General features: G+C 41.2%; 1 protein-coding gene across 4 annotated transcripts; it reads right to left on the bottom strand.

Annotated features, from left to right (window-relative positions):
- Nucleotides 1-16,172: 16,172 nt before the first annotated feature.
- On the bottom strand, nucleotides 16,173-116,497 carry SEC24B (SEC24 homolog B, COPII coat complex component). 4 transcript variants are annotated; one of them, XM_054029908.1, is made up of 24 exons: nucleotides 116,367-116,497; nucleotides 103,006-103,701; nucleotides 87,787-87,969; nucleotides 75,891-75,995; nucleotides 69,978-70,058; nucleotides 68,430-68,605; nucleotides 66,615-66,799; nucleotides 64,389-64,491; nucleotides 62,489-62,615; nucleotides 61,756-61,865; nucleotides 55,628-55,740; nucleotides 50,193-50,311; nucleotides 49,484-49,539; nucleotides 48,929-49,135; nucleotides 47,906-48,029; nucleotides 46,814-46,972; nucleotides 37,390-37,563; nucleotides 35,690-35,800; nucleotides 30,204-30,379; nucleotides 28,081-28,218; nucleotides 24,580-24,684; nucleotides 23,442-23,534; nucleotides 21,334-21,437; nucleotides 16,173-18,701 (listed from the first exon to the last, which is right to left on the bottom strand). In XM_054029908.1, the coding sequence occupies exons 1-24, from the start codon at nucleotides 116,461-116,463 to the stop codon at nucleotides 18,587-18,589; spliced, it is 3,657 nt and encodes a 1,218-aa protein (XP_053885883.1). In that variant the 5' UTR covers nucleotides 116,464-116,497; the 3' UTR covers nucleotides 16,173-18,586. The 4 variants fall into 4 exon arrangements, with proteins under 4 accessions (XP_053885883.1, XP_053885884.1, XP_053885885.1 ...); XM_054029909.1 differs by having other exon boundaries at nucleotides 66,615-66,796; XM_054029910.1 differs by lacking the exon at nucleotides 75,891-75,995.
- Nucleotides 116,498-117,131: the final 634 nt, after the last annotated feature.

Here is a 117,131-nt window from a genome sequence, read left to right as displayed (position 1 = left end):
GGTGATGAGTCCTGTGACCAGAGCCAGGGGTCGGCAGCTGTGTGGCTGGAGGGTCAGTGCCAGTGGCCAGAGCCCCGGGCAGGTACTGTGAAGCCAGGGCCGGGAGCTGCACAGCCAGGGGCTGTGGCTCGGTGCCCAGGGCCAGCAGCCGCTGGAGCCCAGCTCGGCACCCAAGGCTGGGGTTGGGGGGCCAGCACCTGGGGGTTGGAATGTGTGGCCGGGGGTTGGCATCGCACGGCGAGAGCCAGGGATTGGAGCCTGCTGCCACGTGGCCAGGAGTTGGAGCCTGAAGCCCTGTGGGCCTGGCTGCAGGCCAAGGCTGCATGGCTAGAGCTGGGGGTCAGTACCCGAAACATCACGTCTGGAGCCAGGTGTTGGTGCCCAAAACCCCATGGCTGGAGCCCTGGTCTGTGCAGCCAGGCTCCTAAGTCCCACCACCTGCGCCCACTGCCCAACAACCCTAGGGTGGAAGCTTGAGCCAGGCCCCACTGTGCCCCCCCCGTAGGTTGAGAACTCTCCTTGCTCCTTCAGCGCTGTGGCCCACCTGTCTCCAGCGGCGGTGCAGGGTGGTGCATCCTTGAGCAAGAGGAAGGGAGGGAAACGGGCTGATGCTGCGCAGGAGCCCTCGGGGCAGAGGCTGTGCAGCCTGCCTGCAGGGGCTGGGCCAGCCCTGCCCCGCCCGCACCCAGCACTCACCGGCCAGGGTCTGCACATTTTCCAGGCTCCTCGTTGAGGCACAAGCTGTGCATGCCTCAGGAGACCTCTCCGTGACTTTCAGAGTCCCTGGCTCCCCCCGCTATTGTCACTCTGCGCAGTCCGCCTCGCTTGGGGGGAAAGAGAGGAGAGCGCTGGCAAGGAGGAGGGGCTGAATGACATTGTTAGATTAACAGCATGGCAATTTCTGTTGGGGATTGTTTGAGGATCTAGTTCAGGAAAAGGTTGATGTATGGCAGGTGTGGGCTCCAGTTGGGTGAATCCGCCACAATACATTTTCAGTAAATGACAAGGTCTCCAGAAAGGAAGAAGTGGGGTTCAAAAAGAGAAAAATTCAGCTCCATCCAAACTAAAAGTGAAAACAAGTCCTTACCACCGGCCAAGTATTTTCTTAGGGTGGATGCTCACCTGAAAGCACATATGCAGAAAAGCATCACCACCTCATGCGGGCACATCCCACCCCCTTCTCTTGCAGCTATTGACAGGATGTTAAAATCAACAGCCCACCAAATCTTTTAATCGGGCACTATGCCATGCCAGATTGCCACTGACTCGGCAACACAAAGATTCCATCTCAGAGATGGGAGCTACTTTCTTTCTTTCCCACCTTTCCCTGCTGTAGAGTGATTATTATGCCCAATAGTACAATGATTATTACCTAGGGAGTCACTGACTGCCAACTGGCAGAGGGCATGCCACACCATACAATCCCTCACATCAGGCCTGATGCACGCATTGCCCCACTGTTGTCATAATCTGCATTTAAGAGCTAAAAGGTGTGATGTAAGGTATCGTAGGCAAACTGGTAACATACTGGTTGTTAATATTGTGTGATATATGTACAGGCACTCTATAAAGAATTATAGATGTCTGCTGGAAATACATTCTTAAAAGGTGTTTTGCAAACAATACATAATCTCAACCTGTCCTAGACAAAGAATGCTATTGTGCTTGTTTTCCTGTGTCTCCAATGTAAACTGAATTAGGTAATATCTCAGAGGACAATGAAAAGTACATCTACATGGAAGGTAAACAAAGACATCAAGATAAACAAGCAGGGTAAGAGGGAGAAAGACCACTTGACCATCACAAATGGGGATGGAGCCTGCACCCCCAGGAAGCCTTCCTGGCTCTTGAAACAGATACATTTGGGAAAATACAAGGTGAAACAGAAAGCCATTTTGGCATCTATCACCTAGGGGACAAAGAGGGAGCAGAACCCTATGAGCTCATGCAGAGTGGATCATCTTGACTTGAAAACAAAGAGTAGCTGGAAATGACTATAGGTGAGAAACCTCCTTAGATAAAGATTGTAACCTGCCAAAGTTAAGTTTTAGGCATTAGCAAGCATGTTTTGTTTTGTTGTACTTGTAACCCTATCTGTGCTTTGTTAATAGACATTCTTTTTTCATTACAAAACCTTCTCAGAGCTGTGTATTAAAATGAAGGGTGAAGTCCCCTTCTAAACTAACAGGGTGATGTGTGCTCTGGCTCTTTGGAGGCAGTAAACTGAATAACTTCTGTGAGTATCCATGAAGAGGGACTGGACAGTGCAGGGCAGATGGTCTGTGGGGAGACTCGGGACTGGAAGGGCTGTTGGTGTTGCCCTGAAGGAGTAACCAGGCAGGTCAGGATAAGGCCACTATGCCGTGAGCATGGTGCTGGTGAGCCAAAGCTGCATAGTGCTGAAGCACCGAGGGTGACAGGGCAGGCGGTGACAGAACACCCGTTGATCTAAGTGAGCCCCCAAAGTGTCACAATGGCATTTTAGAGGTAGGATACTCCTAGACTGATTGACAGATACATTACAAACTGTTTTACTCATACCTAAAACGGGCCTGCACTTCGCTTACTGCTGTAGTTTGTCCAAATAATCCTTGTGGCTGAAATTTGCAGAAGCAGCTTCAGTGTCATTTGTTAAGTTATTTTGGGAGACCACAGAGGCCAAGATTTTCAAAAGCAATTAGTGTTTTTGGATACCAGACTTGAGACTCTTTAAACCCTATTTTCACAATGGGCAAACAAAACTACTAGGGCTTGTCTGCACAGAGGTTTTAAACCAGCATGGACCCAACGCTTCACGCTGCTATGCTGGCACCCGTGAATACCCAGAGGCTGCTTGGGCTGTATTTCAACTCTCAAAGTCAAGCAGACTATGTGGCGGCGGCAGCAGCAGGAACTTCAGCAGTGGCAGAAAAAGCAGAATAATGACAATGAGCCACTGCTGCTACAGGAGCTGTTCCTGGAGCAACTTCACCGTTCAGTGTCATTTCTGGTCTTGGGAAACCAGCATTTTCTAAAGGATTGTTCTAAAGAACTGGTTAATGAAGCTGTTCGCAGGCCACGTGGACAGAAAGGAGCAACTGTATAACTATAGCCTCAATAGTTGCAGAATGACAGGGGGGCCGTGCATCCAGCAATTTGAAAGAACAGTAGAATGTTTGTGGAATAGGTTGTAACCTACAGGAAAAATAACATGCCTAAGACTATAGCTGCATGTTGTATTTTGCACAATATTTGTGAGAGGAAGAAAGAAAGCAAGCCAGTGTGAAAATCTTGGCCAATTTCTGTTGTTGATAGGCATCAGTAAAGTAGGCTTATCTTTGGCAGATAGCACTATCTGCAACTGGCACAAAGCATGTTTGATAATACCAAGTCACCCTTGTGCTGTTTTTTTTCCCCTTTCTGTCTCTTAGGAGCAAACAGTTCAAGAGCTACATCTAACTTTGGGTTATTTCTCAAGGCAAGTCTTGAGGTTCTTAACCATTTGTCTCAACAAGGACAAGAACAACTTCTATAAAATAGGCTTTTAGTAGTTTGTTTTGCTAGGATAGTTTCTAGCTCCACCAGGAAAACACTCATGTTCAAACATTTTCTCCCTGCAAAGGTATTCTCAAAGGCATTGGGGTGTCACTGTAGACAGCTCAATGAAGACCCCTATTACATATGCAGCTGTGGTCAACAAAACAAACAAAATATTCATTTGTTTTCATGTGTTCATATGTTTCAAAGTATTCATAAGGAATAGGCTGGCAAATAATACAGAGATCATAAAATCTTTATAGAAATCAGTGGCATGGCCTCATCTGAAATCCCATGTGAAATATTGGTCACCCCATCTGAAAAAGGACAATGCAGAACTAGAGGAGGCTCAGAGAAGGTGATGAAAATGATCAAACGTATTGAAAAACACATATGAAGAGAAACTGAAAAATGTGGATGATCATTTTAGAAAGGAGATGAAAAGAGGGGAGATGATAAAAGTATATCAAATAATAAATAGTCTAGAGATGGTAGATTGGGAACTCCTGCTCTTCCTGTGTCATACAAAAGAAGAAGGGGGCATTCAATGAAATTGAAAACCAACAAAACCGAATTCTTTTGCACACAGCATGCAATTATACTGTGGAACTCATTACCACAGGAACTCATTAAAATCAAGAATTTAGCAAGGTTCAGTAAGGGATTGGGCATTTATTTAGATAACAAGTATATCCAGAGTTGTTATAATTAACAACAAATATTGTGGTAGGGCTATGAAAGCTCATGCTTTAGGATTTAAGACTGACTATTAGAAACCAGGATGAGAACTAATATGGGGCAGATTATCCCACATCTGCTTGCAGCAGCATTCTTATATGTTTCTCTGAAGTATCTGGTACAGGCCACTGTCAGAGACAGGTTACTGGACTAGATGGACCTAGGATTTAAATCCAGGTTGGCAATTTATATGGTCCTGCAATACTATTGGATGATCTGGGTGTGGTCTGAGAATAGAACCTGAAGAATCCATCTTCTGTGCTGTTATTTTTCTCAGTGCCTCACACAATCATAGGTGTTCCTCACAGAGAACCAATCTATCATAACTGTGTGTTGGAGATGCTACAGTTATGACAGTTCAGACTTTCATTCTGAATCTCTATTTAAGGGCACTTAAACTTTCCGAAGAATTAGCTTTATGAATATGCTTAACTTTATGCATTGAAAATAGGCCCGTTGAAGTCATATGGCAAACGTACTAGTGGTAAACCAGCTAACTTGTGTATGACCAGAACAACTTAACAAGAGGCACTGCAATTGTAATCAAGACAATCCACTTATGTATGGGTATCAAGGAAATATTAAGTAAGCTAGCAATCCCCAATTCATTCACTTTGTATTGGTAAGAATCAAAGAATAGTGCTAAGTGTATTTGTCTGTGTTTACCTATATCCTGTTAGAAGTTTACCAGTGTAACCAAATTAGCTTTTAGATGCTAAATCCATTTCATGTCTTAATTGTGTTCAGTTACCCTTAAGATCAAAGAGGTGAGATACTGTAGGAAACACTTATCTACATTGTCTTCAGCTTATCTGTTATAATACCTAATTGCCTTATGCAAATAAAAAGAAGAACAGGAGTACTTGTGGCACCTTAGAGACTAACAAATAGTCTGTTATTTGTTAGTCTCTAAGGTGCCACAAGTACTCCTGTTCTTCTTTTTGCGGATACAGACTAACACGGCTGTTACTCTGAAACCTGTCATTATGCAAATAAGTGTAACTAGATTTCCTGTGTATAGCTAGGAAATTGAAAGTTAACTTCAAAGAGGTGGGTTACTGTGTGCTCAAAGAAGAATCCTCAGTCACATGCTGTGCTCAAAACACTTGAAAGCCTGCTTCAGCTATAAAAGTGAAACTTCAGGCCTGATCCTGCATCTCTAGTCTGTAAACTTTAAACAGGGAAAGTTTAAGCTGTGGTACTGAGATCTTCCAAGTAGTTATTTGGAAAAGCATGGAAAGACTCCAACAGATTTTACATCTAAACTACATTTGGATTCTAACCTTTTGGGATAATTCAGAGAAACTTTTGTAAGTCACCAGACTCAACCATCACAGCTACAAATCTGATAGAGGGACCTAGCACGCATTTGTAATGTATATAATCTTTTAACCATTCAATAACTCTCTTCTTTTATTAATAAACCTTTAGTTAATTTACTAAGGATCGGCTGACAGCGTGGTATTGGATAAGATCTGAGACACACAGTGACATGGGAGAAAGTGTCTGATCCTTTGGGATTAGTAGAACCTCACATATGGTGATTTGGGTTTTCAATAAATCTCTCACCATATTAGATCTTTTTGCCTAGATAGGAGCCAAGGACTGGAATGCCTAAAGGGGACTGTGTTTGGGTTCTTGTTCACCAGTGTGGTACTATAGAAGCTCTTCTGATGTTTTGGTGATTCTATCTCTTAGGTAAGGAGACATTCTACTGTTGTAAATAGTTAAACTAGAGCTATTAGATGTCTTCTCAATTCTCACATAGCAATTCAATGCCAGAAGAAATAGAATTGAGACATTCAATCCCCTGCTGTAACTGCGTACACGTCCTGCTCTCTTGAATTCTATTACCACATTTATTTGAATGGGAGAATGATTAGCTTAAATATGCAATTCAAGTTTTGTATGCAGTGTTGTCTGTCTGACAGTGGTCACCTAACATGATAAACTAGGGCAGTACACGAATCTGCAAACTAAGGAACGTGAACTCAAAATAAAATGTGGAACAGATATTTTAAAAGGGTAAAATAAACATTGCTCAGTTTCTGAGCTGTCGGGAGACGTTCTTCCCACTACTACATCCATATCCTTAAAGGTCCCAGATTACTCAAATCTTCGGTGACATAACTAACAGAGAGGAATCCAGAAGTGTTGGCCATTGCTATTAATTATCAAAGGGGAGAAAGGGGCAAAGAAGGACCTGGAGGTGAAAAAGGGAACCAAAGCCTTTCAAGGAGATTTGAGTTTGAGAAGCACCTACAGCTTCGTTACCTGGATGTTCATGCTGTTTGTGGAGTTTACACATCACTAATCATATGTGAGAACTCACTAGCCCCAGTGAATCTGAGGGTTTTTTTTTATATATATAGTATAGGGGAAATCGTCAATACATTGTAAAGAGTATCAAAAATATGCTCAAACAGTCCAAAAGGTTTATTTAAATTTTCAGTTAATCCTAATATTCCTGACCACATTATCCAGATTCTTCTCCACCAACGAAACAGTACAAGTACAATTAGAAAGGCAAAAATTGATAGTAGGCATCTATCTATTCTTCAAAATTATAGGGACTGCCAAAGATGGGTGCAAGTAGAGATTTAATAACCTAAAATTATGGCTGGACATTTTTGTTCTGAGCAGTTTGATCTCTATATGCTTTTATTGCAAAAGCCATATGTATAAATTGAGATTTAACCTATTTGAGCTAAAACAGGTTGTGATATAACCTCTGTCTATTCAGGATTCCACTGGTGTGATGCTGAAATTGAGATATACATTGGTTACATTTTGCTTTAGTTATGAAAAACAGGTAAATAATATATGTAAATAATCTGAGTTCCTCCTTTGAGGAATTAGTGGTAGATAGGGAAGTACCATGTGAAAGCTTGAAACTACATTTTTAAACCAGCAAAACTGGTTGCTTCGTATATTAAACAAAGCAATACATTTTCCATTCAAGTAATTCTTGATATGTGCTTAGGATATATGATAAATGGTTCCTTCCTACTTCAAACTACCGCCTATATTATTTAACACCTGGAAACCAAATTTAATTAAAAATTATATTTATGGATCAAATTGAATTCTGAAAATTATGATCAAGCACATTTTTGGTATAGTCATACAAGATATAAAGGGAGATACTCTCCCACTAGGATCTACTTAATCTCAGTCTCAGGGATATATGTAAATAATATTGAAATTAGCAATACTCCACCCCTTCACTTCCTGCTCCAGATGTTGCATAAATCAAACAATTAAAAAGTCTACTGTATCCCAAATTATACCTTGTTTTATATGAAACTTAAATTTCCCCCTTTGTTTACAAAATAGGGTATTCAAATTGACAACTGACATATTGAAAGGGGATATAATTTAATCTACCACAGAGCTGAAGAATCCGGCAAATAGGTGAGGATCTTGTGTCCTAGATGTAGATGGAATACCTATTAAAGCCCCTGTACTGCAACACGCACATGCTTAACTTTATTAGCATGAATAATCCCATTGACTTCAACCAGAATTACTCAGGCTAGTGAAATTAAGCACATACTTAAGTGTTTGCAGAATTGCTGCCTAATTGAATAAAGGTGAATGGTACTCAGACAAAATATACTCTAACATTGACTTGAAAATGAAGGATCTAATTCCGATCTCACTTATGCTTCTGTAAATAAGAAGCAACTCTACTTAAACTGATGTATTTACACCAGTTTGAGATAATCATCAGCTCCACAAAATCCAGTACTATATCATACTCTTAAAATTTGGAATAAGTTTCACAAAAATGATCCACGTAAGTTTACATCTGAAAATCTGAACTTACAAAAAGAAAAATAGTGAAAAAATGTTCTAGAACTATTGGAAGAGCTAAAGGATACTAAACATTTGATTTATGCCTGTAAAGTTTTTTTTCAGCAGCTGCAAAATAAAAACAATCTGGATGCAGAAGAGAGGACCAGATGCAATTAAAGCTGTTTGCTAGGATTAGTGAGCTCATTTCTAACATCTCAAAGAATCCAATCTCAAATTGGATTTAAAAATAACCCTTCAAAAACACATTCAGTATCTTACCTCGGAAGTCTGATAATCAGACCTTGACACAACTCTTCATAATATAATATTGTTATGAGCAAGAATAAGATACCACATACTGTGCTATAAAGATAAGAGTTTGCAGTATTATCTGTTCCTCCAACTAGAAAACTGTAAAGGATGCCAACCTTCAATTAATATTTTAAAATTCTGAACAAAATTTGACTGGAGCCCACAAAAGTCTTAATTAGTTGGGTCTGAAGAACACAAATTATTCCTGGCAGTGTTTGAAATCTACAGGAACATATGCATGCTTTGGGATTGTGCACAGGTGAAAGCATATTGGGAAACTATATTTGCTTAAACACCACATTTTTAAAGGTAAACATGGCAATATTACCTTGGATATTGAGCCCCTCCCACACAGCTCAAAGGAAGATTTAAAATGTTCAGGTTTATTCATTGCTTAGAAGATACTATAGACATTGGAAATATATCACTAGTTACTGTATGTGAGTAGACATGGCCCTCTAAAATGCACTCCTTATAAAGAGACTTTTCTTGGACATGTCTAATAAAAGCAATGATTTTCTTCTAAAATACTGAGTCAAAAATATAGAAAACACATCCTTCCTTCTCTTTCCCAGGTATACTTTACCTTTGTTTTGCCTATCCCATCCCACTCTTTTCCATCTTAACTTTAGTTTCCTTTACTTCAACCATATAATTACATTATGGTTGTGCTATCCTCCTGAAGGAGTAGATTTCTTTCTCGATTTTCTAAGCTGTTTGTGCATGGATTAGTTACATTTTGGAGGAAGGAGGCAATATTGAATGCAAATCTGTATTTTAAAAATCTTTCAGACTTCAGCTTCAAAATACACTTAAAACAATGTGTAAATGAAAGGAATACACAGAAAATATATCACAAACAACAGTATGTGTAGCCTCCATTTCTATATACTGTGGCCAGCAAACAGTAAGCACAGAACAAAAATATTGTTTTAATATTTACAGCAACATTAAAATATATTCTAATATGTCTCAATGCTTTGTGGAGCCACTGTATTATCAGAAGGTGAGTGCCTAAACTACAAGTACAATGCAGCTATTCTAAAAGCAATACTAAAGGGCATTATAGAACTAGGGAAAAGCAGGTGTGAGTGGTGAGATAAGCCTGGATGCACCCAAACCTGATGCATCATTAATAAAGTGCAACTTAGAGAAACACTTTAGGGAGAAACCGGAACTTGAGACAGTTGAAAAGAAAGGAAGAGCAGATTTTTATAAAAAATCAGAAGCCTTTGTTTTTGCCACTGCCCTCAAAAAGAGGTATTCAAACAGTCATTTTTATTCTAGAATAAGAAAATTTCAGTTAACTGAGCACATAATAGACAAAGGAATGGAGAAAATGGAACAACAATAGACACTTGCTTTATAATTTTGTTGAAACAGACATACCATATAATGAATGTACTACTACTGTTAACAATGATTCACTCTTGCAGGCTATGCTCACATATTCCCTTAGTGGTACATGGTTCCTTTGCTATGAGGCAAAAGTTTGATTTATAAAAATGAACTTTCCTTCCTGTGCTACAATGGAGCTGCTGCAGCAATAGGCCTCTGCTTCAGAAAAAAAAAAGTTATTGGCAATTAAATCTGAATTCTTTCCCATCTCCCTTTGCTGCAAAGGAACATTTTTACTCCACCTCCAAATATGTTAGTGTTTGGTTGCCAAAAAAGAGCATTTATTTATACTGGATGGAGTTACTGTAGATTAGTAGATCTTATATTTTGTATTTCTATGGTTGTTTGCCATAACCTTGATAGACGTAAATGTAAATGTAGGTTTCTACTACAAAAATATTTCTGCTAACTCTGCCCCCTTTTATTAGTGCTTTGCCAGTGGCCATGAAGACACCCCCTTACTAAATGAAGACATCGCTGTTATTCATTCCTCAGCTGAAAGACACTAGTTCCATCCAGCACAGCAACACAATGTATTTCAAACTGGTAGTAAGGAGTCACCCTCATTATATCACTTTTTTGTTTCTCTATCTCCTTCAGAGTCCCAAACACCAGCTTCGATCCACATTGTTCCATAAGTCTGGTTGTCCTTCTATTCATGTCTATGACTCCCTTTATCTGGAAAGGTGGATGTTTTTCTCCGTCATAAGAAGCATTTCTGAATAAAAAATATTTGTAATAAAATATTTAAAATTCTCTCAAAAGAAAAAATACTCAGAACACTCCACAGAAGTATTTGTATCTCTGTACTGCTTTGCAGCTGAAAGACAGGTCACTTTCATCCTACAATTTAAACTCCAACCCTAAATAATTTGTCTGAACTATATTCTTGCCAGTCTTCTGAATACAGCAGCCTCACAATTTTAATTAATCTCTTTGCAATACCTTAGTACCCCAAAGAATGTCTCCATTCAGACAGAGGTCCTATTTTAACTGGGTTTCAGCCACATCACGTAGGGTAACCTGATCTGTAACCCAAGCATGGTGCTGCAGCCAAATGTTTTTTCTAAATCATTTATCTGGTGTAAATAGTCACAACTGCTTCCTGCCACAAAGCAAAATATTATGCTTTTCTTTATATGCACCTAGACAGAAGGTTGCTTGCACATATTCAACACAGCCTGCCCAGAAAGTATGATGCCATTGGTGTCTGTCAAGAGGAAAAGTGAACTCTGACAGCTGACCACCTTGGGAAAAACAAACAATTTTCATTACTTTCCAGAGTTTTGTACTTTTATTTAGTTTACTATTTGTAGATGATACCAGACTAATGCACACTAGGAACTCACAACACCCAGCATCAAAAACTGTCCTGCTAACGTAAATGACAACTGATCTGGAGGGATGATATACAAAATTGTGTGTGGGGTTCAGTACCCAGGCCCATTTAACTCTCGGGCTCCTCTGCGAGGGCTATTAGTAATGGTATCTCTATTGTGATACCCCTGCCATAATAAAAATAATACAGGCAGAAGTCCAGCAGCAGACTTGGCTACCCAGTTTATTGCACTCGTGGGCAAGTGATATGTGTGCATTCGGTGCAAGCAAGTCATGGCTTGCAAAGAGTAGGGGCTCTTGAGATTAGAGTTGGTGAACTGGACCTAAGGAAGACAGGGAAGTACACAGATGAAACTTTCTGGGGCACAGTAAAGTAGTCCCACTCCCAGTCTGACAGCCTCTATGCTGTTGAGGAGGATGAAAGTCTGGGGGGAAGGAGAACATCAAGCTGGAGTGGAGAATAATCCCCTAGTTGGGATTCTCCTTCCAGATGATGTCATGGTATCCTCTTGCACTGAGGATACCCCCCTGGGTATTAGGTACCCAGTTATTAGGAAGAGACAACTAATAGGAATGGGGGATTCGATTATTAGAAATAGATATTTGGGTTTGTGAGGACCAGCAGAACTGCATGATGAATTGCCTGCCGGGTGCAAAGTTGCAGATCTCTTGAGACATCTAGATAGACTTATGTGCAGCACTGAGGAGGAGCCGTGGGTTGTGGTACATGTAGGTAGCAATGACACAGGGATAGGTAGGCTGCTAGGCAAGAGATTGAAGTCCAGGACCTCCACTGGCAGCATGCTCTGAAATGCTTCCAGTTCCAAGTGCAGGGCCAGTTACACAGGCAGAATTGCATGGTCTCAATGCATCAATGAGATGATGGTATTAGGAAGAGGGATTTAGGTTTATTAGGAACTGGGAACATTTTGGGAAAGGAGGAGCTTATACAGGAAGAATGGGCTCCACCTAGACCAAAACAGAACACGATTGCTGGCATGTAAAATTAAAAAGGCTGTAGAGGAGTTTTTAAACTAAGGATTAGGGGAAAGTCAACAGGTGCAGAGGAGCACATAGTTCGGAGAGACAGCCCTTAGGGGAAGATTTATTAAAGGGGAAACTCTATATCTTAGTAAAGGGGAGAGGACAGAAGTTGATAAAGTACAGAATAGAACAAAAACAGTCAAATGAAGCAGAGTTCCATTCAAATTACATCACATGAAGGCAGACAATGAAATATTGACAAATTTTATAAGTTCTTGTATACAAACACAAGATGTCTAAATACTAATATGGGTGAACTTGACTGCCTGGTATTAAATTAGGATATTCATATAATATGCATCAAACTTGGAACAATGGAACACGGTAATACCAAGGTACATAATATATAGGAATGACAGAGTAGGTTGCACTGGTGGGGGAGTGGCATAATATGTGAAAAAGCACATAACCAAATACAGTAACAATCCTAAATGAATCAAACTGTACCACAGAATCCCTAAGGCTAGAAATTCCATGATTGAATGAGTGTAACAGTACAAATATACTATCAATCATGTGACCAGGATGATGACGATGACTGTGAAATGCTCAGGGAGACTAAAGAGGTTACAAAAAAGAAAGCCTAATAATAATGGGGACGTTCAACTATCCCCATATTGACTGGAAACAGTCACTTCAGGGTGGGATGCAGAGATAAAACTTCTAGACACCATTAATGTCTGCTTCCAGGAGCAGTTAGTCCTGGAATCCACAAGAGGAGAGGCAATTCTTGATTTAGTCCTAAATGGTGCCCAGGATCTGGTCCAAGAGGTCATTATAGCTGAACCACTCAGTAATAGCACTCATAATATAATTAAAATTTAACATCCTGGTAGCGGGGAAAATACCAAAGAAGCCTACCATAGCAGCATTTAACTTCAAAAAGGGGAACTACACAAAAATGAAGCTAAACAGAAACTGAAAGGAATAGTCACAAGAGTGAAATGCCTGCAAGCTGCATGGAAACTTTTTAAAAGCACCATAATAAAAGGCTCAAATTATAGGTATTATCTCCCGCCCTCTTCCCCCCCCCCAAAAAAAACAGTAAGAGGACCAAAAAAAAAAAAAAAAAAAAAAAAAAGGCCACTAAACAGAGTAAAACAGGTGGTTAGAGACAAAAAGGCACATTTCAAAAATTGGAAGTCAAATTCTACTGAGGAAAATAGAAAGAAGCATAAGATCTGGCAAGTCAAGTGTAAACGTAGAATTAGGCAAGACACACAAACTAACAGCATTTTTTTTTTTTTTTTTTGTAGAAGTATATTGGAAGCAGAAAGCCTTCCACACAGTCAGTGGGGTCACTGGATGATCAAGGTTCTATAGCAGGGGTAGGCAACCTGCGGCACGCAAGCTGATTTTCAGTGGCACTCACACTGCCCGGATCCTGGCCACCGGTCCGGGGGGCTCTGCATTTTAATTTAATTTTAAATGAAGCTTCTTGAACATTTTAAAAATGTTATTTACTTTACATACAACAATAGTTTGGTTATATATTATAGAATTATAGAAAGAGACCTTCTAAAATGTATTACTGGCACGCAAAACCTTAAATTAGAGTGATTAAATGAAGACTCGGCACACCACTTCTGAAAGGTTGCCGACCCCTGTTCTAAAGGATCACTAAAGAAAGACAAGGCTGTTGCAGAGGAGCAAACTGAATTCTTTGCATTGGTCTACACTGCAGAGGATGCCAAGGAGATTTCCATACCGGAGCCATTCTTTTTAGGTGACAAATCTGAGGAACCTCAGATTGAGATGTCAATAGAGAATGTTTTGGAACAAATTGTTAAAAAGTAGTAAATCACCAGGATCAGATGGTACTCACCAATGAGTTCTGAAGGAACTCAAAGATGAACTACTAACTGTGGTTTAATTTATCTCTTAAATCATTCTTTGTATCACATGACTGGAGGATAGTTTAATGTAACACCGATTTTTAAAAAAGGCTCCAGAGGCAATCCTGGCAATTACAGATTGATAAAACTAATTTCAGTACAGGGCAAATTGGTTGAAACTATAGTAAAGAACAGAATCAACAGGCACATGGAGAACATTATATGTTGGGGAAGAGTCAACACAGCTTTCTTAAAGGGAAATCATGCCTCAATCAATCAATCAGAATTCTTTGAGGGAGTCAACAAGCATGTGGGTGAAGGTGATTGAGTGGATGTAGTGTACTTGGACCTTAGAAAGCCTTCAACAAGGTCCCTCACCAAAGGCTCTTAAGCAAAGTTAGGAGTTGTGATAAGACAGAAGGCCCTTTCATTGAAGAGCAACTGGTTAAAAGATAGGAAACAAAGGATAGGAATAAATGAAAGATCTTGGAGTCACTGTGGATAATTCTCTGAAAACATCCACTCAATGTGCAGCAGCAGCCACTAACAAAAAAGCTAACAATGTTAGGAACCATTACGAAAGGGTTAAATAGTAAAACAGAAAATATCATGCCACTATATAAATCTATTGTATGCCCACATCTTGAATTCTGTGTGTAGCTCTGGACACCCTATCTATAGCAGACTTATCCATCCTCATTCTCAAAGGAAACCTGCACAACACTTTCTAAAGACGAGCCTGGGATCTTAAAATCATTACTCTGCTAGCCACTAAAAATTGTGGATCGAACAGAGACACTGGATTTATAGCTTATTACAACCATCTGTAAACTCCTAACCCCCCCTCTTTTTGTCCTTTGATTACACAAATGTTAACAGGCTACTCTATCTTGAATAGCCCCTTAATAATATGTGCTACTTATGCTACACAATCTGTTCCACCTTCCATTTTGCTGTGATGCTGGGAGTACCTTTCCCAGACTTGAAGAGCTCTGTGTAGCTCGAAAGCTTTTCTCTCTCCCCAACAGAAGTTGGTTCAATAGAAGATATTACCTCACCCACCTTGTCCATCTCAAAAAAGATATATTAGAATTGGAAAAAGCACAGAGAAGGGCAACCAAAATGATTAGGGATATGGAACAGCTTCCATCCGAGGGGAGATTAAAAAGAAGGAATGTTCAGCTCGGAAAAGAGATGACTGATGGGGGATATGATAAAGGTCTATAAATCATGAATGGTGTGGAGAAAGTAAGTGTTATTTTTCCTTCACATAGCACATGAAGCAGGGGTCACCCAATTAAATTAATAGGCAGCAAGTTTAAAACATAAGGAAGTATTCTTCACACAATGCACAGTCAACCGGCGGAACTCTTTGCCAGAAGGTGTTGTGAATCAAAAAGTATAACTGGATTTAAAAAAAAAATAGGTAAGTTTATGGAAGATAAGCCCATCAAAGTCTATTAGCCAAGATGGTCAGAAACGCAACCCCATGCTCTGGGTGTCCCTAAACCTCTGACTACTAGAAGTTGGGATTGGACGACAGGGGATGGATCACTCAAATTGCCCGCTTCTGTTCACTCCCTCTGAAGCAAGTGGCATAAAACATGGTCAGAAGACAGGATACTGGGCTAGATGGACCATTGGACCAAACTACCAGAACAGCCACCTGACAGCTACCATTAATATGCACCTTGGCTGAATTCAAACAACAGATTAGGAAGTCATCTTAACACTAGTGCCTTGAACCATCCAGTTTATATTATCTTTCAGCAATCTAAGAGTTTCTGGAGTCAGCTACTTTCAATGGCTAGGAGGCTGGATGTCTTCTATTTTTGTTTCTATGGCACACCGTTGTTTTTTTTTTGTTTGTTTGTTTTTTTACACACAAAGATCCTTGCTTCATATGCAGATTTAATGTGGCCAAAAACCTTTGTTAATTTTTTAAGTTACTCATCATAAAAGCACATCCCCCACCTTAGAATGCTACTGATGAGAGGGTCTTCATGCTTCTTCAGGGTGGTTGCACACATTTCTTGGTGGGAGCACATATCTTATGGCTTGCACCCAATTCCTTTATGGTGGTTGGAAAAGAGACATCTGATATTAACCTATCATCATATAAAAAGAGCCAAAAACTACCAGCTTTTCTATACTATAAGTTGATTTTACTAAATAAATCAAATAGTTCTCATGTATTTTTCATAACAACTTTTATATACAAAATACATAGAAGAATAAAGCTTTAAGTAGCAGTTTTACAGACTGGGTCACCATAATCATTGTTTTGAATGTTCCTGGATATTCAATGTCAAGTTTACAAGTTTGTATATTCTGAAGAACTATTAAGATTATGCCAATATCCCCTTCTGACATCTTTTCACCTGTCTTATTCTTCAGTAGCTCTTACCCTTAACTCAAAATGTGTAGTGTAAACAGAACAAAATATATGTAGTTACTTGCATTGTGTTGTCTTGATTTAGGGACACTACACTGTATTTCTGCAGACATTTACACTAGAAGTGCTACAGCAACGCAGCTGCACCTATGCAGCTGGTGAAGCCGCTCTATACTGATGGGAGAGAGCTCTCCCGTTGGGATAATAAAACCACCTCCTCGAGAGGTTTAGCTATGTTGGTGAGAGAGTTACACGGTGCTGTCCTAACCAGCACTTAGCTTGCTGTACCGTACGTCAATCATGGGGGGGGGGGCTTGTTCACTCTCTCGAGTGACAAAAGTTATACCAACGTAAGTGGTAGTGTGTACAAGCCCCTTAGTAACTGACCATAAAGATGAATAACAAAGATTTATTTATGTGCTATCCTTGGTGTACTTGAGTATCTTTAATTAGGGAAAAGATACACAAATTTAAATAAGGTATCTCCAAAACTGATGTGGTGCAAATTCTCAGGATTACACGCTTTCAGGATTTAATTAATCATAAACAGTTGCAATATCTAGCTATTACATGTTTCTATTGAATACTGTACAGTAGGTACAGATTCAATTTGAGTCCATCTTTCCGGGGGGTTGGGTCGTTAATATTCAACTTCTTGAATGCTTTTAAAAAATGTTTTTCTGGACTGTTTTAAAAGAAAATGTGCTAACATTACCACCATTTAATTATTTAGCACTCCTTCGTTCAATTACCTGAACACACACAAATTTAATTAAAGCAAACAAGTGATAAAAGTTCAGACTGGGTCATATGACTGACCAAGTCTAAATCAGCAATTGCAGCGGATGGCCAAACACAGTTCCTCCCCCTTCACCTGACCACCAATACCAGATTTTAACTTCGGAGCTTAATCTGTGTTTACAAACCCAGCCATTTAATTACATTTATTAGCAGAAATGAGGTTATAAAGAAGTCAATAGCAAGGTGATAACATTTTGAAATAAGCTTTTTTGACATTTACCAACTTTTCAAATAAAATATTACTTTCCCTTCCTCTCTTTTAATAAAACATTTTTATGTCCCTTATTTTTCATCATGCAGAAACCCTGTCACAGGATCCCATTCAATGATTAATCATGCTTATTTTGAGTACCACAAAACTGAGTTGCAGAAACCTGGGCCAGGATTGCTGCAGATTACAAAATATTAGGATGTTATACTTTTTCACAAGCCAAATATGTGAAAGGACCCCAAACTAACCCTTATTGATACATTTGCTCATTTCAAACTATGAAATATTCTCTCCTCCCCTTCTAGAAATCTGTGAAATAAAGTGGTAAACATTCTCTTCAAAAGTGAATTTTAGATTCAGCATTAGAGTTCAGTTTCTAAATGATTATCAGTTGCATAAATATAAAAACACATGATCAAGCAAAATATTTTTAATTAGTAAGCTGATCATAAATAAATCCATGTAAAAGAATTAACAGGATTACAAAGTTGGGTTTTTCCTATGTGATTCAGATTTCTTAATATGTATTATCTATCAGTCAACCTCATTTTAACTGGGCAAAATGATTTATTATTGAATATGCAACACTGTTGCACACTGGGCAATTCATTGTGTAGTTACATTTTTACATTTTCTTTACAAATGTAACACTTATGTACATTATATATTTTATTTCTACAATTCATGTACTGTATTGAAACTCTATAGTCCTCACACGGAAAATGTTGAAGTCTTTTAGTGAATATGAATCATTCCTTTTAAAAAGTAATATAAACAAACACCATATAGTACTGCCCTTGGCACCTCTGCAAGAGTCTGACTCCAGAAAGGTTATCATAATAAATGTAAGAAAAAAGGTTTTATCTAATTTTACATATCATTAAGAAATATCATCCCACATAGCTACATAAATTCAACAGCTTGCAATAAACAGAGCACCATACTGCTGCACTACCGGAAACGTGTATAAACCAGTTAAAAATGTACTAGTGAAAGAGCATCATTACTCCTATCATTTTTCAGGCTGAAGCAAATCCGTAAAATTCCTCCGGACATGTATATTTTTCCTTTAGCTGCAAAGCTTCTGATATGGTGCTTTACACTGTTTACTGTGAAGAGCAAATGCCTGTTGCTATGTGCTTCTCTCACAGCTAACATTTGTATCCAAAGTTGGGAATTTTCTTCTTCTTTCTTCCACTTTCACTTACAAATCTGCTGTTGAATATGAAGTAAGAATTCGTAATAAGAGAATGCTGCCTCTGTCCGGTCTTCAACTAAGTGCTGGAAAAAATCTGTTTTGGCAGGACTCTCATCTCTGAAACATAAGAAAATGTATTAGTCAAAGCACTAAACAAAACTATTGTGAAGACAAGTATAAGCAGGAAGTCCATACACTGTATATTGCTCTTGGAGATCTAGGATTCAGCAAAAAACGCTATTAAGTAGAGTTAAAAGGGAATTTTCCATTGAACGATTTTCTGATGAAAAATGCCCTTTTCACAAAAACCAAAATGTCCTGTAAGGAAATTTCAGTTTTGCCAAAGGGACAGTTCCTGGCTGCCCTGCTGGAAGGCTGCCAAGGCTGAGCACCCTGACTCTCCACCTCCCTTCCTCCTCAGGAGGGTTAGAGCCAGAGAATCAGAGCACTCAGCCTTCCCACCACCCTGGGCAAGAGAGATTGAGCACCTCCACTCTCTTCCTCTAGAGAAAGAGGAGGGATGGGGGAGAGGATGTTGAGTGGCTGCCAGAGCTTGTGAGTAACTGAGGGTATGTCTACACAGCAACTAGACACCCACAGCTGGTCTGTGCCAGCGGATTCAGGCTGTAGTCCAAGCTCCAGGACCCTGCGAGGTGGGAGGGTCCCAGAGCTCCAAAGCCCGGAAGTCTACACAGCAATGAAATAGCCCCACAGCCCGAGTCCCGGGAGCCTGAGTTGGCTGGTACGGGCCAACTGCAGGTTTTTCTTTGCTGTGTAGACATACCCTGAATAGTCCAGCTCTCTGCCTCTTCAGCAGCCAGGCTGGAAGGCCCTTGTCAATTTCACTTTTTGCCTGTGCTCAAATTTTCTGGTTTGCTGACCAAAATTGTTTTTTTTCTTGAAAGTGTCATGTTTTGACTTTGTAAAGTCCTGGACAAAAATATTTCAAAAACATGCATTTTTTCCATAGTAAGGGATTTTCTGGACAACTCTACTAATAAGGGTATCAGTTTTCCCCAGTAAAAAAAAAAATCAAAATTCTTTCCCGTTATAAAAACAAGAGCTCTAGAATCTGGGTTAAAAAATAGGGAGAGGAAAAAACATTAAAAATATTTAGCCTTAAAAAACAAAACAAAGACTCAATAAGAAACAGTTAGGAAAAAAGGATTTTTGTGGAAGCAGGTGCCATGATTCTGTTGACAGCAACGGACTTTGATCTGGTTAACTTTTAAACTTTTAGTATAATTTTCAAGATTATAGTCACTGCTGACATATAATCCTCAATTTTTTCCTTCTCCAGGTGGAACAGAGAAAGGAGAGTGAAAGAGGCAATAAGGCCCCAATCCAGAAAACACCTTAAACATATCAACAGCATCCTTGAAGCTACTGCAAGCTAAAAGCTAAGCAAACTTTTTTGCAGAATCAGTGTCTTAGATTGTAAATTCACTGGGGCACAGGTTGTCTCCATCATTTGCACCTCACCTACTGTAATTATGCCCCAGTCCTTATTAAGGCCTCAGGATGCTACTGTAATACAAAAGCAGCAGCTAGGCTAAGAATTAAATATGGAATTTCAGCCCTAACTTTGAATTTCTTGTCTTTCATTAATTTGGGTGACAAAGATAATCTCTAGATAAATCAACTGAAATTACTGATAATCATTTCTTTAAACAGTTTTTGATTTATTCAATTTTTAAAGGTGTCAAAAATTTACCCAAGATACAGATATTTCATTCTCAGTTAACCAATAACTTCTGAAAAGTAAGAAGTCAAAGGAAATGCTGATACACCCTTTACTACAAGATAGTTGAGCCAACAGTGCCACTCTAATTTACTTGAACCTCTTGCGCACATATAAAAAATAAGACCAATATTTGCTTCATGGACAACAGCCAGGAGCCAACATTCAATGTAATTTCTCTTAAAAACCTGTCAGACATGGTGTATCAATCACTGTCAGAGATGAAAAATCTACTGACTGGATACAACTATAAGCATTTTATGAGGTCTTGGTTTTTCAAGTAGGTAATAGCTTGAAAAGAAGGAGGACTTCAGTAAAGCAATTCAATAGTATGTATAGTACTCTGATGAATTAGAATACAGGTCACATTTTATATTAAGGTTCCATTTTATAAATGGTTTATAAAGGATTAATAAATTGTTAAATATTGTAAACATGTTATAGAGATTAGTAGCACATTAGTTATAGACATGGTGGTAGGCATACAAAGGTGTTTGAGATGGTTATAAACCTTGGTTATAAGCTACTTATTGACCTGTCTGACTACATCTATAACAACCGATTAAGAAAGTAAAACATCCATTAATAATTTATTAACTCTATAAACCATTTATAAATGGAGCCTTAATATAAAATGAGACTGGAAATTGATTCAGTTACTTCAATTTATCATGGGGCACATATTGTTTAGTATTTTCATAATAGTAAAATATATTAATGCCTGAACTTTGACTTGGCACTCTAAAATTAAATGAATTTAAATATTTTGTAAAGCAATCTCTGCATTTAAGATGTCTTTGATACCACTGGGCCTGATCTTGTGAGGTGCTCAGCATCTTCTATGATGTGCTGAGTGCCTTTGCTTCCCACTTATTTCAATTAGAAGTTGAGGGCACTCAGTATCTCTCAGGATCAGGATTTGAGAGCTGCTATTATGGAATCTAATTCTGTTCCCCAGAGATGTATAAAAGATGAGATTACAGAAAGTTTAACTGTAAAAATACTTACTTTATTAGTTGAAGAACTGGATTTAAAGGTCTACTGTCTCTAAGCCAGGATATAAAAGATCGGGCTCTCTCTGAAGAAAGTGTGTCTAACTCTGGAAGTTGTGTCTGGTTGAAAAATGTAATTAGAAAAATAAAGTTTTATAATGCAAGGAAATGTAACCTAACAAATTAAAATAAATCATGCAGAAATAAATCAATGGTAGGCTGGAACAATTACTCTAAAAATAAATTCCATGTAAAGCTCCCCAACCGTGGATGACTGACAAATTAAACGGCCATTTTTTATACATTATGTTTCTGGGTACTGAATGGGTGCATATATACATATATATATAAGAAACCAATTAGTAAAATAGGTACATGAATAAGAGTTAAAAATGGTTTGGGAGAAGATGGATGTCAGTCATGACATGATCCACAAGGGAAACAGTCCAATCTCATCCTACAAAATTATTTACTATGAATTGTATTACATATGCATTTTCTCTTTGATAAGCCGAAGTGCAAAGATTTCATCCTTAAATAAAATTAATCACTATATTTGAAGTACAAGACATTTTAGGAAACAGGCCTATAAAAATAACAGTATGTAGATAAATTCTGTCCTAACTGTATTCACATTTTACCTTCCCTTCCCCCCCCGACCCCCAAAATGCATTATTTTAACTTCTTCCCCACACAAGTTCCTGAGCATTGTCCTCAGGATTACTTTTACAGCCCTAAAGAGACCCACATACATACAACCACCACAAACTGCCCTGAACAGCAACCCCTAAAGTTCAACACAAAGATTGGACTCGTCTATCTAATTGGCTGCACGATCATTGCTGAGCAGCGAAAGAAAGATGCTTCATTCTGCCTGAACTGATCATACTGCCTTTGAGGCTTGCTTAGTTTATGGGGCAATTAACATGGGATCAAAATTCATTTATTGGATTACAGTTTTCAAACTAATTACTGTCCTCTGTAGTAAATGGCTAGAATGAATTATATCTTTAAGTTTCACTTACATTTCTGTAATGGCCAGTCATTCCCTAGCATAAATTCATCACCCCTTTGCTTTTTCACTGAAAATAATAAAGCTATTCTTGTACCATCTATCTTCCTCTATTAAGATACTACTACCCTTTCTTCATTCAAATCCATCCTTAAAACCCCCTTCTATGGTGTCACCTACAATTGCCAACTAATTATGGCTGAGTAGAGGGATAGTTAGGACTAGATTACACATGCAAAACAGATTTTAAAAACTTGGAACTAACATTGTTTTTGTGCTCGATTTCACTCTGACCACTCTGCTGTATGCTTCACTTCTCACCGTCCCCCCAAAATATCTGTTTTTTGTCCTTCATATTGTAATCTTTAGGGCAGGACCTGTTTTCCTGTGTGTTTCTACAGTATCTAACATATTTAGTTCTACCTCAATACAATTCTGTTCAGATTTTTTTGTACAGTACAGTATCTTAATAAGGTCCCTCGATCCTCAAAACAAACAGCTGTTTTCTGACTTTTTGGAAATAAAATCTTAGTACTGTCTGAATCAAATACATTTAGGGGCAGATTTTCAAAAGCATCTCAGGGAATGTCAAGTCCCAGTGACTTTTAATGGTTGGTGTTCTTGTTAAAATTGACCAAAGCTACGAAAATTCAGTAAGTAAAGTTTAAATTCAACCCTTTATTCATTATCTCTTGTACTGTAGATCTTGTGGACTACACTGAGTTCACAGAATATCAACTCTCCAAACACCACTACCTCAAGAGGGTAAATTATGAATGGAAGAGTTCCGATATTAATTCTGGATTCCTTCATTTTTGACAGCTGAGTCAGAATCTCATGATTATTTTAATCTGCTTACATGAATCCCTTGGTATTTTTGTTTTTAGTGCTTTAGTTAAACTAACTTTACAATTCAAACAATTGTATGGTGCCCCACATTCTTTAAACATACGTTTAAAAGACTGGACAAAGCTGACAAATGGGTATTAGCATTATGAATGTAATCAAATAAATCTAATTCAGTTTCATAATTTGATAGAGCCAATACAAGGGAGAACGTAGACTACTTGGCAATGTATGTATTACATTCCATAACTCATTAAGACACTTACCAGTTTCTGTGGTACAGATGCATAGTTAGGGTATCCGAGCACATCTTTTATGAAACTATTATCACAACTTTTCCCAATCCAAATGTAAAATATCTGTAAAAGACCAAAACCAATGTTAGCGAAGAAAATGCCTTGCATATATTTTAGAGTATTGAGTTTTCATGTTTTATTTGTTTTGGAGTTTAGATTTAGAAATGAAATGAAATGTTTTAGTGATTTTGACTTGTTTTGGGGTTAAAATGTTTAGCACGATATTTTTCTGGTTTTGCAAAGTTTCATGTAAAATCTGATAACTTCATACAGAATTTGATAATTCTTCCAAGGAACTAAAGTTATCAGAATACATTTCTAATTCAAACGAGCTGATATTCAGCAACAGGAGCAGTTTCAATAAATGTTCTCCTACTGACAATGTTTCATACGGTTGCCTTATTAATCAATTGGCACCATCTACTGTTATATCATTAAATAGCATCTAAGAAACTACAGTAAGTACAAACACTTTTTGAAAACTTTTTTAAAATTAAAGAAGTATTCTCAAATTATTCAGATTAAGCAGGTCAACAGTTGTGACATTTGCAGGAAAAAGCTACTTCACCAGTCATGATGAACACTTTAAACGTACAGGGTTCAAATTTCTTCATTTCCAGATAACAAGACTAAAATATACTTTCTTATGGTACTTTAGTAGAAAACTATTTTCTTCAGTTGTGTCTGTAGCCCTGCTTTCAATCACACAAGTATGAGTATAAGTGATTTGCTAGATTGGGACCGTGGTGCATTCAGTTCAAAACAATGAACATCATTAAGGAAACAATTGAAAAAGAAAGCCTTAAGTTTCAGGAAGGACAATTTAAACTAACATTGATTGGTATACATGCAGAGTAATATGAAAAATTAACCTTTAAAACATTAATATCCATGCTTGTTTAAGAAATTTATCACAAAACTAGATATTTGCAAATTCAATGCTGACATTCAAGGTTCTCATTTGAGACATTAATTTAGAATCCTGGAATAACTAAGGTCGAAAAACTACAGAGTATTGGTACTATGAGTTAGCTGCAATTAAAAGTCTGAAATGAAACATATTTGTCTTATTCATATCAGATAAAAGCTACTGGAATAGGTAGCTTACTGATCCACAATCCATAAGAAAAGCTCCCTCTCTTGTCAGCTTCTCCGCAGACAACTTCTGAAGAGGAGGTTGAGGAACAACCCTGTCGTTAACATGTATTGCACCCTGTAATAAAGAGTTACAGAAAACCTATTATATAAAACAGGACATATAATCAGCAGCATCAAGTGTAACTAGTTTTTGAGAAAACAGAAAAGAGACTTGTAAGTTTTCTAGTTATATCTTGCAGAGGGTCTCATTTAACAAAATGTCATCTTTATCCTTATCTTAGGTCCTTCTAATGTGAATTACTAAAACTAATGCCAGGTGATCTTTCTTCCATATAGATCAAGAGAATTATGTAAGTGGTAATATAATTTATGTGTTACAAATATACATATTACATTAAGGCCTGATCTACACTGGGAGGAGAGGGGGGATCGACCTAAGATATGCAACTTCAGCTAGGAGAATAGCATAGCTGAAGTCAACGTATCTTAGTTCGACTTACCTCGCGTCCTCACGGCGCGGGGTCGATTGCCGCAGCTCCCCCGTCAACTTTGCTTCCACCTCTCGCCGAGCTGGAGTTTAGCAGTCGACGGGAGAGCGTTCGGGGATCGATTTATCGCGTCTACGTTACTCGCGATAAATCGATCCCCGATATATTGATCGCTACCCGCCGATCCGGCGGGTAGTGTAGACGTACCCTAAGTGGATTCTCATCCTGCAACTTCTAAACCTAAAAATAAGCTAAGAAACCTAACCTCTGATATCTAATGAAAATAAGTTACAAACAGCCACGGCAAAAGCGCCACAGACTGTCTGCCACCATCCTCCTATCTTACAGAAACATTATTAGAGCAGAACCATCTAAAATTCTACTCTACAGAAGTGTACTACATTGCCACTCCCAGATAGCAGAAATCCCCTTTTGGTCATAACCATGACTGGCATATAGGTTAAAGCAGCTAACAAGGCCCTCAGACAAATCTTGGGCCTTGGCTACACAGTTCTGAAAGGGCCTAATTGACCAAACTGTCCTCCATTTTCAATTTTTTTTGTTTCAGTTTCTGCTTTAAACAACAGGGAAGTTGTTTAAAAGCCTATCTGCAGCTGAGGAGGAATACAATTCCCAGGCGTACAAAAGTTGGATCACCCTGCCAGTGACTGTCTGCCCCAATGCTGAAGATCTATTTTAAGGACGCATGAACCTTTCTGCACAGAAGAATCTGGAAATTTACATAAGTGATTACATGCCCACATCTGGACTGAATTATGATAATTATATTTAAAAAAATGTAGCATTGATTTTAAAAGTCCACAGAAATACAATACAACTCATTAGTGGTCTTGTGGGATTTGTACATAAAAAAAAGAGAATTGTAGGATATAGCCTGGAAGAAGAAGAGCTAGAAGAGACTTCGCTGTACACAATTATGATGAGCATCAAGAAAGCTGATCCTTGAAACTCAAAGGAAATTTAAAACCAATTACAGGAAACACTGATTTAGGCAAAATGTAATCAACCTATGGTATTCATGGTTGTAGAGGTCATCAAGGAACAGTATGGTCACATTTTAAAAGTTACAGAATAACACTATTAACACGGAAGCTGTGCAAGGCAAGACAATAAAGGAAACTAAATCTCATTCTTCAGGGCCAAATCTGTTTTCATATATGCATGTGTCAATGGGCACAAGGACAAAATGTAATGCTTATATAGCATAAGCTGATCCTCTGCAAAGATCAGGAAAGATTTTTTTTCTCCAGCTTACAAGCTGACAAGGTGCATTATATTTATTTTGATCCTTGAACAAAAGGCCTGTCCTGTTGTCAGTCCAAACTATCCTAAGTTTTTCCCTGCTCAAATGACTTTCTTAATGACCCATAAGTAGGAGCTGTGACATGGCCTAAGTTATGAAAACATGATATCACTATAATGAACAAAGAAAAACTGGGATTAATTGGTTTGAAAGGGCCCTCTTTTTGGCTGTTTCTAATATAGCTCAACTCTGCAAGGCTTCCTTTAAAAAATGTTGTTAGGACAATAAGAATAAAAAAATAAACAAAGCAACTACTCGGTAAATATTTTGAACTGAGGAAATACCCTGGCAAACCCATGGTATGCAGAATGAAATATTTAAATTAACTTCTGCCAGTGAACAAAAATACCAGACTGTTTTAAAAATATAGTTCTGCAAGAGACAAGGGGGTTAAAATCCTTTGGCACTAGGAACTGGATTTTCCAATGAGATGTGCCGATGTGTTTCCATTAACACTAAGAGCTTAACATACAAATATGCTGACTTTAGGTGTTTCAGTGTCAGTAGCAAAAGAAACAAAAAACTTGGATTGGCTTGTTTAAAGAAACTGTAGGACAGTTAATTGGGTGTGTGAAGTGCCAGAAACACCTATTAATTCATACACCAGAGTAAAGTAAACTTAGCTTAGTTTAGCTTCCTTAAAATCATTAATCAAACTTTGAAATAGCACTGGTCAAAACAGCTTGTAAGAAATTTGTCAGCTAAACTAGTCAGATTCAATGACCGTATAAAAATAGTTACTATGTAATGCTCTTTAAAATACTTCAAATAAAACTTTTAAACTAGAGTTAGGGATGTAAATTCATAAATGACAAACTTTTATTGTGGCATTAGTTATTAAAATGCATACTTTATGGTTCTACAAACATGGTTAACTTTCAGAGGGGTAGCCATGTTAGTCTGGATCTGTAAAAAGCGATAAAGAGTCCTGTGGCACCTTATAGACTAACAGACGTATTGGAGCATAAGCTTTCGTGGGTGAATACCTACTTCGTCAGACGCATGCGTCAATACTTCTGCATGCGTCTGACGAAGTGGGTATTCACCCACGAAAGCTTATGCTCCAATACGTCTGTTAGTCTATAAGGTGCCACATGACTCTTTGTCGCATGGTTAACTTTGATCCTGAGTAATGCCCATTCTATTAATTAAAAGCCCCATTACTTCCAATCACCATACCTCATCTACATTTTAACAGTCAGTAAAAAACCTTAATGTTTTTTTAATGTTTTAAAAGAATCCCACTCACCTCACACCCAAACCACCAAGACAGACATACCAACATCCCACTTCATCCATACACAATGGAAAAGCAGCTAAGTATTTATCATTCCACTCTGAGCCAAATAACTTCATCCACCTGTATATACAAATTAAAAACCCCCAGCATATCTACTTTATTCATCCTTCCCACACGGCTAGAAGAACTTAACCTCTAGTAACAGACCTAATGGATATTATCTGCTCTTCTTTATATAAATTGATGATGACAGAGTACCACAATCACTGAGACAAACCTTTGGAGGATATTTTTATCTATTGTATTTTACAATGGCAAGCACAGTAGAAGTAAATATTTGAAATTACACCCAAAACTTTTAAAGGAACTGCTGGTGCAGCACTACAGTAGGTTCAATAGATATTCTATTTTATTCAGAATTAAATAATTTATTCCATAAGAAATGGTTTTATACTGTACCTCATTGGTCAATCTGTCTATCCTGTACAAGCTGGGATGTATCATTTTCATCAGATGAACAAGAGGCTGACTCTTTATCTGGCACATGGCATATATACGATCATCCAAGCGTGTGCTAGTGCCAGTTCTAAATGCTTTCTGTAAGAAAGTATGTTGACATTAGGCATCTTTTATATGTTTTGTATTGCTTTTAAACAAATCAGAGGTAAAATGTTGGTTTGGCACTGGCCAAAAAAAACCAACCCCGTTATGAATCTCTCAGATATACAGTTGGCAAAAACTTACTTAATTTTTCAAAAGGAAATATTGCCATTAAAATATTCTAAAGTATCCAACAAATCAAGTTTAACCTGAATGGCAAATTTGATGCATTTTAAATCCAATCATCTTTCCTCTGCTTATGAAGAGGACGACAACGACCAAAAGGAAGATTGTTTTCCCCATTTAGCATATGATATGATATTTTGTTGCTTCCATCATTTTCCTTACCTTTATCCATGACAACTATTATGGTTGTGGAACATATTGCCACAACATATCAATAAGGCTCAGATCTTAGTAGGAGTCAAAAAAAAGAATTAGATGTTTACTTGGATAACAAGATTATATCCAAATTTACAGTAGTAAAGATTAAAAAATAACCAAAAGTTTTGGAAGGGACATAAATCCTCATGTTTCTAGACACAAACCAGCCTCTACCAAATGGGGATTAGAAAGACTTTCCTTGATGACAGGTTAATCCATAAACTGTCTTCTGCATGATTTCTTGCAACTTTCTTTGAAGCAGTGGGCATTGGCCACTGTTAGAGACAGGACATTGGACTAAATGGAATGGTTTGATCCAGTAGGGCAATACCCATGTTCAATCAGAAGTCTCTGTAACAATAGAGTCAGACCTTACTGGATCTGTATCTTTTCTGCTCCAACATGAATTTAAAGTATTCTAATTCTTTGGTCTGTCATGTTTCTCAAATATTTCCACTGTCCTTTTTGTACCCCACTGGGCTTCTAAAATGAGAAACAAAATATTTTTCTGTTAATCTCCCCAACGGCTGTTACTTTTAAAGCAATGTCATCTAGGTGTCTTTGTGCTGAAATATCCAATTTTGTTGCTCTTGTTTGCTAAGTCTTCCAGGGTAGCCTTAATCACTGTCCTATGTTGGTCCTGGGCTATCTGTGAGCCTCAAAGGAGATAAAAGTTTATGAGCCTCTGATTTGAAGAAATTCCACTTTACTATTTAATTTTAATTTTAGAGAGAGAACTTTTGTTTGGAAAATGTTGTACAGACTATGCAAGCTTTAAATATGAACATCTTTCATCTTAAGCCAAGATCTGTTGTTGGGATCAGGGCCCGAGGAAAGTGCTCTTTCTACCTCCACCCTTTAAATAAGATTTTGCTTTTGTTTTAAAATGAAAAACTTTCAAAAGTAAACATTTTAAAGGTTTGTAAACCTAGTGCTATATTAAGCATTTCTTTGACGTGAAACCCCACTTAACAAATACATAGTGTTAACTTTCATCATCAGTTTCTCATTTAATCACAAGCGAGACTGACATCTGATGTTACCCATTTCTCTTTAGAGGTCTCAGGTATTGGTTACACATATGTTTGAGAGTATTTAGTTTATTTGCTTGAAATTGAGAAAAAAGAAATAAATTGCTTCTAGACAGAATTTCAACCAAGACTGATTCAATCCCAAATTTTAGAAATGTTAATGGTGACAACACTGATTTTCTAATTTTTGTTATGAAATGAAAGTGTAAACAAAATCGATATGAAGTTCACCGGACACTCGCTAGAACACGCGTCTATATAGCACGAATTTGCATATAACGCGGTTGCGGCCACGGATCCCTGAAAATTTTAGTCAGGAACTGATGACATATCATTAGCTACATCTTTTTCATGCAAATGAACTCTTCAACAATTTATGTACAAGGATACTTTCTCCAAAAATAAAGTGGATAGCTCACAATAATTTAACAAAAGGGTCTCCATCAAAAGGGGAAAGAAGCTAGACTATGAATCAATGTTTACAGCCTGCATTAAAGCTGAAGACTTAAAGAAAAACATTGCTTTGTATTTGATGCCCAACACAAAGAACACTATATTATAAAGTACCTGTTTGAGAAGAGCCAAAACATATAAAGGAAACAGTCTGAGGGAATTTGGTGCTATCAGTGAGGATTGCTGCAGGTTTGAGGCAGTTGAGATATATGCTGACAGTGAATCTACCACAGCATTCACTAAGGCATCTCTTGCATCTGAAAGACTTGATGAAACTGACCGATCCACAGCTGCAGAATTAAAAGTAGACAAATAAATAAAAGCCTTAATTGCTGAATCTTATTGGGGAAATAGAGAATAATTAAGAACAGAGCTATGGTGACCAGATGTCTTGATTTTATAGGGACAGTCCCGATATTTGAGGCTTTTTCTTATATAGAAGCCTATTAACCCCCACCTCCTGTCCCGATTTTTCCCACTTGCTGTCTGGTCACCCTAAACAGAGCAATTATTCCCCCGTTATGTGCCAGCTTTGACATTGTGATAAGAAAAAGAATATTGATTCAGAAGCAGTCAATAGAAAAAAAAGAACACACTGTGCTAAATGACAATGGTAAGCAAGTGGCAAACAGTTGATGGTCATTGCTTCTGGGTGAAAGGAAAAAATGAAGATGTCTGTCAAAAACAAAGGCATGACAACTGTTTTCTAATAAACCATACATTAAGTTTCATGCTTTGGAAGACTGCCATCGTAGGTCTCATTCTACTTTAAAAAGTGACTAATGCCAACTTCAGCAGAAGCTTCTCCCTTTATCCTCTTGCAGTTTGGACCAAATGTCTTTGAACGAGAAATCTGAGAAATGTTTATCTTTTCTGTTTATTTTTACAGGCTATCTGCACTTCAAATGTTCCTCGATATTCCCATTTACTGCATATTACAGGTTTCAATTTTTAGTGATGTTTTGTACTCAGAAATCTTTCATAATTCTAAACATCAAATTATGCAACCAGAAAGAGTTTTAGGATCCTTATGACTCAGAGCCCTTAGCCTCCTAAGGGCCTGTCTACACTTAAAATGCAAAAGCAGCCCAGCTGTGCCAGAAAAAGCCAGACAGAGGCACAAACTGGAGAACAGGGACGGGAGGGGCTGTGAGGGAGGATTAGGGGGAATAGGAGGGAGAAGCAGATTGCAATGCCTGGAGTAGGGAGCGGAGTCTAGTTAGCCCACAGAACAGGGAGTTTTGTAGGTCAAGGCAAAACCTGGGACTGTTGGGAGGTCTGCTTTTGTAGTAAGAGAAATGTTGATCTGTTTTGCTGAAGCAGCTACAGTTAAACTTTTCCTTGATTGCAATGCCAGGGCCGTAAATATGTTTTGGTTGTAGGAAGCCATCTACAGACCGAATGTGAATTTAGCATCTATAAAAGTGAAATGCTATTAGCTTCTCCCAATACAATGTGTTTAGTAGACCATTAGTATGAAACACAGTACATACTACAGCAGGGTAGTCAATAGACCTGGGGTCAGCAACCTTTCAGAAGTGGTGTGCCAAGTCTTCATTTATTCACTGTAATTTAAGGTTTCACATGCCAGTAATACATTTTAAACTTTTTAGAAGGTCCCTCTCTCTCTAAGTCTATATTATATATATATTGTTGTATGTAAAGTAAATAAGGTTTTTAAAATGTTTAAGAAGCTTCATTTAAAATTAAATTAAAATGCAGATCTTATCAGTTTAGTGTGATCCTTTCCCTTGCTTTTCCTTGCTGAGTTTTCCAATGTCTGGCACGTATTTGGATACTTTAAGCTGCACATAGGCTTCTGAGTGATCAGTTGTTAACCTCTCCGAACACTGGTGGAGCTGGGCCCCCAGGCCCTGAATATTCCTGGAGCCCGGGCACCATGGGCCCATACAACCCACTGCCCCTGCCTTCCTCTGCTACAGGGTTCCTGTGTGACCTTGGGCAAGTCACTCAGCCTGTTTAGATATGTCTGCGCTGCTATAAATGGCCAGCAGCTGGCTCTAGCTCGCAGGACTGAAAAGAGTGATGTAGATGCTCAGGCTCTGAGATCCCAGAAAAGGTCTCGCAGCATCTACATTGCTAATGTCAGCCCTGCAAGCCTCAGTCAGCTGACTCAGGCTGAGACTTGGTGCAGTGAGTTTTTTTTATCACAGTGTGGATGTCTCCTTTGTGCCTTAGTTTTCCCTCTGTACAATGGGAACAACTGCCCTGTCCCACATGGCTGCTGGGAGGGTAAGTGTCTTAAAAATAGTGAATTGCTCAGCTACTGCATGGATGGGGGCCAGATAAGCCAGAGAGTCCAGGGTCGGACAGGACCACCAGCTTATTTAGCCTCGTCTCCTGCATGTCATAAGTCATCAGCAACTGAAATTAGACCAGGTCTGACAGCCAAAGCTACAGAAGGAAGTTACAAGACTGCACAGTGCACTGCAAAAAACAAAGACATTTACAGATGGAACCCCAGGCCGGCAGCAGAGTGCCACTGAAAATCAGCTCACATGCTGCCTTTGGCATGCGTGCCATAGGTTGCTGACCCCTGCAATAGACCGACTGTGGCCAAATCTGAACTGCCACACACTTCTGAACAGACCCCAAAATCTATTTACTTACTACTATTGTTATTTTTTTAAATGATTTCCCCTGGAGTCTGGACCTTGACAAGAAATGTGGACCTCGACAAAAAAAAATAACTGACTACCTCTATACTACAGGGTCACACTTTGTTTCTTCTGTTGGCCAAGCTACACACCCCGCAGTGAGAGAGAGCAGCATATGAAGCTGCTGCCTGCAATGTGTAGACAGCAGCATGGGATGCCTTCAGCAATTTGGTATAGTGAGGGACCATGAGAACTGGAGGGAAGCAGAGAGGGAGTTATGGGGCTTATGGATACCCCCCCCAGCCCTTGCACTAAGAGCTCCCTTGTTCTTCACACTTCAGAAACTGAAGCTGGGCTCCCTCCTCCACTCCCCACCCCTTTCTGGATCCCTGCTTCCCCCATCATCACTTCATCCTTCCAGCTGCTTTGCCTCCCTCTCTGGATCTCCACTTTCCGTTCAGCATGCCACATAAAAGCCCTCTCTCTAGGGCTCTCATTTCTGTGAGACTAGGTCTACAATAGCAACCCTTCACCCATATAGGAATACCAGTATGCTATACTGGCAAAACACACCTAGGGTGGACGCAGCTATACCAGCTTTATACCAGTATAATAAAGTCACTCCCTGAAAGGAACAAAAAAAGCTATACTGGTAAAAGTGCAGTTTTGCTGGTATAGCTGTGTCCACACTAGGGGCTTCTGCTGCACACTTATTTGCACTCCTGACCAACAGAACTATAGACTAACAGAAGTCAGTAGTATAGACGTGACACTAGCCTAGACTCCAGGATACAGTCAATCTCCCCAGACAGCAAGTTATGCTGCTGCCACTGATATCTATGGACAGCAGCACCAGAGATCACCATCAGTCTGCTACACAAGGCAATCTGGGGGCCACAGTTTTTCTCTGAATCAAGTTTTTTCCAATTTTCACCAATAAGGTTCTACCCACTGATGCCTAGAACATTCCCTGACATTTTGGAAGTGACTAAATAGTTATGTTACACACAGACAGACATACAGAGAGAAATAGCAGGAAGGTGAACATAAGCCAGAAAGAATTAGTTATCCAACATCACCCTGGCAAAGTGAAGACACCATAATAAATCTACAATACATTATGTAACAATAATAAAACTATAACATAACTATAATATACATATCATTAAAGGCTAGGGCCTGATTTTCAGAAACACTGAACACCCACAACTCCAAATGAAGTAAATGGGAAGAGATTCTCACTTTCATTCCTCAGGAAAAATGTGTGCAGCGTACCAAAGTCACTGAACATTCTAATGGCGCTTGCCCATGCCACCATCAAAACAGCAGCAGCAGACACTCTGCTGGGAATGCCTGGGAGCTGCCAGTGCAGATGTGGTGGAAGAGGGAGAGAGAACCAGGCTGGGCTTCCTACAGTGAAAACCCCTCCTCTTTTCTTGGACCCAGCATACGGGCCCAGCCCCACAGGGCACCATACAAAGCCAGAGCTCCCTCAGTTGCCAAGGGGAGGAAGAGCCAAGTCAGTCTCCCCCTAACCCTGCTCCTGGGGTACCACATGGGCAAGAGCCTCCCACTTCCACAGATAAGGAAGAGAATACCAAATTGGGCTGCTCCTTACTGCCCTCTGGACCCAGCATATAGACCCAGTAACCAACCCCCCCATTGGGATAACAGCCTTCTTCTGCTGTCAGCTCACGTAGTTAATCTGCAAGTCAAGCAGCAATGCTAAAGGTTCACAGTACAAGCCCTGATGATGACGACAATATTACCACCGTACAAAACATACATAACAAAATTGGTTTTTACCTTTGTCCTTGAAAAACACTAGGAAGCTACATTAAAAGAACATTTTGCTCAAGGACTCAAAAATAAGGACATGTCAGATGTACAGCTAGCTAGGCATCCTTAATTTGGTTCTCTGGTATGTTTGCATTATGATCTCATACTATTTCTTCCTCAAGCATCCCTGCCTCACTCAGTGCACAGTTTGGATGTACACTGAGCCAAATTAAGGTTGTGTGGGAATACATAAATCTGGCAATTCTTAACCGACGTTATTTTAATGTAGTACTTTATGTAATATGCTAGGGTGTTGCACACTTTGTAGCTTCTGTAAACTACATTCCATCCACTAGCTCTGTTGCCATCCTCCCATCCCCTCCCTTCAGGGACTCCCTGGAAATCCACCCAATCTCCCCTCTGCCAGGGGTTCTGTGCGCCCCCTCCTTATATACCAGGGTCCGTATTCTCACCCCAGGACAGGGGCTCATGTACTCCCTATTGCCCCCACTCCAAGGTCCTCCATTCTCCTGCAATGGCTGCGGCTCTGTGTAAGCCCCAATTTCCCTCTTTCTCACCCACCCACCACAAACAAGCATTCCCCCCGCCAGACGTTCTATGTGCACCCCATTCCCTTCAGCCCTTGACCAAGGTCTCCTATTCTGCCCCTATTCTCACCATTCCCCCGATGCTAAGGGCTCTGTGCCCTCCCTCATCACCCCATAACCGGGTCCACCCCAATTCCCCTCCATCATGCCAAGGGATATGTGCACACCCCCATTCCATCCATGCTTGTTCCTCCCCCCACTTATTATTTGTTCGGGATATAAGTCATTTAGAGTGTCAACATACTGAACTCTTTTGGGAAGATGGACAGAGATGAGATCAGAATACTGTTATGCAGGAGGATGTTAGGGTTACTATCAACCAGTTTGATCTACAGACAATTGCAGAGGTGTTTGAAGCTCTAGCTGTGCTAAACAGATGGCAAGGGCTCCATGCGTAGTCCTTTTCTCCCAAAATCAACATGGTTCTGGCTACTGATGCCTAGAACATTCCCTAGAATATGAGAATTGATCAGATGCAGCATTCAAAAGTTATTGTGTTACACATGAACAAACACAGATGTGCCATCAAGTTGAGCATAAGGGGCCTTTGCAAACCTGGCCAATTACATATTTGATCACCTATTGCCATACTCACCCATGTTTGCTAAGAGGCAGACAGCTGCTTGTACATCTGCTCCTGCATAAACATCAGCCAGTGAAGTGACTACGGGCAAGCAAAGTGTATGCACTCGAATTCTCCGTTCACCTATACCAAAATGATGAATAAATTAATAATGCAATATCCACAGATAGGAAAGAGGCAATTGATATTGTTTACTGCATTCCTTCTCTCATCCCAGACTCCTTTGCTCCACTGGTGACATCAGTCCTGATGCCCACAATTGTTCTTTCTCCCATCCCATCTATGAAATCTTTTACATGCTGTCTATTATGCATGAAATCTCCTAATCCGACTTCATAAAACTACCACCCTCCTTACATTTAAATCCTCCGTAGAAAACTTACTTTCATAATGCAATGTTCAAGTTGAGTTCATAACAATTTCTGGTAAATAACTTTGGTTTATAAACTAGATCTTCCAGAGATGCCTATGTATATTCCCACTCCTGGAATCCAAGACACCTGCACCACAAGGTTTTGGAACCTTCAGAAAACTTTGCTCTTTAGGTCTTCACAAGCAATTTACATTCACACCGGTCCTTTGGATCTCATCAATGGTAATATACAGAGGCTCCTGAAGAAGAGATTTAGGACACACTCCAGAGGAAGGAGCAACTTATTTTCTCTATATCTGTCTTTTAAACCATACGGTCTTTGTGGCAGGGACTATATTTGGGCCAGATTCTGCCACCTGTACTCAAATTTAGTACCCAATTCCACAAGAAGCTCAACTGACTTCAATGGGCCTATTCACAGAGTAAAAATGCCAGTATTCAGCTCTTGGTGAACTATACAGTGGCAAGCACATTATTGGTGATAAATAATAATAATATAATTGTAAATTAATTTTTACTTCCTGAGATTAAATTTTGTTTTACCTGGATTAGATTAAATGTGGAAAAAAATTCTAATTTGCAACAAAGTTTACAGCCCCTGATCCTGGAAAGACTTACATGTGTGCTTAACTGTACATGCTGACGTAGTACCACTGACTTCAACAGGGAGTTGAAGTGCATAAAGTTAAGCATGTGTGTGAGACTTTGCAGGATTGGTTCCTATATGAGTACAGATCTATTAAGACATTTCAAGCTTAGCATAAAAATGTCAAAAGTATTAATTAGGCTGTCTTGGTCAGGGCCGGCTCCAGCTTTTTTGCTGCCCCAAGCGGCAAAGGGGCGGGGGGAAAAAAAAAAAAAAAAAAAAAAAAAAAAAAAGGAAAACCCAATTGAGCGGCCTCCGAAGTGCCACCGAAGAGGGAGTGAAGGACCGACACCAAAGTGCCGCCGCAGACCCGGATGTGCCGCCCCTTTCTATAGGCCATCCCAGGCACCTGCCTTCTTCGCTGGTGCCAGCCCTGGTAGTAAGCTCATGCACTGTCATGAGCAAGAAAGAAATCTGTACTCAATTTGATGGTTCAATTAAGAACATGACCAATTGGCCTCTGCATGAGTCATTAACTAGCAAGAGCATTTATTTCAGTGCAAGATGAACTGCCTTAAAACAGAAAATAAATTGCAACAAGACAAGAAAGAGAAATCAAGAAATAATGGAAGGGAAGATTCCTAAGAGGTCAAAGAATTAAGTATAGAAATAAATACTGCTGCTTCAAAAATATCAGCTGGATTTATTTTGAGGAGAAATAAGGCAATAAATTGTTGGTTGTTTTCCAGTTACCTTTGCTGGAAGTATACAAAAGAGCAGTCTGAAAACACACCAGAGATGTATCTGTTAGACTTTCCTCGATGGACATCTGTACTGCAAATCCAGCATCAGGATTGACATTGGCAAGTGACAGCAAGTCAGTAGATCGCACAAAAAAATTTCCATGGAAAGTATGTATTGAAAGACCTAGAAGCAGATGAGATAATTTAAAATATGGATAGCAGCAACATGAAAAACCTAACTTCCATAATTAGATCTTTTTAAAAACCAAAAGTCTCCAATTTTATTTCAAAAAGGGTAATGAAAGTTAATTTTTCTAAATACTAATGCAAATTCATCAATAACTGCATAACTACAGTATATAATGGTAAGAAACTTAAGGATAATCTCAAAAAATTCATGTTTATATTCATTTTTGAACACTCTTTATAAACAAACTACTGCCCTGACTGCAAACATTTAAACTTGAAGTGATGGACTATAAGAAAAAAATTAGACTCTAATCTCGCAAATGATTAACTTCAAGCAGCTCATGGAACTATTCTTATGCTTGAAGTTAATCACATAAGTGGATGCTGCAGCAAGACCTAAGTCTGTATATTTATTTTTGTATTAACATTTGCTCTAACTTTCTACTACATGCCTTCTCCAAAATATAACTTGTTGCAGTATCCCCACTTTGCTTTTGTTTTTTCTTTTCTAAAGGTTCTTTGATGCTCCCTCCCTATTCCTGTCCCACCTCCCCCTAGCCGTGCCAAAGCTTCTGGAAAAGTTGAGGGTGGATGAGTGAGCATCTCCCTAGAATTGATTTGTGATGGAGCTCCACTCCTAGGGAGATAGCTCACAGCTGACAGAAGAACCACTTTAGATGCTCAGCCTAAGAGGTGACACTGTATGGAAAGGTACAGAAGATGATGGTCAAAACCAAAATGGATGCTGCCAGACATTTAAAAAAATTCATAGTAGATCAGTGTCCACAAGAATCAAGTCACAAGTAACGCCAATTTGGTCAGAGAAAATTACAATCAGAGTTATAAATACAATTAACACTTCAAGCAAAGACAAATACCACCAGCGAAATAAATAACTGGAGATTATTTTTGGCCGTAAAGGCGGATGAATACTTTGACTATGCTAAGATGTTGAACTTACAAGTCTGTATAGCTAAAGAAGAAATCAATTCTTATAAAACTGTGCACCATGTCTCTCGTCATTTAATTTTAAAAAGGGATGGTCTAGGTATATTAGAGACTAGCACTCAATTAATGAATTAAAAAGTACCAGAACTGACTATTAGAATATTTTTTTTACACTGGGTAAGCAAAAATATTGTATAAGTTTTGCTGTTCTCCTACATTTACAGTTAATTAGTAATGAAATCTGACTGAAGCAGAGCAAGAAGAAAGGAATGTATATCACAGCAATAAACTACTTACCATGCATTTAGAAACCAGTCACTTATGAGAATCATTCAAAATCAGGATACACATCACCAAGTTCAGTAAAATAAATTACATAAAATCAAAGTGTTCCTAATTTTAACACTCTGGAATTTAACATTACTTACAAATGTTCACTGAGCATTTTGTAAATTTCTACAGAATCACACAGTGGTTTTGAACCTTCATTCTAACTACTACTCCACAGATATAAACCATGATATAGCAGATCATTTTGAATTATAGGACATAGTATATAATGTACTCAACTGATGCATAAATAGGTCAATTAGGGCAGTGGAGAGTCTCATTTACATAACAAGTGAGCCCCCACAGAACATCATTGATGTTTTTTTAACTTAAAAAATTATGGAAGAGTTAAGTCATTGCATTCACTTAACAACATAGACAAATGGCTATGCCTTGGGACGGCATTACTGATTCCAGACAAATTAAGGAGCCTAACCTCATAGTCTCTAAAGGTTACAGTTTTAAACCTATATATTCAGAATATTAGACACTTTGCATAGTAATGGGTAGGCAAAGTGGGATTTAATTTCTTCTTGACTCATGTAGATGATTCCAATGCCCTAATTAAACTTTTGATGGCACTAACAAGGTAATTAATTTATCGAAGGCTGTACCTGTCCTAGTTAGACAACAGAAATGTTACATTTAATTGCACATCCTATGCACCACCACATTTTTGATTAAGCAGGATGAACTGAACTTTTCATATCAATTATCAGCATATGGGCTGGAGAATTCAACTGTATACAATACCTAGAAAGAGATTAAAATGTCTAGCTTGAAATGAATGTACCTTTCGTTTTTTAAGTTATGAACAAGTGTGACATTAAGAATCAATGGCCAATTTTTGCAAGCAAAATTTCTCCATTCAGAGGATCTTAAATGTATTCAATTGACACTTTAGGCAAAATTCACCCCAGCGTGAAAGGCTCATGCAAGGTTATCAATACTATTTAAGATTTGTGATAGGCAACAAGGATTGTGAAGGCATCAGCTGCATCAGAGGAAGGGGACGGGGCTGTTCATCCCTGAATGCAATGCAAGGTAGATTTTATTTTGGTTCAAATAACCCAGAGCAAAAGGCGGTGATGGGCCAGGAGAAACCATCGGATCTATAAAAGACGGTTACTCACCGTTGTAACTGTTGTTCTTCGAGATGTGTTGCTCATATCCATTCCATTAGGTGTGTGCGCGCCGCGTGCACGATCGTCGGAAGATTTTCTACCCTAGCAACACCGGCGGGTCGGCTGTGGAGCCCCCTAGAGTGGCGCCTTCATGGCGCTGAATATATACCCCAGCCGACCCGGCGCCCCCTCAGTTCCTTCTTGCCGGCTACTCCGACAGTGGGGACGGGGGGCGGGTTTGGAATGGATATGAGCAACACATCTCGAAGAACAACAGTTACAACGGTGAGTAACCGTCTTTTCTTCTTCGAGTGCTTGCTCATATCCATTCCATTAGGTGACTCCCAAGCCCAACTTAGGTGGTGGGGTCGGAGTGAGACATTGCCGTGTGCAAAACCGCTGATCCGAAGGCAGCATCGTCCCTGGACTGCTGCACTAGTGCATAGTGAGCTGTAAACGTGTGGACTGATGACCAAACCGCCGCTCTACAAATGTCCTGTATCGGAACATGTGCCAGGAAAGCAGTCGAGGAGGCTTGGGCCCTCGTGGAGTGAGCGGTGAGGTGCGGTGCTGAGACACCTGCCAGGTCATAGCAAGTCCGGATGCAAGACGTAATCCAGGAGGATAGGCGCTGTGAGGAGACCGGTGAGCCTTTCATTCGGTCGGCCACTGCAACGAAGAGCTGCGTCGTCTTTCTAAAGTGCTTTGTGCGGTCAATATAGAAGGCCAGGGCCCTTCTTACGTCCAGGGAATGCAGACGTTGGTCCTGGCGAGTGGCATGCGGTTTGGGATAAAAGACCGGGAGAAATATGTCCTGGTTGATATGAAATGGTGAAACCACCTTAGGGAGAAAGGCAGGATGTGGACGAAGTTGCACTTTATCCTTATGAAAAACTGTGTAAGGGGGCTCAGATGTCAGCGCCCTGAGTTCAGAAACGCGCCTTGCTGAGGTGATGGCTACGAGGAAGGCTGTCTTCCAGGATAGGTACAGAAGTGAACAGGTGGCCAGTGGCTCGAATGGAGGACCTGTGAGCTTGGAGAGAACCAGGTTGAGGTCCCACGTCGGGACGGGCTGACGTTGTTGTGGGTACATCCGGTCTAAGCCCTTGAGGAATCTAACGACCATCGGGTTAGAGAATACCGAGGACGCGAGTTCCCCTGGGTGAAAGGCCGATATAGCGGCCAGGTGAACCCTAATTGAAGATATCGCCAACCCCTGATGTTTTAGGGAGAGGAGATACTCCAAAATGAGAGGAATGGGTGCCTGCAACGGGGACGTGGCTCGTTGTTCGCACCAACAGGAGAACCGCTTCCACTTGGCCAGGTACGTGGTGCGTGTTGAGGGCTTCCTACTGCTCAGCAGAATCTGTTGGACAGAGTGCGAGCATTGCTGCTCTGCCTGGGTGAACCATGGAGCAGCCACGCCGTGAGGTGGAGTGATTGCAGGTCGGGGTGACGCAGCCGGCCGTGGTCCTGCGTGATGAGATCCGGATACAACGGAAGCGGGATCGGTGTCTGAACCGAGAGTTCCAACAGTGTGGTGTACCAATGTTGTCTCGGCCACGCTGGAGCGACCAGAATTACCTGTGCCTGGTCTCTGCGCAATTTGAGCAGTACCTTGTGGACCAGAGGAAACGGAGGGAAGGCGTAAAACAGGTGGTCTTTCCAGGGAAGGAGAAACGCATCCGAGAGGGAGCCCGGAGCTCGACCTTGTAGGGAGCAGAACACGTGGCACTTCCTGTTGTCTCGGGATGCAAACAGGTCTATCTGGGGAAACCCCCACCTCTGGAAGATGGAATGTATGATGTCCGGACGGATAGACCACTCGTGCGTCTGGAAGGACCTGCTGAGTCGGTCCGCTAGAGTGTTCTGGACTCCAGGGAGGAACGATGCCGTGAGGTGGATTGAGTGGGCGATGCAGAAGTCCCACAGGCGAATGGCCTCTTGGCATAGGATTGACGAACGTGCTCCTCCTTGCTTGTTGATGTAAAACATGGCCGTGGTGTTGTCGATGAGAACTAACACACATCGGCCACGTAGGAGGTTGAGAAATGCCTGGCACGCCAGTCGTACCGCCATCAGTTCCCGAACATTGATGTGCAGGGCTAGCTGGGATGCAGTCCACAGGCCCTGGGTATGGTGTTCGTTGAGATGGGCGCCCCAACCCAGAGATGAAGCGTCTGTGACCAGGTGCAGAGAGGGTTGTGGGGCGTGAAATGGTATCCCCTCGCAGACCACATTGCGATCTAGCCACCAGGTGAGGGAGGCCAGGACCGAGTTCGGGACCGTGACCACCATGTTCAGACTGTCCCGATGTGGACGGTATATTGATGACACCCAGGTTTGAAGTGGGCGAAGCCGAAGTCTGGCATGCCTGGTTACGTACGTGCAGGGTAAGGCACGACCTCACCGTGGTCGTTGGGAAGGCCTGGAGTCCTTGAATGAGGCTCGTGATGGTGCCGAATCTGTTGTCTGGCAGGATGGCTTGTGCACGTCTGGAGTCTAGAACTGCGCCGATGAATTCTATTCTCTGGGTAGGTTCTAGAGTGGATTTGTCCTTGTTGAGTAGGATGCCCAACTCGTTGAATGTGTGCACTATTATGTGGACGTGAGCTTGAACTTGCTCCTTGGTGCGACTGCGTACCAGCCAGTCGTCTAGGTACGGGAACACCTGTATCCCTTGCCGACGAAGGTATGCTGCCACGACAGCCATACATTTCGTGAACACTCTTGGGGCCGAGGATAGGCCGAAGGGAAGGACTGCAAATTGGTAGTGCACTGTGTTTACCACGAATCGCAGGAAGCGTCTGTGAGGTGGGTAAATTGAGATGTGAAAGTATGCGTCTTTCATGTCGAGGGCGGCGAACCAGTCTCCAGGATCGAGGGAAGGGATAATGGCCCCCAAAGAGACCATGCGGAACTTCAACTTTACTACGAATTTGTTGAGTCCGCGCAAGTCCAAGATGGGCCGCAGACCTCCCTTGGACTTGGGGATCAGGAAATAACGGGAATAAAATCCCCTGCCCCTTAACTCTATCGGAACCTCCTCTATGGCCCCCATGGCCAGGAGCGTAGAAACCTCCTGAATAAGAAGTTGCTCGTGAGAAGGGTCCCTGAAGAGGGACGGGGAAGGGGGGTGGGAGGGGGGGATAGAAGAAAATTGGATAGCGTATCCCCTCTCCACCGTGCGGAGGACCCAACGGTCCGAAGTTATAAGGGACCAAGCACGGTGGAAGTGGGAGAGGCGATCCCGAAAGGAGGGGGTTGGATCCTGGGGGATGACTGGGGCGCCGTCCTCGACCGCACCTTCAAAAGTTCTGCCTGGGGCCTGAAGGTGGTCTAGGTGGCCCCTGGTTCTGGCCGGGTTGAGGGCCGGTCCACCTTCTTCTACCACCTCGCCCTCGCCTCCTGGCCGAGTCCTGTCTCTGACGAGGTGGGGGGGGGTAGAAGCGCTGAGGCTGCGGCCTAAATGGCCTGCGCTGAGGGCCCACAACATGCATCCCCAGGGAGCGCATGATTGTTCTCGAGTCCTTTAGGCTCTGCAGGCGAGAGTCCGTTTTGTCTGAGAACAATCCGTGTCCCTCAAAGGGGAGATCCTGTAGGGTTTGCTGCAGCTCCGGAGGCAAACCCGAGACCTGAAGCCAGGAGATCCTACGCATAGCGATACCCGAAGCCAGGGTCCTCGCAGCTGAGTCTGCTATGTCCAAGGAGGCCTGCAAGGAGGTCCGAGCCACCTTCTTGCCCTCCTCTACCATGGCTCCAAACTCTTCCCTGGACTCTTGGGGAATCAGCTCCTTAAACTTCCCCATAGAGTTCCAGGAGTTGAAACTGTAGCGGCTCAGCAGCGCCTGTTGGTTCGCTGCTCTAAGTTGTAGCCCTCCGGCTGAGTAAACCTTACGGCCAAACAAATCGAGCCGCTTAGCCTCTTTTGATTTAGGCGCTGCAGCCTGCTGGCCGTGGCGCTCTCGTGCGTTCACTGATTCCACCACCAGTGAACACGGTTGGGGGTGGGTATACAAGTACCCATAGTCCTTAGACGGGACAAAGTATTTCCTTTCCACCCCTCTCGCTGTGGGTGGGATAGAGGCAGGAGTTTGCCATATCGTATCCGCATTCATTTGAATCGTGCGGATCAGGGGTAACGCTACCCTCGATGGGGCATCCGCTCCAAGGATATTCACGATCGTGTCGTGAACCTCCACTATCTCCTCCGCCTGCAGGTCCATATTACGGGCCATCCTGCGCAGAAGATCCTGGTGAGCCCGAAGATCTATTGGAGGCGGGCCTGTGCACGATGTGCCCGCCACTGCCTCATCGGGAGAAGAAGAGGAAGATGCCTCCGGTGGAACAGGATCCAAGGGCTGGTCCTGGTCTCCCTGTTCCTGGGCTGGAGCATCACCTGTGCCTGGGTCCAGGGTGTCAGGTGGTGCGGACCCAGAGGCCTCCATGCCCCCTGGCGGAGGCCGAGAGATGGTGGACTCCGGGGCCCCTCTGACGGAGTGACCGGAGCGAGAGGTCGACGCAATTGGAGCCCCTTGCGCCTGATGGTACGCCCACGGGGTCCAGAACGACCAGTGAGATGGGCCATGAGCAGGGTCCTCTGCTACCTCCTGCCAATGGCCTATGTCCTGCTCCTCGGCTTGACCCTGAGGGGGGTATGCCGATCTCGATACTTCCTCAGAGGAGCGGGACACCGATCTCGATGGCCATGGCGGTGCCGAGTGCGTCGAGACGAATCCCGTGGGATGCGGTGCCGCACGGTGCCGGTCCGGGGATGTTCTATCTCCACGCGGTGCCGGCGATCGGTGCCGGGACCGCGACCGGTGCCGATGACCTCGTCGGTGCCGGGAGTCGGATCTGGACCTCGACGAGGACCTGGAGTATGCCCGGTGCCGGGAGCGGCCTCTCGACGTCGAGCGTCGACCGTAGCGGTGCCAAGAGCTACGTCTCGACGTTGATCGGTGCCGACGATCATATCGGTGCCGAGACGTAGAGCGGTGCCGCGAAGAAGATCTTGGCCGCGAGTACGACCGGTGCCGAGACGATATTCGGTGCCGGGACTGCGAGCGGCGTGGGGACCTGCTTCGGGACCTGGAGCGGTGCCGAGGTTCCAGTCCTTGTGGAGGGCGCATCAAGGCAGGTTTCCCCCTCGACTGGACCGGGCGAGTCAGCGGTGCAGTCGGTGCCGGTGGTTGAGGCGGTGCCGGCTCCGTGAGAGCTATTAAGTCTCTCGCCGCCGCGAAGGTCTCTGGAGTCGACGGTAGGCACTGTATCACCGCCGGCCTCGGTGGAGACGCTATCTGCACCGGACTCAACGGCTTCGGTGCCGGAGTCGACGGTGCTGGAGGCACCTGTTTCCTTTGCTCCACCGGCGGACGCGGCTCTACCCCCGGCACTGGGGGAGCCGGCGTCTTCGGCACGGACGTCCCCGTCTTATGGGCTTTTTTATGCCCCGGGGATAATGATCGGCGCCGAGGCACTGCTTGCGGTGCCGACGAGGTCCGGTGCCGGGGAGGCTTGTCTGACGCCACTCGCGTGGTCGTCAAAGCCGGTGCTGCCGGTGCACTGCGCACCGAGGTGCTAGGCGCCGGGGTCTGGCCCGTAGAGGGAGTGTCCGGGCTAAGTGCCGCCTCCATCAGGAGTTGCCTGAGCCGAAAGTCCCGCTCCTTCTTGGTCCTTGGTCTGAAGGCCTTACAGATCTTGCACTTATCTGTTTGGTGGGACTCTCCCAGGCACTTCAGACAGGAGTCGTGCGGGTCGCTCGTGGGCATAGGCTTCGCGCAGGAGGCGCACTGCTTGAAGCCGGGAGCGTTGGGCATGAGCCCGGCCCCGCGGCCGGGGAAGAAAGGGGGAGACGACCCCCTTAATCCCCTGAGCTACTTAGAACAACTATAACAACTTTTTTAAAACTATTTAACTATTTAACTATAAACACTATAACTATAACTGCTAATAACCAACAAAGCTAGGGAGAGTGGAGAACAGCTAAGCAGCGCTCCACAGTTCCAACGACCGTCAGGGGCGGTAAGAAGGAACTGAGGGGGCGCCGGGTCGGCTGGGGTATATATTCAGCGCCATGAAGGCGCCACTCTAGGGGGCTCCACAGCCGACCCGCCGGTGTTGCTAGGGTAGAAAATCTTCCGACGATCGTGCACGCGGCGCGCACACACCTAATGGAATGGATATGAGCAAGCACTCGAAGAAGAATTCATGTTATCTTAAAGAAACTTCTTCCATAGTACTGATGGTGGACAGCAAAACCTTTAGCAACTTTTTAGTGATAATATAAACATTGACCGGAAGAAAGCTGTACTTTTTTCTCAGATACAACTTCTCTTACCTGGGAAACCTGAGGCCTAAGATTTTGGTTCTTCCAGTAGAATTACCTAATATGTGTAAAAGTTATCATTTGAGTATGCTGTGCAGAAAGTTATAGTAACTACTGTAAGTTTCTTCCTAGCAAATTGCAATGTAGATACAGCGGATCATGTCTGAGGTATTGCATTCAAACAGGATTTTCCTTCTGATTTTTTTTCAGGGCATGAAAAAGGTCTTAAATGTGAGCCACTATTCTAGCTGATATAAAACAAGAAAATGCATAGGTTATATATTTTATCCTAAGGTTTTTAAAGAGAGCCAAAGTACAAATGCTTAACGATGTACGTACTGTATTTAAAAATAGTAAAAAGCTGGCAGCTCACACACCAGTGTTCTCAAATGAGCCTTTTGAAAAGTGAAATACATTTTGCCTCACTTTACCTCAATTATCTACTGTAGGCAATCCCTAGCTTAATATATAATCTGAAATGTCTTGTAAAAACGATTCCAAGATGTAAGCCATACCTTTTGTACATCTTATTCTCATGACTGCCTCAAATCCAATCTTCCTTGTAAGGTATCGTTTAAGGTCTTTTTGCAGTTTTTCTGCTTGAGCAGGATTGTGGCTATGATGGAAAGATGGATAATAATAGATGCATCCAGCAGAATACTTGGACATACAAGCTTTTGAGGAGAAAGAGAAATGGTTAATATTTATATACGAATAGATGTAATACAATTGACTTCTAAATTGAGTTTTGTTTTTTAAAGAAATATAATCCTTTGCCATTTTAACACAGATTAGCGCACAAAGGAAAAAAATTAAACTGGAATTTAAGCCTTAAGTAGCTAGTCCATAGGGTTTTTGAAGAGCAAGTAAAGGGTGCTATAATGGAGAAGGAGCTTACAACCACTAGTCACCTGGTTAGGTCAGGACACCTGAACAGAGTTAGGCCTGTTCCAACTTGCTGGAATCCCTATTCTATTTTCCTGATTTGATCCATCTCTGTTACTGCCAGTTCCCAACTTCTTACTCAGGCCAAGAACCAGGAAGGGGACAGTGAGTCATCTTAGCCACTATTTACACACACACACACACACACACTCTCTCTCTCTCTCTCTACACATATACACACACACACACACGTAAGAAAGCATTTTAATGTTGCATGCCACATTTTGAACTGTACAATATTCTTGTAGACATAACTAATTTCAGGTGTGCAGTAGTAACATGTTTTGGTTTAACATTTAGGAAACTAGATGAGAATACTTTTCTTCAATGGCTCTACACTGACCATTAATAAACTTGTCTTCAGTTACTCTCTCTCTCATTCCTCTAGTTGTTTTCTTTTCTGAACATAACAAGACTATCTTCCATCTCCTGCAATGGCAGAGCACCAGAATATAAGCTGACCCTCACACCACTAGCCTGCCCTCTTTGTTCTTTCCTGTTGGTTTCCATGTCAGTTCCTCCACAGCAGAAGAGTCATATTTAGGGAAGTGCTTAAATACCCATGTACACAACTTAAGGGCTCCTGAAGGAGTTTTGATTTTAATGCGAGTTTAAAGCACAAATTGTGGAAGCAGGTAAAAAGACAAATTAGCATTTCTTACCTAGAGAAGCCAGGTCAGAATACTGAGAACTTAAGAGGAACAAATCCACAGCCGTTTGCTGTCCTGAACAGTCCAGTGCCAACTTTTTGTAAAAATCTGTCGCTGGGCCAAGATGCTGGACAACCTTTAGTAAAAGAAATTATACAGCAAAGAGTACAAGTTGAGAGCATACTATCATGGGCACAATAAATTTGTTATTACATAGAAACACAGTATAAAAGATAAAAGTACAATATTTAGTATTTTCTTATAATAATAATTTGTAGTTGTTTACTAACTTTTGCAGAAAAGTATTTTTTTTTTCTACTCTGCACCTCCTGTTAGTTTACATCCATAATCTTCCTTTCAGGAAAACGTATGTTCAAATACAAATAAATGTTCTAACAATGTGCTGTTTAAACTACAGCACACTTGTGGGATTTCTAAAATAAAGTGACAAAATATTAAGATAAGAACTGATGTTTCAGAATCCTTGCTGGTTTGGCAAAGATGTCCATTGTGGTTTAAATGAAATGAAATCATAGACTATCAGGGTTGGAAGGGACCTCAGGAGATCATCTAGTCCAACCCCCTGCTCAAAGCAGGACCAATCCCCAGACAGATTTTTGCCCCAGATCCCTAAATGGACCCCTCAAGGATTGAACTCACAACCCTGGGTTTAGCAGGCCAATGCTCAAACCACTGAGCTATCCCTCCCCCTAAGCTCCTATCTGACGGAGACAGTTAAAATAAAAAGCACTTGTGGTATTATTCTTTCAGCACTGTTTGACTATCAGTTTGACTCTGGATTAAGGAAGATGGAACAATCTGCTCACTTGTCTCAAAGACAGAGGAATAGTGCATAAAATGTTTGTAATTAAATTTTATTAGACTAACATAGATGTGCTGAAGAGATATTTAAAAGCTAGCAAGTTGCAACAGTAAACAAACACAAAAGGTAGCTTGTAAAACTAGATTAGAAAAACACTGCAAGTTTTTAGTTTCAATAATAATGAATGATCCATCGAAAAAAGTTAATAGTACCTTTGTGCTTGATCTTTGATTGGGATCTTCTCTGGAATGCAAGAGCCCTGCACCCAAGGATGGTAACTGTGACTGAAACACAGATATGCGGCCACCTGTTGGAGACATCAATTTAAAGGCAGCCTGAAGTGCAGGACCCAATGCGCTGTGTGTTTCTCTTGTATTGATGAACATAGTTGGTAGTGCATTCAATAAATCTTTTATCAGCTGCAAAACAGATTGAAAGGTATTATTGACAAAATAGGGATGTAATTTCTCAGAAGCTATACTGGCATGGCATGAGCACCTGGTGCTGAATATTTCAGCTTATCTTAAGCACATATTGTATGGAAAATGTAGTTTTTTAAATGGAATAATAAAATAGCAAAACAGGATTTCAACCGTACACTACAATACTATCATGAATTCCAGCAAAATTAAAATGTTGGATTTAAGCATTATGTAGAGGATATAGACTTGAAATCAATGGAATTTAAACTGCAGACTACATAAATGTATTTTTTAAATGTTTATTTTATCCATGAAATGTAATGGTACTTTTTTGATCAATCATACCTCTTTGCTTTCATGAAGATTTACAAGTAAGCTGTCAGGTGTAGGTAAGAAAACATCTATGGAGGGAAAAATACAAATTTCATTAAAAAATAAAAATACATTACAAACACCACAAAATACTAACTCTGTGGCACTGTAAAAAAGAAAAAAAAAAAAGGATTGAATAAACCCTGTTTTTTTCCCCGGTTGTATAAACAAAATGTATTTTATACAAAGACTGCTTTGTATCAGTGCCAGTATCATTAACATCAGAGTTTCATTTTTCAGATCCAAGTATTTTGCCATTTATTTTCATAGAATCATAGAATATCAGGGTTGGAAGGGACCTCAGGAAGTCCTCTAGTCCAACCCCCTGCTCAAAGCAGGACCAATTCCAACCAAATCATCCCAGCCAGGGTTTTGTCAAGCCGGGCCTTAAAAACCTCCAGGGAAGGAGACTCCACCACCTCCCTAGGTAACGCATTCCAGTGCTTCAGCACCCTCCTAGTGAAATAGTGTTTCCTAATATCCAACCTAGACCTCTCCCACTGCAACTTGAGACCATTGCTCCTTGTTCTGTCAATTGTTTTCAAAGTAAACTTATTTTAACTGATCACTGTAATACGCTGCTATGCATATTCATCATATTTAAGCAGATTTTAATCTGTCCTTAAAAATGTGAAATAAAAACTCTTGAATACTTTTCATTCCTTTTCTTCTTGTTACTTACCGTCAATATCTGAGACAATCAGCATTTGAGGCTGTGATAAACCTTCCTGCAAGTTGTAGAACTGAACAGTGCTGTCAAATGTTATGAATCCTATTCTTGTTCTCGAATCTCCAGGCAGCCTTAAGATTAAATAAATAAATAAATAAAAAAAGTAAAAAGACGAAGCCAAAAATCCAGATCTCGGATACACATCTGCAGCTTCCACTTATGTTAAAGGAAACCATGCTTGTGTATTTGAGACAAAACTGGGCCCTAATTGCTTAGGCCAGGTCTACAGTAGAAAGTATACTGGCATAGATGTGGCAGTTAGATGTATGAAAAGGTCACATCTCTAACTGACGTGGTATGCCAGGTACAGCCCTAGTGTAGATGCAATTATGATGGCCAGTATAGCTTATTCCATTTGGGGAAGTGGGCTAAGCTATACTGGCAACAGAATTCTTTTCTGGAAGAAGCTACATCTCCATTAGGAGAGTTTGCCAGTATAGCTAGACACAAGGTCTTAGTGTCATAGTTCATTTTTCTAAATGTAGTTAAAAATACATTTAGCATGAATAACCTAAGACAGACTGAATTTACTTATTTTAGGCAGTTATGAGAGGAGGTTACTTACCTATCACTGGAGGTTCTTCGAGATGTGTGGTCCTTATCTGTTTTCCACTGAGGGTTTACACATGCGCACCATGCGTCGTGAGATGGAGAATTCGAAAGTAATAGTGTGTGTTGGTCCACGCATGTGCCCTTGCGCTTCATGGTTTCGGATGGGGTGATAAACAGTGTATCCAGTTCCTACTCCACTGCAAATCGCACAGATCCACAGCAGAGGGGAAGCAGGGTGAAAGTGGAATACAGATAGGGACCACATATCTCGAGGAACCGCCAGTTACAAGTAAGTAACCTACTCTTCTTCAAGTGATGGTTCCTACTGTATTCCACTGAGGATGATTAACAAGCAGTACTTAAGTCGTAGGAGGCTGCGAGGATGAGGATGGAACAGTTTAGCAGAGGACAGCCATGCCGAATGAGACATCCGTCCAGAGTCCTACACCCAGGCATAATGCATAGTGAAGGTATGTACTGAACTCCACGTGGCTGCTCTACATATGTCTTGAAAGTGGCACATCATGGAGGATGGCCATTGTTGAAGCCTGGGCTCTCATGGAAGGGGTGCTGATCCCATCCTGTGGAGGCTAGATGGATGTCTATGTGATATGTCCTGCATATCAAGAGCTGTAAACTACATGCCTTCTCCAGACGAAACTTGGGTTTTGAAGTAAGTTGAATAGAACCCCATTCCTTCACAGTCCAGAGGAACCCGCTCTATTATCCCTCTTGGTAGTAAGGAGTCCACCTCTAGGGCAAGGATGCTGTCAGGGGAGTGGTCCCTGAGGAGGGAGGGGGCTGTGGATGGGGTAGCATGATGAACTCAATTGTATGGTCATAGTGGATGACATTTAGTGCTCACTTGTCTGTTGTTACTGCACTCCAACCTAATAAGAAGAGTGCTACATGACCCCTGAAAGAGGTGGGGTGGTTGTATGGCAGCAGGCGAGGTGGTTGGCAGCTCTCTAATGTTCCTCAAATATCTTCTCTGAGAGGGTTGCATGTGTGATGAGGAAGGCTGTGAAGGTGGACCAGGAGGATGAGATTGTTGGGTCTTCTGGTGCTTGCATGGTGGTTTGTAATGTCTCTGGTGGAAAATCTGGGAAGTCCTGTACCATTGTGAAGGTGGTCGAATTTACCCTTGGTCACAGGTGGGTAGATACTCAGCGAACTATGTGTGGCGGGGATAATTCGTTTTCTGATTAAATAGATGGGATCCATCAAAAGGGAGGTCCTCAATAATATTTTGTACCTCGCTGGGGAAAACATAGGAATGAAATCACGATTCCCTCCTCATGACAATGCCCATAGCCATCAAGTATGATGAAGTATCTGCTGTGTTTATAACTCATTGACACGCTGTCCTTGCCACCAGTTTGCCTTCCTCCAAGATTGACTGGAACCAGGCCCAATCTTGTTGCAGCAGTTTTTCAGCAAAATCCCTGTTTGCTGTAGTTCAGGAAGTCTTATTTGGCAAGCAATGCTTGATAATTTGAAATCCTGAACTGAAGGTTAACTAAGGAGACAACCTTGCATCCCAGAAGTTCCAACCGTTTGCTCTCCTTATCAGTCGGAGTGAAGCCTGGGTGCTGCTGTCTGGACTGCTCCGTCATGGCCTGTACCATAAGGGAATGCGAGGGCGGGGTGGTGGTGGTGAGAAAAGTAACTCAGACCCCTTAGCCAGTACAAACACAGTACAAACTGTTCGAGCTGTTTGGAGGATGGCATTGCTGACTGGCAGAGCAGCCCTACTCAGGATGAGTGAAGGATGTCCAGGAGTTAGTTGATGTTGCGTGACTTGTACCTCCTCCAGGTAGATGTGAAGTTCATCCACCACCCTACCCTTCTGGAATTACCCGAAGTTATCTGGGGGTTAGGGGGAAACCGAAGTCACTGCAGCAACATATGACTGATGGAAAATGCTCAGGGCTCCAGCGATACCATCGGAACGAGACTCAGCAGTTCTTCATGACTGACTCCGAGTGTCTACTCAAGTGCACTCTAGACGGGAGAGAGATGAAGTCTCCCATACGGAATGGGTGGGTTTCAAGGGTGGGTATTAGCACAATGGATCCGGAGGTGCTGCAATGGGCCCGAGGATGTAGGGAACCAGTGACTCCTCTGCGCTTAGAGTGGAGGATACTGCAACAATGTAGACAGCATCTTTGGGTACTCACAGTGGCAGTAAGGGATGGGCAATCCCTGAGGATTCAGATGAAGTGCAGAGGACAAAAACTGAACCACTGGTTCCATCCGCTGGATCTGGTGGAAGCATGTAGGCCAGTGGAGGATGTGTGAAGGGTGCCTTGACTGCAGCATGTCCTGGATGGGAGATCTGGCCTCCCTCAGGTGGATGGTAGCAGAAGGTTCTCCCAGGGCAAAGCGTTCCTGAGGCTCTGGCCCCTTTCCCAACACCCTGGTGTTAATGGTACTTTCCATAGTGGGAACCGATGCTGGAGTGCCAGACTTTCCTGGAGCGAGCGTGTCCCGTATCTTAAGGCTTGCCGACACTGATGGCATGCGAGGCTCGGTACCTGGTATCGATATGGTTTCTTGTCATGTTTATGAGTCTTGGAGCACACTGCTACCCCGTGGCTGGAGATTGTGGAAGGAGCGTTCCCTTTCTTCACTTTGGAGGAAGACTTACTGCCATGCTTATGTGCATGCTTCCTTACCTCCTGACTAGGCCCCAGCTCAGGGTCCATAGTGGTGGTACCACTGGAGCTGGACCTTGTCTCCGTAGCTGGAAGTGCACTCCTGGCTATCTCAGGCCAATGTACAGGGGTTTCCCCAGCCTGGATCTGAATGATGTCTCATGGTAACTTCCACAAGGTGCTTCTTGAGGCGGAGAGACCAGCCTTCTCGGGTACGGCTTGGGAAAGACTGGCAGATACAGCATCTGGATGTAGAGTGGTCTTCTCCCAAGCAGTAGAGGCAGCGTTGATGTTCATCGCCAGCCGAGAAGGAAGGAGGCATATATTTTAAAGCCTGAGGTCTTCAGCATGGTCCGGTATTCATGCATAGGTGTGGATGGTGGTGGTGTTTACATGTAAACAGATCCCCCAAAGTCCCAATTCTACTCTAAATAACCACTAAAACGCTTAAAAACTATGTAAAAACAGTAAAACACCAAAGACTACAAAAAGCTAACTACATACAATTATACTCTTTTTAAAAGGTGCATCACACAAGAGGACACTAAGGGCTGGTCAACACTACAGCAGTAAATCAATCTAATTTACACAACTTCAGTTACGTGAATAACGTAACTGAAGTCGATGTAGTTAGATCCACTTACCACAGTGGCTACACTGCGCTGTTTCAAAAGCAGAGCATCTCTCGTCGACTTCCCTTTCGCTTCTCGGGGAGATGGAGTACACAAATTCCATCGATTTAGCCTGTCTTCAGCAGACACGCTAAATCGACACTCGATTTATGCGGTGGTGAGAAGGAACTGGAGACACAGTCAGTCCACTCCACCCTTAATCACCTTGGGCGAGGCAAGGGCACATGCGTGGATCGACACTACTACTTTCAAATTCTTTGGCTCTGGATGTATGGTGCACACACTCAATGGAATACAATAAGGACCATCACACGAAGAACTTCTGCTACAGTGCTACACTTTCACAAAAGGAAAGAAAGAAAATAGTTCTCTCCATTTATCATGTGACGTTGCTATAGGACAATAGTCTGTGCATTGTTACCTACTGCAATTCACTTGGCATTGCAGTATGAAATTACTAAATAGAAAGTAACAAGGAGAGTTGGGTACTGAGGAGTGTGTTCTTGGCTGGCCACTCAACAATTTTTAAAAAAAATAATAAGAATGTGATCTCAATGTTTCCTGAGCAGGTGAGACAATCATGATAAAAAGCAGAACTATGCAAACTTCCAATTGTCATTACAGATCAGACCTCTTAAATAGGTCAAACTTCAACACTACTTTATGGTTTACTGCAGAGGATTCAAATTTGTTTGAAAAAATTATTTATGATGGCAAGAACTCATTTGTATTATAATGCACCTAAATTTATTTTTACTTTTCTTTTTTCTCCTCCCTTTATTCTTACATCCTATCTTCTTTTCTTGTACTTTCCCCTCCTTATAGCTTTATTGGATCCGTTTAATCAAAATTTGCAACATAATATTCCAGAGAATGTCCTCCCTGCCACCAACAGAAAATTCAATCTTTTATTTTCATCCTTTGTTAGAGAAAAATGCCAGTAACTGGTGCAGTGGTGATTTGTTTGTTTAAACTCTAATATGAAAATGTAAGATGTGCATAATATAACCCATATGCTTCAAAGGTAGGATACTTGCTATGTGTATTCTCTGTGTCAAACAGCAATAAAAAAAAACAATTGAATGGAACTTATAAAGTGGCATTTCAGCAGAGAATGCTTTACCAAACTACAGCAAGTGCTCAAAATTCCCAAGTTTGAATGAAAGAAAAACCAAACCAAAAAAGTTATTTTATATCCCGAGATAAAATATTAGAAATTTAGAATTGATGTAAGGAATATCCATAGCTATTTTGAACATTCAGTATATAATTCTTGGGTTATCTAAACAAAACGCATGGCAGATCACTTCTAATCACATTCATAAAAGATATTCTTCGCCATTATACAAATGGTCCTAATTTACATGGCCATATTCTTTTTCTGGACTACAGACAGACATTTCAAAATCTAATTTGCCATATATTGGTAAGTCCTGTAAATTCTGTATGAAAGTTACAGTAAAAGATACAGCATAAGTTAACACTGCAGCCTGCTCATAAATATAAAATAAAGTCAATCCAAAAAGATGATGATGTATATTCTTACTTGTCTAGGTTTTCCAGCAATGACTGACATACAATTGTTAAGTATCCAGCTTCCACTGCATTATGAGACACATCTAAAACAAACAAGTACACTGCAGGCTGAGGAGGACGAAGCTGTAAAATATAAAAAAGAATTCAAAATTCTTATTTTAAAGGGTAAAAAATGTTAATGGATAACATTCCCTTTTTTGGGGGACGGGAGGAGCAAGAGAAGGAAGGGAATGGCTTGCAAAATGCTTAAGAATATATCCTATAATTAAGAACATAAGAATGGCCATACTGGGTCAGACCAAAGGTCCATCTAGCCCAGTATCCTGTCTACCGACAGTGACCAATGCCAGGTGTCCCAGAAGGAGTGAACCTAACAGGCAATGATCAAGTTATCTCTCTCCTACCATCCATCTCCACCCTCTGACAAACAGAGGCTAGGGACACCATTCCTTACCCATCCTGGCTAATAGCCATTAATGGACTTAACCTCCATGAATGTATCTAATTCTCTTTTAAACCCTGTTATAGTCCTAGCCTTCACAGCCTCCTCAGGCAAGGAGTTCCACAGGTTGACTGGGCGCTGTGTGAAGAAGAACTTCCTTTTATTTGTTTTAAACCTGCTGCCCATTAATTTCATTTGGAGACCCCTGTGGGGATATATCATCCCTACACCAACTTAATGGAAAGTTCCATGAGGAGGTAAGGGTCACGATGGGACACTTGCCAGGCAACGGCTCAAGGCCTTATGTAAGGCCCCCTGGTGATCTAGGGATTATATAAAATGAGGTAAACAAGGTGATAAATCATGGCCTTATGTAAGGAATGGTTGAACCAATCGGTATGGGGCTATACATGTGATAAACACATGATTCTCCTTCTTGTCCAATCCGTAGATGTGTGATTATAGGCTAATTGTGTTATGTAATGTTGAGAAAAACTATAAAAGAAAGCTTGTAATAAACAGGATTCAGCTTGCAACCACATTGGTCATGTGCTTTATCCGCTCCGCATGGGACCCCACAGACCCCTAGTTCTTATATTATGGGAACAAGTAAATAACTTTTCCTTATTCACTTTCTCCACACCACTCATGATTTTATATACCTCTATCATATTCCCCCCCCCCCACGTCTCCTCTTTTCCAAGCTGAAAAGTCCTAGCCTCTTTAATCTCTCCTCATATGGGACCCGTTCCAAACCCCTCATCATTTTAGTTGCCCTTCTCTGAACCTTTTCTAATGCCAGTATATCTTTTTTGAGATGAGACCACATCTGTATGCAGTATTCGAGATATGGGCGTACCATGGATTTATATAAGAGCAATAACATATTCTCCGTCTTATTCTCTATCTCTTTTTTAATGATTCCTAACATCCTGTTTGCTTTTTTGACTGCCGCTGAATACTGCATGGACGTCTTCAGAGAACTATCCATGATGACTCCAAGATCTCTTTCCTGATTACTAAATTAGCCCCCATCATATGGTACGTATAGTTGGGTTTATTTTTTCCAATGTGCATTACTTTACATTTGTCCACGTTAAATTTCATCTGCCATTTTGTTGCCCAATCCCTTAGTTTTGTGAGATCTTTTTGAAGTTCTTCACAGTCTGCTTTAAATTAAATTAACCAAAAATTAGATTTACACTGTCATTCTGGGCTTTTAACAAAGTAAAATAAAAGAAATTCTCACTTGTGTTAAGTTTATCATTAACATAGAAAACAAAATCAACATCTTAGTCTGTCCTTTTGTCAGCTGGGTCAGAGGAAAGCCTTTGATGTCAACTGCAGAATTTATTCTGAAAAATGGCACTGTTCTTTCAGAATGCTGACAATGACACATTTTACTATTCTGAATTACAATAAGCCATCAGCATTACATTGCTACCATAATTATAATTAAGTGTATATTTAATTCTATAATCTAATCCCCTTAGTCACAGAGTTTCACTTCTAAAATAAGACCCAATCCAGCAAAGACTAGTGGTGAATTTAAATTTAACCAATCTGATAGAAATTCAGTAGCTTTTGTGAAAAGACCATTTTAATCCTATTTATTTGCAGCTATGCTTTCTGTAACTGAGTTAATACAGCACTGACCCTGGGTTTCTTCTCGCTGTCCCCCCCTCTACCTCCCTCCCGATGACCACTCAGAATAAAGGATTTTGGCACCAGAGAGACTTCTCTTAACTCTCTGGTTTGATTCCTTCTGACAAAAATAAAATAAAATTTATTTGACCTACTTTATCTTCCTACTCTGGATGAAAAAGCTTATCCTTTCCATCCAAAACCCAATTTCCTCTTGGATGGGTGTTTGTGCTGTCTTGACCCACTCACGGAAAACAAATCTGCAAGTAAATGGGACTCAATTTAGCCAATGGCCTTGTCTACACTGGCACTTGATAGTGCTGCAACTTTCTCGCTCAGGGGTGTGAAAAAAACACCCCCGGGCGCTGCAAGTTTCAGTGCTGTAAAATGGCAATGTAGACAGTGCACCAGTGCTGGGAGCTACTTCCCTCATGGGGGTGTTTTTTTTTTTTTTTTAAACAGCGTTGGGAGAGCTCTCTGCCAGCGCTGGTGCCACAACTACACAGCCACATTAAAGCACTGTGACGACATACTGTATGATTGGGGCTGTTACAGCATAGATCCTGGGTTCTTAAAGCACCCCAAAGATAATAATAAATAATAATAATAATTATAATATATGGAGATATACCTATCTCATAGAGCTGGAAGGGACCCCGAAAGGTTATCGAGTCCAGCTCCCTGCCTTCACTAGCAGGACCAAGTACTGATTTTGGCCCAGATCCCTAAGTGGCCCCCTCAAGGATTGAACTCACAACCCTGGGTTTAGCAGGCCAATACTCAAACCACTGACCTATCCCTCCCCGTAAAAAAAAAAAGGAGATCCGACTCACTATTAGGAGGCACTATCACTTCCACCCCTGTATATCTCAACCTATACCCATACACGATGATTCACAGAACTAGTACTTGTCCCCTCCATCATTAAATACCCTTTTGGTGTGGATCAAAATCAAAATAAAATACTGGTTATTGAGGAGATCCTGTGATGCAGGTAGGAGAAACAGGGAGAAGGAGAGACATCTTTTTCTTCCTTTGTCAACTATATATCTCCTGAGATGAGACTCCCTTATGGAAGTACAGTTGTAAGCACACTCCCACTAAAGACTACATAAGCAGATGTCTGCTGGTTTAACTCCTGAGTATCCACATCTTTCAAGGCTATTCCTGAGGTATGAGACTCAGTAGGGCCCTGCATCACACAATAATTTCCAGCACTTTCCAGGTGAGAGGAAATGGAGGGAACACATAGTCTACACAGAAATCCCAAAGACTGATAATGTGTCATACGCTAAGAACGTCCTACTCTGGGTACCTGCTGTAGAATTGATTGCATTTAATATTTTTTCATGGCACAAAGAGGTGACAAGGTTGTTATGTTCTGCTGGTTGCTAACATTTGTATTGGAGCACTTTAGATCTGCTAAAGCAGTCTGATTGTAGGTTCAAGCATCCAAGATGTGCAGAGCTCATGCTGAGAACAAGTTCCCTGCCCATATGAATTGGGAGTGTTTCTTCTCCCTTGTTGATTTAGGTGCACAGCTACTGCTGAGTTGTCTGAGGTTTATCAGGATACATTTGCTATTGCTCTTTGCAGAATGCAAAAATAGCCAGTCTCACTCCTCTTAGGTGCAGTTACGTAAAAGGCCTTTTTTCTCTCAGAGATCAGTCTGAGCTAATATGGAACCTGTGATAGTCCTCATTCTATTAGTTTGTCTCAGTTGTGATATGCAGCCTGTTCAGTTTTTGTACAGGTCTTTCCTGTACTGGTGCTTCCACCACTGTAGAGAGTTTCACTTACCTGGTGTCCAAAATTCTCTGTGAGAGCTTGATCTAATGGGATTGTTGCTGAGCATGTCCTAGAGCAGGGGTTCTCAAACTTTTTATTTCTGAGGCCCTCCGCAACATGCTATAAAAACCTCCACATCCCACCTGTGCCAGAACAACTGTTTGTCTGCATATCCAGTAGATTAAAAGCCAGGGCTGCCGTTAAGGGGGTAGCAAACAGGGCAACTGCCTGTGGCCCCACACCACAGGGGACTCCGCAAAGCTAAATTGCTCAGGCTTTGGCTTCAGCCCCGCATGGCTTGGGCTTTCTGACCTGAGCCCCAGCGAGTCTAATGCTGGCCCTGCTCTCTGGTTTATTTTGGAGGATCCCCTGAAACCTACTTGCAGCCCCCCCCGGAGGCCTCAGATCCCTGGTTGAGAACCACTGTTCTAGAGTGCCACATTTCCCTCATAACCAGATTGCAGCACACAATCCTCAAGCCCTAGAGTAATGAGACTACAGTCTGAGATGCACAGTGAAATTGCAGGCTCAGGTCTAAAAACAGCTCAGTTTTTAAAATCTCTCCTCCTCGGCAAAGACACAGCCTTGTTCAATACCTGTTAATGCATCTAGATATGTTAGAAACTGTACCAAGCAAAGAGCGTTCTTCTCATGCTTGATCAGGAGGTCTATGTTCTTGAACATGTTCCAAGTTTCAGCCATTTCCCCCAAGGCTCTGCAGTTTCACTTTTCATGATAAGTCAGCTGATCAAATTTGGAATCTTACAGAATCCCCTGCTGCAATCACAGATATGACCTTTGTAAACACCCTCAGTATTGAAGCCAGCACAAAGAGCAGGGAGTGGTAGTAGAAATGCCAGTTCAGGGTGAACATTTGATGTTATGGAAATATGAAGACATTCTTCTTTTAAATCTACTGAAGAAATGAAATTTCTCCTAGTCGATCACAGCTAATATAGACTGGAGAGACTCCATCTTGAATTTGAGTCTTGAACATTAACCCACTTCAGATCCAAAGTGGATCTTGTCCTCTATACCTTTTGGAACTACCAATTACCTAGATTAAATTCCCATCAGCTGCTGCTCTCTGAACAATTGCTCTGATATCTAAGAGATATTTCACTGTCCAGAGGTCAGCTTCCTCTGGGGGAGGAAAAAGGAGGATGGTAGTAAATGGCAACTCTGAGAAGGGGGGGGGGGAGGGGGAGGTAAGAGCTTAAATTCAACCTGGGACACAAATGACAACAATTGTCTGAAATGATCCCTTCCTGTTACAATATAAAGGAAGAGATCCTTCTCTCTCTGAAAATAGGGGAAGGGGACAGTCAGAAACATTGACAGCTCTGGAAGGCCACAAAAAGCAGTTTAGACTTTGAGTCTGATTTAAAAAATGAATAACTCCCTCCCTTTTAAATCCCAGACCTAGATCTGTATTTAATAGATCATCTTCTAGAGTGGCTTTTATCTGATGAGTGCTTACACTTCTTAGCCTTTGAAGCTGGCATCACAGAGTCACTCCTATAGATTACTGTCCTCGACACCTAAATATTTCATATCCCCCTCTTAGAAACACTCTCTTCTTTGCACAAAGCACTATCATTCTGCCTGTATTGCTGCTGGCTGAATGGGCTGCTTCCACATGTTGCACTATTAGCACCTGCCTCAGGCTGCAATGGAACCCGCACTTTCCGGCCGAGTGCTGGTCAGCAAAGCATGGTTGATGGTGCCCAAAATGCTACTGTGGAATGTATGAAAGCTAGGTATTCTCTTATCGAAAAGATTTTCAGGCCCCATTTCCATACTGAACTGGCTACAGGTTGCTTTCCAGCTGTTAATTTCGTGAGAAGCAGGAATCAACCTGGGGAATGAAAAGGAGTTCTTTGGAAGATGCCAACATTCTTCTGTCTCATCAGTCATTGGTCCTGCCCATGTTTCCAGAGGAAAGGAGAAAGCCAGAGACTGCTGTAGCACAGAATGAGTTTGGTGGTCTTTGGCAAATTAGTGTGTAGGTGCCCACATCACAATTGGCATTAATTGACACCTTTACTGTCAGTTTTGACAGAGAAAGATTCAAATGGGAACTGAGACAATTAGTCTTTCAATCCGAGGGGTCCCTCTAAGTGAAAACTGAGGCACGCTGGTAGGGCACCGTGGGGAAGTTTGAAATGCGAGTGATGTACACACTTTTTAGTGGTAAATAGGGTTGTCACTCTAGCACCTTGCACTAGTATTAAATTCACATACTTAAAAATATATATTTTTACCATGTAGTCTGAAGAAGCAATGAACTCCACTGTAGAATTTTGGACCTCTGGCCGTTTATGAGGCTCCCCATAGGATCGTGTCAATGGGTTATACATAAATTCTTCAGGAACTAAACAAAAATTATGAATCCAAAGTAAATTATTCACTGACAGATACACAGATTTTGTGCCTATTAGCAACATTCAACATAATGTTAATTGCATTATATGTATTTTAATTACAAAAAGCAGCAATTAGACCATAAACATTTAAAAAGTATGTAAATAAGGAACCAATCAGCGTTGTAAAACCTAAACATCAAGTTAAAGAATCGGAGACAAGAATGTCTATTTTACGGACAACAAGGTACATGTATACTCTGTGCTTCCAGTGCCCTACAATGACATGTCTCAACGTGCACTGTATTTATGAAACTGGTCTTTGTCTTTGACGGCTGTTACTTATGACCTTGACTTGATTGTGTATTATGCTAGCAGTCAGTGGGGGAAACTGCTTTTAAATTATTATATAGCTCAGGTTGTCCAATCTGATATGGTGCTCTCAGGCTCCTGACATGTTGCACAGTAGCCTTCACTTGGGCAAAATACAGGTGCTTCGGAAAAAGATTTAGATATTAAAAATCCCAGATATTCTAGGTGAAAGACATCTCAGTTGTTGATACAAATGCAAGACATCTTAAATACATTAGGTAGCTGCAAGAAACCAGCTACTTACCTTTGTAATGAAACTTACCATCATTAACTCGATAGCATAAGTTGCATTTCCACCTCCTTTGGTCAATGAAGGAAACAAAAGGGTTGATATATGTCCTGCAGGATCTGCACCTCACAATGGTGCTTGATGTTATTACAGGTAATTGCTAAAAAGTAAAATAATGAAAAGCTGTAGCAAAGAGGATCCTAGAAACATTTGAGAGGACAAGATTGTGCAATATCTCAATCTCTGAAAGCTTCATAAAACCAAAAGATTCCGTTAATCTTGTCTCCCACTTAGTCCTTTTAGCTCATTTATATACAGTGCAATATTCACACCTTTACATTCTCTCTTTAAAATAGGAAGACATAATAAAGTATTATTTTGACCGAACCAGAATTTGATCTCACATATACCAGTGTAAATCATGAGTAATTTCATTTAAGTCTATTGTGTTATACTTGTCCACAAAATGTTGGAGAGAAGAATCTGGTCTGATAATGGACATTAATATATTTAGTTGGATAAAAGGAATCTGATTGATCCCCGTGATTGCAAGGGTCAGATCAGCAATCATTTTATTGTAATTCTAGCTAAGCAATAACACTGTTGAAGTTAAGTTATGCAGGAATACTTGTACATCCTGGAGTGAGGGCATGATACAGAGAGAGCCATAGGTTTTCATAAGAAGTTAATAAGGACAAGAATTGCTTAATGTGTGTGCACACTTTCTCAAGCACAGATTTATTTTTAACATAGTATCTGTAGAAATTAGATTCAGTTTACCAAAGGAAAAATACAGTATACTGTAAATACTTGTATAGTGTATTATGTATTTTTGAACTTGTTTAGAAAGAGTGGGTGAAATGAAACAGTAGCACTTTTGAAACAGCACTGTTAGAACAAAAGACCATCTTTTTCTGTTATTTGAGCATTGCCTGTCTGTTATTTAATTCCTCTCCTCTGACTAATCTAAAACCCCATCCCATTCTGCAACAGCAGCAGTCATTCTTGCAGTTAATGGGGAATAGACTCCTCTGGACCTCTGATCCTCATCTACTAAGGAGGTCCTCTGTGGATATGGACGGAGCAATTTGAAAGATTTCATTCCCTCCAGAGAGGAAAGTCAGATGACCACCACTTCAGCAGTTCTCCCCGTCTTCCTTAGGAATATCATGAATAAATAGGCTAGATTGGCAAATGGCTATGCAAATTACTCTAACATCTTAGTGCTGAACACTGTAAAATAACCAGAGAAATAGGAGGAGCTGATCCCTGCCCTGCTTCCCCAGAATCTGATCAGTTGTGCTTGTTGAGAAGAGATTCCTGGAAGGGGTGGAATCTTTCAGATCTCTCCCTCTAGTTCAAGTTTCACTTAATAAATTAAGAAGTCAAGAGGCAAAACTTCAAATAGCTATTAAATTAAGAGGCACAATCAATGTATGCAGGCATAGAGCACAAGACATGACATTTAAAAGATACCAAGGTAAGCTGTTCACTCTGATGAAGCTTTAAATAAAAACAAATAAAAAAGATAATTTTGCCTGAACCTCTCCAACCACACTAAAGGTACGTAAAAGCCTTAATTGTTGCAATTTGTATAGTTTCTCTAACAACCTTGTTCAGCTTATTAGATGCTACGTTTCATTTAAAAAAAAAAGGATGAAAGATTTACAGCCATAATTTTTATCTTACAGTAACTGAATCAGTTCATCCTGTTACATTTAAGATAGAATTTTGAAACAAACAAAATTTGACTATATCAAAGAACAAACACCTGAACAGACAAGTTGAATAGAAATTCTACTTGAAAACAGTTCCACACCTCCTGCTATTATTTAATCCTCAATAAGGCTTAGACAAGGTAAGAAAGTACCACACAGTAAAAAAGCAAAGCACTACGAGAAGATATTCAAAATAAAAAATATTTAAATTTTACCGTTAGGTCTCTGAACGGATGCAGCAGCAATCCCAAGGGAAGTTTAGCTTTGTTTAGCAAAGCCTGAGTCTGTGGAATATTTGTCAGTGTACATCGAAATGAACTGGAAAGAAATCATACAAAAATTAGCTCGCAAAGCAAACTTGAACACATACGTTGTATTAGCATGCAACCATATTCTCTGCAATTCAAAGAGTTGTTAAATTTTAAATATTACTAAACCTAGTTTCAAAGTAAACAGAAACCATCGCCCAAAACAGCAAAAGTCTCCTCCAGAGAGGATAATATTTAAGTATAAGTGCGGCACAAAATGAAAAGCTGAAAGTACTGCATTTCAACAGGAAATGCATACTGGAGCTATTACTGAGTTTTTAAAAAGAACAAACAATGGGGGGAGGTCTAGTACCCAAAGTAATTTAAACTCTGAGATGGTATTTTCATTCATGATAAATATTTCCTGATCTCAGAACTCACTAAAGGAAAACTGTACTTGCTATTTGTTGAAAAGTTATTTTAATGTGAGAGGGAATATAGGAGGATCTTAATGTTTCCCTCCCACAAAGAATTATGAGTCATACTCTTCTCTGATGGACGTGGAACGGATGAGACTTCCTAAAAACTTATTAATGCCACCCAATAGAGTAACCAAAGGGGAATAGCTCCAGACACACATAAGGAGTCCAGAAGAGGAGTACTGCCTCCGAAGTGCTCCAGACGTGGGACTGAATATGACCCACTCTAATTTCCCTCCTGCTCACAAAACAATACATTGTCATTAGTCCACCAAGCTGACCCAAATTTACCCACTGGATTAAAGCTTCTTTCAGCATTACAACTAAGCCTTTTGGAGCAGACTCTTTTTCCTTGTTTGCACGTGCCTGGCAACTTAGTTGAGGCCTTTATGCACTACTACAATTTAAATGTTTAAACATAATAATCATAATGTCTCTACTACTGACATACAAATGGTTGGATTATTGCAGTGTGCCTGGCACATCCTTCAAAAGCCGCACACTGGTGACTGGCAATGCAAGACTACATAAAATTTCCAAAGATTGCATGACTGTAGGTTCCTATTTGCTTCAGATGCAAGCCAACATACTTAGACTGAAATATAAAGTCATTCAGGTTCTGGGTCCTGGCTACTTGAAAGACTGCCTCTCTCCTAAAGTGTTACCATCACAGCTGAAATCAGTTGGGATCCTTTCCCTTCTAGTCCCTTGATTTGAATCCCAAGACATTCTCACCATAAGGAAGTTAGATTTGAAACTTGTTTCTTCCACTGGTCTCCCAGAGACCACATCTGTTGGGCTGTTAGGGCACAGTGTAAAGCATATCTCTTTCCTTAGGCTTTTGCCCAGCTTTAAGATTATGGGGTTATATTTTAATAACAGACCTTCCAGTGTTGACACCGATCACTAGTCACATACAGTGAGAGGGATTTTTTTAGTGCTCATCATTGGCTGAACTCTGCTCCCACTGATGACAATGGTAAAACTGCCAATGACTTTACTGGGAGCAGTTAGGCCGATGCTGGGTGCTTTTGAAAATTCCAGACTTAAAAAAAAAAAAAAAAATCAGAAACTGAGTATTTTTTATTTTTATAAGTTTATTGCTTTTGCAAATGATTTCAATTTGTCTTTGTGAGCACCACAAATGACGGTAAATAGATTTTATCAATGAATAAAATGAGGCAAATAGAGGTTAAGTGATTTGCTCAATGCCAAAAGCAAATCAGTGGTAGAGTTGGAATTAGAATGCTGCCTAGTCTTATTGTGGTAAGTTTCATGAAGATTGTTTCAATAGCTAGTTTATAAAATGTTCTCTTATTTTAGAATGCCAGGGCCTTCAGGTGAGAATGGTATGTTGTTCCACTAGAAAGGAATATCATAAGTTACTCAACAGTGACCTCCCCAAACATAAAGCAACAATACTGGTAGATTCTAAAATGGTCTCATCTAGTTGCCCAAAGAATGGTAGCCATAATGCTAAGCACTGATGTCAGGAGATGTAAATTAGAAACAGCTTCAGAGTTCACACAGAAGTGAAGAGGACTTAACCTCTTCTCTCCAGAGGAAACAGACTACACTGGTTGACCAGTGAAAGCAGAATACTGTGGTCAATTTCATCCTTTATAATTTTTTTTTATTATCCTTAACTAAATTATGAAATGTCACAGAAAAATGCTATGTTTAATATACCCAAAACTGAAAATAGTATACCTACTCTGGACTGCAATTTAATTTTCTAAGGTCTGAATTCAAATTAGGCACAGGAGCTAGAACTGGAGAATCAGGAAGAATATTCCTATCTTGTGTAAGGTTTACTGGTCTCAAGCTTTCTGGCTGCTGAGAGTGCTGTAGACTTAATCCTCCTAAGGTGGATGATAATTGATTCACACCAGGATACTGCTGGGAAAAAAAAAAAAAAAAAAAGAGCATTGCAAAACAGTTATACTATATGTTTAATAAACAATCTTAATTCATTACACTATTCTTTCAGATCACCATTAAGGAAGATATAGCAGTAGCTAATAATCGTTTGCCGATGAGAAGAGACTTGTAATTTTGAAGGGTTACACAAGTGGACAATGCTTCCCAGAATTTTAGCATATATTTCTTTGAATAACATTCAGTCTACAGCATGAAGTCAACATAAAAGATAATTTTACAGGAGGTGCATAATCCTCATTTTCAAGATGCTCTTACTCAACATTGTCTAAAGAAACCTAGAGGTAAATCAGCTCAGATATTACAAGAAAACTGATATCGTCCCCCCTCTTCAAAAGAGCTCACTTTTTTCTTTTTCCAAACCAGAAAAACAGGCTATACCAGGGGTAAGCAACCTATGGCACGCATGCCAAAGGCGGCACACGAGCTGATTTTCAGTGGCACTCACACTGCCTGGGTCCTGGCCACTGGTCCAGGGGGCTCTGCATTTTAATTTAATTTTAAATGAAGCTTCTTAAACATTTTAAAAACCTTCTTTACTTTACATACAACAATAGTTTAGTATATATTATAGATTTATAGAAAGAGACCTTCTAAAAACGTTAAAATGTATTACTGGCACGCGAAAGCTTAAATCAGAGTGAATAAATGAAGACTCGGCACAGAACTTCTGAAAGGTTGCCGACCCCGGGCTATACATTCTATTTTCTCTCTCCAATCCGGGGTAAACCTCAGACCACATTGTGCATTCCCTTGTTTCTGTAGCATTTAGAAAGATTATTTTAAATAAGTATTTGTAAAAGCTCTCTCAATTTAAAACAAAAACCTAATCGAATTTCATTTTTTAAAAATTCAAAAATGCTTCAATTTCATTACCCATAATAGCCTGAAGTCAAGGAACTGTAGTATTATCACAAAGAAGGTTGTAAAACAGCTTTTAAAAAACGTCTCTTTGGCTCTTAGTTTCCAGGTGAATGCCCAATTGTCTTTTATAAATAAAGTATGGAGGGGTTAAGACTATGAACCAAGCACAGAAAGGGAAACATTAGGTTAAACAGAGTTATGCTTTCCTTTTCCTTTAGAAGAATTTTCACTTATACTAACCAATCTGCATTCCCCAAAGTGAAGTAGTACTCTCTTTTGGGTATATTGTCATCTAGTACTGCTGTATGCAGATCAATGGGAAATTTGGATTGTATATTGGGAAATTACTGGTCTTCCTCTTTATTAAATGTTTAACTATAATAAATCTTCAGTTTCTTTCTCCTTCAAAAATAACAATTTAATAAAAGCTTAAAATATTAAATTAAAAATTTTATTTTATTTTTTAACTAAAAGTTAACAAGTAATTACATGGGCTACAGCAATTTGTTGGTCCTCTCCCCAATAATTCAAGTAGCCATCTCATTCATTATTTTGAATTTAGAGCTACTACATCAATATTCAGACTTGCTTGATATTTACAGTTCTCAAATTTAAAACTGTACTCATTTTTAAAATAGACTATTGGGAACTATGTCAAAGGCACATCACTATAAGCTTTACAAAAGGATTGAAAAGAAACATCAAATTTCTCAATTAAAAATCTCACTTGAGGATATTGCTGAAACCCAGAATGGTGCCCTGGATTACTGGGCTGCATAGCAGAAGTAGATGGTGTTGCATTCTGGTATCCAGGTTGAAGAGTTGGGTATCCGTAACCAAAGGGCTTAGGAGTCCTTGATGTCTGAGGAGTAGGAGCTGGACTACTTGCCGCAGAATTTGTTTCTAGGATAGGGAAAACAAATATTTTTTAAAATTATCTGTCTATTGCATTTAAATACATAAGAAGCAAAATACAACAGTTGATCATGAGAATAATGCTTTTGTTAATTATAAAGAAAAAACCCAAAAATTTCTCTGCATTGACCAAATGGATATTGTAAAACAGCAGAAAAAAAGTTTCTCTCACTGTTAGTACCTGGGGCAATAGGCTGGGGAGCACTGTCTAACTCTACCTCTAACCTACTTGTCTTCTAACTCTCCTCCGCATTTAATTAAATGCATCTTATCTACTAAGCAATTGGAACTTCATAATGTCATTTTATAAATTTCCCCTTTTTAATAGAAAGGTAAGAGTAAATAAATTGCAAAAATATAAAAAATAAAATCCCCTTAATTATATTTTTTTCCCCAAGACTGCTCTTGCTCTCAAATCTCCCCTGCCCTGCAAACTGCACCAAGACCTATTGATCTGTAGCCTCTCAGTCACCCATGATGAGATTTCCAAATGTTATTAAGAGGCTAATTCTGTCTTCAAGGGTGTACATGGGATTTCTGTTGAAGTCAATGTAAGCCCCGCATGTGTATCCAAGGCCAGAATATGGCCCAACCGTTTTAAAAGGCTGAGTTATTTGTAGCATGCAGCTACTATTCAGATAGTTTGTTACAAAGTGGTAAGGAGAGGTAGACTGGACAAGAAACAGAAGCATAGCGTACTGATTATGGACTGAGATGTGTCAATAGATCTCAGAGGGGAAAAAACAACAGTTTTGAAACTGGCACAACAGCTGAGCAACTTTAACATGTGGAACAATATACCTTAAACTATCATCTACTGCCAGGATGAATAGCGGCTAGGTGGTCTACCTAGAGTAGAGGCATGGCAGTGCAAGTCACCTGCAACAGCCACCCTAAGGGACAAGCGTTGGCCTGTGCAAGCCGGGAAAGTGTACAAGGCCAGAGAGGCTGGGGATGGTTGCAGAGAAATTTAAACCTGGCACCCTCATTCACCCCCAAAAAGGTAAATTCTCTCAAGTAGGGGGTGCCCACAAGAAAGAATCAAAGCTGACATGAGTAAAATGCTACTCAACTCTATAGTGCTATATAAATATTTTGTAATAACAAGCCAGCTGAATTGTGAATCACACATTTTATAATTTAATGGATGTCTCATTGCTGATGACTGAAAGGGAGGCAGTAAGGATAAGCAGGAATCCATGATGGGATTACAGGGAATCTAGAGTAAGAGGAAATGGGTGATGTTTTTAAAAAAGAACAACCTGAAAAACTAGAACTGTATATTATACAAGTAACATTTTTTTGTTTTGTTATACCTTAACAACAACAATTCAGAATTAACATGCAACAAAGGGCTCACCTGGATAGCCACCTCCTTCAAGGGCATCATAATTGTTGATAACAGGAGAGGCACTGCTAGTAGTGGAGGAGCTGTCAATAGCTAAAAATAAAACAAAGATTTGCTTTAAGCAATGGCAAGCTTCTGTGAGGACAGGGCTTCAGAGAACATTGTTACTTAAACTTCTGGTAAGAAACTGTTAAAGAGATACAGGAAAAATATTGTACCAAGAATCCAACAAAGTTATTACTATTAGAAAACACATAGATCATACCTAAATGTAGGCAATTTGGTATTCAGAAAATATGGAAAAAGCAACAAATGGATAAGGACAAAAATAAAATTAAAATGACTTATTTCAAAGAGGTTTTTAGACAACCACTTCTAAATTCTTTTTAATCTAAAAGAATTCAGGTAATTTAAAGCATTTCTATTTATACTGGCTCAATGGCAGCATTTAGCACTCCCATATCATGCAAGACTTCCAATGGTCTTCAAAGGGAGTTTTGCCTAAGTTGAGAGTCCTGGAGAGCGCCTTTTGAAGTAATCTTTTAATTTGAAATTTTCTGGCTCGTTTTACTGTTAAATGCAAAAGCTCTAACACACGGTCTACTGAATATTGCTTATTAAAGTTCTCTGCCTTAGCCGTAACAGAGGAAAATCTGATGTAGCCAAAAGGCATACCTAAACACACTAATAAAATAAGTCAAGTAAAGAGTAATTTTTTTTAATTGCGTAGACTACTAATGCATAATTTTTCCTAGTGCCACATACTTATTCTCTATTTAACTGATTATCTGTATTGTAATACATTAAATAAAAATAAGTAAATGTTTTAAAAGCATGTTAGTGCAGTTTCATATACATTTGCCACAAGAAAGGGACAGAGTAGAGAGACTTTGTATGCCTGCTCATTAGAAACAAAAACACAAATGGATAATTTTGGCTGCTGAAATCTGGTATCTGAACTACAAGTCACAAAATGCAACACAAAGAAAATAGTACATGTAAGAGTTCAGACAAAACAAAGCCACATACAATTTTTGTGGATGGGAGAGACAGGATGGAAGGCCTTAAGAGATTCCTCCACTGCTGCCTCAAGGTTATCAGCTACTACAACTCACCCTTCCTAGTGAAGCCAAAGTGGGTTTCAGGAAGACATTAATGGAGAGCATGCTGGCTTAGCAAACTTGAATAGGGAAAGTGTTCCCTGCATAGGAGCAGAGTGAAATGCATCTGGGAGACAATATTACTAGTAACATGGAGCCACCACTATTGTAACGATTACTTTGGCATTTCAATGATAACTATTTCTATGAAGTTTTTAACTAGGGTGTAAAAAGTACAGTATTAATTTTTAAAGTACAGTATTAATTTAAAATAAACTTGTGAACTTAGTAAACACCTTCCTTTGTTATATTCACTTATGAGTTTGAAAAGCAACATTTCTTTCCCTACCAAGTTTTCTCTTTTTTCCCCGATCAGGTGAAAAATCCTAGGAGCTGAAGCAAACAAGATTTTTGTTTATTCAGCAGCAGCATAGCTTCTTTAAGTTTGGTTAAACAATGCTAATTAAAAGCCAAAAGGGGAGCTTATTTCCACGCCCAACAAAATATGGTAGGTATAGATGTAGGAATTTTTAAAAAATGAATGTATGTTCTTGCACAAGAAAGCTGGTTTTACTTAAAAAAAAAAAAAAAAAAAAAAACACCACACACAAAGAGGGGACTACTACCCAATTATAACCATTTTAAGGTAGGTCAAGTTTTGTGAATGTTCTGATGTCACAGGTTAGTTGAAGAAAATATTTCTCATTTATTCAACAGTAAATTGGATTCCATAAAATTTATTACATCAATCCACACTATCAATCAGATATCAAATCAATTTGCACTAGTCACTCATTAAGATGTGATTATGTAACGATCAGACTATATGGCAGAATAAAGCACAGACGCGTCAAAGCTTTACTTTAATGAATGCATAGCAAAAGATGATTACTATGCAAAATTTGGCTAAAGCATGAAAAATATATATTTCAAGGTGTAGCACTCTAATTAAATAGTGCTGGCATAAAATCAATAGCTATGAAGCAGAAATTAAAATATATATTTTTAATGAATACAATGAAGTCAAAGTACATATCTCCAAAGTATAGCGTGAAGATCTTTGAGAGATGAATGACAGCTTGGAAGCACAAATGTTAACTTTTTTTTCCTTCCCAGTGTCACACTAAAAAAGTAATTAAATCTGAATTATTTTTGGTTTCTTCTACAAAAGCTTTCCAGGCCAACTCTGGGAGAAAGATACAGTATGAAAGAGGATTATAGTTGGAGAGAAACATCTCGGGTTCTCTCTGTAACAGTTCTACTAAGTCTAATGTGATGAAAAGAATACCACTCCTCATATCCTATGAGAAACGTTTGACCCCATCACCTTGAAGATCGTTTATGTACTGTCCCTACCCCTGAAAAATTCATCAGAGTGCCAACGTATATGAGAATTCTGAGGGGGTCTACAGATTTTTTTTCCCCATTGCAAGGCATATTTTGTTGATTGCACTACTCCATACTATTATTCTGACACGTTGCATTTTACTGATACCAACCTATGACTGGGCTCTGATTCAGCAAGGTACTTACACATTTATTTGACTTCAATAGGAATCCTCACATGCTTAAATTTAGTCACTTATCTTGCTGAATCAGGATAATAGTATTGATTTCTCTGTATACCTTACATATTAGTAACAGAGTTCCCTCCACATTACTGACTCTTCCAGTATCATGTACTAAGTGACTCGAACACCAGTGTACAAGATAACCATCAGTACAATATACACAAAATGTTGTCGATACCATGAACTGTAATGTTGCTGTCAGGTTCTGTGGTTTGTTCTGCAATCACTGCAGCTGGAATTTGAGACACTTTCGCAACCAGATTTCTACCACTGTAGTGGTACACTTGTTGCACAAGGAAGTATCTGTTTTGTACCTCTGACTCATTAGTTGAATACAGTGAAATTTAAGAAACAAACCTACTATTAAAGTTGCCTACATGCAATATCTAGTCTCAACAAAATGTCACTTTATTTTACTGCCAGGGCTTTAATGGTATTATTCTGCTTGAAGTGATAGAGCAGTAGTTCTCAAAGTTTTGTACTAGTGACCCCTTCCACATAGCAAGCCTCTGAGTGCAACTCTCCCTTATAAATTAAAAACAGTTTCTTATATATTTAACACCATTATAAATGCTGGATGCAAGGCAAGGTTTGGGGTGGAGGCTGACTGCTCGCGACCCCCCAAGTAATAACCTCGTGACCCCCCTGAGGGGTCCCAATCCCCAGTTTGAGTACCCCTGTGATAGAGGGTCCAGTTCTGTTCCCACTGAAGTCAAAAGAAGCAGTGAGCCTAGAGTTAAGTAGTGCTATTTGTGAGATAATCGTCTAAATTTATCCTTTCTTAATCTTGACAAAAAATTTACAATGAACATCTAATGACCAATGTAAAAATATTATTGGTTAAAAAACTAATCATGCTAGTAACATAATTATACATATTTTACAACCTTTCTTCAGCACCACTTCTAAGTAGGTAACAAACTAGGGAATCAGATTACACAGAGAGCAACTGTTCTGAGGAATGTTTTCTGCTAAATTGTTCCTCATATTTATAAAATAACATATGGATAAACTTAATTTAAAATTAAGCAGGATAAAGGTTTCATTTAAGATCATTCACCAACAAACCTGAATTCTTCTTTTATTCAATTTTAATTTTCAAAAACTCTGAAGACTAAATGGATTAACTTAATTTCATTCAGAAATAGATGCTGGCCTCTGCAAAATGCTAAAAATTAGCATTTTTTTTTATACATGTTAGATTGCAAGACCAATCTTTTTCTTTGGAGGAGGGGGATAAAACGTTACTCTAGGTATGCCTTTTTGTTAAGAGAACTCTCTAGGAACACATCTTGCTGTTCGGTTAAATGCTTTCTGAACAAAAAACCTATGAAAAGCATCCTCCAACTGAACTCAATGGGCAGGATAAATGAGCTGGTGTAAGACACAAGGAAACAAATCAGAGGCAAGAAATTATTCTCAAAATATCCTTCTAAATCACTGCAGAAAAACTTCTACACAGCATACAACAGCTGAGTAAAGTTTTCATTAGTAACAGCCTGCCGAGCACATTTTTTAAAAGAGGCAGTTACAGGAGCCGTATGTCAAGGCTATGAGGACTGGTAAAAGCATCGAAATGTGGCTCCTGTACATTGTTCCAGAGAAGTAACCATTCTCTCTACTCCCAAAGCAGTGAATGTCCTTATGAAATAAGCCTAAATTGAGCCTGAAGTCTCTTCCAGTCTCTTCCACTTTTAAACAGTAGGACTTCCTAATAATCCTCAATACCAACAGCACACTCAGTAGTACACCATACAAGAGGTTGCATATGTCTACCAGTAGGATGAATCAATGGCTACATATCATTTTCTCTCAAGAGGGCTCTCTTAAAGGAGATGTTTAGCACTCTCCTCACCATCAAGGCTGTAGATCTACTTCTCTTTTAGGGTTCATGCAAAGCAAGAAAAATAAATAGTGACCTGAGAAACTATCATTACCTGAGGAACTATCAGAAAACATGGAACTAGTTTTGAAACTAAACCATTCTGATAAAAAACAAACATGGATCCTTGCAGTGAAAAGCCTGAAACTCCCAACAATCCTACCCAAACAAACTGCCATAAGAAAAACAGTTTTCAAAGTAAGTGATCTCTCTAAATTATCCACCAGGGTTTGGGGAAAGAGAATCCATAAAGACAAGCAGGGTCAAGACCCCACAAGAAAAAGGGAGGACAGCTTTGGTCTCACTTTATCTGCCACCCTAAATACTTTCAGGTAAGTACCTGTGGACAAATACTCTATTACACATAATTAAGGCTCCATTATGAAATTGCACAAATACGATACTCTGTTACATATCTTTTTTTTTTTTTTTTTTTTTTTTTTTTTTAAGGAAATGAAATATCACAACAAAGGTTGAGTGGAGAGGGGCAGAACTTTCTTGAAGTGTGCGGAATTCCAAAGGTCTATCATTTTGCAATAGACTGTGAAGATGAACTACTTGTGGGCCAACAGAAACATGGCAATTACTTTCTCAGAGATCTATATTTTTCTTTATAAAGATTATCCTCCAAAAAGCCATGCCAAGAGACATTGGTGATATCTCTATCATACTGGTCACTGGCATATCAGAAAAGGAGAGAGAGGATGATCTTGAGCTTAAGTCACTAGACAGAGTACCTCAGGAGTTTTTACTATTTTCCTTTCTCTGTCTCCTAAAACTAAACAGACTTGTGTTTCTCTAGTACTGTCCAGTATCAGGAAAGACAGGACAGGTTCCGTATATAGTTATTGCCTTAAAAATAATATTTACCACATTACAACATATGTTTCTTTCCTGCAATATTTACAATGTTTCCTATACTTAGAAGGAGAAATATAAAAAAAATAACTGATACATTTAACTATCATAGGTGGTAAAACATCTACATGTATAGCCGTAACAGAGCTAAACCAATCATCCAAAAGCTCTACATCCAGACACATTCCATTAGAACATTACAAGTTTGCTGAAAGTCAGAATACTGAAATTAAAACAACCTCATAAAGTGCAACCTTTACACTATAAAATACGAAGATGCATGTTACCTCAGGGGGAAAAAAAACTTTGTACTGAACAATTGCCAATTACTACACTCCATTTTAACTACCATATTCATACAAGAGTTGGAAATTTTCCCTTAGCTTGCTAGGTGTCTGAAGACTCGCAACTACTTTTGGGTTTAAATTTTTAATTTTAATAATTCAGGGTGGAAATACGAAGACAAAACTTGGGTAGAAAAAAAGCAATATACTGGTGTAAAGCTAAAGCAGACCTGCTTCCTCATCCTCCTCATCCTCTTCCTCATCATCTGAACTTGATGACAAGGGAGCTGGTGCAGAGCTAGCTTGATTATTAACATATCCACCATACTGCATGCCTGTGAAGTGGAAAGCACAAACACAAGAGTCAAACAGACAGGAAAGCTGAGAAACAAAAGTCACAAATCATTGCATTAAAAGTGAGAGAAATCAGGCATTCCAGAGAACATCCTTACATGCAAGTGATGAAAGTTTATTAATAGTCTAAGAAAGCTCGATCATCTCTGTAAGTAGTTTAGCAGAAGCAGCTTTTTAGTGAACTAGTTTGGTTCAGCATTAGTACTGCTTAAGGAAAACTAGTAGGCAGGAAAATACGTTTAATAATTCCTCTGGACAAAGAAAGAATAAGTTTGCTTGGCAAACTTGCTCTTTTAAAAACAAATCATCCAAATTCTTTAGTATTTTGCAGTTTAGCAAGAAGAGTAATGAAATATCATTGCCTCACCGTATAAGCGCACACATGTTCCACCTTTCCATGTTTTCCATCACACTCTTACCATGCATTTTAAACAAGATATGCCAGTTTAATAAGTGTTAGCACTACTGTGCTGGTTTACTTGGTCAAGAGTGTTAAAAATGAGGGCCTACAGTTAGGCTCGTAAGTCCATATTTAGGCACCTAAATACATGGCCTGATTTTCAAAAGCATGGAGGAGCACCCAGGAATGTCATATTAGAACATTCTACAAACTGTAACCAACAGTTTTTAACACAATAGGCACTGTACACAAATACAAACAATAGACAAGGCACTAGATACATATACTGTGTAAAGATATGATGTATAGCCATGTTAATTACTGATCAGTTGACAGTGTGTGTAGAACTACTGACTTGACAAACTACACAAGTACTCAAAATCTTGAACATCTGTTGATTTTATAGATGCAACTTACCATAGTTTTCTTATTGGCAGCCCAATGGGCTACTATGCTTTAAAAAAATTAACTCAGACACTTCCAAAGTTTTGAAGAGTTCTGTGTTTTTCTAATAGAAGTCCTGAATTTACAATGGACTAGTATACCACATATGAGACATGACAATATATTTAACATTCTATTACAATAAAATTGTTGTAGATAAATCATATACACATTGGCATTCATGTATACATACAATGATGTGTATATGTAATTGACATTCAATTACTAACAAACTGTTTTAACTGTTGTACAGTGAGCCACATTAACATGTATTTTATTAAAATACACAAGCTAGCCATCACATCATTCTGCTTTAAAAAGATTCTCAAATGAACAAATCAGGAGTATTTAAATTATACTTAAAACAACTCAGCTGGGATAGTTTGAAGAGCAGCTACCAAGCCAATGGAAGAGGAAATAAGAAACCAAAGAGAATACCAGAACATTGTCCGGCCATGCCAGAAGAAAGACAGAAGGCTATGGACATGGTTTAATTAGGTTGTAATTTTATTCACTTAAAATATTTTCGAGTACCTGGCAAAAAGTAGTACAATGCAGGCATTTCCCAAATCATTTCCACCTAATGCCCAACCTGCTTCCAGCCATCCTATTGCTGGACCCCCACCATCCTCCCCTCATATGAGATAAAAGGGGGCTATAAAAGGAGGAAGGGCCACTCCCTGCTGTATCAGCCTTAAGGGGGAATAAAAAAAAAAAAAGGGTGGTCGGCTCTGCACTGTAGCAGACTTCGGAGCCCCCAAAACCCCTTTACTCAGCTCTCTTAAGTGATGCTTCCCTTCCAATCCTTTTTATCCAATAACCATATCCCTTACATAACGAGTACATTTATGCTTGGCTACTTCCTCCCATCCTGTCCCTGACAGGCTCCTAGATATTGACTGATTCCTCCCTTAATATTCGAGAAACAGGTGTACTCAATTTTCCCTGAATAATTCAGGTGCCACTAAGATATGTCCCAATGAGAAATTATCAAACTCCCTTGCTTACATATGAATTTAGCCACCTCCCTATTCACATACCTGCCCATTATATTGACCCAAGGAGGATTCATGGCCCCCTTCTATATCCTACATTGCAACATGTCAGACCAAATAATTGTCACCCCGGGGATCAACTCCTGGATCTGCACCACATCCCCCTTAACTCTGAGCATCAATTCAACCCCCTTATGTCTTCACAAATAGTTTTCAATTAAGAGAACAATAACTGCAATCAGTTTCTGCTCATGGGCTGCCAAAGAGCATACAATGGGCATCAACTGTTCCCATAGCATGCTCTGCCATCCACATTAGCTCAGGACTGCCACCCTACCTAGACACAGATGTGAACTGCCAAATGACCTGAAAGCCTACTTTGTGCATCTAGTATACAATATTGTACCTACAGATACACACTACTGCTTGCTCTGGAATGAGTGGGGACCAAATTACGCACCAGTAATGTCAACTCTAAAAGCCCTTTTCTGAAAACTAACAAGCTGGTATGTTGCGAGGGGCCTTCCATCACCAAGAATAAAGAGGGGGCCCTCTCCAATCGGTCTCTTCTCTATTTAAGCCCTTAGTGGGCAAATTCTGGCCTCATTCCCCTCCTGTAGTATGATGGACTCACCTCATCCCCTGAACGGTTTTGAATATCCTCAGGCCAAGAGAACTGATTGTACCTCCCACTGTAAATTCCTCCAGTCCAAAGCCCATTTCAAAGTATCCCACACTGACCCAAGCACTAGCTCACTCATTCTAAAAGCTCCATAAAACTACCAGGAATGCAGTCTTGAACAAGGCTGACTCCTGTCTGCTTCTGCATATTTGGATGAGAAATAGCACCAAATCCCCGAGCATCTGAACAGTGACTAGACCACAGCAATCCTCTCTGGGGCCCATGTCTTGAGGCTACGCTACTAAAAACCTTCAAACTATGAACCCACTACACGGATCTGGGTAACCCCTTATTCTGCTGACAAATGTAAGGCCTGAGAAGGGACCAGAGATGCGAGCCCAGAGGTTGCCAGACACAATGTACTGAAGTTTCTGATCTTCCAGAATAAGTGATATCATTGACAGGCCCTCCCACTCCTCTGAAATTGCACAAAATTGTTAAAAACTCCTGCCATCAGCCATAAACGGCTGTGGTGCTACCAATCTCTGTACTACTCCATCATACGTCAAGGTTTCAGAATGCTATTGGCATCCATTCTGGCTCCTTGTTAGCTCAGGATGCTAGGTCCTGAAATTCATCCACCTGAAATCACGACAATGCATCAGCTATTTCATTATTGATCCTGGGAACATGTTTGGCAGAAAACCATATGTCAAGATTTAAAGACTGTAGTACAAAAGCTCTTACCAACTTCAGAGCATTAGGTGATCTGAAGGACTGGCGATTGAGAATATGTACCATCACCATGTTGTCACTCCAAAAATGCACTTTTGTTTGCAAAATCCGTTCCCCAAATACTTATAGCAACCAAAATGGGAAAGAATTCCAGGAATGTTATACTCTTTACTACATATTTCTGTAGCGAATCTGAAGGCCATACTGGGCACACCACCTGCCTCGGTAAAATTCTCTCAAACTTATTCCTCCTGATGCATCTGAATGAATCTATAATTATTCTTCTTCTTTAACACTTAGTGGAACAGTCAGCTGTAGTGATCATTCACTGTTTGGTCCATTCCTGTGTGACTGTAACGGCTTGAGAGCCCAAGAGTCCAACATCGGAACAGACTTGATGAACCGATGTAATAAGGGGTCTGCCTCTGGGCCACCTCCACACCCCAGTTGGTGGAATTTTATCCCAGATGTTACAAGCCATTCGAGAATGGTGGTCACTAGAATGTCTTGTGGCATTCTTGCGACATGTCCGAAAAGCGTAAGACAATAGTCCCAGTAGGCTGTAGACTGGCGCGACCGTAAACATCTGCATTACAAATGAAGTCATTCCACTTTATGCCCAATATACAATGTTGGCATTTTGTGTGGAAAGCCTCCAGCTTTGCCCAGTCTGAGCTGCATAGTGTCCTGTTTCACAACCGTACAACAGTATGGAAAGGATACAGCTCAAATAGATCTTGAACTGGGTTGTCATTCTGAGATGATGTTGATTCCATATTCATTGTAAACGCCCCTTGGCAGATGCTGTGATGCCCATCTGATGGAGAACCTCCGTGTGAGAGTTGGAATGAACTGGTGAGTATAGACCCCAAATAGCAAAAGCTGGGGACTGTTCTGACAGTTTCATTATTCAAAGAGATTGGAGTCATGGGTGGACTTGGTCCTAGATTTTGCAGCTTTGTCTTTGACCACAAAACAGGGAAGCCAACCCTTCCTCCATTTGCTGGAGTGCCTCATGAAACCTGTCGGGGCTCTGTACTAGAAGAACAACATCATTGGCATAGTCAAGGTCTGAGAGTGAGAGATAGAATACTGCATTATGAAATCCATTGCCTGACAAAAGAGTGCAGGGGCCAAGACACCAGATACTGATTTAAAAGGTGCCAATATCCGATTCCACAAATGTACACGGGCAGTGGTTCCATTATGCAGCTTGTAAATCAAGTCCAGCAGAGCAATTGGGAAACCTACCTCTTTTAAGACCTTCCATAGTGTGACTCAGTCAACTGAATCAAACAAAGCCTTAAGATCGACATGCGCTACATGCAGGGGCTTCCTGAACTCATGGTGTATCTCCAACAACAAGCAGCGGGCCAAAATGGCATCTAATTGGACCTGTTCCTCATAAAGCCTGAGTGTTGGGGGCAACACTTCTGATGTAGCAGGGGCTCCAAATGCGTCAGCAGAACATGCACAAACAACTTCCCTGGCATGGACAACAAGGTGATTGGCTGTAGCTCTGACATTCACTGCGTGGTCCCTTGCCCTTATAAAGTGAGATCACAATACCGTCCTTCCAGAAGGCTGGCAAGCTTCCAGTTCTCCACACCAAATGAAAGATGGTCAGAAGCGATTCCGCAACAGAGTCAATAGCACATTTTAGCAGCTCTCGGAGAATGCCATCGGTGTTGGCTGAGTGTCCGTTTTCAGTTAGCGGATGGCACACTTCATTCAATGTTGGTGCATCAGTACAAGGATCTGGGTCTGAAACCACAGTGGCTGCCAAAACTGCCAGCTCTGAACGAGCTGATTCAGGGCACTGTGATAATGTTCCACCCAGCGTGAAAGGATGTCATCCAATTTACATGGATGGCCTTGGCTGTTGTTCAAGATGCCTTTCATAGTAACTACCTCTAGACCGCTAAGCCAAATTCATTGTCATCTCCCACTTGGTTATAATATACCTCAAGATCGCAGAGTGCCAGGGTGTTGAACTTTCACTTCAGCTGAGTACAAGCAGGCTTATCGCCATACTGACAGAACGTGGCCTTCAATTTAACTGTCTGGAAGGCCTCCTTTGATAGCTATGGTCGGCGTGCTAGGCGCCTAATAGCCAATGGTCTGCTCGGCGGATTGGTGGAGGATGGAGGTGAACAGAGACCAGGCAACCTTGACATCATCTGGCAGGTCGGCTAGAGCCGAGAATCTATTTCTGACGTTGATACAAAACCTATTGGCTAAACCTGACACACACAGAAGTGCATCGATGTCAAACCTTTTCCTCATCACAGAGGGCTTACTTGCTTGTCAGAGTGTCAATGCCGTGCAGGCAACCACTAGTTGGTGATCTGTTTTCGCGGCACATTCCGCACCACAAATTACTCTACAGGAGGTGAAGAGATGCCTGTCATGTGTGATGATGTGGTCCAACTCCTTCTGAGAGATGCCATCATGAGAGATCCATGACATCTGGTGTATGCATCACTGCTTGAACCATGACCCAAGAATCGAAAGATTCTGAGAGGCGCAGAAGGTGAGAAAGCAGCAAGAGTTATAGTTGAGTGTACCTGAACTGTAATGGCCAGTGACCTGTTCAAGCCCAATTCGCAGGGAACCAGTACCTGCATTTAGGTTGCCAAGAATCACAAAATTGTCATATGGAGGGACGGTGCGTACTAGAGATTCCAACTGATCGCAAAAATGGTCTTTGACTGAATCAACAGATTTCTCCGTCAGCACATAGACTACTATGTGGAAGCAGAGAAAGAACTGACAGAAAGGGGACTGCAATGCATGACAGTTTGTTAGCAAGAGTCAGGCTAACTGTAACCCTAATAATAACGCGAGATTTGTAGAAGCGAGAAATGTGTGAGGCGAGTGGGAAAGAACTGTGTGAGAAGTTGTTGCGACCTTGTGTAGATAATATGGAATGTAGACTAAGAGTCTACATTAGTGAGCAAAACAAGATATCAGAATGACCTATGTATAAACAAAATGCAGCTGTTGCTCATTATTGTCTGTAACAAAAGGTATAAATGTTTGCTATAATTCTTTACCTGTTGAGAGACCTGGTTAGCTCTCTCCCTCTATGCAATTGATAGAGAGAAAATAAAGTATCTGACTTGCTGTACCCAAACAAAAAGTGAGAACTCTGTTACTCTCTGACAATTTGGGGGCTCGTCCGGGATAGCGAGGTGACTGTGCCAATGTTTAAGACGTGCAATAAGTAGCAGAGAAGATCCAGGCATCCAGGTTATCAAGAAGGACTTGGCTTCACCTCAAAGTAGTAATGCTACCCCCTATAAGTGGCTGGGGCTGCTGGAATACAGAAGTAATGAATCTTTCACCTTGTGGCATCCGTGATCTATCAGCCTTGCTTCCATTAGGCCTGCGATTGATATACTAAGATGGTCCGCATGAGACAGTGACCTGATGAACACACCTGTGAAGAGCTGGAACATTCCAGGTTGTAATTTTGATGGACTGGTAGAGAACCCAGCTATGATTGAATACATTGTCATGGTATACTGCTGATGTGCCTGCTGACATCAGAAGACGCGCATGACATCAGAAGACGCGCATCCCCAGGCAGTCTTTGGCATTAGCCTTTCACATTTGCAATGCAAGAAGGCGGCACCGGCAGGTCATCTACAGCGGAGAGTAAAGCGGGACTTTAACTGTGGTGCTGAGTGCTAAGTTATTTATGTTGATCAAAAATAAGAGCAAACGATCTATATATATCTGTGTCTCTATAATCCGTTCCTCCCTCCAAAAAGACACTCCATTAAAATGATTCAGAAACTGTTCCCAAGTCCCCAAATCCTCCTTTACCTCTTCATTAAGCTTATAAAATGGTTGGGCTTTGATATTCCCAATGACCCGCCTGGTGCAAAATGCCCAAAATGACCCTGTGCACCATTCAGCATACAAAGTTAAGATGCCCAATAACAGATTGCAGCTTCAGCACTGTATGCCTCCTTGCCACTATAGCCTTGATAATCAATCCCAGACGTTCCCCCAGCGTATCCTTTGGGAATCTAGATACTCCAGTCTGTGTATCTATCCCACTCCCTAAATAGGTCAGCTTAGCAAAGGGCCCTTGTTTTTTCATCAGACAGAGGTATCCCCAACCTAACAAGGACTCACCACATATACCTGTAGTGAGCACATTCTTGAGAAGCTGAGTTGTGAGATGCCATAACATATTAGAGGGGTTTAGAAACAGAGCAAGGCTGAGGGTATCCCAGTTTTTCAAATACACTATGCATTAACATTCCCACAGGGACGATCACACTCTGCTGAAGCTCCTACATGTAACAACTAGATAGTGTGACACAGGCAGAACCAACAGAAATGAAACTGATGAACTCTTCAGTTTCTCTCTGCTGCTAGAATGTGGAAAAAACTTGTTCAGATATTCTTATCCTCTGATGCTATGGGGTGCACTTGGTAAAGAGGAAAGAAAAGAAAAATTATCTTCCCAGTACCAGATTGTATTTGTGCTTCTCTTAAAAATTTTACTCATGGCTCAGCAGGAGCTGCAGAATGAAACTGACTAGGAATACATCAGTTTCCTTTTACAATGGTTCAGAAGTGCTGAGCAAGAACATGAGCAGCACAGGCATGATTAAGAGGGGAAGAGAAACAGATTAAGTTCAGTAAGACAAGAGGTGAGGAAGACAGAAGATAAAAACTACAGGAATGGGGTCAGATATGAAAAGGAGAGAGAAACCAAAAACAGCTAGAGTACGGTTGGTATGGTGTTCCACTAGCAGTGAGTCAGAGTTTAGGACGGGGCTTAAAACCAAACTACATGTCCCAGTAGGAGCTGGGAAGTCTACAGGGACAGGACATATAAACCGTGAGGAAACATATGCTCAGAATCATTCTTTAATAATCCAAATCCAATCTCTAATCTGAAGCAATCTTGGAACCATTAGCAATTATCTTCAAGAACTCATGGACATCGAGTAAGGTCCCAGAGACTGGAGGACAAATATAGCATCTGTCTTTAAAAAGGGGAACAAAGAGGACCCGGGAAATTATAGATCAGTCAGCCTAACTTCAATACCTGGAAAGATACTGGAACAAATTATTAAACTATCAAACTGTAAGCAACTAGAGCAGTGGTTTTCAACTTGTGGCCCATGAACCCCTGGGAGTCCACACCTCCATTCGAAATTTTTTAGGGGTCTACAAATGAAAAAAGGTTGAAAACCACTGACTTAGAGTATAATAGGAATTTAAGGAATAGCCAAGATGTCAAGAACACTAAACAAACTTAATTTCCTTCTTTGAGAAGGTTACTGGCCAAGTGAATAGCGGGGAAGCAGAAGACATGAAAGCTCTTGATTTTATTCTATCGCCCCACATGGAACTCTCATAAGCAAACTAAGGAAATGCAGTCTAGATGAATTTACTGTAAGGTAGGTGAACAACTGGTTAAAAGACCGTACTCCAAGAGTAGTTATCAGTGGTTTGCTGTCAAACTGGGAAGGTGCATCAAAAGGAGTTACAAAGGGATCAGTAGTATTCAATATTTTCCTAAATGACTTGGATCATGGAGTGTAGAGGATGCTTATAAAATCTGCAGATGGCAGACTGTAAGGACATCTTGGAGAACAGGATTAGAATTCAAAAGTACAAATACCCAGTTATACGATATTGCAAGGTTTTGTTTTTGTTGACTAAAACAAGACTATTCTAGCACAATATGAAAGATTTCCAAAATGTAAATTATACAATTACTGGGTTTGGATTTCATAATAGTAGCAGTGTCAAAAATAAAATGAGAATTAAGTGAAAAGAAATTAGATTATAAAGTAGCTTTTTAACAAGTCTTCCTTTACATTACCCTCAGATTTCCAATACAACCATCACCACAGTACCTAGGCACTGACTGAAATACTAAGATTAATCTTGCATTTGTTCAAAATGGACCCTGCTGTTCAACATTCTTAGATTTAGCTGTTTTTAAACTGTTTTTTTAATTCACTCATCAGCTTCTGTTATTCGAGAATTTACGCAGGCCACAAATTATTTAAATTTACCCACTATATGAGAGGACAAAAAATCAGCTCACTTAATCTGTATGTTACAGCCAATTTCAAGACAAATATGCATTTAGAGCATTAAAACTTCAATTAACTTCCAAAAAGCTACACTCAGATTCTGTAGACTCTACTTTTAAAAGAAAAATTGAGTTTATAGAAATTTCCCTGACCATCTTCACAATACTGCTATTTTAAGCCTTGTTCACATTTGGATCAACTTCCAAATATACAACAGTGTAAAATTCAGTTACCTTAACAGGCTTTCACAGTTGCGGCCCTGATTCAGCAAAACACTTAAGTTCATGTTTAACCCACTGAAGACATTTAAGCACTTGCTTCTGCAAAGCATTTAAGCGCAAGTCAAATTTCACAAAGCACTTAAGCAAGACTTAGGAGTATCCACACAGTCTTACATGAATGAGATAAGATGTACTTTGTAATGTACAGAACCATGGGACAAGGTAAAGTAGTAACCCCCAGTGGGCACATGCCATGAGGAAGAGCACACTTTATTAAACCTAAAAAATAATCTGTGACACTTTATACTCATCTGTACTACAGGCAGAATCCCTCCCAAATGAGAAAAAAAAAGTGTATTACGTGATCCCACATTCAAATAATTACTGGTACAAATATTTCAAGAGTGCCTTAACTGCAGCATTTCAGAGACCTGAAATTAACCTGTAACTGAAGAGGATAAAGCTGATCAACTACAGGTTTCTATGGCCAGTGAATGCCAACAACTTTTATTCCTATGCCAAGGAAGAGGCAAGTACAAGAAATGTGATTGCGTCCATTTATTATTGATAAAATTAAAACAAATATATGCAATCAGTAGAACCCTCAGGCACCGGGCAAATTAAAAAGGGCCTTGGTGTCATACCATTTGGACATCTCTGTCTTGAAAGTGTGATTATCCAACTGTGCTATATACACAGAGAGACTGAATTTATGAAGATGTTTACATTTAGCTGTGTATTCAGCAATGATCTGTATTGAATGTATCAAACGTCTGTACTTTCCATACATATCACTGCTAGTATGTACATATGGAATACCGCACATTAAGATAAATATATACATTTAAATATGCAATCATATCACATTTCCTCCCTGGTTTGGATGCACAGACTCTGCATGCACTTTGTATGTGACAGTTATTATTGTGAGACTGCCTAGGAGGATTAAGGAACATTGTGCTGTAGCAAACTCCATTAACCAAACGGCAGCTGCAAATCAATTTCCACAAACATCACTTTCTGTAACGATTTCAAAAAGATTTAGTGTGGGGACAGTACTTTTCAAACAATTAATGGTTTTCATCTCTGCATGATTGGGGGATAGAAGTCCAGTTGACAGACAACAGATTACTTTAATGGATTTTCCTAGTTTTTTTATTCATTGATAAATATGGGGATCATAACACAGATTACAAAAGGGCTTTGAGACCTATGTATGAAAACACTGTATCAGAGCCAAGTATTTAAGATTTAAAAGCTTTTGAGAATTTTTTTAAACCTGCACATATTTTATTGTAACTGAAACTACTGGTATCTGCTCAAATTTATGTGTTCACTATTTAAACAAATATATTAAAATGTTATTTTGTAGGAAGTTAGAGCACTAAAGTAGCCAAGAGAAAACACTGCAAATGTGTAAAAAAAAAAAAAAAAAATATGGAAACTGGACTCTCCATCTATACATAATGTAGTGTTTTACAACTTGGAAGGCAAGCCAGAAGAGACCACTGAGAATCAGTGAGGATGATGAAGGTGCAAGAGCCTAAATTCATTCCAGTTCCCCACTACAAATGTGCTGCCATGAGTAAAGCACCAAGAAGCTTCTTTGAAAGCTTACCTCCCTGCTCCTACAACAGTCCCTATTGCAGCTTGCCACAGGAGCAGTTTATATAGGGCTACAGGCTCAGGAAACAGCCCCCCAGTCCAAGTTTTTTTTTATGTCTACTTTTCAAACAATAGATCAGCTGCAACAGCACGTGACCAGATCCCACAGAATCACCAATGGATGCACACTACCCAAACAGCACTGGCCTTTTGGCGAATTAGGGAACTGGAATAGCCAGGAATGACTAAGGGAGGGGAAGTAAAAATAAAAACAGTAAAAAAAGATCAAAAAATGGATGAGAGAGGAGAATGGAAACAGAATAAATGCAGACACAAGATAATGGTACACAGCATTTTGAAAGGATGCAGCAAGGGGTGCCCTGAGGGGTTTCAACAGAAAGCAAAAACCCTACTATAAACGCTATACATAAATTTATGTAGGACAAGTTGCAAATAGGTCTATTAAAAAGAAAGAAAAAAAAAAAAAGACAATTCAAATTGTGCTTTAAAAAAACAAGACAAAACAGAGACTTGCCCTACATGCTCACTGTCAGATATGTTTTGTCAACAGGAAAAAAAAGGGAAAATAAAACAAACTATTAAAACCTTGATAAATATTACAAGTTAAGTTACTATTATGTATTCTAAAATAAGCTAACTCTCCTCTTGCTTTTAATACCTTCTTGAAGCACTGATTCCGATGGCTGTGTATTGGAAGGCACAGAAGCAGGTTCAGTTAAGTGGTCTCCAACAGGTGTTCTTATTGAAGAGGTCACAGCAGAAGAAACAACAGATGTTTCCACACCAGGCTTGGTAAACTGAACATTCTGGCTTACAGGATGCGATGAATCTACAATACCAACTGAAAAACAGAGTGAAAAAGGAAGATAACATTTTACTCATTAGCAAAGACAACTGCACAAATACCAGACAACAGTTAACTTGATTCTGGTTTCAGAGTTCCTAAGATAAAGTATTTCAAAGAGCAACAGCTTGAAACAGCTAGATTGCTGAGAAAGAGAAAAATATGTTTTTCAGTTGAACACCAATTCAGCTAAGTAAACACTCCATTGAGATGGAGATTACTGTTTTGAATATTAATTGTACCAACAACTAAAGCAGAAAATATAATTTCACACAGAAAACATCAGATAGATGGTTTAATGTTAAGTAGAGCCGGGATACACCAAATTTGTGATCCATCCCCAAACCTATGCCCTCTAAGGCCTGGTCTACACTAGGAGGTTATGTTGAATTTAGCAGCGTTAAATCGAATTAACCCTGCACCCGTCCACACAACGAAGCTATTTAGTTCGACATAGAAGTCTCTTAAATTCGATTTCTGTACTCCTCCCCAATGAGGGGAGTAGCGCTAAATTCGACATGGCCATGTCGAATTAGGGTAGGTGTGGATGGAAATCAACGCTAATAGCTCCGGGAGCTATCCCACAGTGCACCACTCTGTTGACGCTCTGGACAGCAGTCCGAGCTCGGATGCTCTGACCAGCCACACAGGAAAAGCCCCGGGAAAATTGGAATTCCTTTTCCTGTCTGGGCAGTTTGAATCTCATTTCCTGTTTGGACATCGTGGCGAGCTCAGCAGCACTGGCAATGATGCAGAGTTCTCCAGCAGAGGTGACCATGCAATCTCAGAATAGAAAGAGGGCCCCAGCATGGACCGATCGGGAAGTCTTGGATCTGATCGCTGTGTGGGTCCGTATGAGTCCGTGCTTTCGGAGCTGCGATCGAAAAGACGGAATGCAAAAATCTACGAGAAGATCTCAAAAGCCAGAGAGAGGATACAGCCGGGATGCAACGCAGTGCCGCGTGAAAATCAAGGAGCTAAGACAAGTGTACCAGAAGACCAAAGAGTCAAACGGACGCTCCGGATCCCAGCCCCAGACATGCCATTTCTACGAGGCACTGCATTCCATTCTAGGTGCGGCCACCACCACTACCCCACCATTGACCGTGAACTCTGAGGATGGGATATTGTCGACACCCGCTTCCTCGGAGATGTTAGCGGACGGGGAAGATGAGGAAGGTGAGGAGGAGGACGAGGCAGTCGACAGTGCTTACAACGCTGATTTCCCAGACAGCCAGGATCTCTTCATCACCCTCACAGAGATCCCCTACCAACCGTCCCCAGGCGTTAACCCGGACCCTGAATCAGGGGAAGGATCAGTCGGTAAGTGTTTTAAACATGTAAACATTTATTTTGAACAGAACAGGAATATTATCAATGGGTTTTTCATGATTTGTTTGCCCTAGGCGCTTATTGTTTTAGTCCTTGGCAGTGCAAGTACTGCAAAAGAATCTAACAATGTCTGGTTTATCATGATTAGTTTGCCCTAGGCGCTCTACTTTTTAGTCCTTGCCAGTGCAGCTACTGGAAAAGAAGGTCTAGATGTACGGGGAATAGAGCTGAAATCCTCATGGGACATCTCCATGAAGCTCTCCTGGAGGTAATTGGAAAGCTTTTGCATGAGGTTCCTGGGGAGAGCGGCCTTATTGTGTCCTCCGTAGTAGGAAACTTTTCCTCGCCAGGCTATCATCAAGTACTCTGGGATCATTGCCTTGCAGAGCATGGCGGCATACGGCCCTGGTTTTTGCTGGCTTTCATGCAGCATGCGTTCTTTCTCGGTCTCAGAAATTCTCAGCAGAGTGATGTCGCTCATGGTGACCTGCTTAGAATTAGGGGAATGTTACTATTGGGACTGCTTGCCTGTTCCTTTACAGAACTCTCACTGCGGTTTATAGCCATGCGGTGGAGGCGGGAGAGGGGCAGCATACAGGGATCTTTCCCGGGGACAGCTGCGAGGGGGTGGGAAAGGGGCAGAGTTCATGCTTGCCGGATTGCCGGCAGCAGGAACTGGCCAACGATAGGAGCATTGCTTTGAACGTGAAAGGAGGGCACAGCTATAATTTAAGTTTTAAGCAGCCAAAAGTCTACGGCTTACCATGTCAGCCTGCTACCCCAATTCCGCTGTCCTGCCCCGCTTGTCTGATCTCCACTGCAAGACCCCAGGCACTGAATGCAAAGGCCGAAAATTCGACCTTGTCCTGAGTGCGCATGTGATAGGTGCTGTGCATGGTCTTGTTCACAGAGAAAGACTATGTTCATTGTTCACAAAAAATTTTCTTTGTGAGGAATTCACTCCCTTTTTCCCATCCCACAGCTGCGAATGTCTCCCAACCTACCCTGGCATCCCCCTCGTAGAGGCTGGCGCAGATTAGGCGTAGAAAGAAAAGGACACGGGATGACATGTTCTCAGAACTTATGGGCTGCTCCCGAGCCGAGTCGGCACAGCAGACCCAGTGGAGGGAGAACATGTCGCAATACCAGCGAGCACACAGCGAACGGGAGGAGAGGTGGCGGCAGGAAGACCAGCAGGCGACTCAAACGCTGCTTGGACTAATGAGGGAGCAAACGGACATGCTCCGGCGCCTTGTGGATGTTCTGCAGGACCGGAGGCAGGAGGACAGAGCCCCGCTGCAGTCTCTCTCTAACCGCCATCCCCCGCCACAAAGTCCCATACCCCCCTCACCCAAAGTCCCAAGAAGGAGGGGCGGCAGGTGCCGTGAAAACTGTCACTCCACCCCTGCAGACTGCTCAAGTACCAGAAGGCTCTCATTCCCAAAAATTTGATAAGTCCTTTCCTTCCCGCTTCACCCAAGCCCCCGTCCCAGTTTCATCCCCCAAGTGTGTAGTTGTTAATAAAAGATACGTTTCTGTTAATTACCGTATCCATCATGTTCTTTTAGGGGAGACTGTGTTTGAAGGGGGGGGAAGGGGGTTGGTAATTGGAGAGGACAGTCACCTTTACCAGGGTACAGACATGGGGGCAGGTTCAGCAGAAAGTCACACACACATTGCAGTCACTAGGCACCCTGGTCAGTCTGGGAGGTGGTTTTCATGTTCGGGGGGGGGGGGGGGGGGGCGCATGTGACTTTGTGGCAGGGGAGGGCGGATAGAGATCTTATGCAGCGGTCCTTGTCCTGGATCAGAGCCACGCAACAGGGGATCTGTAACCGTCCTCCCCCGCCACAAAGTCACATAGCCCCCCCACACACAGAGTCCCGAAAAGGAGGGGTGGCAGGCTCCGTTGAAACAACCAGTCCACCACTGCAGACCTCTCTAGGAGCAGGAGCCTGTCATTCCTCGAGTTTAGAAGCGTTCTTTCCATCACTACGCCCGCTCCCCACCACAGTCTGCGTCCCACTTTCAACACTTTACCATGAAATGCGTAATAAAGAAAACGGTGTTCATTAACAAAGTTCCATGCCTTTTATTTTTAAACGTGTGTTGGAAGGGGGGGACGAGGTGAACGGGGTATGTAGCTGGAGAGGATAGTCAACAGTAAGTGGGTAAAGAAACAGGGGCAGGTTCAGCTTCTCTTTAAACAAACTTAATAGTCACAGGTTACCCTGCTCACTGAGGAACCTAGCTTTCAAAGCCTCCCGGATGGACAGCGCGTCCCGCTGGGCTCTTCTAATCGCACGGCTGTCTGGCTGGGCGTAATCAGCAGCCAGGCTATTCGCCTCAACCTCCCACCCCGCCATAAAGGTCTCCCCCTTGCTCTCACACAGATTGTGGAGCACACAGCAAGCTGCAATAACAATGGGGATATTGGTTTCGCGGAGATCACAGCGAGTCAGTAAGCTTCTCCATCTCCCCTTGAGACATCCAAAAGCACACTCCACTACCATTCTGCACTTGCTCAGTCGGTAGTTGAAGAGTTCTTTTTCACTGTCCAGGGCGCCTGTATAGGGCTTCATGAGCCAGGGTATTAGCGGGTAGGCTGGGTCCCCGAGGATCACTATAGGCATCTCCACATCTCCAACAGTTATTTTCTGGTCCAGGAAGTAAATACCTTCCTGCAGCCGTCTAAACAGACCAGAGTTCCTGAAAACACGAGTGTCATGAACCTTGCCTGGCCATCCTACGTTGATGTTGGTAAAACGTCCCCTATGGTCCACCAGTGCTTGCAGCACCATTGAAAAGTAGCTCTTTCAGTTAATGTACTGGCTGGCCTGGTGGTCCGGTCCCAGGATAGGGATGTTAGTTCCATCTATAGCCCCACCGCAATTTGGGAATCCCATTGCAGCGAAGCCATCTATGATGACCTGGATGTTTCCAAGGGTCACTACCTTCGACAGCAATAGCTCAACGATTGCGTTGGCTACTTGCATCACAGCAACCCCCACGGTAGATTTCCCGACGCGACTGACTGGTAGCTGTCTGGCGTTGCAAACTTCCAGAGGGCTATGGCCACTCGCTTCTGGACAGTCAGGGCTGCTCGCATCTGGGTGTCCTTGCGCTTCAGGGCAGGGGACAGCAACTCACAAAGTTCCCGGAAAGTTCCCTTCCGCATACGAAAGTTTCGCAGCCACTGTGATTCATCCCAGACCTGCAGTACTATGCGGTCCCACCAGTCCATGCTTGTTTCCTGGGCCCAGAATCGCCGTTCCACAACGTCAACATGACCCATTGTGACCATGATGTTCACTGCGCGGGGTCCCGTGCTTTGCGAGAGGTCTGTGCCACTCTCAGACTTCATGTCCTCACCGCGCTGCCATAGCCTCCTCTCCCGATTTCTCAGCATCTGCCTCTGGAAAAGGTGGATGATAAGCTGCGAGGTGTTGACAACAGCTATAACTGCAGCGATGGTCGCAGCGGGCTCCATGCTCGCAGTGCTGTGGCGTCCGCGCTGTCACTCACCAGAAAAATGCGCGAACTGATTGCCCACTGGCGCTTTCAGGGAGGGAGGGCGGGAGTGACGGTTGGATGACGACAGTTACCCAAAACCACCCTCGACACATTTTTTTCCCCCAGCAGGCACTGCGGGCTCGACCCAGAATTCCAATGGGCAGCGGGGACTGCGGGAACTGTGGGATAGCTGCCCACAGTGCACCGCTTCCAATGTCGATGCTTGCCCCGTTAGTGTGGACTCACAAAGTCGAATTACTGTCCTTAGTGTGGATACACACGTTTGACTTTGTAATATCGATTCCACATATTCGAATTAAGTACAATCAAAATACTCTCGTAGTGTAGACATACCCTAATTCTGCCTCAAAAAAATCACTCTCACAGCCTGACACACTGTTGTACTGCCCAGTCACTAATCTTTCTTCCAAGTAAGGCAGCACAATCAAGTTGCAGCAATCAGCTGTGCAGTGCTCCACTGCTCTGCTTCCCTACCACACTGGTCTTTCCAACTATGCGGCCCAGACACCTAGGATTCTGCTTTAATCACCAATTAGTATCACATGGAATATTAAAATATTTTCACAGGGAATTTGCAATGTTGTTTTGAACATCTGAACATGATAGGATCTTCCCATTAAAACTCAAACAATGCCAAGAGGCAGGATATAGCTCATTAGGAATACTTTCCATATCAAAACTATCCTCACTTCAGTGAAGTGAGTTTTAAAGGGGCACAGATATTGTAAAGGTCAAAAATAGTTATGAAAATTTTTGTAAAGGTACAATAACTTTATTTCCACCAAATACCAATGTAGTCTGAATAAATTGTACTTTTAGCAAACGAAACTTTAAGCAACCTTTTTTCTAACACTTCAAGCTCAATTCTCCCCTTATGAACACACATTCCTGAGAGCTATTAGAAAATTGGTTGATGTACAGGTGCAGAGTACCTGCTTTTACAATGCAACACATCTGCCAATGCAGACCAATAAACCAGAAGCCAGGAGCAAGTCTTTGATGATTATTTTACCAGATCAGACTATTAAAATGGCAAAAATAAAAGCAAAAGAAATTCAGCTGACCACCAGCATTTAGAATAGAAATGAGACAACTATTATAAGTAAAAATAGATAAATATGCATAAAATATTATTTTAAATATTTTTAAATAATAAATATTTTTACAGTTGCAGTTACAACTCCAGTCAGGAAAGCCCAAGTTTGTATGTGCAACCTTAGCTCTACCACTTGTGTAAATATTATGATTAGTCCAATTATGTGATCCTATGTGATACTATACTTTTTCTCAAATAGTACAATATTATTTGAGTGGGTTTTAGGGGACACTTGAGGGGATGGAGGGCATGTAAAGCAACAACTCTGTTAGTTTGATTTACTGGCTGGCTAAGTTAAAGTGTTAACATAAATAATGATGCTAGGTGGTCATTGTATTTTAAGTTTAATTACTAGGCTGCCTAACGTTTTCCAAATGGTGTATTGCTGAAATCTAAAATAAATAAAAAACATTAATGAAACAATATACTTTTTTCTAGCATGTATACACAAATGTTAGCAGTTTTTAATAATGGGCACTAATTATTTATGCCAGAGAAAGTGAATTGAGACAGTTTTTATAAAAGATGAGCAGTGATAATTTTTCTATTACTTAGAACACTGGTAAATGCACTAAAAGCAGTAGCCCCAGAGTACCTATATGCACAAAGTGCTATGATCAATTGTTCATAACTCAGTTAAAAACAATATAACCAATTTTCACTGGAACATTCAAAGATTCTTAATGATATATTTCCTTGCCAAATTTTAATTTTATTACAAAAATTGTGGCAGCAGGAAGCTATCCAAATAGGTTTCCCAAACTTATAGGGAAAGGTTTGGGGCTTTTAGCTATACTCCTTCAAAACAGCACAACAGTTTCTCTCACGCTTTAAAAAAACTGCAGAAATAAGGCCTGGAAAAATTACATATTCATACAGAAAAGTTCTGAGGAGTCCTGAGCAACTGAAAACAGGGTATTACAATAAGAACACATACAAAACTTTAACTATCACCTTTGTTATTGCTTTAAGTATGCCATTCACTCTTGAAAGACCACCACATGAACCACAATTTCCAGCAGTTTTAATTTTGCTAACAGCTTTTTTTCCTCAGCTGACAAGGAGATGAAGTACATACTCAAGTAGTGATTAACCTACAATATAGCAATCAAGCTTAAGATAAAGCTTGACCGAACATCTGTTTAAGTACATATTTTCTATTGGCTTATCCTAGACAAGCTTGATTAGCCACTACCACATTCCAGCTAGCAGATGCCATAAAAATGTACCCATAAAACTAACAATGTTTTGTTAGCTCACAGTAAATGTGAAAAAGTGCAGAAAACCCTTTAAAGTTAGCCAGAATTAGAGGAAAACTGCAATATAAAATATATTTTATGACATTACAGTGAAGAATTAATCACTAAAAATGAGTAAGAACCTTAAATATAAATAAAAATAATTAAACAGGAAGCTGCCATTTTCGGCACAGATAGGTCAATGTCCAATTGCATGACAAAGGGAAGTCAACGTTTAAATTTAATGTATTTTGTTAACTAACTATAGTTCAACCAGTTGCCTTGCAACCATGGCAGCCTCTTGGCTTATTATGGATTCAAACACTGAGCATCCCTCTCTGCTTTTAAACGTCAAGCTGGACCTTCTATTGCAAATCATTAGTCAGTACAGTAGCACCATTCACAGTTATGAAGATACCCTTTAAAAGTACTCTTTATGTATTTTGGTGGACAGTCTTTCCAGTATTTGTGGTAACATTCTGCAGTTAGACTTAACATTATAGCCAGGGCCATGTGCAGCTATAGCAATGTAATCTAAGTCACACTCTATATCCTGTATATTTTGTGGTATACAACAATATAAAGCTATGATAAGTAATTAACTATTTAAACAGGAATAGAAAACACTGGGTAGACAATGTGGCCAGTTTAACACTGCTGTTGGCATTTTAACTTCTGCATTTCTTAATTTTGATTAACTGTCAAGCATTTTATATGTAATGTTATATGGGTAAAAATACAATTTCTTTGTGAGGTGCTGTTATACATACATGTGTACACTTACGTGATTAAGTAACAATAAGCACAGATGTAGATGAACAAGTAGATGTCTGTATATAAATCCTTTAGGCTATTATAGGTGCACAAGTACATGGCACAGTGCTGTTTTAGCCCAGGTCCAGACTAGTATCTATATTATACTGGCAAAGCACTCCTAGTTTGGACACAGTTTATACTGGCAAAACTTTATTTTGCTCAAGGGGGGGCTGGAATAAGCTATGCTGGCAAAAGTAAACTATATCAAGAAAAATGCAGTTTTGCCAGTATAACTACATCTACACTAGGGTCTTTTGCTGGCACAGGTACTTTGGTCACAAATCACACCCCTCGCTGAAAGAGGTCTGCCAGCAAAAGTTTGTAGTGTAGATCTGGCCTTACTTGGGCATGCATGCAGGTTTTGTTTATTACACAAAAGTGACATTTTAAATAAAAAAGTTTAATTTTAATTACAGATCGCTGTCTGTTTCCTGCATGTTACAAGAAGTTCACTCAGCTTCTCAAAATGGCTTTAGGACTATCTCCTGAGCTGTGATCTTTGCTACATCTTGTTTAGACATATACCTCTAGGCCGATATAACGCAACCCGATATAACACAACTTTGGATCTAATGCGGTAAAGCAGCGCTCCGGAAGGGCAGGGCTGTGCACTCCGGTGGATCAAAGCAAGTTCAATATAATGCGGTTTTAACTATAATGCGGTAAGATTTTTTGGCTCCCGAGGACAGCGTTATATAGGGGGAGAGGTGTACTTTAAACTGTAGGTTTAATCTTAAAGCCTTTGAGTATCTTATCAAAGCCTATGTCCAATGTTTTCTGTAAATCTATTTACATACACGAGTCAAAACATTTCATTCTACGGACAATCCCAAAAAATGTGTTCTAGATGTCCTTGAAAGGGGTTGAGGTTATTTTGTTGACAATTTCTGTGTACTGTATCCATGAAAGCAAAGTGGTGAGGGTACACATTTTGAAAAATATCTGCCTCTGAGACATCTGTAATTTCTTGAAATTGTTTCCTTTTGAATTACTTTGTTTTTGACACTTTTCAGAGATACCTGGAGAACATCAATTTGCTTTTAAGATGTGCCCGGTTTACTGGATTTTTGGCTTTATCTTTCCATCTGTTTTGGTGTGAAAGAAATCCCTACATGGATGAAGTTTTCTGCATAGGAAATTTGTCTATAGTGGCCAGCTCCTAACAGTGCAAAAAATTACTTCAAGTAAAACTATTTCCTTTAAAATTATGCAAAATGACGAGGTCTGTTGTAGCATCTTTAATGTTTGATACCAAAACAGTTTGTATAGCCAACCAAGTAGATAAAAATGGAGTAGGACCCATTTAAAGTGATCAGCTGCAAGAAGATTTTAAGGACCTGCTGCAAATTTTAAGTCAACCTTCCCTAAGCACAAGACACATTATAAACTGTATAACACTTCTTATGCTAGACTGAACAAGTTACTCCCTAAGAAATAAGAAACAGAGGTAATGAAGATGAAAGGAAAGTAAATCAAGAAAAATATTTATGCTTGTAACTACATTTTTTCTAAATATATGCAGTGCAGGATTGAAGACTGGAAGTTTTATAGCAATACCAACCAAATTTTACTCAGTCTGAAAATGCTTTAAGGCTGCATCAATAACCTGAGAAAGTAACTAAAACTGTATCACTCCCCCCTCCAGTGAATTAATTACAGGAACAAAAACATTTGGCATCTTACTCCTGACCTGACTGTTGCAGCAATTCAGGTTACATTTTCAATATAATGCCACGTTAGTCATGGATAAAAATCTGCTGAGCAATTTTAACTGGAAAATTGTGAATCTCAGCAAAAGTCTGGAATTTACCATCAAATGGAACATTTATTATTTATTAATGCTTTGTTTATCCCAGGCTTCACAAATGGTGCAAATTTATTATAAAATTGGCTTTTGGCTAATTAACATTAAGAATATTCAACCTATTGTATGTAACACGATAATCTCAAATAGAACAAAATAAACTTAAATTGGGTACAGCTTGCTGACTTAGAAAAATTAATCTTTGGATCAGCCAGCGGCATAATTATCTACCTCAGATTCAATAAGCTAGGTGTTGTTATATTGCTCTAGTACAGTAGAAAAGGAATACTGTATTACTGCTTATTCTTAGGTATGTAACTGTAAATAGGTATGTGTGTGTGTGTGTATTTTATATTAATTTATTTATTTATTTTGAAGTTACATTACACCATACTAGGCAATTCCATCCCCCACCTTTGATTTTTTCAAGCCCAACGTTTATTATTTATTTGTATTATGGGAGCATCTAGGAACTCCACATCTGGATAAGGGCCACTTTGTGATAGGTATTGTACAAGCAAGCACAGAACAAATAGACTGTCCCTGCCCCCAAAGAGCTAACAATCTAAATAAATGTAAAGTTCGTTGAAATCTGAAGGTTAAAGTGAAATCTATACAGATGTCTTTCAGAAATCAGATAAAATCAGACAAATTTACTGAATGAAAAATTGTATGTAAACACTACTTTAGCACTCATACTTCCAATTAAGAAATGATTTCTTATCTGAACTCTTCATTAAGGAACAAACCAAAGACCACAAAAATATCACTCCATGCACCTTTCAAATTCTCATTTAGGTTTTTGCCAGCTCCACTGCCCTGTCTTAAAAACCATGTTCCTTGGAGACAACGTTGTTAGGAGCAAATAAATAATGGATTTTAACATGTCTGACAATCAAAATTTTTCATTTAAATGAAAAATCTTTGTAAATGCAACATTAACACTGAGAATTTGAACAGACACAAAGGTTCACATTAATACTACAGATATGTATGGTAATATTTTGGATTGTTGTTTGGATTGATAATATTTTGTCAATTTTTCCCTGGGATGTGTGTAATGTGGTCAAGTTTATTATTACTGTGGAAACTTCAAATTTTCAATATCCTGAATAATCCATTTAAACTTTCATACTTAAAAAGGCATTAACAAGTTTCTGCACTTTTTTTTTTTTTTTTAAAGAAAAACAAGAAGTAGGGCAAAAAGAGAAGTCAAGCAGATTTGGGGAAATTAAGTCATTTATGTCATCACCCCATTTCATATAATGCTTGACACTAGCTACCTCAGTGTAATTTAGTTTTCAATTTTTTAATGTTATTTATTGGGGAAAGGGGTAGAGAAGAGGAACGGTAAGAAAGAGCGGGAGAGTGTGTGTCAGGAATCTTTAGGGAGTGTTGCATCATAGGAGAAGGATCTGCAAGCAATGAAAGGAAGAAGCTAGCTTCCTAACCATTCTTTGCAACTGCAAATCCCCTATAAAGTAGTAATAGAAGCAGCAGATAGGCATCTCAGAGCAGCAGTAAAGACTTCTTGGCATGCAACCCAACATGGTTCTAGGCTGAAAATATAGCTAATCGAAAGAGATAAAGTGAACAAGGATTGTGAGGGGGCTCACTACCGAAAACCTTCAATTTTGACAGGTGAGGAAAGCGTTTATTAGACAGAGGGAAGAAAAGGAAATACAAAGATGCTCTTCACCTAAGAATTCTAAGGACAATCATCCTCAAGTTTTTATAGTTAATATAAGTAAAACACATATGCACACTTCTTTTTCATAACCTTCTGACAAACTGTCACTTTCAATCCAGCAGGAGCCTAAGCTACAACTCAACATACTAAAATTAAGCTAAAAGGTATTCTGCATTCAAACTACACAAATGGTTGAATTTAGGCAGGGCTTAACTAAGGGTATGATCTATACTACGAAATTAGGTCAATTTTATAGAAGTCCATTTTTAGAAATCGATTTTATACAGTCAATTGCATATGTCCCCACTAAGCGCAGTAAGTCGGCGGAGTGCGTCCTCACTACCATGGCTACCATCAACTTACGGAGCGGTGCACTGTGGGTAGCTATCCCACAGTTCCCGCAGTCTCCGTCGCCCATTGGAATTCTGGGTTAAGCTCCCAATGCCTGGTGGGGCAAAAACATTATTGCGGGTGGTTTTGGGTATATGTCGCCAGTCACCCCTCCCTCCATGAAAGCAACGGCAGACCATTGTTTCATGCCTTTTTTCCTGGGCTACCTGTGCAGACGCCATACACAGCAAGCATGGAGCCCGCTCAGCTCACCATCACCGCTGCTGTTGTGGGCAAGTCTACTGTGGAGGCTGGTGTGATCCAAGCAGCATTCTGTTATCAAGGATAGTGACTCTAGGAAATGTGCGGGCCTTTTTAGATTTTAGATGCATCATATTCCTGTCATTTGTCTCTGGTGAAGAAGTCTTCCAGTCCGGTTGGTGCTGTAACACCCCATAGCACTTCTGTGGCTGACACATGTAACAGCTCCAGTGCTCTTGCTCTTTTGCCTTTGCCGAGGTACCTTGCCCTACCAGGACCTTCAAGCATTAAACACAGAAGTACCTGCAGCAGACTGCATTACTACACCGAAGCAGCTCCTTGCCTTCGCAGCAGACGGTGCAGTAGGACTGGTACCCATCCTCGTCGGACATGTAACTTGGCTGGGGGTTCGGGGAATGTCTTCCTTGCCCGGCTCCTAGCAACCTCCAGGGCACGGTATACGGCTCCACCACTTCCTATGGCTCATGAAGCCTGGACAGTAGTAAGGAGCAGCTCAACTACAGGCTGAGCAAATGCAGAATGGTGGTGGAATGTGCCTTTGGACGTTTAAAAGCTCCCTGGCGCTGTTGGTCAGACGTCAGTGCAACCAACATTCCCATTGTTATTGCTGCGTGCTCAATAATATCTGAGCGAGTAAGGGGGAAATGTTTATGGCGGGGTGGGAGGTTGAGGCAAGTCGCCTGGTGTCCGATTTTGAGCAGTCAGACACCAGGGCGATTAGAAGAGCGCAGCAAGACGCACTGCGCATCAGAGAGGCTTTGAAAACCAGTTTCATGACTGGCCAGGCTTTGGTGTGACAGTTTTGTGTTTTTCTCCTTGATGAAAACCCACCCCCTTTTTCATCTGAATTCCCTGTAAGCCAACCACCCTCCCCCCTTCGAAATAAAGTAGCTATTGTTTTGAAACCATGCATTCTTTCTTTATTAAAAAAAAATGAGATAACGGACAAGGTAGCCCAGGTGGGGGGGGGGGGAGGAGGGAAGGACAAGGCCACATTGCTTATTGTAGCCATACTAAAAATCTAACTGTTTGAATGACAGCTTTCTGTTGCTTGGGCCATCCTCTGGAGTGGAGTGGCTGGGTGCCCGGAGCCTCCTCCCACCCCATATGGGGAGGAGGGTAGGTGGTTATACAGTGAATGCAGCGGGGGTCTGTGCTCTTGTTGGCTTTCCTGCAGCTCCAACAGACGCTTCATCATGTCTGTTTGCTCCCCCATTAGCCTCAGCATTGAGTCCTGCTTCCGCTCTTCGCGCTCACTTAATTCTTTCCTGGCCTCTGCCACTGAATGCCTCCATGCATTAAGCTGTGCCCTATCCGTGTGGGAGGACTACATGAGCTCGGAAAACTCATGTCATCATGAGTGCGTTTTTTTGCCTTCTAATCTGCGATAACCTCAGGGACAGAGATGATAGGGGGAGCGTAGAAACATTCTACGCTCTACAATTCTGAGGGGACTGCATGGTCATCTGTGCTGCTGAGTTCGCCACACTGACCAAACAGGAAATGAAATTAAGAAGTTCAGAGGGCATTTCCTGTGTACCTGGCTAGTGCATTGGAGTTCGAAGTGCTGTCCTGAGTGGTCACAATGGAAAACTCTGGGATAGCTCCCAGAAGCCAATACCATCGATTTACATCTGCACTACACCAAATTCGACCCAGCAAGGTCGATTTTAGTGCTACTCCCCTCGTCGGGGAGCAGTACAGAAGTCGATTTTAAGAGCCCTTTAGGTTAATGGAACAGGGTTGGTTGTGCGGACAAAGTCATTTTTAAATCGACCTAAGGCGGCTAAATTCGACCCAACCCCATAGTGTAGACCAGGGCTTAGCCTGACCAGAACGCAACCATTTTTCCTAGTCAAGACAAGCCTTCAGCTAAAGAAACATAAGCACCTCTCTCAAACTCTCCTTTAATAAGCCTCTAACCCAAGTCCCCTTTTCCCAGCTAAAAAAATTCTTGCATCATCTCCAAATGTGCAATGAGAATTTGAAATAGATTGTTTTCTAATTAAGGTGTGTTCAGTTGTTTAGTATCCATTTCTTCCAGTAAAGGAAAACTATATCCATCTTGCTCAGCTCACAGTCAGGAACTTAAAAATGTGAGAAACTTACCACCTTAAACAAAAAAATAAGCTATCTAACAGAATTAAGGGTTTTTCTTATTACAGTTGATATTGGGAGCAGCTACCTTGCTAAAAATGTGATGTTGTCCAAGTAACTTATCAGCAAGATGGCTGCTACCAGCGATAGGATTTTCAAATGCATTTAGGTTATAAGTGGTTTTTCACCTTTTGAATTTTCAGAGTGGGCTCAGGAAAATAAGTAGAGTTTTCCTTCACTAGCATTTGCAAGTATTAATCACCATGTTGGGGCATGACAAACTGATTTTTGATTAGGTTCTCTATCTTCAGAGCTGAGGGAGAGAAAATATATCTAGTTTGTCTATTTTTTCTCCCTAAACATAGATATACTAGGTATTAGAAGCCTCTTTGACTCTTCAGTTCTGTTTACGCATATGTTTATGTATTCTTTCCCAAAATGTTTATTAGAAACATTTGCACAAAAATAGTTTCTTTTTCCTTAGCTGACTTCCACTGAGAGAGATGCAAGTCACACAGCTGTTAGCAATAACACAATTAGCTGCTATGGAGAGAATTATGTCCTCACAAACAGGAAAATAATGTCTTCAATGAATTAATAAGGAACAGGAGGTGATAAACTTAAAGGATACAGAGGCCCTGTATTCATGCAAATGTCTATTACAACAAATTAACAGAAATACCTACATTTAAAATATTTTCAGATTTCCATGAGGTATCATCATTATAAACTATCATTTAAATTTCTTCAATTATGGAAAAATACTTCATTTCATTTCATTCAGAAGTTTCCTGATTTTGGCATAGTACTATACCTGTATTTATTTGGTTGCTTGCTTTAGCCAGGGATCCAGTGTTATTCCTGCTGAAGTTGTCTTGAGCTGACTGAAAATCTGAAGAGGACCATGATGTAGAATTATATCCCAAAGGAACTTGCTGTTGCAGTGTACGAGGTACAGTTGAACTTTGATCAGGAAATGTATTAGTCTCTTCAAACTGTCCAACAGCTGGAAGGCTCTGGGAAGTAAATACCTGCCCATATGGACTACCAACAGACATGGAAGGATAGGAAAGGTTAGGATATACAGCACTAGAGACGGTAGGCATGGCATAACGACCAGAAGAAAGGGGAAATCCCTGAGACGCAACTGAAGAGCTGGTTGAAGAACTGTAGTGACTACTCAATGCAGAATATGACTGTGGAACACTTGTATGTAAATGAGATGCAGATGATATTGCTCCTTGGGTAAGTCCTCCAGCTGACTCCACAGGATGAGGAGCCCCACTGTACAACTGCTGTGTGTTCAACATGCTGGGACCCACAGAAGTTGTCATGACACTTTGCACTGGGATTGAATAGCAAGCAGAGCGGTAATCAGCAACATACTGGTTATTCAACTGCGAAGGGACAGCTTCATGGGGCACTGGTGGGTAGCGTCCAGAGGAAGCACTATAGTTTTCAAGATGTAAGCCATATCCCAAAGGGAACTGCATCTGATTTTGCACTGGACCTGAAAAGAAGACAAAATGTCATATGTATTGAAGTTGTATGGGTTACATACACCTTTATCACAGTTGGTTGACACACAGACAGACTGGGGCAGGGGTAGGCAACCTATGGCACAGGTGCCAAAGGCGGCATGCGAGCTGATTTTCAGTGGCACTCACACTGTCCGGGTCCTGGTCACCGGTCCGAGGGGCTCTGCATTTTCACTTAATTTTAAATGAAGCTTCTTAAACATTTTAAAAACCTTATTTACTTTACATACAACAATAGTTTAGTTATATATTATAGTCGTTTTGAAAGAGACCTTCTAAAAATGTTAAAATGTATTACTGGCACGTGAAACCTTATATTAGAGTGAATAAATGAAGACTCGGCACACCACTTCTGAAAGGTTGCCAACCCCTGGGCTGGGGGAATCAGTGTGCTTATTAGCATTAACATGCCAGCAGGAGGAGCAAGCAACCAACAGCATCAAAAAAGGAAGCTACTTCCAAACAGTGGAAAGGACAGAATGGCTAAGTAGCAGACATCTATGTGAAAATAAAATACTTAAAGCAGTTTATATACACATACAAAACACAATTTTCAAAGTTCCATCTCAGATATTTGAAAATGTGTTGTAAAAAGTTTTCCCCGAGTTAAGACGCTACATGTCATTTATATTTGGAGGATTATTTTTTAAACAAACATGTTAGAAAGCCCCTGAAAAAGAATGGCATTTATAACAGAAAAAATAAATAACATTCACTGGCACATTTGATATTTATAATAGAAAAATGCCAATATAATAAGGTATTCAAAAACAACCTGATAAATGTGATAGGAAAATAAAATCCTGCATTCAAACCGAATCCGTGGATAAAAGTTATTAATACTTAGTTTTATGAATTCTTAAGAGATGACTAAAGTGGAATGCTGAGTTGCTATTGCTTTTTCCAGTCTCCTCTCACATTGTTTTTGAAGTCTGAGCTTCTACAAAAGCCCATCTATAAACATACAGTATCCAGGAAGATAGCTCTTTATTTCCATTCACTGCCCCATAGTCCTCTGGTACAAGCCAGTCACTGCCAAGTACTTTTAGTTATATATGAATTTCTCATTTGTTTTTCCCACTCTAATTTGGTTTGACAGGATAAGCTGCTTGCATCAAATACACTTTCATCTTTGCCAGGGCTACTGTGCATCCATACATTCACAGAGCAACTTGTGTTTTGAGTTCCCTGTTTGTACTTAATCAAGTACCCTAGCCAGCACAGAATAAATCAGGGAGCAGCTGGATAAAGTAACCTGCCTTCTAAGGGTTTGTCTACACAAAATACAGTACACATTATAAAATAAAGTTGCACTGGTTTAACTTAATATGTGATATTAAACCCACTTAGCTAAACTAGTGCAAAAGACTGTAGACATTCTTATTTTGGATTTAAATGAAACTAAAATAAGCCTGGTTTAAACCGAAAATGAGTCCACACAGCCTTTACACTGGTTTAAAATGTGATTTAAGTTGAAGAGGTGCCGCTTCTGTATGTAGAGAAGGCCTCAGTATGCATTTTGGGGAGGTGGACATTTCCACCTTGCCAGGTACAACAGATTTTGGAACAGAGATAAAGTTCTGACTGTAGGTGGGTTGCATTCACTGCGGAAACTGACCTCAGTGCATCAATGCAACTGTTCCTGCAACAGTATACACCCCTACCCCCATATACTCCCCATCCCCCCGGGTGCAGGCCTGGCAAGGACTTCCACTATTAATAGTAGCTGTGGTCCAATTTGACCATACACCACATATCTGTTTACATAAACAGGCTGGACCACAGTAAATCTAGAAGTCAGTTCCTCTCAGGCTCTTTTCGTTAACCCACTAGACAACTATTTTCTATTTGAGGATAACCTCTCTCTCATGGTTCTCTTTTTAAATTATTACTAGAACTGACTTACAATCACAACAAAACAATCCATTGTTGGGTCACGCTGAGCTCAACTCTGACAAGACATGATAACATGTCATCAAGGCAAAAGCAAAAGGACAAGTTTCACAATAACTGAATGTTGATGTATGACTTAACCTTAATTTTGTGTTTAACACTGTTTGGCATAAAAGACAAGTGAACTTGTCTTAAGTTTTGTTCTTTAAATGAAATGCCCAGAAAATGACAAGTTACTAAAAACAGTGAGAAATATTGCCATACAAAAACATTAAGAACATAAGAATGGCCATACTGGGTCAGACCAAAGGTGCATCTATCCCAGTATCCTGACTTCCAGCAGTGGGAATGAACAGAACACAATCATCAAGTGATCCATCCCGTTGCCCATTCCCAGCTTCTGGCAAACAGACTCTAGGGACATCATCCCTGTCCATGTTGGCTAATAGCCATCGATAGACCTATCCGCCATAAATTTATCTAGTTCTTTTTTTATTAATTTGAAGAGCAGTTTGAATATTGTAGCTATAAATAAATTAAAATTAGTCATGACTATGCACTGGTTGTCCAAAGCTGCCTTCTGATTAACTGATAGAGCCTTTTTGAAATTACACGTGATTATGTTCAATAGATGAAGAAGAAAGGTAATGGAGGAACAAAGATAATGTACCCTATGATGACAGGACATGGCGAGAGAGTTTGGGAGGAGCAGTGAGGGGCTGAAGGAGAAAAAATAGGGTGACAGTTTAAACAGCCTCCTTCTCCAATGCCAGGGTGCCCTTTCAGCAGCAATTTATGGCCCTTTTGGCATCCTCTAATCCAGGGGTCTCAAACACACGGCCCACGAGGTTATTTTCTGCGGCCCGCAAGCTCTTCGCACCCCCACCCCCACCCCCAACCCTCCCCTCCGCCCTCCACCAGCATTTACCTAGACCGGCTCCCTGCCTGCCTGCCTTGCCCCCGCACCACTCCGGGAAGCGGCCGGAACATGGGGAAGGGGGGACACAGGGGTCTGTGTGTTGCTCTTGCTTCAGGCAGCGCCCCCAGCAGCTCCCATTGGCTGCGGTTCCCCATTCCTGGCCAACGGGAGCTGCTGGGGGCGCTGCCTGAAGCATCAGCACCACACAGACCCTTGTGCCCCTCCTCCCCCAGGTTCCGGCCACTTCCCGGAGCGGCACGGGGGCAGGGCAAGGCAGGGCAGTGTAGGGCAGGGAGCCTGTCCTGCCCCCGGTGCACGCCAGGCCAGAGCCCGCCCCCGAACCTCTCCTGCAGCCGAAACCCCTGCCCTGAACCCCCTCCCACACCCTGTACCCCTCCTGCACCCCAACCCACAGCCCTGAGCTCCCTGCCGCACCCCTCCTGCCCTGAGCCCCCTGCCGCACCCCACATCCTGACCCCCTGCCCTGAGCCCCCTGCCGCACCGACCCTCTGCCAAGCCCCCTGCTGCACCCCGCACCCCAACCCCCTGCTGCACCCCTCTTGCAGCCCAACCCCCTGCCCTGAGCCCCCTGCCGCATCCCGCACCCTTCCTGCACCCCAACCCCCTGCCCTGAGCCACCTGCCGCACCCTGCACCTTGACCCCCTGCCGCACCCCACACAGAGTTGGGCAGAGTTGGGGTGGGGATTTCGGGAAAGGGGTTGGAATGGGAGCAGGGAAGGGGTGGGAAGAGGCGGGGCCTCATGGAAGAGGGGGGAGTGGGGGCAGGGCTGAGGGGGGGAGGTGTCAGTAATGCAACCCTCGGGCTAATGTACTAGTCCTCATTTGGCCCTCGTGGTCATTTGAGTTTGAGACCCCTGCTCTAATCATTACAGCTAAAGTGAGAGCTGTTCAATTTTTATTTTTTTTTTTTCATACAAAGTGAGCTGAGAGCATTTGTTAGGCTACAAAGTGCTGCTGAACGGGCTACTGGATTTTTGAGAAACAGAAAAAATCCTAAATAGTCCAGGAATCCTTAAAAATGTTGAGAAAGAATACATTTAAATAATGGCAAAAGATGCCTACACCTCTTTCCCAAGTAGCTTTCAGAGTAGAGGGCAATGGTGAATAAACCCAAGAAAACATTTTAAAAAATTAAATGTTAAATTAATGAGCCCTACTCTAACAGTAATGAGCTATTTTATGGTGTCTATTAATGGGCTACTGATGCACTATGACCTCATGCCTTCAGCCACCTGAAAAGGTGTATCAATAATGCACACCCTGTTGTGCCTTGTTTTATTTAAATATTTTTGACACCTTACATTTACTGGCTTTCCACCCAACAAATTATCTGTGAACTGCATTTGATCATCTAAATTAGAGTACTTTTAATTTCTTATATTGAATACAAAAAGAGTTAGTAAAGCTTATTTTGTAGTGCATCACAGTGTGTAATATGACTTCTTCCACTGCCGGACCTCCAAGTGAGAGGGTTGTGCATAGTACCAAAACTTTATTATGCCTTTTTAAAATTAGCATTGAAAAAATAAGACTGGGAATGAATGCACACTGAACCACTAGTCCATAATCTCATTGCCTCAAATCTCCATCCCCTATAATCGCTGAACTGTCTTCATTTCCAGTCTTAAATACTGTATAAGTTTTAGTGTGTTCAGTAGCCACTTCTAACACCACAAACATTTTTGTTCTTTCACTACACGTGGCAGATTACAAGTATGAAAGCTAAAGAAGATGACAATTATTTGTAGCTAAGCCAATGAAAGAAAGAACAATTTTATCACACAAAAACAAATTTAAAAAAGATCCATAACTTTTAGATTTGAAAAATTCCAGTCCTTTACTAGCAGATTTTACATTTATAGTAGAAAGGTTCTGGGCATTTAAGCCTGATCCTCCAACAGTAATTCTAAGTGAAAAAGGAGTGCAGTATCTGGCCCTTATTGTATACTTACACAAAAACCTCTCTGATTACACAACACTGGTATCAGCTTTTGTGACATTTAAACTGCACGATAATAGTTTAGCATGTCTAATAGTTTAAAAATGATTAGCTTTATTTTATAATTTAAGTAGTTTCAGAGTTCACTTATTCTGTATTAGCTGAAAAAAATTAAGAGTTCACAACAATTTAAAATATGTTTAAATATTAATTGTAATGGTCTAGAAAAGAACAAGTCCATTACAAAAGCAGAGACTTGCTTTAAATACCAACCTGGTATCTAGCAATTCAGGAGTCCTAAACTTCCATAAGGAGACTTCTCAACAAACTTTCAGATTTGCAAAAAGTGTAAATCCTGAAAACTAGAGCAGAAAACTCACGAAGTTAATTTAAGATACTGCTCCGCTGATGCCTCACATTGTTAGAGACTACAAAGTGGAATTGACCTTGGTGCAGTAGATTGTCTTATAAATATGAAAAAGTGCTCATCCAAAGCTCTAAGTGCATTTATCATATATTAAAAATACTAAAATAAATGCAGTAGACTCATAATAATGGGGGGCAGAATACCTACACCAGCCACAGATCCTCACCCTTTGCCCATACAACCTGACCAACCAAGGAAAGACATAGACCTTAAAAAATATCTGGGCTACTTGTGAATATACTTACACCTTGAGGTTCCCTCAAGCAGAGGAAGATATGATTTATCACTTACTAGGCCAGAGACGATTTCTGAGGTGGTTCCAATTACAAAAAATAAAGTGCCTTTACCAAAGTATACCTTAATGATAATTCTACCTTTGTTCTATTCCCTTCCTCCATTTCCCCCATTTCTATCATACTGCTGGTCTGCTCCTGCATAACTTTACTCTTGTGTACCATTTACCCTTTCAAACAGAATATTGTATATTCATAGATTCTAGGACTGGAAGGGACCTTGAGAGGTCATCGAGTCCAGTCCCCTGCCCGCATGGGCATTACATCCAATGGTCTCTGGGGACATACAAAAACACTGAGATAACTGAGTTTGGATAACTGGGGAGAATGTGTCTGAAGACTTCAAGGTGCCTCTCTTTACTACAGAGAGTTGGTCAGCTTAGCAGAGCTGCTAGAAGCGGGGTCTAGTGCTGAAGCTCCATGGAACTCCGTTCATCCAGATGTTACGATTTCTACACAAGTGCTACTGCTACACAACTCCTAAGCAACTCCATTTTGTAGAGTGAAGGAGCTAGGCAGGATTGGAATTTCCTGGATCCCAATAGCTTCCTTTTCCATCTCTACTTCACCTGAGGATGGGCTATCAGCAAGGAATGGGGAATTCTCAAAATTTCATCCAAATCTTTACCTGAAATTCCCAGAGAACATTACCTTGTTTTAGGTAACAGAAGCATTTTGGATGCTCAAAATACGATACAAGGTAGAATACAGCAATGTGACAACGGGATTATAGAATGCGACTGCCAGCAGGATTAAGGAGAGTATCAGTGTACTGGATATACAGCTTAACAACCAAGGAAACTAGACAGAATGCCTTCAGCAATCTTGAAAAGTTTGAAGATAAGGTACATTTTTCACCAGAGCTCGAAAAATCCACTCATATGCTACATAGTCATGGTGAGTTTCATACTTGTCAAACAGGGAAACAAACACCATCAACATTGGCAGAACCTAAGCTTCAATTTAGAGTATTAAATTTCTAACACGTTTGACTGCAAAGGACGATAACCTTCTGAATGTGAAATAAATGTGAACTGTTGCAGTGCATTCCTGCTAAATATGCAGTCAGCTCCAGTCCTTTAAAGCTGCTCAGAGTTAAGAACGTTGAATATATCAGACCCCAACCAATCAGAGGCTAATCCAAAAGATGGACCCCCTCCCAAATGGAGCATGGGTAGAGGGACAGTACCCCAAGTGGAATTCAAGCAATAGCCCCCTCTTGTCATTAACTGTGGGGCAGGTGACTAGGCTACTCACTGGGCCACTGGCCCTTCCCATGAACATCTTTTGTACTGATGTCTGGCTGGTAGGTGTCATTTTTCCAAACCCTACTACTTACAATGAATCAGTTCTAAACTATGAGAGTAAAAGCCAGTATTTTCAAACTTAGATGCCATAAATTAGACACCTAAATCCATGCCTGGGCTCATTTATAAAGTTTGCCTGAGCTCAGGGCTGCTTTGAGTTCCCAGTATTTCTGAAAAATCAGGCTACTTTTTTAATTTAGGATACTAAATATAGACCTAGGTGCCTTTAAGGCACCTAAATTTTAAAATATTGTCTTAAATTTTTAATTACAATAACAGTTGAATCTACTATTGGTGATGGATACCTAGCTGAAAAGCAACATAATCGTTAACCCGGGACATCATACACCTTTAACTTGAAAAAACAACGAGTCCTTGTGGCACCTTAGAGACTAACAAATGTAATGGCCATAAGATTTCGTGGGCTATAACCCACTTCATGAAAGCTTATGCCCAAATAAATTTGTTAGTCTCTCAGGTGCCAAAAGGACTCCTTGTTGTTTTTGCTGATACAGTCTAATATGGCTACGCTTCTGAAACCTGTCACCTTTAACTTGAAATCTAGATAACTACAAAATATGAGTTGGAGATTCAGGTACTAAAACTTCCCCTCAAAACCCCTAGCAACTTTCTCTCCATTTTATTTCTTCTGTTGCTGCACAAAGAGACTCGTGTAAACAGGGAAAATTTGACAGAAGAAGAAACAGGCTTTGTCTAAAAGTAAAAATTATACCACCTTAACTACACCAATATTGTTAAAGTGGTAAAACCCCCTTAGTGTAGACACAGTTATACCAGTATAGCTTATTCCCCTATGGGACGGGGAATTATACCGGCATTTAAAAAAAACAAACAACAACAAAAAAAACAACCAACCAACCTACCCAACAATTATACCAGTGCAAAAGCCATATGTAGACCAGGCCCGAGTGAAACTGACTACCCCAAAGTGCTATCAAATGCACAAACCAAACTGAAAAAAAACAAGCATCTATTTTAGTTGTAATCTTAGGTGTCACTTGGAACAATATTATAAAAAAGTCTTCCTACAGAAATGTGTGGATTTTTGTAATAGATTATCTCTTTAGTATTTAATATTTCAACATGTTTAATTTTTAACACTGCAGTTCCTTAAGACTGTTGGAAAAAAATCATGAATAGTCTGAATTCATATTACAGTACTACCTACATCTAGGTGTCACTTTTCAGCTAGTGTTTAGCAGCCACCAGCAACACGCTCTGTTATAATTAATAATTTTATTTTCAAATATTCAGTGAGAAGTTCTTACATTTGGACTTCAAGATTGATGGGCTAAGCAAAATAGGTATTATTTTAAAAGAAGGGCTTCAGCACAGAATCAAACAGGAAAAATTGAATAGTTAGGAAGCAAACTATTAGGACAAACAAAAGGAAAGCCAATATTACAAAACATTCTTTTTTTAAAGTGTGTACCAGTATGAAAATCACTAAGGATCCTTCACATGGACTTGTCCCCTGGATCAGACAAATAGTATCAAGGCCATGAGAACTAACATCAATGTGAATACTTGCAAGCCCCAATTTATCACCTCTGCCAAACACTAAATCCTTCTGATGGAAGTCTTTTGATTGAGCTCTTTGTGAGGCTCCAATAAATTCCAAGAGTTGGGAGAAGATCGGACAGAATTTATGAAGTCTAATGTATGCAGTATTCTCGCAGCAACACACAGTTATCTCTAGCATGTGCAAACACATCAGTAACTATATTTACATAACCATTACTTACTGCTCCCAACATATAAGTAACACTGATTTTAGAAACATAGACCAAATTCAAGGAAGCAGATGGTGCCATTCTGGGCAAAGTGGAACATGGCATTAAAACTAAAAAAAATGAAGTCTGGCAGTCTTGTTTTTCGATTTTCTGTTTCCCTTCTTTCTCCCCTTCCTTTATATAAACTTTAAAATTTATATTTTATAAATATAAAATTGTTTGTCATAAACAATGCCCCAAATGCTTCATGTAAGTTCCCAGGACTGGTAGATCAAAAACAAAACTATCTTTTTCAAAATGTTGAAACGTTATTGTGTGGTTATGTAAAGTGACAAATTAAATTAACACTTTACCTATGAATCACCAACTCTACATGACTGTAAATATATCCCAAGGTAAAGAATATGAAAACCAAGAAACAAATAGATACTCAATAATTATGGAGCTAACAAGGTGAAAAATGCAAGAGTCAGCTACTGAGTTTATTTTTAAAAAACTTTTAAGAATTAAAAATGATTGTCTGAATCACAGGTATATTAAATGGTCAAACTAAAAAAGGTTGTAAACAAAATTATTTACCCATGTTGCTGATAAGCCCATAGACGATTACAGTGAAAGAATTTTAAAAATCCAAATGGTCATTATTATTTTTACACTTATTTTTGACATTTCTTCCATGGTCTTAGATACAGTAAAAATATATGAAGTCAGTTATAGTTTCCTGTGTTTAGTGTTACAATATTTGGATTTCAACACTGCATAGAAATGGCTGTTTATTTGAACACAACTTTATACATTACAATTTTATAAACATGGAAAAATGTATTTTGGTCAAAGTTATTACGAAATTTAAGTGGAAAGCCTTTTTCTAAAAGTTTCTATTTAATCATCCTAGGTTTCTACAAACCTTCAGCAATGTTTGCATGAACTTGATTCACAATCTGTTGCCTAAACATGACAGCTAAAACTTTGTTCGTATAACCAAAGAGCATTAAAATTAAAGACCTCAATCCTGCTAACAGATCTACAAAGACTAAACTCTGTGCCCATGCCAACCTGACTGTAAAATCAGAGCCTAGGAGAAAATGTTAAAGTGCAATGCTAGCAAATATGCTTAATACAAATAACAGAGAGAAATGAAACTGATTAGGATCAGAAGCTATAAAGACCTCATTAAATCAATTATACATATTTTACGATCAATTTTAAAATTGTGAGCTATAAAATCAGTGACAGTATCATTGTAGATTAAAATATATGTAAAGACTTATACTCTTAGTATATTTTTATGCTAAGATACAGTTTGCTCAATTTTAGGATATGTAACTTGAAGTGCATGTCTTCTCATTTTGTTATAATAAAACACCATAAGAAACAAAAAGCATCATGTTTTAGTAATTCACATCCTGTTAAGAATAATCATGCACCGGACCCTTGTTTATTTCCCCCAAATCCCTAAAGTCTTAACCCTGAAGATTTATGCACATGCTCAGTTGGTGTATATGAATAGATCCACTGGGAATGCAAATATTCCCATTGAAACTACTCAGGTGTACAAAATAAACCATGTGTCTAAGTGTTTGCAGAACCAACACCTGAGTGTGTTACAGCCTCCAAAGTGTTCCCAAGATGCAGTTTTCCACCTAGAAAGGTTCCAAAATTGAATTAAATTAGAGGAAAAATATTGTACTACCTCACTTACTATTTTGAGTAAGCCTAACTGGCACTTTTTAATATTCTGAGAAGTTATTCCTCTGTTTCAGAGCCAGAATTGCAGTGATAGTCAAAAAACTTATCAAAGGTTGGTTTTTTAAATCTCAGTTATACAGCTACTTAATTTCCAACACTTCACACCCACTTCCCAACTACCAGACACAGTAAAAAACACAAACTATGTCTAGATAGCTGTGCATGCTTGTCTACGAAGCGAAAAGTCTCTCCTGCAGGGCTCTCCATACTGCCAAATAGGTCACCTCCACCTGCAAATTGTGTGTCTGTGAAGAGGGAAGCCAACATTTAGGCTAGTGATACTCAGACCACAGTGGTTTAGGAGCCAAATTAGCGATCGTTACCCAAAAAAGATCCACAATAGTGTAAATTCATTGTTTTATTTGCTATAGTACTATATATTCATATTTAGTTTTTATACCCATAGATTATTCTCAAAGCAAAATGACTGATCATCTTGTTTAGACACAATACATCAATCCCTGAACGCGCTCCCCGTCAACTCCAGAACTCCACCAGGGCGAGAGGCGGAAGTGGAGTCGACAGGAGAGCGACGGTTGTCGATCCCACGCCGCAAGTCAATCTAAGATACGCAACTTCAGCTAGGAGAATAGCGTAGCTGAAGCCGACGTATCTTAGATCGACCCCCCCCAGTGTAGACCAGGCCTTAGGTCAGCTTATAGCGGTATCTACACCCTGCTGTGTCGAAAGGAGATGCTCTCCTGCTGACTTACCTTACACTTCTCAGGGACCTGGAGTACAGAAGTCGATGGGAGAGCGTTATGCCATCGACAACTTGTCATTGACACCACTGCATCAATAGCAACAGTGCTGATTTAGCGGTTAGTCAAGCCCATAGTAAAAGCATCCTGTTTGGTTAATAATTTAATAATAATTTTAATATCATGTGCTGCAAAGAGCCACAGGAAACACATTAAAAAGCCATTTGTGGCTCCCGAGCCTCAGTCTGAGTATCACCACTGATCGAGGTTAACCACACACAGGATTACAAGAATCTCCTGTGAAGTGAAGGCACTGCTTCACTCTGCATCCCAAAAGCCTGTTGTGACATTAAACCAGCCTGTCACTCAGCTAGATGGGAGGATGACTGGACCGCACAGTACATGTGCTAAATCCGTGAGCGGACACACACAGCCCAGCTAACCGAGACAAAAACCATGGAAACGCCACATGGCAGAGTCAACCCCCCCCCCACCTCCTGATGCCCCCATCTGTCCCAGCCCCCTAGTCCTCAAATGCCCCCCCATCCCAGCCCCCCTCCGCCCATGCCCTCCTCTGTCCAAGCCCAGCAGCCCAGCGTCGCAACCTCCCCCCACCCTCCTCCATCCCAGTCCCCCCACACCCATCTGTCCCCCCTTCCAGCCTCCCGCCGCCCTCAACTGTCCCAGGCCCCCTGCCCCAACCGCCCCCCCCACCCTCCTCTGTCCCAGCCCGCCCGTCCCAGTCCCCCCCGCCCCCCTCTGTCCCAGCCCGCCCGTCCCAGTCCCCCCCGCCCTCCTCTGTCCCAGCCCACCCGTCCCAGCCTCCCCCGCCCCCCTCTGTCCCAGCCCGCCCATCCCAGCCTCCCCCGCCCTCCTCTGTCCCCAGCCCACCCGTCCCAGTCCCCCCCGCCCTCCTCTGTCCCCAGCCCACCCGTCCCAGTCCCCCCCGCCCTCCTCTGTCCCAGCCCGCCCCCCAGTCCCCCCCGCCACCCCTGTCCCCAGCCCACCCGTCCCAGCCTCCCCCGCCCCCCTCTGTCCCAGCCCGCCCGTCCCAGCCTCCCCCGCCCTCCTCTGTCCCAGCCCGCCCCCCTCTGTCCCCAGCCCACCCGTCCCAGTCCCCCCCGCCCTCCTCTGTCCCCAGCCCACCCGTCCCAGTCCCCCCCGCCCTCCTCTGTCCCAGCCCGCCCCCCAGTCCCCCCCGCCCTCCTCTGTCCCCAGCCCACCCATCCCAGTCCCCCCCACCCTCCTCTGTCCCAGCCCGCCCCCCCAGTCCCCCCGCCCTCCTCTGTCCCAGCCCGCCCTCCTCTGTCCCCAGCCCACCCGTCCCAGCCTCCCCCGCCCCCCTGTCCCAGCCCGCCCGTCCCAGCCTCCCCCGCCCTCCTCTGTCCCAGCCCGCCCCCCTCTGTCCCCAGCCCACCCGTCCCAGCCTCCTGCCCCGCCCTCCTCTGTCCCAGCCCGCCCGTCCCAGCCTCCTGCCCCGCCCTCCTCACCTTCCTCTGTCCCGGCCCTCGCCGCTCTACCACCACCGCTATTGCCCCGCCCCGCCCGGCCAGCCCCAGCTCTGTTGCCCCCCGGCCAGTCCAGCCCCACCCGAGCGCTAGGCCCGTGCGGACCCCCAACCTTGGCTCCTCACCGTTCTGACAGGGCGGCGGCCTGGCCGCGGCGGCGGGCGCTCTGGCCCCTCCAGGGACTGCGGCAGAGCGCGGGGGGATCCCGGCTGGCACCGACATAGTTTTTCGCTGCGCCTCTGCTTTGGCGGACGCGCCGGACGTCACCAACGGAAACAACCCTGGAACGCGCGCAGCCGCAGCCTTCCGCCTGGAACTGGCGCGTGAAGGACAGAGAGCAGCCGATCCGTGCCCGGAGCCACCGCCACAGCGCCCCCTAGCGCCGCCCCCCAGCCTTGCTCCACCGCGACAGCTTGCGGTGCCCCCCAGTTCTACCGCGACAGCCCACAGCGCCGCCTAGCGCCGCCTCCCTGTCCCGCATTGAATTTCAACCCAGAGCGCCTCCTACTTTCCCGTCCAAAGTGCCATCCCCACTGACCCCCCCCCCCTGCGCCTCCCAACCATGGCCCATGATGCAAGTCCTAACTTCTGTCCCAGCCTCTCCAAACCCTACTGCAGACCTTGCTACTGCATGTGCCCTATGGACCCGTCCCTTTTTCTCTTCTCTCCCTCCCCTCCCACTTCTATTTGAGCCATTTCTGATCAGGGGTCCAGAATCCTTCAGCCAGGGCCCCTTTGCGGTCTGTCCCATCTCCAGCTGGAGTGTTCCTACTGATTATAGCTCTAACAGCAAAGCTTTGGGAGGGATCTGACTTCTCAGGAGAGAGAGAGAGAGAGACAAAATCAGCTCCTTAAAGTCCATCCAGAGACCCAAAGGCAGTGCAGATCCT

The sequence above is a fragment of the Malaclemys terrapin genome, chromosome 5, assembly GCF_027887155.1.
Source record: "Malaclemys terrapin pileata isolate rMalTer1 chromosome 5, rMalTer1.hap1, whole genome shotgun sequence".
NCBI lineage: Eukaryota > Metazoa > Chordata > Testudines > Emydidae > Malaclemys > Malaclemys terrapin.
The sequence above is the reverse complement of the archived record's forward strand: the minus strand, read 5'-3'. Positions and strand labels throughout refer to the sequence as shown.

What these genes read in the sequence shown, in the direction of transcription:
- SEC24B (XM_054029908.1), bottom strand. Translation starts at nt 116,463, where the DNA reads ATGTCGGTGCCAGCCGGGATCCCCCCGCGCTCTGCCGCAGTCCCTGGA. An exon ending in TTTGTATACTTCCAGCAAAG is followed by an intron (nt 35,801 to 37,389) that starts GTAACTGGAAAA and finishes ATTTTGGTATAG; the next exon opens with GTGAACGGAGAATTCGAGTG. An exon ending in TTCTTATGGATTGTGGATCA is followed by an intron (nt 23,535 to 24,579) that starts GTAAGCTACCTA and finishes GGTCTTTTACAG; the next exon opens with ATATTTTACATTTGGATTGG.